General features: G+C 43.7%; 3 protein-coding genes, 3 long non-coding RNA genes, 1 other non-coding gene and 1 pseudogene across 14 annotated transcripts; 4 read left to right on the plus strand and 4 right to left on the minus strand.

Annotated features, from left to right (window-relative positions):
* The first annotated feature begins 604 nt into the window (after positions 1–604).
* CAMSAP2 (calmodulin regulated spectrin associated protein family member 2) lies at positions 605–76,703 on the plus strand. Of its 3 annotated transcripts, none has more exons than XM_045535999.1 (17): positions 605–1,078; positions 18,689–18,948; positions 38,390–38,551; positions 41,036–41,119; positions 49,957–50,098; positions 50,408–50,547; positions 56,205–56,298; positions 57,827–57,920; positions 62,029–62,111; positions 62,413–62,482; positions 62,802–65,004; positions 67,849–67,985; positions 68,471–68,691; positions 70,898–70,997; positions 71,853–71,968; positions 73,326–73,444; positions 73,785–76,703. In XM_045535999.1, the coding sequence occupies exons 1-17, from the start codon at positions 940–942 to the stop codon at positions 74,088–74,090; spliced, it is 4,470 nt and encodes a 1,489-aa protein (XP_045391955.1). In that variant the 5' UTR covers positions 605–939; the 3' UTR covers positions 74,091–76,703. The 3 variants fall into 3 exon arrangements, with proteins under 3 accessions (XP_045391955.1, XP_045391956.1, XP_045391957.1); XM_045536000.1 differs by having other exon boundaries at positions 70,925–70,997; XM_045536001.1 differs by lacking the exon at positions 18,689–18,948 and having other exon boundaries at positions 939–1,078.
* LOC123627163 lies at positions 13,671–13,776 on the plus strand. The gene has a single exon (XR_006731165.1). It is a non-coding gene; the product is annotated as a U6 spliceosomal RNA (small nuclear RNA).
* LOC123626773 lies at positions 40,267–47,085 on the minus strand. Its single transcript, XR_006731003.1, has 3 exons — positions 46,982–47,085; positions 41,453–41,499; positions 40,267–40,396 (listed from the first exon to the last, which is right to left on the minus strand). It is a non-coding gene; the product is annotated as an uncharacterized LOC123626773 (long non-coding RNA).
* Positions 50,008–60,426, minus strand: LOC123626772. Its single transcript, XR_006731002.1, has 3 exons — positions 60,411–60,426; positions 56,162–56,327; positions 50,008–50,126 (listed from the first exon to the last, which is right to left on the minus strand). It is a non-coding gene; the product is annotated as an uncharacterized LOC123626772 (long non-coding RNA).
* Positions 61,132–61,564, minus strand: LOC123626771 (annotated as a pseudogene).
* An 11,246-nt stretch (positions 76,704–87,949) lies between the features above and the next one.
* On the plus strand, positions 87,950–89,151 carry GPR25 (G protein-coupled receptor 25). Its single transcript, XM_045536002.1, has one exon. It carries the CDS (start codon positions 88,026–88,028, stop codon positions 89,121–89,123), a length of 1,098 nt encoding a protein of 365 aa, XP_045391958.1. The 5' UTR covers positions 87,950–88,025; the 3' UTR covers positions 89,124–89,151.
* Positions 89,152–108,937: 19,786 nt separating this feature from the next.
* On the minus strand, positions 108,938–118,788 carry LOC123626843. Of its 6 annotated transcripts, none has more exons than XR_006731040.1 (6): positions 118,740–118,788; positions 118,404–118,576; positions 113,719–113,845; positions 112,187–112,512; positions 109,222–110,850; positions 108,938–109,009 (listed from the first exon to the last, which is right to left on the minus strand). It is a non-coding gene; the product is annotated as an uncharacterized LOC123626843 (long non-coding RNA). The 6 variants fall into 6 exon arrangements; XR_006731043.1 differs by lacking the exon at positions 108,938–109,009 and having other exon boundaries at positions 109,062–110,353; positions 110,639–110,850; XR_006731041.1 differs by lacking the exon at positions 108,938–109,009 and having other exon boundaries at positions 109,062–110,054; positions 110,152–110,850.
* On the plus strand, positions 111,531–128,220 carry INAVA (innate immunity activator). Its single transcript, XM_045536072.1, is given in 11 exon segments — positions 111,531–111,608; positions 114,343–114,491; positions 115,196–115,320; positions 115,806–115,922; positions 116,623–116,845; positions 121,076–121,129; positions 121,973–122,183; positions 122,435–122,608; positions 124,248–124,734; positions 124,736–124,921; positions 126,305–128,220. Coding segments are annotated over 10 exon segments (1,725 nt in total). The 5' UTR covers positions 111,531–111,608; positions 114,343–114,436; the 3' UTR covers positions 126,398–128,220.
* The last annotated feature ends 3,780 nt before the right edge of the window (positions 128,221–132,000 follow it).

The following is a 132,000-nucleotide window of genomic DNA, read 5'->3' on the forward strand; positions in this document are numbered from 1 at the left end:
CACTGCGCATGCTCAGTGGGCCGGGCGGCGCGGCCGGGAGCCGGGCGGCGGGAGGGAAGCAGGCGGGGGCGGGGGGCTCCGGAGCGGCGCGAGCGCGCATGCTCAGTGCCCGCATCTGCTCTCCATCCAGTGCCGCAGCCGGAAAACCGCGGCGGCGGCGGCTGAGGGGAAGCGACGGAGCCGGGCAGCGAAAGGGGGCAGAGAAAAAATACAAGGACGCACTGCGAGGCAGGACCCGAGAGCCTGGGATCAGCAGCCTCTCCCGGGCCGCCGCCTTCACCATCAGCAGGAGGAAGACCCGGAGGCGGCGGCCGCGAGGGCGGCAGGGGAAGGAGGAGGCGGCGCCGGGAGGGGACCGCAGAGGAGGGGACGGGCCGCCGGCGGCCTGGGAGCCGCAGTGATTTTGACGTTTTCCTCCGCCTCGTCCCCCGCGGCCCCCGGGCCACCCCCGGCCGCGCGCTCCGTCGTCCTGCCCGTCACTCCGCCCGCCCGGGCTGAGGGTCTCCCCGGTCCGAGGGAAGCGGAGGGAGGCGAGGGCGTGCGGGCATCGCGATGGCGGGGACATTTTCCACAACGTGATTGTTACAGACTCGCCCCACCACCCCCCCTTAAAATTCCGGGCCCTTCCAGCCTCCACCCTCCCCCCAGCCCGTGTGACTAAACGGAGACAAAGGGGAGGCGGCCTCGCTCTCACGCGCGCTCGCGGGCCGGGTGGCGCGGACGGACGGACGGACGGACGCGGCGCCGCCACATTCCGATGCCCGGGAGGCGGCAGGCTCGCGGCGCGCACAGCTGAGCCGCTCCCCGCGTCGGCCCGGGCTGGCCTCGCCCCGGCCCGATGCTCTGAGCTCGGCCGTCCTCCGCTCCCGACCCCCGCGGCGCCGAGGCCACGCCATGTGAAGGTTCGAGCCGGGACATCCCGAGGAGCCGCCGTGAAAGATGGGGGATGCTGCGGACCCCAGGGAGATGAGAAAGACGTTCATTGTTCCAGCCATCAAGCCCTTTGACCACTATGACTTCTCCAGGGCCAAAATCGCCTGTAATCTGGCCTGGCTGGTGGCCAAAGCCTTCGGGACAGGTTAGTGGTGTCTTCCCTTCCCTCCCCTCTTCCTCCCGATGATGTCTGCGTCCCGGTTTTTGTTCCCGATGCTCGAATCCCTCTCCGTGCCCGCCTTCCCATACAGGTTCAGGGAGGTGATGGGAGACTCGGAAGAGGAGAAAGAAAGGAGAAATACAGAGAGCAGGTTTGGTCTTCAGCGGCGGGCTCTTGAGTGGTCCGGTGGGCTTTGGCCAGATTCCTTTTATTGGGTAGCAAAAGTGTTTTGTTTTCAGTGAGCAGTTCTGTCGTGGTTTTACATAGAAGGGTTTTAATTTGTGGTCTTTTCCTTATTGTGCTTGCATACGTTTCCCTCTCAGTCATGATTGTGATTACACCACCAAGAAATCTGTGTTGGTGTCTTCATTGTTGGAAGAAGGTGGATGGTACGTAGTACTGTATTGATTTTGACATTTGTAGTGATGGCTGCTGTTCATGCCCCGCAGGGTGTAAGGTGGCCTGGGTCGAGTGCACTGTTAAATTTTGTTGTCATTTTTTAAAGCCTGTATCAGTCGTCCGTACACATTTCGGGTTCTTATTAAATCAGTTATTAAAACCAGTGTTTAGTTTGCTGACTATAGGCAAACTGATGTATTTTCCATTTCATATTATCGCTGAGCCATGTTCCTTTTCCCAAATATATTTCGGCTTCATATATTAAGAGGAAAAAAAACTCCCTACTTTGGGATTTTTTTTGATAGAGGAGTTTTTTGAGGGCATGTGCTATTCACAGAAATTGTATAGTACAGTAGCAACTAAACACTCCCTCCATAACCCAGTCTTTGCAAAATAACAGGAAAAGGGCCTCCTGTTGTAATTTCTTAGCTGTTGCTTTTAGGAGCCCATGTTGTGGAATGCTAAAAAAAAAAACAGAGAGAGGCTTTTCATTGGAAGATGCTCCTGTAAAGTAATTTAGTCTGTTAACTTTAAAGAGTAATTTTGCAAGATTTCTATTCCCTAGCCAATGAATTTTAGATACGTAAAATATTTGTGGAAAAGTTCCTTAGTATTTACAAACTTCTCCAGATGTTAGATATAGGTTTTAGTGGATGATGGCTGATTTCTAATTTTTGGACTATGAAAATATGTTGGTAAATCGTTTAGTTCGGTTTTACTGCTTAAACTTACAGCTGAGTATTTTCAGGACTTGCACATATCAGTTAAATAGCAGATGAATCTCAGTGTTTGGAAAATTATTTGAATTAGATTTTTGGGGAAACTTAACACTGATGTGATTTTTTTGTTTATGACAGCCTTAATTTTATTTGAATTCTCATGCTTTGATATTGAACTGGCATTAGGAATAAATATAATACATCCTGTTGAAAGGATTTAAATTTTAAACATTTCTTTGAAACTGAATGTCTATCGTAACACACAGGAAGAAGCACAAAGTGTTACTGCTTTTTTTTTTTTAAATCAGCTGAATTTAAGATTCATGTTACTGCCTTTAAAATTTCTGGCATCACTGATATAAGCAGTGACAATAGATATATTTTGCTTTTAATTTAAGCAGCATACTGAAGCTAATATCTATGTGGAGAGTGAATGAAGGCTATTTATTTTGGAAAGATGGAAAGAGGGAAATTTACATAGTAACTTATGTGGAAAAGTAGTGTGTACAAAATGGAAGGCAGAAGGAATAAGAAATATTTTCTTTCCATCTGAAACTGAGAGGTTACTTACAGTATGGATGTCAAAATTTTGCTGTGTTTTCACAAAGGTTTTTGACCGGAAAATGGCCTACTTTCTGGATATGTGTCAGGTAGGTTACTAGATTCTGGACCACTTGATAAATACATTTCACATGCTTCAATAAGAAAGGAAGTGACGAGAATCTAGTATCGGAATCTGACATCTGCCAGGCACTCTGCTGGATGCTTTGCATTAAGTTGTACATTAGGGATTCACAACAACTATGACGTACATAGTGTGTTCCCCATTGTTAAAAAATGCCAGTGCACAGAGAGGTTAAAGAACTTTCCTACTATCACACTGTTAGTGTTACAAAGTGGCAGAAATGCGTTTTGATTTGAGGCCTGACTCCAGAGGGTAAGATATTGGTGGAGGCTGGACATTCCTGTTAGATACTGAACACTCTAAATACATTACTTCATTTACTCCTACAGCAGCCTTACAGATACTGTTCTCGTTTTGCAGGTGAGAGAACAGGCTCAGAAAGATTAATTGGCACAAGATTAAACATCTGGCAAGTGGTATTCTGCATGCCAGCTCAGGTCTTTCTGATTCTGAAATCTTTGTTTATTACTCTACACCATTCTGTGGAGTAATCCTTTTATCTGCAAGTGTGAAAAATGTGCACATAGTACATGTTGAAGTCTAATGTTATTTTTTCTTTGTAGATTGTGCAGATCTTAACTCCGTGTCAGATGGTTTATATGAGTGTTGTTGGTACTTAGTTCCATTTGCCTTGGCAGCAGTTGGAATGGATAAAAAGAACATATTTACAATGGGATGAAAAACAAGTTTAGAAGAACTTGAGAGTGACTTAGTAACAAAAAATTAATACATTATTAATAATATGTTTGTACATTTTGTTCTTTATCAACAGTCTTTCAGAACATAAATTTATACGGAATGAATAGAAAAAAAGTAAGATTTTATTTTTTTGATGTAAATATTCTTCATTGGTTGCAGATACTGTTTGCAGAAAAGGTCAATAGACAACATATTTCAAAGGTATTACCTAATCGTATTCAGTTATTCAAAAAATCAGCTCAACTCCCAAGTATGATTTACTAAAATCACTACTTTTACAATGACAGATAGGGTCTTCAGGTGCTGATTTAATGTTTTCCTGTCAGAAACTTTATAACTTTTGATATATTAAAGAAGCAGTCAATTTTCCCTTATGTTGGGAAAGTAATTTAAAATGACACTAAAAATAAATTGTGGGCATAGAATAAAGTGGTTGAATTATAAAAAATGGATAAAGCACTAGCATTGTAATACCTAGAAAGCAGATGTGGAATATTTATTTAATTTGAAGTCTTAACATCAGGAGCTTTGAATCACTTTTTTCTCTTTACACTAAAAATATTCCAAATAGCCCAAATCTTCATACTTTATTTTGTGGAAGAATACAGATGCAGTTTTGATCAAATGAAGAATAAGTTTGTATAGATGAATTTGAAACAATAAACAGATACTCTAAGTAAATTGCAAAAGAGGAGGAAGTTAAAAACTACCTTTTCTACTACTATATTTGAAGAACTTATCCTATTTAAGCAATATTACTGAGTTTGCTTTAAATGTTCTGTTCCCCTAAATCCGCCTGGGCGATCGTAGGTGCAAAACCTCTTACAATACTCTTCCTTACTAAATTCTTGAATTTAGAATTCTTAACATGGAATTCAAGGCCCCTTTCCTAGTGTCAATTTATCATTTCAACCGTATCAAATATTATTCTCCTTTTCATACCCTTTAGTTTAATTATATAAAATCATTTGCTGTTATAAATACGCCTTGCTAAATTTCTTTGTATATCCCAACATATCTTGCTGTCAAAATCCTACGTAAGATCTGACTCTGATCCATGTAGGAAGATTGTGAGAACATTAAGTAACATTGTGGTTAAGAGAGACTGCTAGCAGAGAGGCCAGTTTGGGATGTTATTGCAGGAGTCTGGGCAAGAGATGCTGAGGGCTTGAAATAGGGGGAAAATGATAATAAAGCTGCTAATATTTATTGAGCCCTTACTGTGTGTCAAGCACTTTATACATATTATCTAATTTTAATCCTCTTGACAGCCTTATGAGGTGGAAACTATGAATCATTCCAATTTTACTGATGAGGAAAGTGAGGCCCAGGGTTTAGAAACTGGTCCAGAGCTACCTGACTGATTGAGCTGGGATCTGAACCTGGGGAATCTGACTTCAATCCGTGCTCTTAGTGCTGTACTCTATGGGTAGAAGTCAAAGGAATGGAAAAGAGGCAAATGATAGGAATAATGTTGCAGAGATTTAATGCCCAAAATTCTAAATGACTGAATTTGGAGTATAAGGGGAATGGTTTAAATGAAAAGGGAATAAATAAGAGGATGAGGTCACCTGAAGTTTTAAGAAGGGTGAGGTTACCTGAGATTTTGAGATTTAGTGACTGGGAGGATGAATCGTGATGGCATTGACAGCGAGAGAGAAAGCTGCAAGTTGGAATGGGAAGGCAGCTTTGTTTTTGGAAACTTTGAACTTGATTGTGTTGGCCAAATACCTTCTGAGAAATTAAGTGAAATAGGTAGCTATAAATGTAGCTCTGCAATATGATTGAGAAGTGAGGCTAGAAATAACAATTTGATAATCTGTGTATAGCACAAAATTGAAATTGGAAGTAGATGAGATTATAGAGGGCGAGAAGAAATTCGGGACAGAATCTAGAGTAGTGAATCCTTAGAATGGAGGAAGCGCGCAGGAAGAGAAGACTGAATTAGAGCAATCAGAAGGTTAGGAAGAGAATTAGGGAAGCGTAGTGATATGGAAGCCCTGGGAGGAAAAAGTTTCAAGGAGAGTAGTCTGATTATCTGATTAACAATGTCAAATCCTACTGGTCTAAGTTGTGCCTTTTTTTAAAGAGTTTATGTTCTTGTAGATATTATAAATGTATAAATACAATAGCATTTGGGAAATCAATGATAAGAGCTATGTAACTGGAAGAATGATATTGAGAGGGAAACCAGTGGGGGTGGGATCCGGTAGGGTGGAGTGGGGAGATGGTCACTTTCAGCTTCAGTGGTCTGTGAAGGAAGACCTCTATAGTGGAGGTAGTATTTAAATTAGACTTGGAAGAGAGTCAGGTGAATGAAAAGCAGGATTTGTAGATGAAGGAAATGGTTTGTGTGTAGACATGGAGCTGTGAAACCCCGCTAGTGTTAATGAAACAACATAGACCAGATTGATTGGATGAGGTTTTTGTGATGAAGTAGTGGAGGATCTAGCTTGAAAGACAAATTGGGACAGAATTGTGCGAAGGGCCAGGTTAAGGAATTTGGTATTTGTTTAGTAGGTAAATTATCCGAAGCACATTGGATAAAAAGAAAGAGAAAAACTGTTACTGATTGATTAAACATGTACTTTGTGCTAGTTACTGTTCTGAGCATTTTCTATGCATTAGTTCTTGTAATTATGAAAATGACCTTATTAAGTAGATATTATTTTATTTCTTTTTCTAAGACTTTCAAGCAGGGTTTCTCAACTGCAGAACTCCTGGCCAGATAATTCTGTGTTGTTGGAGGCTGTCCTGCGCATCACAGGGTTTTAGCAGCATTCTTGGCCTCTGACCACTAGATGCCGGTAGTGTTCCCCACCCCTACTCCTACCCTAGTTGTGACAACCAGAAATGCCCCCAGATATTGCCCAGTGTCTCCTGGGGAGCAAAAGGATCCCAGGTTGAGAATCACTGCTATAAATATTGTAAGACACAATATTGATTTAAAAAGGTTTTTTTGTATATTAAAGTACAAATTAATTATAAGACATCTTGATTTCATAAATATTCAAACTATAAATAAGAATTTAGGGAATATGATAGTTTGTCCTTTTTTGTAAGTGAGGAAACAGGTTTAGGGGAGTTAACTAAGTTGTCCTTGATCATCCAGCTTATAAGTGGTGGAACCAAAATTAGAGTCTAAGCCTTTATAATACTAAAATTTGTGTCTTCACATCTTTGTTAATGTTCTTCCTGTATTTCATTATAATTTTATAGTGCAGTACTGGAAGTAAAAGCGTAAAGATAGCATGAAAACTTTTCATATGTCACCCTTAATTTTGTTTTGTAAAATTCAAAAGTATGTTTGATTTTTCTTTAACAAGCCTATTTATATTTGATTAGTTAGTACAGAAGCATGAAATGTATTTATCATTGATCTGTCATTTCAAGGCCTCTCCCCTCCCTCAGTGGATCTAGTTTTTCATGTATACCAGTTTATTGGTAAATTTTAAAGAATGGTATTTAAATGAAATACTATGCATTTATTAGTAGAGACAGGTCTGGTGCTTTAGCTGAGATAATAATTGTTTTGTTTATCACATTTAACACTTTTTTTACCCTAAGCATAGTTTTTCCTTTTTAAACACTGACTCTTTACCAATATATCATTTGATTAGAGGTTTATATAATAGTATCTTTCCAGTTCTCTTTCTGCCAGTTGTTCCTTTCTTTTCTGGGGCATTTTCCTAAAGCACTCTGTCTCCATTTTCCCACTTGCTGAATATTCATGATAATAAGTATTTGTATACCACTTTGAGTTGTGGTATATACACATAGTTGCAAAGTGTTAGAATTTATCAGTCTTACACTTAGGCTGTGGATATTGTTTCCCATTGTGGAATGCAATTGTATTTTTTTATAATTATTTCAAAGAATTCTTTTTATTAAAAATATTTTACTACAAACTAGGATAGCTAAAACAGAAGCTGGGAATACAGCAAGAGAGGAGACTGAACTCCCTCTGTAACCCTCATAGTTGCACTCTAGTATTACGACTAGGAATGTTCATAAGGTGCCTGTATCCTATTTCCTTGGGATAAAGAAATGGAAACATTAACTAAAATAAGTATTCATCTCCCTACTTCACATATCCCATAGTTCCTGGGATGTATGTATATGATCTTAAAAGTTGTTTTGAAGCTACCTTGCTCCCCTATTCCCAGCCCTTCCTTCACACCATTTTCTAGCTCTAAAATGGGAATTGCATGCAGATTTTAAGTACTTTAAGCTCTTGGAATAAAGGATATTTCAAAATAGATAGTTTCGTTTTTTTCTGGTAGCATTTTGTTAGTACTCTCAAAATTCTCTTTTATAACTGTCTTCTTATTCTCTATCCTTTTTTTTTAAATGATGTTAGTTAAAAAAAAAAAAGAGATTGCTGACTGTAAACTTGTTCTCCAATTTATATTTTGTAGAATTTTGTATTGTAACAGATTTTGAAACAGCAGAAATTTTGTCTTTTTTTAACTACCCCATTTTTTTATATAGATGCTAGACATCTTTAGTACAGGTTCTTGAATATTAACACTTAAAAATATTTTTTGAATAGGTAAATAGGCACAGATTAAAAACTCAAAGGTATAAAAAAAGTAGATCTAGTGAACTTGGACCCCGAGCCACTCAGTTTCTGTTTTGAGCAAGATGACATCATCAGAAGTTTGTTTTTCTAAAGATCTCTTCGAGTACACCTAAAAATGGTTCAAATAGTAATTTTTTTTTTTTTTGGAGACAGAGTATCACTCTTTTGCCCTGGCTAGAGTGCCATGATGTCAGCCTAGGTCACAGCAACCTCAAACTCCTGGGCTCAAGAGATCTTTCTGTCTCAGCCTCCAGAGTAGATGGGACTACAGACATGCGTCACCATGCCCGGCTAATGTTTTCTATATATTTTTAGTTGCCCAGCTAATTTCTTTCTATTTTTAGTAGAGACAGGGTCTTGCTCTTACTCAGGCTGGTCTCGAACTCCTGACCTTGAGTGATCCTCCCGCCTTGGCCTCCCAGAGTGCTAGGATTACAGGCGTGAGCCACCATGCCCGGCCTCAAATAGTAAATTTTATGTTATATATATTTTACCATATTTTTAGACAGATCTCTTGGGATCAACAGAAAATGAATTGAAGGAGGTCTAAGAGTTATGAAGGAGTAAACCAATTGGGAAGTTCTTATGGTCCAGGTGAGAGATGATGGCATCTTGAATTTGGATGGTAGCAGGGATATGGAGAGAAGTGGATGAATGTAAAAGTTAAGACCTGGTCATTGATTGGCTATGTGGAAGGAAAGATGAGATCTTGGAAAGTGTTAAGATTGATTCTATTTTATGAGAAAGGGAACAATGGAAGAGGGCCAGATTGTGTGTGTGTGTGTGTGTGTGTGTGTGTGTGTGTGTGTGTGTGTGTGTATAAGAGAGAGGATGGGAAAGAACAGCATTGAATTTGAGGAACATCTAAAATGGTGGTGTGTGCATTAGGCCCTTGGAAATTCGTGTGTGGAGCTTAGAAGACTTCAAGGACAAGAAATACAGGTCGTAATTAAAATCAAGAAAGTGGGTGGCTGCCAGTCACTTTGAAGGAGAGTGTGGAGAGAGAAGAGGACCCAAGACTGGAGGGCCAGTGAAGAGCCAGGCACGGGCGACTAGAGAGGAAGAAAGAAAACCAGGGAATGTGGAGTCTCAGAAGCCTAGGGAAGGGGACATTGAGGATGAGGCAGTGTGAGGTGCAGATGAGAAAGATTAAGCAAGAAGTCTCAAAAGTAGTCATTGGATTTAGCAACAAGGCAGTTATTGATGACTTTGCTGAGGACATTTTGAGGATAACGTGGAGACAGAAATGTGACTGGTTTGAAGGTGGAATGGGAGATTGCATCAGCTGTGCTATCTTCACTCATAGTGACAGATAACCCAACTCAAACTGGCTAACAGGAAAGAGGATTTGTTGGCTCTGAAAAAGTCCTGAGGTGGGATGAGCTTTGGATTTGATTTGATCGGCGCTGTAGCTTCGTTGCTCTGTGATTGCTTTAGCTGTGCCCTTGGTCATGTGTGGATTTCATTCTCGGCTGTCCTCTCTCGTGGTACAAAATGGCTGTAGTAGTTCCAGGTCTCAAGTCCATTATTTACACCATTCAGAGCTCTTCCTTAATCATTGCATGAAAGCTCTGCACTCTCCTCTTGCTTTTTTTCTTTCTCTTTAAATGGACAAAACCATCTCATTATAGAAAACCTTACATCTATATAATAACAATAATCTTTCATGTACTCATCATCCAACCTCCACAGTCATCAATTTGTGGCCAATCTTGATTCATCTGTAAACAGCTTCCCCCCGCCAGTCACTTGAAGCAAATCTCAGACATCATATCATTCCGTCTATAAATATGTCAGTATGTATTTTATCTTCAAAAGTCAAGGACTCCCTTTTCAAACAAATGTGGTACTGCCATCACAGCACTGTCATCATCACACCACTTCATATCATCAGTATTAACCTTTCTGATGGTCTCATAAGTATTTTTATTTTTTATTTTATTCTATTTTGTTACAGGCAGTATCTTGTGTTGTTGCCCAGGCTGGAGTGCAGTGGCCTGATCCATAGCTCATGGTAACCTTGAACTCCTGGGCTCAAGTGATCCTCCCACTTTAGACTCCTGTGTCTCTAGAACTATAAGTGCAGGCTACCACACCTCGCTAATTTTTTTTTTCATGTTTTGTAGAGATAGGGTATTGTTGTGTTACCCAGGCTGGCCTTGAACTCCTGGCCTCAAGTGATCCTCTTGCCTAGGCCTCCCAAAGTGCTGGGATTACAGGTATGAGCCACCACACCTGGCCTAGAATGCTACTTTAAAAAGAAACTCATCTTTATTATTTGGTTACCCTGAGTGCTGTGTGGGAAATTACCTTCATGTAATAGTAGCCTCCAGGTACACACCAGGCAAACTGCCCAGAGGTTACGGAACAGAAAGCTCATTTAAGAACAACTTAAAATGTTCAAATCATGTGATTTGTTAGATCATTTTAGAGTAATCTAGAAGCAAGAGGAAAGATATAGGGTGAGTTAAAACACTTAGGTTGGGGTGCATGCAGGGAGGGAGGACCACACTCCCTGAATCCTGCCGTATAGTGTTCATATGTCGTCTCTCTCTGCCACATTAGCCTTCCCTGCTGCTGCTAGTGTGGTCGCCAGGACCAGAGTTGAGGTTTGAACAAAGAGGCCCACAGAGACACAGGCCAGTGCCACACACTTGCTCTGTCAGACAGACACAGGGGACAAGCATGCCTGCCACAGCTGTAGCTTGCCATAAGCCTGATGATGAATGGTCATGGGCTGGCTTTGTGTTCCTTGGGCAGAGGACACATAGGCCAGACTGGGCTTCATTAATGGGTAGCTGAATTAAGGACTCATGAATATTAAGTGTTCATGTGCTCATTGACTCTTGTTTAATCATGCATATTTGGTATGACATGAATATTTAGTACCTTGTATATTGTTCATGAATATTTAGTACCTAGGTGCCTCATAAGTGCTAGGTGTCTTGTTTTTTCCATCCCTTTCTGTGTTTTAATATATGTGTGATACTGCTTACCTTTATTTAACACATTCTATCGATTCTATGTCAAACAAACATTTTTTACTAGCTACTTATCTATACTTAATATTTGTTAAAATATTTCACCTATGCTTTACAAACTACAAACATTCATCTTTTACAATAGAATTGAATAGTCTTAGAAGTAAAATTTTATTGTCTTGAGGTACAGGGAATGCAGGATAAATGTTATATTCTTTCCCTTTATTGGGGGCAAATTGGGCCAAACTGAATGGATCATGGGCCCCTGAGAATCTGAAAGAGGGTGAAGAATAGCAAGAAAGAGCATTCCAGACTGAGCGACCAGATGTGCAAAGGCTCTGTAGTGGCAGAGAGCGTGGTTTCCGGGAACTGAAGGTGGCCGGTGGGGACAGGATCATTCTTTTCTTGTAGGCCAGAGGAAGGATTTTAATCCTTAAAGAAGTGAGAATTCATTGAAAACCCTTGGGGATGGTGGTAGTGATTGTTTTGACATGTGACATGATCATATGACATGATCAAATTTGCTGTGGGGACAGGAGTGGATGTGGGAAGACAAAAAATGGAAGTAAAGGAATCTTAGTGCATTTACTTGTTGCACTAAGATGCGTTTACTCCTAAGATGAAAAGTGCTGATTGCCTGGACTAGGGAGATAGGTTGAGACTGTGAGAAGGGTCTGATAGCTTTGGGCTGAATTCCTTAATGGATTTTATTTGGGAGTTGAAGGGGAGAGGGAGGCATTAATGATGAGTCCTAGGTTTCTGGCTTGTGTAGCTAGGTGGATTTGGTGTAGTTCATTAATATAAGGCACACTGGAAGATCATAAAAGTTTGGGAGAAAAGATTGGTTTGGGGCATTTTGTGGTTTTGTAACGTTTTCAACGTAATTTCAAACGTACAAGAATAGTATAAAGAACTCCCAAATATACTTTACCCAGATTTACCAATTGTTAACATTGTGTCCCATTTTTGTTTGTTTGTTTTTTGAGACAGCATTTCTCTGTGTCACCTAGGCTAGAGTGCAGTGGCTCATAGCTCACTGTAACCTCAGACTCCTGGGCTTAAGGCTCTTGCCTTAGCCTCCCTAGTTCTCTAGTAGCTGGGACTACAGGCTTGTGGCACCATGCCCAGCTAATTTTTATATTTTTTTGTAGAGACGAAATCTCGCTCATGTTCAGGCTGGTCTCAGGCTGGTCTCCCAACTCCTGGCCTCAAGCAATCCTTCTGCCTCAGCCTCCCAAAGTGCTAGGATTACACGTGTGAGCTACCATGCCCAGCCAGTCCCATTTGTTTTATCATTCTCTCTCTCTTTCCCTACCTTCTACATAAATACGTGTGTACATTTTATATGTATGTATGTGTGTATATGTATAAACATACATATAATATTTTCTGGACTATTTGAGAATGCATTAGGGACATCGTACCCCCACACTCCTTCATTGTGTATTTCCTAAAATTAAGGCTAGTTCTTGTATATAATCTCAGTTAAAAATCAGGAAATTTAACCTTGATATGACATTATCTAATTATTTGTTAGCATTTCCTTACTTTATGGCAGATATATACACACACAAAGGTGTTCTAGCTTATCTTGCACTTTCCCTGCCCCAGCCCTGGAAACAGCCATTTCTTCAAGGAGCCCTGTTGCTTTTAGTGGGAAGGGTATTGTTAGAAACCAAGATGCAGATGCTAGGTTATTGCAAGCAGAGTGTTATTTAGCAGGCAGAGCTAGCATACACATGCACATATATACAATATATAGCTGCAACTATTTCTTTCTCTTCCCCTTTTCCATATTTGTGACTTCCTTGGTCACTGAGAAACCTGGCTACCATTCTGAGTTTGAGGTTTCTTTGTTACATCCACATGAAGAGCTGAGTAGGCTGGTGACTTACAGGGATGTAGATAAAGCTCAGAAGAGGTACTTTTTGTCTCACAGGGTAATGGGAGGGGTGGAAGTGATAATTTAAGCTCTGGGATGCTGTACAGCACTTAAAACATTGCTTGGTAATAATGTGGAGGGAAGGAGAGAGCCAACTTTTAATTGATACCGTCTATGAAGGCAAGGCTTTATGTGTGGGTACTTTATATTCTTTTAGTAAATACTTGAGTGCCTGCTGTGTTTCAGGCACAGTTCAGGACAGAGAAGTATCTTGCTCTCCTTGAAGTATCTTATAGTGAGAGGAGACAGAAATAAAATATTATGGGATAATGGTAACTTTTACTTAAAGAATTAAAATAGAATGATTGGGTGATTGGGAAAGGTGTATCTGAGGAGGTTACATTTTGCTGAGATCTGAATGGAAATAGCCAACCATTCAGTCGGGGGAGGAACATAGTGCACGGGCCAAAATGTCTGAACTTGGCTTGCAACAGCAAGACTTGGGTGTCTGGAACTTAGTAGGCCAGAAGAGGCGGAGGAAATTCAGGTCAGAGTGGTAGCAGGCGGCATATTGTGCAATAGGGAGAAACTAGAAATCAGATGTTAATTACTACACTCAAGATCCCGTGTCGTGCTCGCTTCGGCAGCATGGTATACTAGAATCGGAAAGATACAGAGATTAGCATGGCCCCTGCGCAAGGATAGCATGCAAATTCATGAAGCGTTTCATATTTTTGCACCAGGGTTACTCCAGTGCACAGTTTACATGTAGATACAAACACTTTTCATCTTCAGTTTTTATCTTTTGTTTGACACAAGGAAACAGTAGTCCCGAGAGACAGAAAAAAAAAAAAAAGATCCCATGTCAAGTAAGTGGTAGAATTAGGATTCGACCAAGTCTTTTTTAATCCAAAGCCCATACTTTCCCAAAGCCCAAATTTTCCCCAAATTTCATAATGAATGTAGGTATTGCATGTAGGTTAACTGAAAAAAGGTTTGGTTTTGAGAGGGATTGCTATTGCAGAGATTAAGAGCGGCCCCAGGAGAAAACTAAAAGTTTTCAAAGCAGGTGTAAGTAGCAGATAATGATTACTAGTGTAGAATCAGGGAGTTACTTGATGGGAAATTTGAAATCTGGGAGTCCCTTAAGGAAAAGGCTAATGACTAGAAATTTTTTTAAAATAACATTTTCATTCATTTATCAGATATTTGCTTACCATGTACCAGGCACTGAATAGGTGCTGGGGATTCATATTATGGTAAATATGACAGACACGGTCCTTGCCCTTTGGTCATATATGAGGATGTTCATTTAAGCACGTCCTTGTCAACAGTGGATTTAATTTTTTTTTTCCATTTTGATAGGCAAAAAATGTCTCATTGTAACTTTTCTTTGATTACTGGTACTATGAATTTTTTTGTGTTATTGACCAGTTTTGGTTAATTTCAAGTTTAAACTCTCTGGTTTACTTTCAGTGTGAGTTTTTGAAACTCAAAAGTTCTATTAATATATTAGTTAATTGTTTTAGAAACAATTTTTTAGATTTGGAAAGTAAGGGATATTCTCATGATTTAGTGTGATGCTATTTCTAAAATGCACTCCCTGCCTTTTGCCCGTTTATTGTTTTAAAGAAATCCGTTTCACTTGCTGGAGTATGGATGCACCTGGTGGCTAACCCAGTTTTATAGGAAACTGCCTTGAGCAATATTGTCTCTTCTCTCTACTTGCATCTCAAGCATTTCAGGTGAATGTTAATTTCAAAACTTAGATTTAGTCAGGATTTATAATAACATGATTAATGTATGTTCTGCCTAAGTCCTGGTACACAAGAAAAACTTGTCTTTTATCCTCTGCAATTCTAGCAATGGTATTTCACTCAGCCATTCTATATGTGTTAGTGTCTCACCTTCTGTGTTCTGGAGGTTAGGGAGAGAGTGAAACCTCTTATCTTTGATTTTGCCTGTTTTTTTTTTTTTTTTTCGTAATATGCTGTTTCAGAGTTCATTTTTTAAAAAATGTGATACAATTCCAAATTGTTTTTTAAAATAAAAGTCTTGTACCATTGGTAAAATGATAGACATTTTCGAAGTCTTAAGCACATTTAGTTCTTGAAAACTTGTTTTTAAGGTGACTTATTAATATATTCAATATGCAGTTTTGCATTTGTTTTATTATTTTTATAAAAGGAGGGTTGTAGGGACAGTTATTCAGTTTCCTTGGTTTTTTTGTTGTTGTTGAGACCCTGAGTAGAGTGCAGTGGCGTCATTGTAGCTCACTGCAACCTCCAACTCCTGGGCTCAAGCAATCCTCCTGCCTCAGCCTCCTGAATAGCTTGGACTACAGGTGTGCCACAATGCCTGGTGATTTTTTTCTTTTTGGTAGAGACTGGGTCTCACTCTTGCTCAGGCTGGTCTTGAACTCCTGAGCTCAAGTGATCCTCCCGCCTCGGCCTCCCAGAGTGCTAGGATTATCAGCATGAGCCACTGGGCCCAGCCCAGTTTTGCATTCTTTGAAGGGTTAAAAAAGTCTGTTTTTGTGGTATTCTTGAAACGCTCTTTGATTTGCTATGGATCCTTTCCCTTTTCCTTGCATTGGGGTCTTTTTAAAACTTACGCTTACACAACTTAGGTTTGTGGGTCTGCCTTAATGAAATGGAAACAACCCCAGGACTCTCTGTCTTCTACCTTCCACCCTTGTGATCTTGGCAAAGCATTATGATTTTTTTAGTCTGTTTAGCTAGATGGTTTAGAGCTAGAATTCTGTACTTATCTGCTATGTGCCCCTGGGCAAGATGACCTTTCTTGAGTTCTTTATCTATAAAATGGCAATAAGAGGATTGTCAGGATTAAGTGACAGAAAGTCCTTAGTAAGTATTAGTATGTATTATATTATTTATCTGTGTATTATCTGATTTGCCATTTTCACCAAGATGTTATGAAGAACGTGTGAAAATGGATGTAAAAGCAGTAAGTGAATGTTAGGTGGATGTATAGATATATTTATAATCTTGATAATGAGCACTCACTTTTCACAGCTAATGTTTAGATGCCAAGTAACCTATGTTAGTTATTTTTTTATTGCTACTGGAAATAAAAATCCATTATGTATACATTTCATAATAGTTATCTTAAAATCAAATAATTTTCCTTTTACAGTTGTTCTACTGATAACTTCTTTTTAGTTCCTATAATACTAAAATTTAAATGAGTACCAGCACTATATTCTATGGTTTACAGCTGAGCTTAAGTATCATGCTGAAGCAGCTGTATTAAGTTTAAGGCTGGCTCACTACTGGATAATGCCACCATGAAGGAAGGAAAGTGTTTAAGTGTTTTCAGTTATTAAGTGAGGATGGTATTTTTAGATGTCATCCAAATCCCAAATCGATACATCCATTCTTGACCTCTTTCCAGAGTCCTATATCTCCAGCTGCTGATTGGGTATTTCCGCTTGGATATTTTTGCTATCATTTTAAACTCAACATGTTCAAAACTGAGTTTATGATCTTGCTTCCAGAATTGGTGCTGCTTCTGATTTCCCTTTTTCTATTAATGATATCACCGTTTCCCTGGTGACCTAGGCTTGATTATCCTTGATTTTCATCTTGACCCCTCTCTTTGCTTTATTCCTGGGTACTTTTTGTTTGTCTTTAGCAGTCTCTTATGTTCTGCACTTCCTGTTTTCACTGCTGCCTTCCAACTTCATTTCTTTATCTCTATAAAATAATCTTCTGTCTCTGATTTTTACAGCCCTCAATATTGAATACCAGATTAATTGTCCCAAACATCAATCTTAATGTGTCACTCTCCTGTACAACTGTCGGCAACTCCTTGTTAGCTAACATACAAAGGCCTCGTGTTTAAAAGATAAATACTACTTTCAAGTCTTAATCCCCAACCTCTCCCATTCCAGCTCTACCTCTCACTTCTGTCCTTCATGAACCCTTCCCTTCACCCAGGTTGTTCAGTTTAATGTCTCTTCACATCTTTTTTTCCCTTTCTTTCTCTTACTCTCTCTTCCCCACCCTTCCTTCTGCTTAGAAAGCCTCTTTTTTTCTGACTAAACAAATTCTGCCTATTTTTCTATCCTGTTTCTTTAAGATGAAGTCAGCCCACTGTGATGCTTCCTCTTCTGAACTCTGCAGTACTTAATTGTTCATTTCTTTCACTTGGTGCTTAATCATTTACCACTCAGTACTCTTTCTAATTTCTGAATGGCTTAACTTTACCTGTATGTATGTCTAGAATTTTGTAAATTATTAACTCTTTGAAGGTAGGAGTTAATAGTCATTGCTAATTCCTTGGCTTCCCCGGAACCATGCTGGTATATAATGCGGTGTGATGGTGTTTTTCTAAATAGTAGGAGTTTTTCAAAAACTTTAAGGTGAAGAGTGCTAAGGAGTATATTAATACTTTGTGAACAAATTTTTTACAGTGCCGATTTTGATTAGTATTAAGGTAGTATTGAACTTACATTAAAGCTGCTTATTCAAGAGACTGCTAAAATCAGTGAAAGGATGGCTGGCTTTGGAACCTCACTTTTCAGAAAAGGCAGATGAAGGACTGGCCAAGAGTCAGGCCAGAGCTATCAGGTTCTAAAATTGCAGCTCCACGTTAACTTCTAACTCAGGTGTTCCACCTCTTCCTTTAAAAGCGGGGCAGTCCTCATTCTTGTCCTGCTTTGGGGAGAAGTGTGGAGCCTAGGTAAGCAACAGGGTGGAAGAGGAAGAGATACGGTAGAAACGGCAAGAAAACTTGTAAAACAATGAAAAGTATTTTCTTTCTCTTGTTTGTTTTAGTAATCTTGCTGCCATCAGCTAGAAAGACAACCTAAAGTTGATTTGATAGTGGACATTGGGAGACTGGGCCTGGCATTCTTAAAGGGAAGTAGCTCACAGCAAAAAGAAACTTGGAAAGAGATTTTGGTTTCCTTCCCACGTCCTATTTGTAAATTACTCCTTCTTGTGTCTTCATCAAACTTATCAGTTGGGTGCCCAGGGGGTCTTTTTTAGGTAGGATGGGGAGTGGTCAGTGGTAATATGGCGGTATCAGTGGTTCACGTAGTGTAGGGGATTTTTCAGAGTAGCTCTCGCCTAAGTAATAATTCTAACTCCCCCCCAATAGCTTCAGCAGGCTAAGCAAGAAGGGAGAGATACTAGGGGTCTTGAGACAGAGGAAAAAGTTAGGCTGTTTCTTCTGCAGCTCATTAGTAGTAAAACTTTGGGCAGCGATTAAATACTCTCAGATGGCAAGGCCTGAAAATAGCTATCGTGATGCATTTCCTTGTTGACTGCTTGCCTGTGAGGGGAGTTACTGAAATTAGTTTTTAGGAATCTTACAGTTCATTCTGTAGATTTAACTGTGCATGTGGGAATACATTCCCGAGAGCCACTAGACTCAGAAAACTTTTCTCCTTGTTTGGTTTGTAGTCCCTTTTTGGAAATACTCAGAACAGTATCTTCTGTAAAGGAAATTTGTATTTTTCTGTCATTCTAGATTATATGCCAAGGTCCAATGAATCATCTTTTCAGCTAAAGGGTTGTTTTTAGAGGGAATCTTAAGTTCTGTGACATAAATAATAATTATTAAATAAATTGTGTTTTTTATAAAAATCTTGTAAGAGAATTTTTTTCCATTAATCTTTATAGAAAATGTGCCAGAGGAACTTCGAGAACCATTTTACACAGATCAGTATGACCAGGAACACATCAAACCACCTGTTGTTAATTTGCTTCTATCGGCTGAACTATACTGTCGTGCTGGGAGTCTCATTCTCAAGAGTGATGCTGCAAAACCTCTTTTGGGCCACGATGCTGTAATCCAGGCTTTAGCACAGAAAGGTCTTTATGTCACTGACCAGGAAAAATTGGTGACTGAACGAGATCTCCACAAGAAACCCATACAGATGGTGAGTCTTTATATACTCAAGATTATTTTAAGTTTGAAATGCATACTTTTGAGTGTGAATTATACTATAAAACAGAGAGAAATGTGCTTTGAAATTGGATTATCTTTTCTGCCTAGAGTTTGAAAACCATCTTTTTCTTATAATCTCTGTTTCCAAATGAAGGAAGATTTTAAAAAACTATTTTGGAATGTTTGGTGCCTTCTAATACCTGGGAAAAACATAATCTCCAACTACTTTAATTTTTATTCAATTTAAAAATTTATTTCTTCCATTATAGAGACTAGCTAGAAGAAATGGAAAATGTGTCTTGATTTTATCATCATTAGGAAACAGTTGGGATTTGTAAGTGTGCATTTACATACTTGAATAACCTCTTGGTAAATTGCTGCATATCAGATACTTTTATTTAATAACTATGAACTCATTCTTGTAGAAAATGCACACAGAAGGACTCTAAGCTGGCCTGAGGCAAGCATGCAAGAACTCTCATAGTCTCTGGGGACATCTAAGTTCCTTGGGGAACTCTCTCATACATAGCGTCTGGGGACATCTGATAAGTTCATTGTATGCTGCTTCAGTCTCTTGTACTACTTTAGCTTAAGTTTCACAAAATGTGGACATCATCAGGATGAGAGGGAAGGCAGGATTCTGACCATCTCTGCTTTGACTATGAATCCTGTGTTCTTAACTACTAAATTGTATTTTTGCCTTTGCCTAGATAATAGGTAGATTGGAAGTAGTGAGGTGGAAGGAAATAGAAATGTGCTACCCGGAAATCCTCCTGATAGTCTGAAATCTTGGTAATTTACCCCTTCTGTTCCTGTTTTAAAGGTTGTGTTAATTCTATGTACTATGGGAGTAAGTATAGCAGTTAAGTAGAATGGCTGCTGATAGAGGATGAAGCAGAGCTGTAACAGAGTCTGGGTGGATGTGAGTTTCTTCATGTAGTGTTTAAGAATATGCAAGGTACCGTTATTTTTGCTGGATACACAAAATGTGTGAAGAGCAGAGAAGCTGATCCCAGGAACACTGTGTTATTCCTCTATTTTCTTTTGTTTTTTTCTTTTCTTTTTTTTTTTTTTAAACATAATTGGTCCTGTTTGGCAACTATTCTTATGAATTTCCATGGTACCACCATCTGTTGGAACTCAGTGTAATTTACTCATTTAGAGGCTTTGAAAAAAATCATTTCCTTGTTTAAGATTTAAAATTCAACTTTAGAGGAAAAAGATTATATAAATGGTAGTGTTACAATAGTAGGTGAGGGAACAATTTCTGGTTACTCTTGTGTAAGAATGCCTTGCAAATATATAAGCAGAACTTGTCTTAAAAAATTATAATTCTCATAGCTATTGTGGAACAGAGTTTTCTTCTTCATGCAGTGCTGGAACTCAATTTTTTGGTTCCCACTCATGTGTACCTAATTTGGATTCCATTATTTCTGGGTAACATGTACACCTGTTACAAATTCTCATTATCTTTTGATGTCTCACAACCATGTTTATCATTTTAGAGTCACTATTTATTTATAATCATTTATTTGGAACTCCAAGTATACATTCTTATAAAAATAACTTAATTATACTTATTTTACCAGAAGATCTCACAAAAACTGTTTATACTTATAATAAAACTCAATTCATTCAGACCATTTATTAATTTATTCAGTTTATTTAAGGAGCTTCTGCAGTGTTCTTTGTACTGTCATGATTACAAAGAGTTCATGTCCTTTAATATCTCACTTTCTAGCAGAGGGGTATAGGAAATAAATTATTAATATAATACACATACATGTTTTTCTTTAAAAATGTATTTTCATTTACAAATTACCATCAGCTTCTATCTCTTTGAAAAGGGCTATGGGAATAGAGTTTGTATGTGGACTTGCTTCCTTAAAATTTACCTAATCTCTATGGTGTACTGCTGCCAGATTAATTTTCCTGAAATACCGCTTTGATATCTAACATTTCCTAAATCAAAAACCTTTAATTGTTTTATTTGACTTAACATGCAGTGTACACTTTCGTTTCAGATGCATGTCCTTTTAAATTCGTGCTATTTTCAGAGCTAGCAACGAAAGTATGAGGGAAGAAGTTGCTGGAGACTTTGTCTATAAAATAGATAATTCACTTTTGAATAATGAAAGTTTTATATTCTTTTTGTTTGTACTCTCATGTTCATAAGAGAAGATTCAAAGTAGCAAAATCCTAAGATATTTCGGAGGTTGTCTGATATTACAGACCTGCCAGCAATAATTTTTGATAATTATTGAAGATAAATTAAGTATATATTAACTAGGACTTTTCATCTTTTAAAAAGAGAAAAACGATAACTGTATATTCATGTAGGTTAATAAACTTGAATAGATGGTACATTATAAGGTGATTTAACTCCAGTGTCTGGGACCTGTCCTATTCTGGAGTAACAATGTTCTTCTAGTTTAAATAGCTAAAAAAAAAACCCACCAAAAACAAGTACACACATACAAATACAAATAATTGCAAAACAAAGATTGAGGTGTTTTAATTTGGTCTAAAAATACAGACTTTTCTTCTAATTTGCACAGTTATAGTCCAGTGCTGAGGAACAGTGGACAGTCACAGCAGTCATCTGTAGCCATCAAACCCCAAGTCCATGTTGAGCAGATTGGTTGACCCATCCCTATGATACTGAACCATTTTTGCAGTTAAGTAGATTACAGCAGTGAAACATTGTTTTTAATTAATATCAATGATGTGATTTGATAAAAGAATATATATGATCATTTAAAAAAAAATCTCTAAAAACTATTACATTTGGATGTTTGCTTGTTGTCAGGCACCTGAATAAATGAGCTTCTGTAATAGAAAAAAAACAAAAACCTTTACATAAATGCTCAAATTCCTTCTGAGCCTGTACTGTTGTGTGTTTGAAAAGAGTGTTGGAGTAAGCTATGTTACCAAGTGAGCTGTGTTACAAAGCTGTTCCAGGGGTCTGGTCTTTTTAGGAAGTTTTTTTGATATACCTACAGATGTGAGAATACTGATTATTGTTTTTGTGAAGCTAAAAATGTTAGTTTGTGGTAAGCAAACAAGTAAACAAATTTTAAAAAGTAACTTTAGAGAGGAGTGAAAACTATGAATAAAAGCAGGATAATATGATAAAGTGATCTGAAGGAATTGTGTGTGATTTTATTATAGTTAGAATGGTTAGGGGCATCCTTACACAGGAGATTAGATAATCTTTGAGCAGATTTCTAAAAGATGGTATGGAGCCAGTTAGGCAAGGTAAGGGGGAAGAGCAGTGCTGAGAGGGAATAAATACAAAGGCCTTGAGTTGGTAGATAATTCACAAAATAAATAAAATTCATGTCTGGATGATAAAGATCCTGCAAATAATTTCCTGAAGAGAACATATTCAGGAATTTGAAATTTTAGAGCCACAGTTATTTACCTTATAGTTTGTATGATAGGAAGTACTTGATTCATCCAATAAGTAGTTGTTGGTAATGGATGTAGTGATGAGAAGACAGACTAAGCCCCTACTTTCGTCAAGCTGATATTTTAGTAGCAAAGGTGAACAATGAACAATTAAATAAATTGTAACAACTTTAGAAAATGGCAAATGCTGTGAAGAGAATAAAGCAGTAAGGGGCTACAAGGAAGGAAACATGCTGTCTTCTTAGGAGGGTGGTCAGGGAAGACCTATCTAGAGAGTTGCAATTTGAACTGATACCTAAATGCCAAAAGGAACCAGCAGGTGATGATTTGGGAAAAGAACATTCTAGGCAAAAGAAACAGCAAGGCCCTGATGTAGGAGTGAGTGTGGTATGTTTCAGGAACTGAAAGAAGGCCACTGAGATTGATAATGACCAAGATTGATACTGAGAAAGATACAGGATCTGGTTAGAGAAAAAGATTGTAGGCAAAGCAGGTAGAGCTCTGTAGGCCATGATTAGAAGTTCACATTTTATTCTGATGGTACAAGGAAGTCATTGGGAATTTTAAACAGCAATGAGTTGATCTGGTTTACTTTTTCAAAGTTCCTCCAGGTTGCTTTGTAGACAATAGGTATAGGGGATAAAGGTGAGAAGGGGGGTGTGGGGTAAGGTAGCTGGGGAATCAGGTTGTATTTTGGGCATAAGTTTGAAATGCCCTCTAGATACCAAGCAAGCAGTTGGGTATGTGAGTCCTCTGTAGCGTCCTCTGTAGAGATTTTAATTTGGGGACATTTAGAGCCCATGGGACTGAATGAAATCACTTAGGAAGAGAATGTAGATAGAGAATCATTAAATGCCATTATAGTAATTCTAGTATTAATAGAAAAGCTTCATTTTTCATAAATGTCAGTATTTTAATACAGTAATATTACAGTAAAACAAAATGACTTAGAAGAAAGACTAGATGACAAGTACAGAGTGCTATACCAATATAAAACCTCTACTTGCATAGTAAAGCAGGGAGTCAACTTGGTTAATAATCCAGATGAGGACATTTAAAAACTTCTTTCTTAAACCAAAAAGTTTTGCCAAGCTCATTCTTTTAATTAAAAAAGTTAGTTGTCCTAGGAGTTGAAAATGCATAGATTTAGGTGCTTTAATCATAGTATTTGGTCAGGGAGCTCAGGAACAGTCTAATTTTATTTGACCCAGCCTACAGGTTGCTTTGTGGAGAAATCCTTGGGAGAGATCTATGCAGAGAAAAGGCAAAAGAAGACAAAGAAAACATTTCAGTGTTAGCTCAGGTTTGGTTCCAACCCTTGATGCAGAAATCTGGTAAGCTAAGCTGGACCAAGTAAAAGGGCTCTTTTTGTCCTAAGCTAGATTGGCCTAGAACCAAGCAGTCATAAAATGTCCTTTATTTTCCTTTAACAACCAAACGTGGAACTTATTATTTCAGTAGAGTCGATGGCCATCCTGCCTGATTCAGAGGAAAAAGAACCTAAGGGTAAGAGAAAGAGAAATCTGGGCAGGGTTGCATGTGAGGTGGACAGGAGAAGACAGAGCACTTGTCATTGGTGGATAAAGTGGGGAGAAGTTGGATGAGAAAAAGGAGGAGAGAGGCAATGAGAAAGGAAGGAAAGGAAGGTGCTGGAATGGGGAGAAGAAGACAGTTTCCAGGCAGGTGCTGCCTCAAGGCCCCTTACTTGGAAAATTTTAAAAGAGAGAGAAAGAACTCACGATTTTGCAGAGCTTCTCTTAATGTCATAAGGAAGAGAGAACGAGAGAAGGATGACCAGCCTTTCTTCCTGAGAGGTCAGGTCCTGGGCTCATGATCCTACAGCCACAAGGGCAGATGGCAAAGAAGAGGTCATGACTCAGTGCTGACCTTTAGCTTCCTTGAATATACCAACCCTACAAAACATGGGGCCCAGTCTGTGTTTTAGAGTCTATTTGTTATTGGTATTTCTCTTTCCTAGGTATGGAGTAATTCCTAGGATGGGGTGATTAGAAGAGAGAAAGTATTTCCTTCCCCTTGAGCCAAATTTATGATGAAAAGGATTTAGATTTTTGGTTTTTTTGTCCATATGATAAAGCTTCTTCAGAAAAATACAAAATTATTTTAAGGAAGTATGGTGGAACATCTTGTATAATAATCTGAAAAATGATAGAATATTGTATTTATCTGTATTATCTCTATTAAGCCTTTTCTCTCTGATAAACGAGAGAAAAATGGTACTTATACACTAAAAAGTACTAAACAACTTTCATCTCTTTAAGCTTTTTTAACGTCTAGAAGTCATTTTTAGAAAAGGTGGATGCCTGTAGATTTTAGCTTGTTTTTTTTTTTGTTTGTTTGTTTGTTTTGATTTTTGAGTCAGGGTCTTACTACGTTGCCCAGGCTAGCCTGTAACTCCTGGGCTCAAGGGATCCTCCTGCCTTAGCCTCCCAAGTAGCTGGGACTATAGGTGAGCGCCATCACACCCTCAGCTTATTTTTATATAATGGAATCAAGGTGAAATTCCTCAAATCAAGGTTTTTTTTTTGTTTTTTTGTTTTTTTTTTTTGGAGACAAGAGTTTTGCTCTGTTGCCTGGGCTAGGGTACAGTGGCGTCATCATAGCTCACTGCAACCTCAAACTCCTGGGCTCAAGCCATCCTGCTGCCTCAGCCTCTTGAGTAGCTGGAACTACAGGTGCGTACCGCCACACCCAGCTAATTTTTTTCTATTTTTACTAGAGACAGGTCTCGCTCTTGTTCAGGCTGGTCTTGAACTGCAGACCTCAAGTGATCCTCCCACCTCAGTCTCCCAGAGTGCTAGGATATCGGGCATGAGCCACCATGCCTGGCTACAAATCAAGTTCTTAATAGGAAAATTAAAGTGTACTTTAGTTGTTTCACACAGCCAAGGCTAACCGAAAGTGTACATTTTATATAGAATCAGTTCCATGAAGACAGGGCCATGTTAGTCATGTTTGTCTTTGTATTCCCAGTGTCTGGGTCAGGGATGATGCTGAATCAGTGAATGAATAAGAGATATTAGTGAATGTTTTAATTAAGAATTAAATATATTTTGAAGGAGAAGAAAGTCATTCAGAATTATTACTAAGAAAGTGGTAGAAGTTCTTTGTTTTGTTTTTTTCCCCTACAGATTTGAATAGAGTGAGCTATAATTATTGAAATACATATTTATTGAGCTTCAAGAATTAGGTGTTCTGGGGGAAGCTCTTGAACTCCTGGAGTTTATAAGAGAATCTAATTAAATGATTAGATTGCCAGTCTTCTACTTTATCATCTTAACATTATAAGTACCTGTCTACTTTCAAATACTTGTGGGGATAAAAGAATGTGGACTTTCGGTTTCAGTTAGCCAATGCTCATTTGACTTTCCTTTCTACCTTTGCTTTTTGTGTATATCTGTGTTGTTTAAATTTGAACAATTAATTAATCCTGTTTAATATGTAATACCTGCATTTTTGCCCATTTGTTTTCATGAAGTGAAGCATGATGAGATGTAAATACTGTAAATCTATTAATATCAAGGATGTATTTTAGAAACTAAATCCAGTTTCAGATTTTAGGTTGTTCATTACATAGTTGCATTGGTTGATCTAGAAGTCTTTTAATTGTATAAGTTAATTCAGAATTTTAATTTGCATTTGCTTAAAGCCTTTTGTGCAAGAGCCAGTAAAATCCAGAGAGTAGCTGGTGACCTATTTCTTAGCAAACTGGGAAATTAGGCAGAGAGACCTGAGGTGGAGTCAGGGCTGGAGGAGCCATGGGAAACCATGGAGTTAAGGGTGAGGAGGGTGCCTGGGAAAGCTTCATAATCATCTTTCCATATGAATGGGTATAGATCCACACCTTCAGTTTTGAAGGCTATGCAATATTGTGAGATATGAAAATACTACAGTTTATTTGGCCAGTCCCTTATTGGTGGATGTTTAGGACCTCCCCTTACCAAAAGATTTTTAATCACGACAGTGACATGATCAGAGTTCCATTTTTAAAAGATAAAAACAGACTCTGTAACCTGACTAAGCAAACTGGGTGTGTATTAATATTATAGTAACCTTTATTGAAATAGGAAAAAGAGAAGAGAAGGGAATTGGAGTGGGGAAAATGGCCATGGTGTAGTGCATAGATAATAAATTCAGTTTGGGACAGATTTAAGTTTAAGATGCCTTCAGGACACCCAGGGAGGGAGATACCCAGTGAGATGTGGGCTGGAGATAGAGATTTGGGAGTCAGCTGAGTAGTGATGGTTAGTTGAGGCTATGGAAGTTGGGATGCTCAGGGAGGGCATGTTTTAAAGTGAAAAAGAGAAGGCCAGGGATAGAGCTGTTAGAAGCACAAATGTTTAAGTAATGCACAGAAAATACTGTGGAGAACAGTCAAAGATATAGGATATAAAGAACTGAAAAACTATCAGTAGTATCAGAATCTTCTTGTTGTATGTAATACCTATTTTCCTCTGACTTATTTTCCATTTTGGTAGTTGATTTTGTATCTTAGATAGGGAAAATATTTTAACAATCTGTTTAATAACTATAGAACATTATATATTAGGAGTTAGCTCATTTTATGTAATTTTGAAATAAAAACAAATTTTTTTTTCTTTTAATTTTAAATAAGGCAGACAAGGTCAGAAATTCTTCGGATATTTTGACATTTTATCAGTTGTAATACTGTGCATTGTTGGCATCTGTCTATAATAAGCCTTTCCTTCCCATTAATAGAGTTTATGCCATACCATTAGTTTCTATGCGACTAAAAGAATATAAGAATATTATTAGAGAAAGACTGAAAATGCAAGGAAAACTAATTTTTTTAGTCTTTCCTTTATTAAACAGCATTATTATTGATAAATATTAGCATTATTTATTCAATTGTTAATATGTACAATTAGAATTTAGGTTTAAATAATGTCAATGATTCATTACAAATTAGTGTTTTAAAGGATTTATTTATGATATGGTCTACCAAAATTAGAGGCAGTGTTTTATGTGAGCAGTACTTGTCAACTATTTGAAAAATCAGTGCTGGTAAGGTGTTACCAACTGAGAGTGTTAAAAAAAACTCGATAGTCTTTTGGATCCCATCATGTATTTCTGCATCTTAGAGTTAACAGAGTGGAGATTTGATAGTTTTTTTGTGGGTAGGAGCATTTCTTGGGGATTATGTCATGCTGAGAGTTCATTTTTTGCTTAATTTGGGGACAAGGAAAACAACTGCTTTGTGGCTGAACAGCATCCATTCTAGCGTACTGGTTCGTGTATTCAAACTCCTGTCTAGTAAGCCTAAGCTCTTGTACCTCCTAGATCTACAACTCTACTTTTCTTATAGCTTTAGCTTTCTGGGCTCTGGCCAGTGTCTGTGTGTACAGGCCATGAGGCTGTGAGTTAGGTAAAGTTTTGATCTCTTAATTCCACCTCTAGGGCATGTTAGTCTGGGAATTGCTTGCCAGCAGGCATTGGTCTGGAAGGAAATGGGTGGCTTCTAGATACTTAGCAGGTTGGAAGAAAGGTGTTTACTCTTCTTACTGTGCTGTATGAGTATCTGCCATAGATACTTATGCTTAAATTTTGTGAAACTCTCTGCTGTTATTCAACTGTAAACTGGATGGCTAGTTACCAAGGGGGATGTCATGACCTTCCTTTTTCTCGTTCTCATACACAGTGCTGGGAAAGGAAGCCTGACTGGGTGGTAGAGGCAAACCTTGTGTGGTTCAGTTTCTTTTTTCTTCTGATAAAACTAGTGCTGTCGGGCACATTTTTTATACACACCCAGCTGAAAGAAATTTGCTGACAAACTTTTTTCAGGGAATTTTTTGAGTGTTAGCTGGAGCTTTTGCTGATGGTAATATTTTGTATGATAATGTATATTTCAGTGAATTTTATGTAACTTGTTTTAGATTTTCAGATTTGAAGCACAGTTTTTGGCTCAGGATCAACTATGTCTGGAAAACTTTCAAATCTGGAAAGCTATAAAACACAACATACTTTGAAGTACAACATATGTGACTGGTTAAAATATACCAGGAAGGTCACATTGGTTAGCAAATGAAAGAACACAGCTATCATTTTACATTGTTGGCACAAGGTAGCAGCAATTACGTTGAGTGGTGGTGGACAGGCCTGAGACTGCCATATATAAACTATCGTAAAAATAAATCTTGCCCAGGTCACTACGGTTAGGACATTTGGAAAATACATATGTTCTGTACTTAAATCTTGATTTGTTGGATATAATCATCTACTTTAGTGGGTTTTTCATAAAGTCCATATTTTATGGTCTTGATGGTTGTTTTTTCCAGCTCATCTGTCTTTGGTTCATTGGTAACACCATTATTAGTTGGCCAGGCACATGAAGGGTGATACTATAGAAGTCTCCTAATTTAATTCCTTAAAGTATTAATTAATATAACATTTGTTTGGGGAAAATATAAGTGATTATGATGAAGTTTGAAGATTATCTTTAGATTTTATTTATTATGTTATAAAACTGTTCTGTAGGCTAATCTCAGTCATATAGTATATAATGTGTTAAGTAATAAAAATAGTATATAGATCTTTATATTACTGAGAAATTTTTAGAGCACTTTGATATACATCTGTTTCATGTCTCGTGTGGTGAGAAATCAAGTATTGTCCCACATTTAACAGATGAAGAAGATAAGGCTGGCGAAATAACTGACTTCGTAAGGTCCGAGCTCTCTTTTTCAAAATTGACCATTAAGGCATTATTTACATAAAATAAAACATACCCATTTAAAGTAGTTTGATCAGTATTGATAAATGTATACAGTCATGTAAATACCGCTCCAGTCGAGATATAGAACATTATCACTCCCAAAATGCCTTTTTTCAGTCAGTCCTCCCCCCACTTCAGGTACCTGTTAATCTCATTTCTGTCATTGTTGATTAGTTTGCCTGTTCTAGAATTTTATACAGATAAAAGAATAACATGTGAACTCTTTTTTTTCTGTAAGCATGAAAATGAGGTTTACTGAGGAGAGAAAGAGAGGACTATAGAGCAAGAGCAAGATACAGGTTTACAGAGCGTGATACGCCACAGATGACAGCCAGACCCATTGTTGTAGCCAAGGGAGAGCAAGGGGAAGGAGCAGAAAAAAAGGGCTATGAACTCTTGTTTACTGGATTCTTTTGCTCATATTTTTGAGATTGATCCATGTTGTTATGTGTAGTTTATTCCTTTTCAGTGCCAAGTAGTATTCTATTCTATGAATACCATAACTTGTTTGTTTATTCCTTCACCTATTGATGGATGTTGATGTTGTTTCCAGTTTTTGGCATATTACAAACAAAGCAGTTATGAACATTTGTGAACATCTTTGTGTAGACATGTATTTTCATTTCTCTTGAGTAAATACCTAGGTTTTGAATTGGTGGGCCATAGGTATGTTTAACTTTTAAGAAGCTGTCAAGTAATTTTCTAAAGTGGTTGTATTTTTTATTTCACCACCAGCAATGTGTAAGCGTTCCAGTTGCTATACGCCCTTGCTAACACTTTTGGTATTGTCATTCTTTTTAATTTTAGCCAATCTAGTGTGAATTAGTATCTCCTTGTAGTTTTAATTTGCATTTCCCTGATGACTAATGTAATTTAGTGTTTTGTTGTGTGCTTATTAGTCATTCATACATCTTTTGTGAAATGTCTGTTCAACTATTTTTCTTACTGTTTTTTTTCTTATTACTGTAGGAGTTCTTTATATACATATTATACAAGTCTTTGTCAAATACATGCATTGCAAATATTCTCTCCTAGTCTGTGGTTTACCTTTTCATTTTATTAATGGTATCTTTCAAGGAATTTTAAATTTTGATAAAGACCAATTTATAATTTTTTTCTTTTATTCTCTTTTTTGTTTGTTTGTTTTAGTACACTCTCAAAGATGGTAGAGAACGGACTGCTCCAATAAGGAACAGCCAATTTTTTTCTTTTATAGTTAGTGTTTTTATGTCCCAAGAAATCTTTCTTTGCCTACATCATGGTTGTGAAGATTTTTATTTTCCTATGTGTTCTTCTTGAAATTTATAGTTTTAGCTTGTACATTTAGGTCCATGATTCATTTTGGATCAATTATTTTGTATAGTGAGGTCAAGGTTCACTTTATTCTTTTTTTTTTAATGAGGTTATCTGATGATTCCCGCACCATTTATAGAGACTGTTTTTTTTCCCCATTAACTTACTGTGATACCTGTGTCTGTTGCACTGATTTAGATGTCTATCAGGTCAGTACTACACAGTCTTGATGACTTAAATGGATGAGGAGTTGCTTTTTATGGATGAGCAGAGTGGTTTCTTGAGGAGAAATCTACTGGTGAAGATGCTATGAATATTATTGAAATGACAACAGAATATTACAGAAATTTAATTGATAAAGCAGCGGCAGGGTTTGAAAGGATTCACTCCAATTTTGAAAGAAGTTCTACTGTGGGTAAAATGCTGTCAAACAGCACCACATGTTACAGAGAAATTTTTGGTGAAAGGAAGAGTCAGTTGGTATGGCAAACTTTGTTGTTGTCTTATTTTAAGAAATTGCCACAGCTACCCCAACCTTCAGCAACCACCACCCTGATCAGTCAGCATCCAGTCAACATCGAGACAACTGTTGTTTGGACAGAGTGGTGATGTCTACACTCCTTACACGTAGCAATTGAAGTCCCCCTCCTTTTACATTTTTTGTAGTGCACATTTGCTAGTAACAACTTTTCTCAGTGTTTGTTGATCTAAAGATATCTTTATTTTGCCTCCATTTTCAGTGGATATTTTTACTGGATATACAGTTCTAGGTTGACAGCTCTTTTCCCTCCCCTCCCCTCCCCTCCTTTCTTTTCTTTTCTGAAAACAAAGATGCATTCTGTGTCTCCTGGCTTGCATTATTTCTGAGAGAAGTTAGATGTTATTCTTATCAGTGTTCTTCTGTATGTAATGTGTGATTTGATTTTCTTTAGTTGCTTTTAAGATTTCTTTCTTTATTATTATTTTTCAGGACTTTGGTTATGATGTGCCTTAGTGGAGCTTTCTTTATCCTGTTTGGAATTTTTTGAGGTCCTCAGATCTATAAGTGTGTAGCTTTCATCAAATTTAGAAAAATTCCAGCCTTTAGTTCTTTGAATATTATCCCCCTACCACCACTTTTTTTGGACTGAATTTACATGACTGCTTGCTGTTGTCTCACAGGTCGTTGAGGCTCTGTTCATTGTTTCTTTTCAGGCTTTCTTCTTTTTGTGCTTTGGTTAGATAGCTTTTCTTCCCATGTCTTCAAGTTGACTTCTGTGCCTCAACTACTGTTAAGCTCATCTAGTGAATCTTTCATTTCTGATAGTCTATTTTTAAGCTCTAGGATTTCCATTTGTTTTTCTTTTTTATAACTTATATTTCTCTCAATATGTTCATGTTTTATCATATTGGTTTAAAGTTCTTAGTCTATTTTCTGCTGCTTATAACAGAATACTTGAAGCTAATTTATAAAGAAAAGGAATTTATTTCTTACAGCTATGGAGGCTGAGAAATTCAAGGTTGAGGGGCCACATCTTGGGAGAGCCTTCTTGTTTGTGGGGACTGTGAAGAGTCCCAGGGTGGCACAGGGTATCACATAGCGAGGGGGCTGAGTGTGTTAATATATGCTAGCTTCCTCTTCTTATAAAGCCACCAGTTCCACTCCCATAATATCCCATTAATCCATGAATGGATTAATCCATTCATGAGGGCAGAGCCCTTGTGATGCAGTCAGCTCCTAAAGGCCCCACCTCTCAATACTGCCACTTTAGGAATTAAGTTTTGACGTAGTTTTTTTTTTTTTTCTTTTTTATTTAATTCTTTTTTTGTTTGTTTTTTTCTGCACATGTCCTTGGTAATAATCAACATAAGTTTTGGAGAGGACAAATACTCAAACAGTAGAAGTCTTTGTGTGGCAATTCCATCATCTCCATCATTTCTGATTCCTCTCCTAATTATGAGACATTTTTCTGCTTCTTGTGTCTAGTAATTTTCTGTTTAATGCTAGACACCATAACTGTCATACTTTTGAGTGTCTGAATTTTTTTCCTCCTTTAAAAAGTTTTGAATTTTGTGAAATTTTTCTTGAACCTATAATTATTTTAAAACAAAACGTTATAAAAAAGTTTTGCATTTTGTTTGTGTTGGCACTTAAGTCACTTGCTCTTTTAGTCCATTTGGTTTACTATAGCAAATTACCATAGTCTGAATAGCATATAAACAACAGAAATTTATTTCTCAGAGGTCTGGAAGCTGAGAAATTCAAGATCAGGGTGCCAGCAGATTTGTTGCCCAGTGAGGGCCTCCTTTCTCATAACTGGTGCCTTTGGCTGTGTCCCCACATGGTAGAAGGGGCAAGATAGCTCTCTGGGCCCTCTTTTATAAGGGCACCAGTCCCAACTGCCCTCGTGATCTAATCACCTTCAAAAGAACCTACCTCCTGATGCCATGATCTTGGGGGTTAGGTTTCCAACATATGTATTTCAGGGGGACACATTCAGATCATAGCACTTGCGAATTAGCTTGAGCTTGATCCTTTTGGGACTTGTTTTTTAGCTTTATTAGTGTGGGTCTAGAGTAACCTTCACTCCAGGGCTATTTCAAGCCTACTACTAAGGTATGACCCTCCCATAGTTTCTACTAGATACCCTGGATATTCAGTGTGATCTTTCTCTTTTTGCTGGTTGGAGCCCAAGGAAACTGTGGAAATTATTCCTCCTATAGCTCCTTTTAGTTGTTCTTTCCCTGATAGTTGTTTTGGCCCAAGCTTATGGAGTCTCACCTTGTTCTTGTGCAGGTCTGTATTCTGCCAATGTGGATCCCACACCGATTTCTCTGCATAGCCGCCTCCTCTCTGGTACTCTGCCCCACAAGTTTCAGCTGCTTCACCAAATTCCAGTCCTGTCTCTTCAGTTTAGTGAGATAGCCATGCAGAGGGTTCCCAGTCCCTTTCTTTTTTAAATTTTTATTTATTATTATTTTTTCTACCCAATATGATTTGCAGGAACCCTTTCCCTTTCGGTATTCCATACATACAGTGCTGTTAGTCAGAAAGGTGAGGTGGCTCTAGGGCCCTCACTTGTTTCCTTTCTCTCAGGGATCACATCCCTGTGTTGTCTGTGGTCCAGTGTCTGAAAATAGTTGTTTTATATGTTTTGTCCAGTTTTTGAGTTGTTTATGGCAGGAAGGCAAGTTTGGTACTAGTTACTGCATCATGGTCAGAGCGGTTGTGTTTCAGATAACAACAGGTGATATTTATAGAATTTAGGTGCAGCACTGTCCCATGCCATTTAGATTTATTGATTCATTTAATCCCTAACAATTCTGTGAGGTCTGTAGTACTATTTTATAAATGAAGAAAATAAGGTACAGAGATATTAAATTTACAGTCCTGAGTCACAGGGAAGATCACTGGTAGAGCCAAGCTTTGCCCTAGGCAGGTGGACTCCAGAGCCTCCTCAGTCTGTCCTCTGTGTTGCCTCCATGCTTCGGAGCTTTAGACCTGGAGGATCCATCTTGGGATGTAGTGTCCGGGGCTGACTGAATCAAGTGGGATGTCTAAATGAATCTGGTCAGAAGAGATAGGATCCAAGAGGTGAGTGTGGATTGTAATTGACAAGTGAAGCCAAATGTTAAGGGAGTGATATCAGATAGAAGGCTTGAGAAGATAAGGATAAAGCTATTAGTGGGAGACAAAGCAAGGTCAAGGATCACTGGCAAGTGCAAGGCAGGATGAGACAAAATGGTTCAGTACAAGTAAGGCTGTTGGGAGCTGGTTTCTTTGTGGTTTTAATATTCATTCCTTCATGTTGCCCTGCTCTGTGTTAGGCCCTGGGTAAGCTAAACAAGGACACTTTGCGTCATGTGTGCTTTCTGGAGTGAGATGGGTGTGCGAAGAGTGTACAACACAGTGGACAGAAGAGAAACATGAGTGAATCAGCATGAGATAGTGGTAACTGCCATGAAAAAAACATGATTTGTTAGAGAATAATTAGGGTGGGAGGCAGGCACAATCTTTAGGGAAGATCTTTCTGAAGAAACGGTTTTTGGATGGGACTAGAAAAAAGAAACAAGGCATGCAGAGAAGTGAGGGCAGAGCCATTCAGTCAGAGGAACCAGCAAGTGCAAAATTCCTAGGCAGGAACAGTCTTGTCATAATTTAGGAACAGAAAACATAGCACAGGTCTAGCAAATTGGTTAGATGAACCTGTCTAAGATCCGAGAGGTAGGTAGGGACCACATTGTGTGACATCTAATGACTGGTGATGAGATTTTTGTTTTTGTTTTTTTTTGAGACAGAGTCTAGCTCTGTCACACTGGTAGAATGCCATGGTGTCAGCCTAGCTACAGCAACCTCTAACTCCTGGGCTCAAGCGATCCTCCTTCCTCGGCCTCCCGAGCAGCTGGGACTACAGGCACCTGCCTGTAGAGAGAGGGAGAGAGAGAATATTAAACATTATTATAGTATGGTGTTCTGTTTTTCCTGTTTCTGTTCTGTTCCCTTCCTGTTTCTCATACACATATAAACAGCGGTCCCCAACCTTTTTCACACCAGGACTGGTTTCGTGCAAGACAGTTTTTCCCTGAATGGTGACGGGGCCTTGGGGGAAGAGGGAGAGGTGTGAGGGATGGCGCTCGACACTTGCTCCATCTCGGATCACGAGGCGTTGGACTCCCGGGAGGAGCACGCAACCTGGATCCCTGCATGCACAGTTTCACAGTCTGCAGTGGGGCTCCCGCTCCCGTGCAGGTCTAATGCCACTGCTGATCTGACGAGGGTGTGCGTGGAGGGAAGCGGGGCCCGGGCGCTGATGCCAGCCATGGGGTGTGGCTGTGGGTGTGGGTGGGGCTTTGCACACTTGCCAGCCCACCACTCACCTCCTGCTATGCGGCCCAGTTCCTGGCAGGCCACAGACCATGGCATATAAAAAATATATATATATCTCATTAATACAGTATAGTGTCCTGATTTTTCCACCCAATTTTATATTGTACACATTTCTTGTGTCAATAAATAGTTTAATATATCATAAATTACTCATTATGGTTGGATGTTTACATGGTTTCTTTTTTGCTGTATAGTACTATAATGATTATTTTCATGCATATATCTCTATTCTCCTCTATCATATACCTGTAGAACAAATTGCCAAGAGAAAGAGTCTTAAGAGTACATGAATGGTTTTATGGCTCTTGAAATGTTTTCCCACGTTTTTGTCCCAAAGTATTATGCTTTTTAATGCTATTAAATACTAACTAACTAAAAGCTTTCACCCATAAAACACTGTCTAGGAACAAAGGTGTGAAAAGACAGGATTCCTGCTCTTTGGAGCTAATACAGAGGATATATAAAGATAAATGACTTGAGTGAAAGGATATGACAGTTTGAGTCTGAAGGAAGAACTGGGTTATCTGGACAGTACCAGTCTGCTAAAGACTTCTTAGAGGAGGTAGAATATGACAATATCATTTGAATTTGAAATACTGATGGTATTTTTTTTCTTGCATATTATGTCTCTATCATTTCCAAAACATATTTTTTTCCCTTTGAACTAAATGATTTAACTCCTGCCCAACCGCGTGATACAGTAGAAAGAGAGCGTAAGTTTGGATAAATGACTTAATGGTCTGAACTTCAGTTTCCTTACATAGAAAATGCAAATGATACTTTCTTCAGAGTTACGAGGATTATAGGAGGTTTATTTTATCTATTATCTCTAACCTTATTTCAAAAAATATTTGAAAGAGTTCATTAATAAAGCACTTAGGACAATATCTGGCACATAAGTTAGACTTAATAAGTAGGAGTCACCATTGATTTTTATGATTGCCAAAATTAAGCATTTTGCTTCAGACAAAGCATCTCCCTTGCTATAAATACTGCTAAGTTTTCTAGAGGCCGGACCCACTACCCCTGCTAGTTGCCAGGTACCATGTTAGATGTAGGGAATAGAAAGATAACTAAGATAATATCTTTGCCCTGAAGAGAGTCTTACTGTCCACATAGAGAAATAGAGTTGTATGCAGGTGACTATACACTGGTGAGATAAATCAGTGGTTTTCAACCCAGCCTGCTCAGTAGTATCATCTGGGGAGCTGTTTGGACTTGATCTTAGCCAAAAGGCCGAGAAGTGATAGGGTACAGAGCTGTTTAAACATACCAGTGCCTATGCCCTATTTTAGATAATTAATTCAGAATTGAATGCAAGCATAAACTGCATTCTCTAGGAACATGTACTTGTTCATAGGAAGAATGAGTGGTTTTGATTGGAAAGAGAACTGGAAAAAGCTTCACAATGAGGGTAACAGTCAAACCAATGGCATGACTTAGTCTATATTGTAAGGACAGCAGTAACAAGCCAGGGCACAGAAGCTTGAAAACGGGCAGCAGCTGTGAGGAACAGCAGTCTTTATGTGGCTGTTCTGAAGGGAGTATAGATTGGAGAGGGCAATGGTAGGCTATAAGGCTAGCCTGGTAAGTACAAACCGGCTAGTAAGATAGAGCTTTACCTCTGTTAAATAAGGAGTTCCGACTTTATGTAGAACATGAGATATACTTTATGAGAGAAAGATGCAATTGAATCCCTGATTTGGAAAAAGCCACCAGTCCCTAGTTCATAACATGTTCAAAAATAAATTCCAGATATATTTAAAGTAATAGAAAAAATAGAGGACAGTATTTCTAGATTCTTAGGGTGGAGAAGACCTTTGTAAACTGGTATAAACTCCAAAGCCATAAAGAAGAACATGGAGATGGACAGATTTTGCCAAATAAATATTTAAAACTCTGCAGCAAAAGACACAGTAAAGTTGAAAGTCCAAAGACAAACTAGGAAAAAATATTTGCTACCTGAATGACAGAGGGCTAATGTACCTAATATAGCTCATTAGCTCTTACAAATCAGTTAAGAAAGACAAATATCCCAAAGGGAAAAACAGGCAAAAGATGTGAGCAGGCAGGTTTCCAAAGAAGAAATACAAATGGTTGCTAAGACACATTAAAGATACTTATCCTCAGTAATAATCAGAGAACTGCAAGTTAAACAAGAGTGTGGAGTCTTTTAACTTTTCATACTGATACAGATAAAGTGAATGATATCTAATGTTGGCAAAAATGTGGAGAAACAGGCATGCTGCTAACATTCTTGGTGGGAGACGAAGTCAGTACAACCTTTCTAGAGAGCAGATTAGTGGTTATCTATCAAAACTTGTGGTTGCTCTTAGACCTAGTAGCCCCAAAACTAAAAATTGTCTCTGGAGAAATGCTATGTTGTAGCACTGTTTGTAATGCCAAACGATGTAAATGCATACCTATTTGATGTGCATTAATCTTTTTGTAAGAATACATACCAAACTGAAAATATTGCTGGGGGAGGGGCACTTTCTACTTTATATACTTTGGTAATATTTGGGATTTTTTTAAAAAAACACCATATAACTGTTTGTATATTGGAAAAAAAAGCCAAAGAAAAGACTAGAAGTCCTGAATTAAATGAGGAACAAGTTGGAGGAGGAAAATCAATTAAAGAATTTTTTTGCCTTGTTCAGGTGTGAGAAATGTTTATCATCTGAATTTGGAACTGTGACAATCAGAACGAGGAAGAGGACAGATTTGAGAGACATTTTAGGAGTAGAATCTATAAAACTTCTATAATGCTATGTGGATTTGAAGAATGAAAAAGATCATAAATGATTCTGAAGTTTGTAAATTGTATTGCTGTGTAAATGATTAATGACACTATCAAAAATAGGAAAAACAGGAAAAAGAGCATCTTTGAATAGAAAATGATGAGCATCTTAAATTGGATCTTCTATATATTTGAATGACAAATCGGTTTGGTTCAGTTAGCTCGTCTTTAGCATTTTTTCTTACTATGGCCGGTCTTCTATAGTTATTAATTCTACTGCCACTTGTTAGGAGATGTTATTAATATTTCAAAATATATAAACAGCAGTTTCTAAGCTATTTTTTTAAAGTGCTCTTGTTTTATATTTTCAGAGTGCCCATTTGGCCATGATCGATACTCTAATGATGGCGTACACTGTAGAAATGGTCAGTATAGAAAAAGTAATTACGTGTGCTCAACAGTATTCAGCTTTTTTTCAAGCCACGGATCTGCCCTATGATATCGAGGATGCTGTCATGTACTGGATAAATAAGGTAGGATTATGCTCACTTGAGTATAAATGAGCCTCATAACTGGAAAATGTGAATTCTAAATTATACATTGTCACTTAATTACTCTTTATTTTAAATCACAGTACAAGCTGAAGTTGTACAATTTACTTAAATTTTTTTATTTAAAAAAACTTAAAATGATGGAAATAGATTTCTATATATTCAGTAATCACTATGATTACATTTAGTGATGATTAATCTGGTTCATATCAGATGATTACAAAATTCAAACAGAACACTCAGAATAGTGAACTATACACAGTGGGTATTCAGTAAATATTTTTTTGAATCCAAGAATGAAATAATTTTCTCACATTTCCAATTAGAGGATTCTTAGGTTTGCTTGACTAAGTTGCACAAAATCATATTCATTGTGGCTTCCTGTTCTTGGAAATTTTGGGGGGACTGTGATTTCCGCTTTAAAGATGCTTAAATTGTCAATTTATCACTCCGTTTGCTAATTTAGGTAGTTAATTTCTCTTGGTCCACTGTCATTTATAACTGTCACCCCAGAGAAAATCAAACCTGCTATGTGGGCAAGCACTGAATAGACTTAAAAGTTAAGTTATGTCTTCAGGTATCCTTCCCTGAAAGCTTGTATGAAGCTCCTAAGAAGCAGCTAAATATAAAAACCACTCTCACAGCTGTCTTCATCATTTATGATATCAGTATGACTATAGAAGGCCCATTTAATACTCTGACCCTGGAGTTACTTTATTTTTTCTTCTTCAGTGATTTTTTCTCCCCACTCCTCCTCAGCTATAGAGAATCATGGTCACATCCTAGACCCATTCATTTTCAGAAACGATGCAACTTTCACCTTCCATTGCAAACTCTCCGTTCTCAAACAATTCTTCCTATTATTCTAACTCACTTGCTCTAAATCCCCTACTATTAAAAATGTTCAACTTCATCATGACTTCCAAATCATTGAGCCTATTAACTTCTCACAGTATCACTTGAGTTCACATTTGTCCTTTTTTGAACTTAGATTTTTACAATTTACCACCAGTTCTTCTGTCTCCTCCTCCCTCCTTGTTACTCATCGGCTAATAGCTCAGATGGTTGAGCTCAGTTATCCTTCTTATCTCTGACCTGGACCTATAGAAGTAAATGTTGCTGGAGAAATTTATACAGAGAAGCTGGTTTGACTTTAAATTCATAAGCACAAACTTCAGAGGGACACTCAGCCATTCACTGCCAGTCTGACAAGTGTGTCCCTAAGAAGTTTGCTTTTCCACTCTTCAGGATGACTATTTCATCTTTTTTCCTCTAATCCTCAGACCTTCTGTAACTCTTTCCCTATTGCTCTCAGCTGACTACTGTTAGCTTACTTTGCCTCATTCTTTTTTGAGACCAGAGATGGGAAGCCATTAGGTGGGAATGGTCTCCTTTTTGTACTACCCACTGTTAAACCTTTCTGCGTCAGCACTCATTGCCCCCCTTTTCCCACTGTTAGAATGGAGGAAGTTTCCTCCTTCCTGTCGAAGGTGAGTTCCCCAATACTTGTTGCTCTGGGACTCTGTCTTCCTTTTTTCGTGGTCATTGGTCCTCTGTTTCCATTCTTTGCACATTTTAATGTACATAAGAATCACTTGGGGCCTTAGTATGTTTTCTTTTGCTTATAACAGAATACCTGAAATTGGGTAATTTATAAAGAAAAAGAATTTATTTCTTATAGTTATGGAGGCTGAGAATCCAAGGTCAGGGGCCACATCTGGTGAGGGCCTTCTTGCTGGTGGGGACTCTGCAGAGTCCTGAGGCAGCGCAGGGAGGGCATCCTGTGGCAAGGCAGGCTGAGCGCGTTAGCTCAGGTCTCTCTTCCTCCTGTAAGGCCAGCAGCGATAGCCTATTAATCCACGAACTGGGTTTGCCCTCATCACCCAGTCACCTCTTAAAGGCCCCACCTCAATACTGCCACATTAGGGATCAAGTTTCAACATGAATTTCAGAGGGGACAACATTCAAACTCTAGCACCTGGGAACCTATTAAAAAGCAGGATCTGACTCTATAGGTCTGGAGTGGAGCTGGGCAGGTCTCTGAAATCACAGCTTATGAACTTGATGCACAGAGTTTTCTATTGATAATAAAAACATCAATTTTAAGATAAATGATTTTCATTTACTAGTTCCAAAATAGAATGTAAAATGTTTACTTAAAATAGTATTATTTTGCCTCCTAAGTGTTAAAACTGACATTATCAAGTAACTTTTTTTCTCTAGCACTCCAGTAAATTCCTGACATATAGTAGGTGCTGAACAAGTATTTGATAAATTAATGAATTAATTCTAGAATATCAAATAAAGCACTTGTAAACTATATTTTTCTGGTTGTGAAAATAAATTTTACTTACTTGAGTGGCATTGAAATTTGACATCAGGGATCTGACTATAGGTATTTTAGGTATGTAATATTTTATCATTATATTTGAATATAAATGCAAACTAATATTTTTATATTTTAAGGTAAATGAACATTTGAAAGACATAATGGAACAAGAACAGAAACTGAAAGAACATCACACAGTTGAAGCTCCAGGAGGTCAAAAGGTATATCTTTCAAAGATAAAAGGGTTCCTTTATGAGACTTATGTTTACATATATGCACTAATTGGGGAAATGTTAATAGTTGTGTCTATTAAATTATTTTTTTGGTGTAAGTGTACCTTCAAAAGCCATGCCATAGACACTAAGTAAATACAAGTACAAAATGAAGGTTAATTGGCTGATGGTGTTTGTGAAAAAGTTGTTAATGACTAGAGTTCAAGTTTTGAGGTTCTTTTGGTGAAAATAACAGTTAGCCTTTCTTTGGTAAAATGTATGAAACAACAAGAAAACAATTTAAATGTATCAGGCTTTATAGTGACTTTTAGTAAGACCAACCTCTAAAACAATATTCCTGGAATTTCAAGTTGTACAACATGATTATTCTGTGAAGAAAGAAAAAACATTATCATGATTTTATTCTTTTAAACATTCGTGAACAGACTTTAAGAGTTTTCTTCTTTGAAAACTGAATTGTGTATTTGTCATATACCAAGATCAAAAGTGTATTTTCTACAATATAGAATATCTTATGTCTTTTAAAATATTTTGTAATGAGAACCTTTTAAACATGTTGTATAGTATTAGAAGTGAGATACAAGAAATTGTAATTATTCAGAGACCTTATTTTCTATTTGGATTAAAATTTCTTCATTATTATATACAGAACTATTCATTTTGGGCTTGTTCTACTAGTCATTGATACTTCCATAAGAGGAGAAAGAGGGAGCAGGGGAAAAAAGAAAGGAAAAGGAAAGCTGTTTTGTCTGTTACCAATATCCAACAGAAAAATTTTGTGCAGGACCACCTAAAATGTTGTCTAATTTGATGTTTTGGGATCACAGTAATTTCCCCCATCTAGCTTACTTGACTGGCCCCTGAAAATACAGTCTGTGCTTGCTCTTTCATCCTAACTCTGTTGTGGTCCTTTCCCCTAACGTATTGGCATGAAATTCTCTTTTCCCATCGCCCCAGATTACACGTTTCATTTTCCTGCCTTCAGTTTAGCTAACTTCTGTCTATCCCTTCTGTCTCATGTTCCCTAGTCCTTTGCTGTTAGTTTCTCTTTCTTTCTGGTTTTCATACCATAAGAGTTGAAATTTTTGCCTTGAAGGCATATATAATCCTTCCCCCCAATTTTGCTCCTGGCTCTTGTCAGGAATAAGGTAAAGATGGCATCATTCAAAGTTATGACACTAGGCCGGGCTCGGTGGCTCACGCCTGTAATCCTAGCACTCCTGGGAGCCCGAGGCGGGTGGATCGCTCAAGGTCAGGAGTTCGAGATCAGCCTGAGCGAGACCCCGTCTCTACTAAAAATAGAAAGAAATGATTTGGATAGCTAAAAATATATATAGAGAAAATTAGCCGGGCATGGTGGCGCATGCCTATAGTCCCAGCTACTCGGGAGGCTGAGGCAGTAGGATCGCTTAAGCCCAGGAGTTTGAGGTTGCTGTGAGTTAGGCTGATGCCACGGCACTCACTCTAGCCTGGGCAACAAAGTGAGACTCTGTCTCAAAAAAAAAAAGTTATGACACTAATGAAATTTTTGTATAGAAATCTTGTTTATTATATGCAGTTGTTAAATTTTATAGTATTGCACATAGATTATGAACCAAATGGAGATTTTATGTGCTGACAGAGGACCCAATAAACATTATTTCTATGGAGAAAATGTAATTTGTATTTCAAACGAGATTAAGTGAACTTTGATGGAATCTAGACACTACTTCTGTTACACCACTTTGACTTTTTCATAGCAATTAGCTCCATGCAATTGCACATATTAACTAGTATTTGTTGAACAGTGATTGAGTAAATAAATAATTGTGAGATTTGATTTTAAATATTTGGATTAATACATATTTTATAGCACATAGCATTTATACCTTCATTTTCAAATGAATTTTATCCTTTTTTCCATTGTTAGAATCTTTGTGAAAATAAGTGTTAATTTCACACAGTCTTATTGCAGAGGTACAGCTGTTACCATTATGAGGAAATACACTGTTACAGAATAAGCTAGGGAAAGGAATCTTACTCTGTTACTTGACAATGGGATTTTTGGCATTTGAGCTATGTTCTTGGTTTGGCTGGAAATATTATCATTCCATTCTTGATTTTTTTAATTCTGTAAAAGCATGATTTGTGATCCTTCTCTCTTCTTAGGAATGAAATATAAAATGAGTTGCTCTTACTATTCTGTAGTTGATAAGAAGTCGACACTCTTTCCATCTACTTTAGCTGGCTTGCCTAGTGAGCATACTCAGCTGCCTAGCCCTGTGTCTGTTACTTACCTAGCAGTAGACAGAGCCGTGGTTATGATGTAACATATCCTACCTTTTGTCCTTGACAAACTACTCTAAACTCAGATGTCCAATAGAATTTGTTTCATGAAAGTTTTTTTTATAACCATATTCTTGGTAAAATATATGCACATGTTGAAGAATACTTGCATATTCTTAGGGTTGAACCAAAATTGAGGATTCCAAAGGTATTTCTTCAGGATATTATGTCCTTTCATCATTGGATTGGTTGGTGTCCTAAGACAAAGGCATTTTAAATAGTATCGTGTCCTAGAAAAATGTTAAAAGTTTTGCTTAAACAGTTTAGTAATGTCACTTCCTGTTTTTTTTTCCAAATTGCTCTTCTTGCTTCCTTTTGACTGTAAAGTAGTGTGCCCAGTTAAATTTGAATTCCAGATAAACAACAAATAATTTTTTTGTGTAAGTTGCATTGGTGTCTTATGTAGGCATCTTGTATTTTTATTTGCTAAATCTAGAAAGCCTACTTTAAAGATCTCTAAAGTTTATAGCCAAGATGACATTAAGTCCAACATTCATCCTCTTGAAAAGTTTATATAAAGTGCTAATGGTAAAATGAGTACTGCACTTAAAGTCAGACTAGTTCTGCCACTAAATAGCTTCATGACCTTTACAAAGGCACTTGACCTCTCTGGGCCTCATTTTTTTAATCTGTAAAAATTAAAAGGTTGGATTGAATGGTTCTTAAATTATGTGATTGAAAAGATTCTTAGTTTTCCCCTTCTCAATACATTAGTAAGCGTAAGGGGCTCAAAAACAAAAAGTAGGTGAAAATAGTAAGTAGTTGGCTCTCATGACTTTTCTATATGTATATTGCTAGTAGATTTATGTTAACTGTGAGTGAAACATCTAGGAAGGCTTTCTAGAGGATGTGGGACTTTAAACAGGGTCTTAGTAGGTTTCATGATATTTGGAAAGGAGGCCACTAGGTCATCGGGAACAATAAGAATAGAGACACCGAGTTGCAAGTAAAAGGCACACTTGGGAATTACTCAGTAGATCAATTTGGCAGGATCATTTTTGAAAGAGCTATGAATTTGTGGGTTTGCATTCCAATATTAACTATATATGGAGTGAACTTTAGTGTTTCTCCAAAGATACATGTTTACTCAATGTGGCCTTTGCCACTTTTTAAAAAGAAATATTTGTGAGGTATTTTATAGAGGCGTGGGAATTAGATGAAGGAATTACCTTAGGAGAAAAGACATTCACTGAGCTCTAATTGCTTTCACTTGAAGGTATAGTCTCAATGTAGACTACACTTTCCCCCTGTGCGGGAGTAGGTGAAAGCTTACAGGTCTTTGCTTGATTACTTCAGCCCGTACGAATTTCTCTTTTGAGCAAAGTTCCTTAGCAATTAAAAACTATAAACCACTTTTTCCCCCAAACTGTTTCTTCAAATAGTACTTCAAGGTACTTTTTGAGAAATGGTCTCAGAAGTAAAATATATTTGGGAAATGTTGCCTAGTCTATGCCCCTCTAACAATGTTACAATCCATTTGAGTACATTAAAGGCCCAAAGAGCCTCTCTAGCTACTTTCTAATATCCCGTAGAATTAGTGTTCTTTGGAGCATACTTTGGAAAACACTGATTTGTAACCTATAGCTTCGTACTTGATTATCTATTTAATGCATGTATAAATATTTAAAACAAACATTTAATATTCAAATATAGTGCATCATTCTCAGATACATCATGGTATAATTCCTGATCATTTCAGAAATATATGTATTCTTCAGCAAGGAACTTGTGCTATATATTTGAACTTTTTGAAGCATGAGTATATAAGTATGCATAGTATATTTGTTATTTTAGTAATTTACTTTTTTTAGCCATATTTCCTTCAAATAGCTAATCTATGTGGTTTTCCTTTTTCCTCTAATAGGATTGCCACACGAATTTAGACCAATGGAGGGGCAAGAGAAAGGCCAGAGCAGTCTGAATTAGTAAAAAATCCAATTATTGAATATTTTATAAGAAATATGGAGTAACTTGAGCCATTAGAGACTCCTTTGCACACCTGCTGTTATGAATAGTCCACAATAATTGCATCTTATCACCAATTTCTATGTAATGGATTCCTCTAATTTAGAAAACAAACCAAAAAAACCCTTCTGTTTTTAAAATTTCTGTTATAAATTGGGACCGCTGACACATTTTCAGTGGTTTCCTGCTCTTGTACTTTTTATGGCTATTGTAACTGCAGCTGCCAAAAATTTCCAGTTAAATAGGAGATTAAAATACTATTACATGCAACAAAATTATTGGGATTAATCTTGCTGATGCTCTAAGAAAAAATTATTGGAAATGTTATTTATATGTAGGAAACTGGTAAAGTTCTTAAAAATACTTTATTTGATAGTATTTTTCCGAGTAATCTTATTTTTCATGTGAATTTATGTAAGAAAAACTTTCTACATAAAAATTGAATATGAATTTTAATGCATATCCCATTTAGTTTGGTTCATTTCAACAAATATTTATTCAGAGCTGCCAGAGCTTTTTCCAGGATATGCAAAGATAAATAATCACAAATTATTAGTTCATATTATCTGAAATTATGCGTTTCTTATATTCATTTTTTAAAGAGAAAAATTAGATTTGGGGGGAACTCCTAGATAGTAAAATTAATAACTTTTATATTCTCTTTATGTAAGTAATTACTTTGCTTTACTTTCATTTATTTTTTTATTTTATTTTTTTATTTTTTTTGAGACAGAGTCTCGCTTTGTTGCCTGGGCTACAGTGAATGCCGTGGCATCAGCCTAGCTCGCAGCAACCTCAAACTCCTGGGCTCAAGCGATCCTACTGCCTCAGCCTCCCAAGTAGCTGGGACTACAGGCATGCGCCACCATGCCTGGCTAATTTTTTCTATATATATTATTGTTGGCCAGATAATTTCTTTCTATTTTTAGTAGAGACGGGGTCTCGCTCTTGCTCAGGCTGGTCTCGGACTCCTGACCTTGAGCGGTCCACCTGCCTCGGCCTCCCAGAGTGCTAGGATTACAGGCGTGATACTTTGCTTTAGCAATTACCAACTAGTTTTTTTCCCCCTTAATTAAAAGAAACTTTTTATATAGTTGAAAGAAAGCATCTTAGTAAATTCTACTACATTGTTATTTGCTTTATACTTACTTTTATTGAAATGATCTTTCTTCTCTTTTTTTGGGAAAAATATTGCCTTACCAGACTTGTTCTACTAATGTCTAAGAATTATGATTGCAAATCTAGCCCTAGAATCTTTTTTGCTTCCCTTTTATGATACAAATTTATTTTTTAATCGGATATGTGATTCCAGAACTCAGAAATAAATGCTTTGCTGCCAAAGTATATTGCATATCCTAGGTATCCTCAAATGAATTTCTGTATGAGTAGAAGAGAGAGGGAAGGAGAAGGTGGTGGTCTTGATCATTAGGAACCTATATATTTTTAACTCAAGTATTAATTAACTGAAAATAAATGTTATGAGAGCTATAAACTTGGAACTCCACTATCAGAAGCTTTAATTTGTTAATTGAAGATAATTCTGATGAATTTTCCCTTTACCTTTTGCTTTCCCCCTTTTTTTCTGCTGCTTCCTCTGAAGTCTCCTTCCAAATGGTTTTGGAAACTGGTACCAGTAAGTTTGTCCAGCTACTTCCATTTGCTCTCCAGAACTGTGTAATATGTAGAATGGTATTGTTTATGTCTTGCTGGCATAGTCATTTCATATAATTCTGTTAGTCACTGAATAGAGATTAGATTTTAAGGTATTTGGTCATAACGTCAAACGGAAAGATAAAAGATCTAGCCAAAGTTTGGATTAGAAGTTTTAAAAGTAATTTAAAGGGTAAGCATCCTTTTGCTGATCTTATCAATATTGACAGATCATCAGTAAATAGGTTAAACAAAACAATCCTTATGGATGTAGGTTTTCAGTGATTTTAATAATTTTAGTAAAAGTGAGTTTGAATTGCATGTGTAAATTAACTGTATTTTAAAATCATCTTTTGACAGAATCATTTCCTTTTTAGCTTAAATTGTAGGGGACACTTAACTTTTTGTGTGATTAAAAAAGCAAAAGCTTCTCCGTGTCCTCACCAATATTGGACCTAATCTATATCAAATTCTGATTTGACTTGAAGGGTTGATCTCTCAGGATTAAATCAGGGTGGGGGTGGTGGTGGTTAAACCACTTAAGCAGCTCTTTTACACCCTCAGGAATAAAGATACAATTCAGAAATACACCATAATGTTGAAATACGGAAAATAGGTATGCCTTTTAAATGCCAAATGTCAAAGTTTGTAGCAAGAACAGGGAATGTTTTCATGCAGTGAGTTTATAAAGCATACAGCATGTTCAAGTATTAAAAGCCTTTCATGAGCTATAGTTCATCAACTACAGATGAACTTTCTGAGAGTTGCACATACCTCAAGGTTTAAAGTTGGTTTACCTGATATATCTTCTAGGATATAATCTTCAGGAAAATGTTATGGCACGCCATTCATAATTCTGATTGTCTAATCTGAACCATAGATATTTATTGCTAATGCTACTACATAAAGCTGTGTGTGTGCATGTGTGTGTGCATGTGAGTGTGTGCACACACCTTGTCCAGAAGTGCTGCTTGGCAGAGGGGAGTACAACAGATCACACAATTCAGTTCTTTGTTCCATGACCTTGGCTAAGTCCGATTCAGATTGTAGACTGAAAATAAACTAGTCCCAGGGAAGATATGGGAAGTCTGGGACTGAGTCTAGCCCAATTTAGAGGAGGTCCAAGAAGCAGACTATTTTGATTCTAAATGACCAAAGGAAAGAGTGTAAGGCTCTGGAACAGTACTTACTAAATGTGAGAAAGGCTGCCAACGCTAGAAGGTGATGCTGGTTGACTTCTTTGTTCCTTCTCCCCTCCCCTCCCTTCCCATGGTTGATTTTTAAACTGTCTCCTGGCAGCAGTGAGGATGTTTTCTAAGGCTTATGTAAAAAGAATCTATTAAAGAATAAATTAATTAAAGAATCTATATATTACATGTAAGTGATTTTTTTTTTTCTGAATATAGTTACCCTCTGAGTTAGAACAGACCATCAAATATACATTCTAGCCTGCACTGATGCATAAGAACAAGCTCCTCCAAAAATCTTCAAGATGAAAACATGTTCCATGAATCTTATCCATGGGCAGCCAGTGAGAGAGAAGCAGGAATAAATATCTCCTTAGTCATTAATGTATATGCTTATTTAAAAGAAATCTAACTTTACCACCAAATGTTAAATTTTCTCTTTAAGTTTTTATTTTTCTATTTTTATTCTCACAAAAGTATTTTATCTCATAATTATATTTCAATTATAAAATATAGAGATGACCGGTTTAGATGGAATAAGAAGAAAATACTTTTGATCACCTTTTTAAAAAATTATTTAGATATCAGTAACCCATGTTATCATACATTTTGCTAATAAAATACTTGAGTGTGTACTCGCACTAAATCTTGAGCATTATTTTTCTTGGCTCCAGGACAGCTAGTAGCTATAACAGCTGACCTTTATTGATTGCCTGTTCTGTGCCCAGCAGTGTGCGTAGCACTCTGTGTCTGTCATCATCTTTAATCCTCTGGTGGTTCTATGAAGTGTACATACTATTAGAATCCCCATTTCATAGACGGTGAAAATGAGAAATGAGAGTTTAAGTAACTTGTCCAAGATCACAAAGCTAATTAAGTGGCAGAACCAGGATCTGAACCCCGGTAACCTGACCCAGCAGCTTGTTCTCTTGGCCACCTTTACCTTTACATGTCTTATTTTTAGAGAACTGTCTTGAAAATTTGTCCAGCCACACCAAGCAATCTTTAGAAAATGAAAGTTTCTTCTGTTTTTCTTGAGGAGGAGCAGGAACCCTTGTACTTGGCTCTATTGTTGGTTAATGAAACCTAAATTAGGAGGGTTTTTTTCAGTTTCAAAGTAGTTAACACTATTTGTGTTGTTTCAACATTCAAATGATAAGCCAGAATGTCTTTGGTGATATTATTCTAGTTTTGCAAAGTTAGGTTTTTTTATCTCTAAATTTCCTTTAATAGTATATTCTTCTACATGCCCCCTGACTTTGATAATTCTTGTAATTCTTTCTGCTCAAATAGTACTCTTGTTCTTCCCACATAACTTTGAGTCTATCTGTGTAAGAACTTTGAGTATAAATTAAGTCTAGCATTAAAGAAAATGAATTTTATCATCTATAAAAGAGCAGAACTGATGATTTGGATATATAAAGTATTCCAAATCTGTTTTGGGGTGCTTTTATATTTAAGTATTGAAGTTAAACATCATCTCATGTAAATTAGCAATATGTTATATTAACTATTTAGCCTTAAAACTATAGTGTTGTTGCTATTTAATTTTGGTAATGCCTACCATTATTTAGAAAAGAAGGATATCATTTCTCTTGAATTATTTTATTACTAATACATTAGAATCTACAACACTAATTTTTTTCCTGTATGTTGCTTAGCACTTACTTTCTTTCATATCTTTTTTTTATGCTGTAGGCTCGTTACCGGAAAGAGCAGACACTGCTTAAGCAGTTGCCCTGCATTCCTCTGGTGGAGAATCTGCTGAAGGACGGCACAGATGGCTGTGCCTTAGCTGCCCTCATCCACTTCTACTGCCCCGGTGTCGTCAGAGTGGAGGGTAAGTGCTCCAGCGTAACAGGTCTGACCTACAGATGGATAGTAACTAACATTTAAGACAATATTTAACAAGTCATGACAGCTTTTTTAAAAAAAAATTTCTATATAAATTCTGAGGGAGATAATGAGAAAAGTAGTGCTTGGTTTCTTAGTTTTTCTGTGTAATGACCACTATATCTAAAAAGGTATGGCTGTTAAACAAATTCCACATAATAGTGTATTTGTACTAAATCACCAATTAGAAAATGGATATGAAATATTTTTATCAAATTAACCCAAAGTCATCACCTTACTCTTTTCCTATTTGAAGATATTTGTTTGAAAGAAACTATGTCTTTGGCTGATAGCCTGTATAATCTGCAGCTGATTCAAGAATTTTGCCAAGAATACTTGAACCAGTGTTGCCATTTCACCCTGGAAGACATGCTCTATGCAGCTTCATCCATAAAGGTAAATTAAATTATTTTCTCTCCCTTTACTTTGTTAAAGAAACAAAAGCATAGAACAAGGTATATAAGTGGATTAGCGACTTTAAGCTTACAGAGTAACTCTGTCAGTCGAAAGAGCCTTTGAAAAAATAGTTTTTGTTTGATTTTTCTGCTTATTTTATGTTTCTTTTAATACACCATTAGCTGTAGGTTTCTTTTGTAGTGCAAAGCCAAACTTAAAGTCACATACAAAATTGGTCTGTTGTCTTAATGTTGGCAAAATAGAGGATAAGCCATAAATGTTTCTGGTCTCTAAACAAAAAATTAATTGAAAAGTAAGGTTATATACTATTTACTACCATATGCATAAATATGTATTTTATATAGTTATATAAGATGATTTGGTACCCTTGCATATTTTTATGTGTGTAATGAGTCATTGAGCATGAAATTGAAATTTAGTTTATTCTCACTAGCTCATATATAATTGTTCTTTAGTTATCAGAATATTTGAGATTTGTCACCTTTATTGATCCTTTGAGTGTTCATCAGTATTTGCTTTCAGATTTTGTTAAGAAAATAACTAAAATTTCACACTGGTGAAATTTCAAAATTGTACTAATTTTGAAAATTGAGTTGTTATCAATACTATATTTTTAATACTTCAAGGATTATTTCTTACCATTCAGAGACTGTTTTGGTAATATTAGTGTTGTATTTTATGTGAGTCATTAATATAAAATGAATTCAGAAATCAGAAATGTTTTTGTGATTGAGTCATATGGAGAGTTTTTATAAAATCTTGAACTATAATATAATTGTAGCATAATTATGGATATTAAAATCTTTGGGGGCTTTTTCTTTTAATTTCCAAAGAAAATGTTTAAAATAGTAATTTATTTGAAGTTCAAGATTTGTTTTTGTTAAATAGATGGTGGGAGTCAGATGTATGTTATAAGAACAGGAAGCCCCCATGGACACAATTTATATCTTGGTAAACTATTTCAAAGTAGACTGAAAATGAGCTGGGTACATCTGTTGCTTGCAAAGAATGATACGATTTGTTTGCAGCTACTCTGTAGACAACCACCAAGTATTGCATGTGTATCGTTAGAGGAAAGCCCTGTTTAAGACACTGTCTGAAGAAACTACAGAATGCAAGTGTGTAAAAGTTACTAAAATGAACAGAAAAGCAGCATTAAACAAGTTTGTCAGGAAAGTGTAAAATGGCAAAAACTGGAGATTATTATAACTTTTAGAACATTTGAGGATCCATGTTAATGTTTGACAGATATTTGAGAACCTGTTATGCACCAGGCACTGTGCTAAGGCTGGGGGATTTGTTTGTTTATTCATTCATCATGAGATATTAATTGAGTTATCTCCAGACACTTTTCAGCCTTGGGGATGAAGTGGTAAATGAAACAGCAGGGCAGAAGATAAAGCTGATGGTAAAGGCATTTCCAAAAGAAGCCACTACACCTACTGATGCAATATAGTATCCACTCCCTTATCTGACACATCAAAATAAAAATATTAATTTTGAAAGTTTACAGCTTGCTATTCTTTTTGTTTTTTTTAATAAGGTCTTACTATATTGCTCAGGTTAGTCTTGAACTCCTGGGCTCAAGGCATCGTCCCTCCTCAGCTTCCCAAAGTGCTAGGATTATAGGAGTGAGCCACTGTGCCTTGCGTATACCTTGCCATTCTTATCAGAATGGTAATTAGGAAATATTATTTCCATATATATCTTGTTAATGCCTTTTCTGACACTTGCCTGTTAAAAATTTTAAATACTTCTATAATGTCAAAGGAAAAAGAATCATCTCATAAATGCATTGAGACATAAGATTATATTTGTGTAAATTGGTGTACCTTAGACTTCCAATAAAATAATACATAGTCCTGATGTTTAGATCAACTTTGGGTACGATCCAGATATAAAGATATTTTCTTAAATAAGGTATATGTAAAAGAGATAATTGTCTGGAGAGAAGGCTTTGGTCGCTTTCTGTATTCTTTACTAAATTATTAGAACCACAACTTTGACTTCAGTTGAGTATCTTAAGACTCTAGCCTATAAGAGGTTGCTTGGTCCATGATGCTGGGCACCTCATTTTCACTTTAACTTTAAAAACGAATGTTTATGGAAGTGTAGAGGCATGAGCACTGTCTTCCCCTCTGGGTAGAAGTATATGGTGGTATGGTCATTTTAGAGGGCAGTCTGACATTAACCACATTTAAAATGCACAGAAGGCATGTATAAGGATTGTTTGTGGTGGTGAAAAGTTGGAAACAATCCATCTTAACAGGGGCATAATTAAAATGTTTTGTAATGTAGCCAGACTGTTTAAAGGAAGGAGGTAGAGGTATTTCTACTGATACAGAAAGCTCTGCAAGACATTAAGTGGAGAAAGCAAGTAACAAACATAATGCATAGCGTGATGCAATTTATATGTTTTTTAAAAATTTTTTCTATTTGTATGCAAACTTGTACAAGTACACATATATATTAATAGATGCACAGAAAAAGGTCTATAGAGGGATACACACAAAACTGTTAACAGTGGTTTGAGTGTAGCATTAGGATTTGGGGTAAAGAGATTAAGACATACTTTTACTTTTTCTATATTCTGTATATCTATATTCTGTATTGTTTATATTATTTTGCAATGTGAATATGTAGCTTAACAAAAAGAAAAGAAGAAGCTTTCAAATGAAATTGATTTGGTATCATTTCTGAAATATGGTTACAGATTTATTGCTGTTCAATCATCATGAATTCAGAAATAATGAGCTTTGGTTACTGGGAAAATTATTTCTAACTGTACTGACATCTTGTGGCCAAAAACAGTACAGTTATGTTACTAGGACAGTTATCTCACCAGAGTCCTTAAAATATTAACTCATTATTGAGCACTTAAGCAGTGTTTTTCCAAAAGATTAATGGTACTAGTAGAGTGGAACCTAGCCACCACTACTTAAGAAATAATTTTATACTTTGCCTTTAGGAAGTGTACTATAAAGATAAGTATAAAGAAAAATATAAATCACAATAATGTTATTACCCAGAAATACTCCCTATCAACATTTTGTTGTTTTACTGATGTCTTTTTTGTTATGCATAGATTGATTCATTTGTACATTCATTCAAATTATTATTTTTTGAGTATCTATGATGTGCCAGGAATGGTTTTAAAAACACTGAAGATACAATATTGAGCATAAGCTTTGTCTTTCTAGACCTTATGGTCTGGTGGGTAAGATGAGGAACCCTGGGGAATGTGGTATTAGATGAAGCTGAAGAAATGAAACGGGATTCAATCAAGTAGCCTCTTCTAGGCCATAGTAAATTTCCCCTTTATTTCAAGAGAATGGAAACGGGGTAGTGTAGGGGTTGCATTTTGAAAAGTTTGTTCTTAATAAGCCAAAGAAAAAGGTATTATGTTCCAAACAAGAGATGAAAACATTTGAATCAGAGTAATTATGATGAAGATGGAGAGAAGTGGGTAGATTCCATAAATATTTGAGATGCAAAATCTGTAGGCTTCAGTAATGAATTGGATACAGGAAGGGAGAGAGAAGGGAGGTATCAAGGATGACTCCTAGGTTTCTGGTTTACATACTGGCATAGTGGTGCCTTTCAGTGAGTTGTGACTCTGGAATAAGATCAGATTTGTTGGGAAGATGATTATTTCAATTTTGGACATAATGCCTTTGAGATATCCAAAACAAAATGCTCTGTAAGCCATTGCATTTATAAATACATATGAGAGTCACTTAGTAGCTGATGGCCATAGGCATGGCAGTGTTTCAAAGAGGAGAGATCAGGAATATCAAATGCTGCCGAGAGGTCAAATTAGATGGAAAGTGTGTTTGAATTAGCAGCATATGTAAGTCATTGGTGACTTGAGCAAATCCTGTTCTGGAGAAATGGTGTGGCTCCACGCCACCATGGAGTGGCTTGGGGAGTAAAAGGGATGAAATAGAGTTGTTAGAGGCTTGTTCTCGAAAGAAGTTTGTGAAGAGTTAATAAGGGTAGGGGTGAGGAGAAATTGGAGAATCGTGAGTTGAGTGAAGGTTTTGTTTCATTTTTTTTAATGGGAGAAGTTTCAGCATGTTTAAAAGCCACGTAGGAAGGGTAAATATATAAGAGAGGAAAAGGTAATCAAGAATGTGAAGCTTCTGAGAAGGCAAGCGGGGGTGAGATCCAGCACATAGCTCTTAGGGATTATAAGCATTCTCATTACTTAAAAAAAAAAAAAAAAATCACAAATTTTAATGGCTGCTTCAAATATTAATAATATGTGTTTTGTATATCACTATTTGAATATTCTGGGAATTGATAGTAAAAAGCAAATGGTGAAAGTAAAGTAGAAAACATACCAAATTATATTCACCACTCAGACTCTTACACTCAACCACCTACATGACAGGTCCACTTAAATGTCTAATGAACATCTCAGATACCGTAAGTCGTGATTCCGTTCACTACCTGTTTCTCTCCGTCTTCTCCATCTCACTATTAGTTGCTCAAAACAAAAACCTGGGAGTCACCCCTTGATTTTTCTCTATCCTTCACTTCCTACATACACAATAGCATTCTGGAACTATCAGCTAAGAGATCAATATGTGAGAATCACCAGCTTAAATACAATAAACAAAAACCAAGAGAGTACATGAACTCTAAGGGAGAATGTATAGAGCCTTGAGGATTAGTCATAATTAGCAGGTAGGAGGAAGAAGGCAAGACGTTGGAAAACACTCATATTTCCAGTGATAATTGTAAAACCTGAGATTTAATATGAAGTAAGACCTCATTCATTAAATACTAATACATTTGATAAGTATTTTATTAAATGCCAAATACCCAAAATTTAGAATGCATGCAGTTATTTTAAATAATTATGAAAACAGGCTTTGCATAGTGTTATTTTTAAAAACTTACCAGATGCTTAAAATTAAAAGAATTCTTTGTTTATAGCTTTTATGATGTATGCATTATTGGCACTTTAAAATGTAATAAAAGGAAACATTGTTGATTAATCCTTATTAATAACTTTTCAAAATTAGGTAGATGCATTAAATTATGTAAATGTTTTTATATATTTCAAAATTATTAAGAATTAGCTATAACAATCTAGAGTTTTGGTGTTATTTAGCACCTGTATTACTGTTGAGTGTAGCATTATTGGACACATCCATAAAATATTTTTTAACTATATACTTAATTATGTATAATTATATACACTTAATTTTTGGAGAAATTTCTAGGGATCTGAATAGAACTTAATTATTTTTTTTAAATGATAACCACTCTTTAGAGTGTCAAAGAATTGAATAGCTGTTTAAGTTGTTTGTATTTAATTTGGCATAAAAGTACCTTGTATATTATCTCAAAGTTCTACACAGTTACAGGTATTAATGCCTGCTAGATAAATTGAACCACCATCCCAGAACTATAGAGCAAATCATTTGCAAAGAGGTTTTGAATAGTTGTTATGTTTTTTACTCACAGGAGCAAATATTTATTGCAGGCTTAACAGCCTATAGTAGATATATTCCAGTGACGATTGAATGAGATTTAGACCTATACTTTAAAACAGAATAAAATTCTATTTATCATTAAGTTTTACCTAATTTAGGTTTTCTTTTAATTTTCTTAACTTTCTTATATAGAGTAATTATTTGGTGTTCATGGCAGAACTCTTCTGGTGGTTTGAAGTTGTGAAGCCATCTTTTGTACAGCCTCGTGTTGTTCATCCACAAGGAGGTAATCGGTCTTTTTAATATTAAATGTTCCTATAAATAGAAAAAATGGAAAGTTTATATAACCTCACCTGGTTATGCTTTTAGAGAGCAGCCTATTATTTTTTAGATTTCGGCTATTAGCCTTGACAGATTCTGAGTACAGTATTGTTAATACTTAAAGCTACTAAATTCTCAGTGAGACGATTAAGATGGTTAGGAGAGGAGAAGAAAGAAAATGGAGAGAATGGCTCTGAATCTGAGGTCTTACGGTACAGAACTTCTAGCCATAAGGGCCCATTTTCTTCTCTTTTCATCTTTTGCACCATATCCCATGCTTTTAGTCCCTTTTAGATGATTGATTTTTAACATTAGGTTAACCCAGAATACACTCAAATTAGTTTGGCCTTAACGTACAACTTGAGTTTACCATTAAACCATAAAAATGTTTGTATATATATTTTTAAACCTGGTAGGTTTTGTGATTATTACAATATCATGATTTATTGATCGTACATTAATAAGAAGGAGGTTACTGTAAAGGTCCCTAGATATAAAAAACAAAAAATTTACCTAAATTTTCTCTAAAGCAGAATTTCACATAGCAAAAGTAAATTTCTGTTAGCTTCTATTATAAAACCTAAATTATAAGTTTAGCCCCACTAAAGAACGTTTTTCCAGCATAACTTATAGGAGCAGGTCTTTGTGCTACCAGTGGCTGCCTTACACAACACAGAACATGGTTATTGTGGATTCCAACTACTTAGCAGCTTTCCTTTGCTCCCAGGTTTGTTATTTTGTAACCACTGCCATTACCTCTACCCCCAACCTGCCCCCCCCCAAAAAAGAAGGAGATAAGGAAGGAGGAAAAAAATACATAACCTAAGGGGGAGGCATATTCTAGTGAGTACAGTGAGCTTACTGCAGGCAGCCCACTGCAACTCGGGCAAAAGTCTGAAATTTATGAGGATTTAGTCTGTTCTAGTATCTCTAAGCTGCTTAAGGCAAATTCTGAATATTGAGCCATAACACACCAAAGAATACCTTTAAAGAATTGAGGTCTTTCCCTAGGCCATTAAGTAAATCAGATATCTTTAGTAATTATCATAACCAATATTTGTGTAATTTTTTACAGATAACATAAGATTTTAACATACATTGCTTTCTGTGATTTTATCTGTGAAGCCCATTATTCAAAATACCAAGTAAATTGAGTCGTCCACCAGACTTACTTTTACAAAACTGTAAACTATACCAGTGGGTTTAATTATTTTCAATTCTCTAATGAAATTTTATCTTTAACTGATGACCAAAATACCAGCTATTTCATAAAGAAGCAAAGATGACCATATGTATCTGTAGTTCTGTGAAAGCTTTCACAGAGTAAACACTCTGAAAATTATTTAAGAAGAAACTTTACGCTATGATTTCTCTATAAGTAAGGGAAATAGAGATTCAATTTTAAACATTTATTGTCCATAACTCTTGAAATAATATTACAAACATGTTAAACAGGTCATTTTGAGGTTTTAGCTTTTTATCTTTTATTCTAGCTGAACCTGTGACAGATACGCCTTCATTTCCTGTCTTGAATACTGCCAAAAGAAACGCGCTGGATAGTTCGTGTAGTTCTGACTTTGCCTCCAGGTAGACTCCACAGTGACTTTATTTTCACTATTCCCACCCAATTTGCTAATGAAATCAAGTAATATTTTATTATATTAAATGAGATTTCTTAAAATTTCAGTTGGATTTTGAACTAAGTTATAATGAGGTTACCCTGTTAAAGCCTGTTTTAAATATTATTGAAGTTAACACTGAAATGAATGTTTCATAAATAGGCTTTTATAAACCACACTTAAAAGTAGGAGAATATATTCTAAGTTCTAAATAACCAGTGTAAGACTAGGTTTTTGCTGTGTAACTTGTTTATAATTGTGAACAGTTAAATAGGTAACTCTTAGGCTTGGGGGAGATTTTTTAATTCTATTTGGATTTAAATTTTTTATAATTAAAAAAATCTTAGAAGTTTTTCTGACTTTTTGTTTTGTGGTTACCTATACCTATTGAGAGATCACAATAGCATATTTATTATAATATTGAATTTTTATCAAATGCTTCAGTTTTTTTTTTTTTTTTTGAGACAATGTCTCACTCTATTGCCCAGGCTAGAGTGAATGCTGTGGCATCAGCCTAGCTCACAGCAACCTCAAACTCCTGGGCTCAGGCAATCCTCCTGCCTCAGCCTCCCAAGTAGCTGGCACTAGAGGCACCAGCCACCACGCCTGGATAATTTTTTGTTTCTATTTTTAGTTGACTGGCTAATTTTTTCTATTTTTAGTAGAGACGGGTTCTCGCTCTTGCTTAGGCTGGTCTCGAACTCCTGACCTCGAGCGATCCTCCTGCCTCGGCCTCCCAGAGTGCTAGGATTACAGGCATGAGCCACTGCACCTGGCCTGCTTCAGTTTTTAATGTCAGGGAATGAATTCAAAGCAAAGTAAAAATTCCTACCATTTGATATCAGCATAATCCTGACTTCTCATCCAAGTATGTGATGGGAACATTAGTTGGTTTAAAAATGGTTTTCAGTAGATCCTGTAAACACCTTTTCATTTGTATTTATGAGAACCTAAAATTTTTATTGCCTTTGGACTTCCTAATGTATCTGATTTTCTACCTTTAAAATTGATGTATTTTATGGGTTTTATAAATTCAAGCAGGTCCATTAAAAATGCATTTTAAAAATTATAAGTAAAAAATTCAAAGTACTTTCTGTATGAGCTCTTGGCTTAACACAAAAAGACGAGCTTGTACTGAAGCTGTCACCTGCTCCTCACATTTAAGAAGTTTCTCTCTTCAAGTGCATGTTAATGAATGTGTGAAACCTAAGCCTTGACAATACTCTTACTACCTTTATAGGACTTCTTACTGTGTGAACTTTCTGATATCTATAAATTACAACTTAAGAAAGCATGTCCTTCCCTTACCTCTGGTTTACTACTATGAATTTTCTTATTACTTCCGTTAAGTTTTCTATTCCATAACTATCCCTGAGATTTACCACAAAGAGGTTAAGGTAAAATATTGCTGATTTAGGAGCTTCTGTACATCTTTTTCCCATGGGGAACTTTTTTCTACATACCATTTCTTCAGTGCTTTCCTGGGTTGGTTACATAGTCAATTTCCTTCCTTGAAAACTTCAGAAACACTCAACATTCTAGGTCGTCGCTCTTGTATTACTAAATCTTTATGTTCTACTTTCATAATTATTTTTAGGAACCTAAAAGTACAGTTTTCCACATTTCTAACATTGGAAAATATCTTAATTCAGATTCCCTGGAAGATGCATCTCTTTTTTTTCTCAGACATCTGAGTGTCTCCTTTTTCCTATTTTTCCTAGTAGGAACTATTTTTATAACCCAGATAGAGGTCTAAATTCCTTTCCTTGAAGAGTTAGTGCACAGCTGTTACTCTAGGCTCCTAGTCATGCTTTCATTTCTGTAAGTCTCCACATGGTCCATTGTAGTTCTCCAACATTGTAGAACTTTTGAAGCATTCAAGAATTTTTACTCTTCCTGGGAATAATGTAGTCACATCTACAAATGTTATTGTACCTAAATAATACTCTTATGGGAAAAAACCCAAAGGAAGAAAACAGGCAAAGCAAAAGACATTTTCAGCAGTTACTCCACACATTTGGCAGGCAGCTATTCAAGAGTTACACCAACACCAGATCAAAATCATCTATGCAGATGTGGAAATGAGACAATAGGCATTTACAGCACTGCAGCCACTGGTTAGGGAAGAAAAGAGTGAACATATTGTAATAAGTTACTTGCATGTAGTCAAGATTACCTTACTGTCCGAGATCTATGGGAGAGTAGAAATTGTAGAAGTGATTTTAGAGGGGAGGGGGTAATAGAGAAAAACATATCGGGGGAGCAGGGAGAGTGTGCTCTGACGCTCGTAACAAATGGTTACAAATAAAACTGAAAGAAAGTGTGATGTCCAGTTAGAGGGGAAAGGTCCACAGGGGCAGGCGAGCATTTGCTTTGGACAGGTTCTTCAGGTATTGTTGCTTTTGGAAAAGCTCATTAAGCTATCATTAGATAGTAAGAATACTGCATTGATGCTTACCTTTGATTCTCTGGTTGACTTGTTCATCATCTCAGTTTACATTGGCCAAAAGATAATATGGTTTAAGAGAGCTACAGTCACTATATCTTGTTTCCCAATTTATTCTCAGTCAGTTGGGGCTGGAGATGCTTAACTTCTTCAACTAACTGCAAGGAGAGACATGGCAGACTTAAAACTTGTAAAAAGAAAAATTAAGAGAGGATAGCTTGATTCTGGCCAAATGTCATTATAATTTAAGAAATAGACTATCTTAATCCCCTGCTTTAGTTGGAATAGGGTGGAATTAAATAACAGGAAAGCTTCATGTCTTTATAGTCATTGAGGTCTTGGAGGTACAGCTCACTATATTGTAAAAAAATTTTTTTAAATATATTTAGGGGGTACCTGTGCAGATTTGTTACATGGATTGTCACATGGTGGTGAAGTCTTGGCTTTTTGTGTAACCCTCACCCAAAAATTAGTGTATGTGGTACCCATTAGGTAATTTCTCATCCCACACCCCTCCCCCACGCTCCCACCCTTCTGATTCTCCAGGATCTATTAGTCCACTTTCCTGTCCATGTGGACTCATTATTCAGCTCCCACTTACAGGTGAGAACATGCAGTGTTTGACTTTCCGTTTCCAAGTTAGTTCACGTAACACTGTATTAATCTTAATGTAACTGATTTTTTTCTTTTCTCATTTTAGCAGTTGTTCATGAAAGTTGTATATAAGATTACTTTATTCCTGCATCTTCTCAATTGTTTCTTCCTTGTATTTGCCCTTTTCCTTTGCTACTTGGCGAGATTTGGCTTTCTCTTGAAGGATCTTTTCTCAATCTTTGTCCAGTTTGAGCCCAGTGATGACCACCTTGCCGGGGTGAACGCTCACGTGGACAGCTGTGCCTTAGCCTGTTCCTGCTGCACTCATTCCGTGTAGATGACATACTGCTTCCTGTAAACCTGGACTACTTTGCTAACGTGCTGACCTTTATAGAGTCCCTGCACAACCTGAACTTCGTCATCCTTTTGGATGGGCGCATATGGAATGTTGTACTACTGTCTTAGCTCTTTGGAAAGAGGGAAGGACAAAATTTGTGCATGTGGGAAGGTGCATTGAGAGGCCTTTTGTGTTTCTTGCTTTAGTCAGAAGTCGCCAAGGGATCGAACTTCATTTTAGCCACTGCTGCTTTGGCGATGGCCGCAAAAAGGGAGAGAGATGTTAGAGACGTGGGTCTGTGAGCCAGGAGGCTGTCACGGTCTTTACAAGGGCTTATCATAGTTACGGTTTTTAGAGATTTAGATTTGACCACAATATTTCAAGTTGATTAGTTTAGCTTTTTAAAATTTCTGTTTTTCTACTTCTAAAATGAGAATACTATGCCATTATCTTGCCTCACAAGGACACTGAGATGTGTATGAAAGTACTTCAAGGTGTTTGGCTGAAAGACATAAAATATATAGAGATATATACACTATAATCACAGCCATTCTTTGGTTTAAAGAATATATTACATTTCCATATTTTTAAAATTTAGAATGTGCAAAATCAGATGATAGTATTGTTTCTAACTTCAGTCATTCTATATAATTGTTAAGTAGCTAAAATGTAATATTTGTAAATTATTTTACATTGCAGTGGGGAAGGAGCTACATTCGCACAGTCTTACCATCATTTGCCTTCTAGATACTCACGTCCCCAAGCTCATTCTTCAGCCTCAGGTAATACATTTGAGAAAGCCTAGGAAAATGCTATTGTAAGTAAATAACCTGGGAAATATTTGAGAATAAATATACATAAATACCCATTCTTTTCCTGCAAAGTAGCTGTTATTACACACTAAAAGCTTGGTCTGTTTCTTGATGCTCATTTTTCTTAATGAAATGATCTCTCATTCTCCATATGTACCTACTTAATTTTCATTGTTCTTAATGAATTCTCAAATACACGAAATCTGTTAAAGTGCTATAAGTTAAAATTTTTTACATGATTTCAGTGGCTTTTTCTTTTTTGCATTTAAAGGAGGAATCAGAAGGTCTTCATCTATGTCTTATGTTGATGGCTTCATAGGGACATGGCCCAAAGAGAAAAGGTAAACAAAAAATTATTTTTAGTGTATTCACATTATGAAGAAATGCTAATTTTTACCTGTGTGTGTCTCTTTTGTTGATAACCAATTAGACTTTTAATTCATACCTAAATTTGAAAGGGGCAACATAAACAGATACAGTGAGGCAAAAGGGCTAACTTTAAAAGGTAGCTAGATGGCCCTAACCTCACCCTGAGAACAATATGATTATGAGAAATGGGAAAGAAAGGAAATACGATTTCAAATAATTACTGTTCAATGGTATAAAAAATTAATTTTTTTCCCAGAATTTTTAAGGATTTTCTCTTTAAATTTTTCTTAGGTCATCAGTGCATGGCGTTTCATTTGATATTTCTTTTGATAAAGAAGATAGCGTACAGAGATCCACTCCAAACCGAGGAATCACTCGTTCTATTAGTAATGAAGGACTTACTCTGAATAACAATCGTGTATCTAAACACATTAGGAAAAATTTATCCTTCAAGCCAATAAATGGAGAAGAGGAAGCAGAAAGCATTGAAGAAGAACTTAATATGGATTCTCATGGTGACCTCAAATCTTACGTGCCCCTTAATACAAACGAACTAAACTCTGAGAATGTTCATTACAAGCTTCCAAACGGAGCTTTACAAAATAGAGTACTTCTAGATGAATTTGGCAATCAGATAGAGACACCAAGCATTGAAGAGGCATTACAGATAATTCACGATACTGAAAAATGTGCTCACACACCCCAGCCAGACCAAATTGCTAATGGCTTCTTTCTTCACAGCCAGGAAATGAGTATTCTCAATTCAAACATCAAGCTCAATCAGTCTAGTCCCGATAATATAACAGATACAAAAGGTGCCTTGAGTCCCATAACCGACAATACTGAAGTAGATACTGGAATCCATGTTCCTTCAGAAGATATTCCTGAAACTATGGATGAAGATTCTTCTTTGAGAGATTATACTGTAAGCTTAGACTCTGACATGGATGATGCATCTAAATTTCTTCAGGATTATGATGCACGAACCAGCAACCCCAGAGATGCTTTGAGTCCTTGTCCGAGTACTGTAAGCACCAAATCTCAACCAGGTAGCAGTGCTTCTTCTAATTCTGGAGTTAAAATGACCAGCTTTGCTGAACAGAAGTTCAGGAAACTGAATCACACTGATGGAAAAAGTAGTGGAAGCAGTTCTCAAAAAACTACACCAGAGGGCTCTGAACTTAATATTCCTCATGTGGTTGCTTGGGCACAAATTCCAGAAGAAACAGGCATTCCACAAGGACGGGATACTACCCAGCTGTTGGCTTCTGAAATGGTGCATCTTAGGATGAAACTAGAAGAAAAGAGGCGTGCTATAGAAGCCCAGAAAAAGAAAATGGAAGCCGCTTTTACTAAACAGAGGCAGAAAATGGGAAGGACGGCCTTCCTTACTGTAGTGAAAAAGAAAGGGGATGGGATTTCCCCTCTTCGAGAGGAAGCAGCTGGTGCAGAAGATGAGAAAGTGTATACTGATCGAGCAAAGGAAAAGGAGTCACAAAAAACTGAAGGGCAGAGGAGCAAGTCTCTGGCAGACATAAAAGAAAGCATGGAGAGTCCTCAGCCCAAGTGGCTAAAGTCCCCAGCCACACCTGTGGATCCTGAGAAGCAGTGGAACCTGGCAAGCCCCTCAGAAGAAACTTTAAATGAAGGAGAGATTTTAGAATATACAAAATCCATTGAAAAGTTAAATTCATCCCTGCATTTTCTGCAACAAGAAATGCAGCGCTTGTCACTTCAGCAGGAGATGTTAATGCAGATGAGAGAGCAGCAGTCCTGGGTGATCTCTCCTCCACAACCCTCTCCACAGAAGCAGATCAGAGATTTTAAGCCTTCCAGGCAGGCAGGCCTGTCATCAGCCGTCGCGCCCTTCCTGTCCGACTCCCCTCGTCCCACTCACCCGTCTCCGCAGTCTTCTAACAGGAAAAGCACATCTTTTTCTGTTAAAAATCAAAGGACTCCTAGGCCAAATGAGTTAAAAATAACACCTTTGAATCGAACCTTGACTCCCCCCAGGTCTGTGGATAGTCTTCCTCGGTTAAGGAGGTTTTCACCAAGTCAAGTTCCTATTCAGACCAGGTCATTTGTATGTTTTGGGGACGATGGAGAACCTCAGTTAAAGGAATCCAAACCTAAAGAGGAAGTTAAAAAGGAGGAGTTGGAATCCAAAGGGACTTGGGAACAGCGTAGTGGACGTGATCCAGAAGAAAAGGAGATCAAACCTTTTGAGTCAACAGTTTCTGAAGTCCTGTCACAGCCTGTCACAGAGACTGTGTGCCTGACATCAAATGAGGACCAACCGAATCAACCCACAGAACCACCTCCTAAACCCCTCCTCCCCCCTACCACTTCTAAAAATGTTAACCTGATTGAAGTTTCCCTCTCAGATTTGAAACCCCCTGAAAAGGCTGATGTATCTGTTGAAAAATATGATGGAGAAAGTGATAAAGAACAATTTGATGATGACCAGAAAGTATGCTGTGGATTCTTTTTTAAGGTAATATTAATCTGCATAGTTCTGGGCATCTTCATTATATGAGTGTGGGGTTTTGGTTTTGTTGTTTTTGTTTTTTTTTTTTTTTGGTGAACATGCTTACTTATTTGAGTAGCAGTCTCCTTCGTTGCAAGTCTGCTGTGTTAATCCTACAAAGCGTAATGTGCCCCCCCTCCCTGTGGGCTAGAGTGACGTTCAGGCACACTGATCTCCACAGCAGCCTCCATTGTGGACTCGGAGCTGTAATGAACCCGTCTGTCCCAGTTACGGTACATGTTTAGATACACTGCCTGTGTCCGCTCCTCTACTGCTCTTTCTCACTTTCACAAAAGCCTTTTAAAAATTAAGCTGTTCAGATCTCCTCAAAGAGAGATTCTATTGCCCATTTGTAAAAAGCTCATATCTTGGCATCATATGTAAGTACACATTAGGTTTTTAAAAATCTTTCTTTTTAAAGAAATTTTTAAAAACTGACCAGATAGGCTCTGATAAGGTAAAATATTTTAAAAAGCATATATAGTTTGAACAGTTGTCATTGAAATAGCTTCTTTAAAAACATTGGCTAAAAGTCTAGCACATGACCTTTAATCTCAGTATTGGTATTGGATACAACGTATTTGAACAATTCTGTAGCCAGCTAAAATAAATATTGAGCGGTATCAACTCTTAATGGTAAAGATCTTAGAAGTTATCATAGATATTAGAAAAACTAGAAAAGCCTAATAATATTTTAAAAGTTCTCTACTAGATTATCATCCATTTTGTTCATGTTTATGTTTTTCTATATTTTCCAAATTAACATAGAGAAGAATTTTTTTATAATTGGAAATGTGTTATTCATACTTTTTTTTTTAATGGACTAAAGCAGATAATCTCTGATCCTATGTAGCCCTACAATTTGGAATTTAGACAGAAAAGACAACACCCAACAGCAACAATTTATAATTTAAGATTTTAAATGGAAGCAAACAGCAGTAGTGGAATAAGAACCCAAGAATACTAAAGTGATTACAATTGGTAGTATTACTTTTGATCTTTTAATGTTGGGGAAAAAAATCTTTTTATTGTACCCTCTGACAAGCACATAATGTTGGGAATTTATAACTTACTTTAAAGTTGATCTCAGGATGACTGTCCTTTAGGCCCTTCGGTGATGTTTAAAAATTTGGAGGTGAGTTGTGTTTTGTCTCTTAATCATGTAACACTACCATTTTTTAAAAGAATGCTAACGTAAGCACTAATGTAAGTTTACTGTCTAGTTTTAGAGACCTTTGCTACCTCCGTTCCTTGCAGAGAACAGAAAATAGAGGAAAAACCCTGTAGTGTAAAACAGGCAGTACATCAGTACGCTCCTCTCCATTCCAGACCTGCTATCCCGTTCATTTCCACATCTTCACCACCCCCGATGCTCTTCCCTTGGCCTGCCTTTATAGCTTCTTAACTAGTCTCCCTGTTTCTAATCATGGCATCCCATTCTTCATACTGCTCCTAGAGGTTATTCATCCAAGAGCAAAGTTCCAATTGAGTCTATTTCTAATCAAAAATCTTAGAATTGCCTGTTGAATAAAGTTCAAACCTCTTAACATAACATTCAGGGACTTTGACCGACTAATGTAAACCTATTTGTCCAGCTTCTTCCCCATAACTTTAATGTTGGACTATTCTTATGCTTTCAAGCCTTTTATAATTCCTTAAGTAGAGGTTAAATATTGCCTCCTTTGTGTGTTCTGTTGTATCCTAAACATATTCATATTGTAGTACCTGTGACCCAAAGTTTTCATTGATTTTGTTATGATTTGCTTTGTCTCTTAGACTGTGGACCTCCAAGAGGTACTGCATCTTTTTATCCCAGAGCATAGTAAAGTGCCTGGAAAACTTCAGAATGTATGCCATTTGTTAGATACAGACAGGAATGTTTGGACACATTATCTGAATGGTATCTTCTGACTCTTTCTACTCAGAGTTAAATCTCTATCTTTATATACAAAGCACCTTATTTGTACCTCTTCCTATTGTGATTGTTAAGTTCCTTGACCCTAAGGCACCATATATTTAATATTTGTAATGTCTGGCACCATGTTGTGAATGTATTAGACACCAAAGAAATTTTTATTGACAAGGATAATTGACAGGGAGTCATTAAGACAATGAACCACGTCTACAGCTTATAACTTTACTGAATTCTGAAGCATTCTGGAAGTCCTCTGAGAACTAGAGCTATCCTTTAGAGTTCGGGTAGGAATTGGGGCAGGCCCAGGAGGTCTACAGCTAATGAACTAGCTCTCAGATTGAAAGAACTTTAGAAGAGGAGCATCATTATGCCCATATTCTCTTCAAAGGAAAAACTTTCAGTGTAGTTCAGAACCTATCAAGCAAACTGTCACTACCTCAACTGTAAAAAAAAAAATCATGCAGCAGTAGTTTCATTTAGGTGATAGAACATTGGGTGGCTGATTTTTGGGGAGCTTTTACCCTGCATTCTGTTTTTGTTTTTTTAACTGAGCATATATTAGAAATATAATGTAAATGCAGTTTTAAAAATTGGAAACTCCCAACTTTGTTGTTTATTGGGATCAAAAAAAATCTTTATTTTTTTCTTTTTATGGTTGTTCATTGCAAAGCTCTTAGGTTTTGAAAGAGTGTAAATAATTGTCCTTTGTTACTTAATAGAACTGTTACGACTTCAGTTCTCCCTTCATAATTTCTGGAACATGTCCATATTCCTTAGGGTTGTAATAGAGATTTCAAATTTTCAGTTATAAGTGTAACCACAAAATGTGAGTACAACAATTAAAAATGAGAATATTGGTACTTAAAATATTTAATCTTTGTCAATGAAATTCATAGGATGATCAAAAAGCAGAAAATGATATGGCAATGAAACGGGCAGCTTTGTTGGAGAAACGACTAAGAAGGGAAAAAGAAACTCAGCTTCGGAAACAACAGCTGGAAGCAGAAATGGAGCATAAGAAAGAGGAAACAAGGTAAAGGAAATCGTTGTGCCAATTCTAAATCTGAACATTGATGATGCATGGGCATATTTAGAAAAATGTGGTAAGTATGTACTCAAAGAGGCAGTTTCTCATTTATTTTTATTAACGGAGTTTTTTCAGAGTTGTAGTACATAAAGACAACTGGGTCAATGCTGATTTTTGGTACTTTTTAGAAGTCAATTTATTTTCCCAAAGTATCGCCTGATTTTATATTTTTATCCTAAGTTTGAGGCATCTTACTGTGAAGTTCTCCAGAAACATTAATTTAAATGTTTAAAAAGCATTAATTTAAAATAAGTTTACTGGGAGATATACATATCTGACCTAAATAATCTCAAGTACATTTTAAATGAATCATTTTTACCCCAACATGCCAAAATACGATAATTCTCTCTTATCAATCAAATTCATAATTCTCTCCAGTGTCATTTGTCTTTGGCATGCAGAATAAGACATTTAACCATTTGATTTCTTAGGCGAAAAACTGAGGAAGAACGTCAGAAGAAGGAAGATGAGAGAGCACGCAGAGAATTTATTAGGCAAGAATATATGAGGCGAAAACAACTGAAACTAATGGAAGATATGGATACAGTAATCAAACCTCGTCCTCAAGTAGCAAAACAAAAAAAACCGCGACCAAAATCTATTCACAGGGATCATATTGAATCCCCCAAAACACCAATAAAGGGTCCTCCAGGTAACACAGCTTATTATGAGGAGTCTGTTCATAAAAAAACACCAGCTTGGTTTGTCACACCACCTTGATTGTGCTTTGATATGCAAAATTGGATACATAGTTTGAGATTATGCATGTTCCTTATTTGGAAAACCAAAATGAGCAAATGAAGTTTCTAATAAATTAAGTGTATTATGTGTGCATGCATATATTCAAAAGAACAAATGTGAATGCTAAAAATCCAGTTTAAATACTAACCTATTAGGAAACTCTGCCCTCAGATATAATCTCCCTGAATTATTAACTATCCTTTACATACTTGTAAATTTAAGGATAAATGTTATCTGCATGAAATGTACAACAAACATATTGGTATAATAAGGAATATAAGATCAGAGAGTTCAGAAGTCCCTCCTTTAAGATAGAAATGGTAAAAAATCAAAATGTATAACTTCTGCACTTGAGAAAATATCTTTTTTTAAATTCAACATGCATATGCCTTTTTTTGTTACTAATGCATTGATATTGATGGCATTCAAAGAAATATAAGTAAACTGAAAAAGAGAACGATTTATTCTACCAATTGTCATAGGTTTGTGTGCCCCACATACGTTGAAACCTGAAGGTTAAAGCAGGTGCAGTTGACTAATATGAACAGGATTAGCCGCTGGTTGACTGACTGACCTTGCTGGGGGTTCCATGATCCCCTCTCCCTGCCTTTTTGAAAATCAATAGCCCCATGTCTCCCAAAAGCAAAGAGGAATGGCTTGAGTTCCAGAGTCACCTATTCTGTAAGGATATAGTCAATCAAGGGAAATTTTCAAGGCCTCAACATTTCGGGGCTCCATGGTGCTAGTGACGAGGCATCAACTCAAGGGGACATCTACTCGCTCTGCTGACTTGCACTAAGAAAACATACATAATTACTCTTCATTGCTCTGTAAAGGAATGAAATTGTCTTTTCCCTATTCCATACATCCTCTCAGGCCAAAATTGTATAGCTTTTCCCCTCTTCAAAAGGTTTCCAATGCAAAAAGTGATAAAGAACTGGGTATTGTGAAGACAGCACTGGTGTGGGGACTGGGAAACCAGGTTCTATTAATGATTGCAAGTCGCCACAAAGCTATGTGATCTGAGCACTATTTGTGCAAACTGCTTTCCACATCTGGAAAAAGAGAGGCTATATAATAAATAGAGATGAGCTCTAAAATATTTCACTTTTATTTAATAAAAATATTTGGTTATTCTAGACTTACAAAAATAACTGTATTTATTATCTCCAAAATTACTTATGCTGAGTGATCATGACATGTTTCACTGATTTAAATATCACTTCTTCAGAGAAGTCCTTGTGGGACCACCCTACCTACCGGGGCTCTCTTCCCTAATCGTCTTTTATCCCTTACTCCATTTTTTCCCTCCCAACAGTTACCACCTAATAGTATACATTTGTGCATATTCTGTCTTCCCCTTGGAGAGGGCATGGACTTAGAACTCTTTTGGTCACTGTTATACCCTCATTTCCTGGGACAGTACCTGCTTTTGATTAAAAGACTGAATTTTACCCCATCCTAATTGTTGCTTTTATTTTAGCAGTATGGTTTTTAAAATAACTTATTTCAAATAATCTAATTTCTTATCCTTAAAACATTGGCATCTCTTGATTATTACATATTTCATTGTGAAAAGTCAAATCAATTTTAATTTGATTTAAAAAAACCAATTTCTATATAAGCATATTATTTTTAAAAAATCTTTATTAAAACCAAATGCCATGGAAAATTTTAGAGAATTCCCATAGTTACTCTAAACCTGAGGAAAAATAACATAACCTTGACTGTCAGAGAGAACTCTGTCTCTTCTAATCAGTGAAACTATTTAATATACAGTATTGGATGAAATTAGCATCCACCTAGGAATGAGATAGTCCTAAACATATTTTATTCTTTTCCTAATTTTTTTTCTTTAAGATCACAGTATATCTCATATTAACAGTTTACTTTTAGAACAGCAAGTTAGTTTTATCATTGTTTCCTAAAAGTAAGTCCTGGCTAATTTTAAATAAATCGTATATATATGCATGCAAGCATATTATGTGTTTAGATTAAGAGTAAAGAAGAAAGGAAAAGAAACTACAGATGCTTAATTTTCATATGCTGGTGTTATCTAATGAACAGACTCTTTGCTAGTTGCTCCTTTTTAAATTTCTAATTTTGTTTTTATTCAGGATCACGAATTTGTCGTGTTTTTTCAGTCTCTAGCCTTTCTTTGGCATCGCTAAATACAGGTGATACCGAAAGTGTGCATTCAGGCAAGAGGACACCAAGGTAAATCCATAACATATGAATATTTTTTTATAGAAAAGAATATGGTACCTGTGATTATACAGAATTCTAAGTAAAATTCTTTAGTGTTTTCATTTTATATTTTTATAATGACTGAACCATAATTATAAATTTTTATAAGTTCTAAATTATATAAAGAGGTCTATTCATCTTTTAGCGTTTTTTTAGAATTTAGAATTATTGACATTTATATTTTTCATAAGCTATGAAACATTAACGGTAATTCTATGCCAGTAATTGCTAGTATGATTATGATTAAATCATGGTCAGTAGAAACAGCAAGTACGTAGTCTATATAGTGCCAGCCTCTCTAGTTTATTTCCCACTGAATATAAAGAGTTTATCCCCATTATAAAAATTCCAAAGTAGGTTGCTTCTAAACTTAGGAAAGATCTCTTTTGTATAGATATATTATTATATATTACATTACATTATATATTATCCTATCTATAGGATATAGATTAGAAGCTAAATGTCAATATTTCACTACTTTATAATAAAAGGTACTGAATATGATGAATTATAAGGTAGTGAAATACCCATATCAGAAAATAATGTTTTTACTGACAGTCATCTTAGAATTTTAATCTTTGTATTATCATCCTTTTGTGTTAATTGCCGATTTTCACATGAGAAAACATTCTTTCATCAAATATTTATAGAGTGCCTGCGGTGTTCTAGGAACGTGGATGTGTCAGCTGTGAACAAGACAAACAGCGCTGTCATCATATTATTTTTAAGCCTCTAGGTTGATTTTGGTTGATACTCTCACATATATTTTCTGGCCCCCGTTCTTTCTCTGTTTGAGACATAAAAAATATTTTATTTACCATTTAGGTCAGAGTCTGTAGAAGGCTTCTTATCTCCAAGTCGCTGTGGCAGTCGAAACGGAGAAAAGGACTGGGAAAATGCATCCACAACTTCTTCAGTGGCTTCTGGGACGGAATACACAGGTTAGTGCCTGCACATTTTCAGGGAAACATTTAAATTGAGCATACTCATAGATGTAGGCTATAGATGTATACTAAAGAAAGTTTTATTGGCTCACCTTTTGGTCTAAACATAGGAGACTGATAAAAAATAGTGAATACAGGTGGTCACTTTCAGGTAGCTCAGTTTCAGTGATACAGCTCCCCTTAGGGAAGTAGTGACTTGTCCCAGACCAATTGAAATTGGTTTCTAAACAAAATTAGTAATGCCACTTACATCTAATTCGTCTACTTCTGTCTTAAAAATGTTGACTGTTTCTTGGTATAATTTGGGTCTGAAGAAGTTTTAGAGAAGTTCTTTCAGCAATATATAGGTCCTCAGTACCAAATAAAGGCTAGAATCCAGAGTCCTCTCCCTAGGAGTTCAGGTTATCTAGAATTGTGCACCTTTTAATAAGTATCAAGACGCTCTAAAGGCTGGGCATGGTGGCTCACACCTGCAATCCTAGCCCTCTGGGAGGCTGAGGTGGGAGAATTGCTTGAGGCCAGGAGTTTGAGACCAGCCTGAGCAAGAGTGAAACCCTGTCTTTACCAGAAATAGTAAAAATTAGCCAGGCATAGTGGTGCACATCTGTAGTCCCAGCTACTCTGGTAGGCATGCTTGAAATTTAGACAAATTGAAGAACAGACTGTAGGTTAAGGACACTTCTAAAGAAATGAAGCAGGAGAGGAAATGAGAGTAGCATGTTGAGAGAGAAAATGGAAAGGCACAAGAGAGGAAGATACATGAGGAAGAGCAGAGGGAAAAGAGTTTGTCTCCATCCACCTGTGATACAGGGAAAAGGAAGCCCTATAAAGGCCTAAAGAGGTCAGAACTTGGTGGAGACTTCACTCTGTGTCTTTTAATACAGCTTCTTACAGCCAGTCTGACCGTCTTTAAAGCCTGGGATTGGATAATATTTCCATGTTATTCTCTCTGCTTCTCTAGCTTAGATCAGTTGAGCAATCTGAAAAAAGATAAAGCTTTTTCTTGCCTTTTTAAATGTTTACATTACTCATGGACCCTTTCTACTTCAAGCTCACTAGTAACCTTACCATACTTAAGAAAGGCTAAACAGTGTAACAATTATAGCAATATTTTATTTCCAGCAGTGCTCTCAGGAGCAGCCTCAGATCGCTGTAGGAACATCCTCCAGGTGTATCTGTGTGTGGATTAAATAATGTTTTGATTGGAGTACAGCCAGTAAGAGGCTTTTGATTACAGAATTTGGTCTTTTATTACCATGTTTCATCAGTGTGGGAACAATTACATCATTTAAAAATAGTATTTCTGATTTAGGAATGATGTTTTGATTATTGTTGTTAAATCCTTACACCACAGGACCAAAGCTCTACAAAGAACCCAGTGCAAAATCCAATAAACATATAATACAAAATGCTTTAGCTCATTGCTGTTTGGCTGGAAAAGTAAATGAAGGTCAGAAGAAAAAAATACTGGAGGTAAGTATGTTGGCATGAAAATTAAATTGCACAACATTTTAAAACTATGGAGGTCTTCTCGATCAATTCAAGAGAACATACTTTCATAGGCCTCCTAGAATTTCAATAGTATATAAAAAGATCTGTAACTAGGTGTTTTAATGATTAGATTTAGTTTGTTTTCAAATTGGGTTCTAGAGGACTGCAGATTTACTAGCAATAGACTTTAAAATTTGTCATTAAAATAATGTCACAAAAGGTGACCAAGAAATGTAACACAATTATATAAGCTTTATTCAGCAAAATGTTTAAAAGTTTTTATTATTGTTGTTTTGTTTTGTTTTTATTTTTTATTCTGAAGGAAATGGAGAAGTCAGATGCCAACAACTTCTTAATCTTGTTCCGGGATTCAGGCTGCCAGTTCAGGTCTTTGTATACTTATTGCCCAGAAACTGAAGAAATCAATAAACTGACTGGGATAGGCCCTAAATCTATCACTAAAAAAATGATTGAAGGACTTTACAAGTACAATTCTGACAGGAAACAGTTTAGCCACATACCTGCTAAAACCTTATCTGCCAGTGTTGATGCAATCACAATTCATAGCCATTTGTGGCAGACCAAAAGACCGGTAACACCTAAAAAACTTTTACCCACTAAGGCATAGGACTTGGGAAATATTTGCTTCAGAACATTCGTGGTAAATTTGCACTTCATCTTTCCTGCCTATAGAAAATCTTTCTAATTGCCAACAAGACTTTTATTAATTAAAACTGGACATTAAGCTCTGTTGTCATGAACAACTGGAATGTAAACCACAGTATTTTGGAATGCAGAAGATTCTCGCTTAGGTGATAAGTCCAAGTGATGAAGTAAATGTTTTGATCCACAAAGGGGAGATGTGTATGTGTTATTGCGTTCACCTGCTTGATCTTAGATACACTGAAGCACTGAATTTTCGTGGATACTAGTTGGACTTAAGGTTGAAATATGGCTGAGATTACAAATCGTGTGTTTGTTGTTTTTTTTTTTTACCTTTTAATGTACATGCTTGTCTTTACATGGTTTATTTTGCTATTTTTCTCTCCTGGGGGTTTATTCTAAGATACCTTTGTATTTTGTTTCATGTGAAGATCATGAAAGTAGGATATACACCTTCAGAAGTAACTTGCACCTTTCTTAGGATGTTAAGAGAAACACTAGGGTTTAGTTTTATAGTAACCCTCATTTTAATGGTAGTAGAGCATTTGCAAAAATTATTCTGCCAAGCATTTACAGTTCTGTATTTATTATTCACTCAAGTATTAACATTTCTCTATTAAATAAGAAGAGGTATTGTAAAGAGCTGCTACTAGGTTCGCTTTAAACCACATGAGCTTAACCAAGAATATAAGAAGTCGCTGATTTTTTTACACCACTTCTGGCCAACTCAGAATAATTTAGATTGTTCTTTTAACAAAAAAGGCTTTCTATCTCTTTAAGTAAGTCACTTTATAAGCTGGCAGAAGTGAATGACACTTTGAGAGTAGTCTTTCAGGCTGAAGATGTAAGACTTCCTGGAGCAAGTTCTCAAGAGGTCTTTGTTATATTTATAACTGATATAAAATTATATTTAGAATTTTTAAACATGTACAAAGGGCTACATTTTAATTTTAAAATAGCTTCACATTATTTTACTTATATTGGGTTTTTCTTCTTTTCAATCCTTTTCAAGTGGAAAAGCTTAGATTGAGTACACACTTGAAATGTCCTCCACATAATCTTGGTTCCTTAACAGTGTATACCAGAGGGTTAGTTGGGGAAAAACTTCATTCTCAGGAAAAGACTTGAATGATTACGTGACCCTGTTATGTTTCAGTGTTGTGACAACTGTGTTAAGCCAGGGGGGAGAGACAGCATTGTATCATAAATGAGATGCGTAGTTCATTTTCTTTCATGGGAAGTAGAGATGAAAATATATACATTTCTCCTGTTGAGATGTTTAGAGAGAGAACTAATGTCTCATATGATGTAATTACTTATTTTAAAAGAAAAGAATAGGAATGAGATGTCCCTGAGCTGTACTTTTCTATTATTATAAGGCCTTTAGGCATCAGTGCATCTGGGTTATCAACATTTTCTGAAATGCTGTCAATATTTTACTGTAATTTATGTTCTTATATTTATGTATATTTGTTAAAACTGTAAAAAAAATTTCAGATTTTTTTTCCAATACCTGTGCAAGATACATGTGTAGCTCAAAACTATTTGTGATCTACTGTTTGCATGTAAGAGACCAGGATATGTAACTCTTATATTTTAAGTGTATACATATTGTGTATATAATATATGAATATTAAAAATGGGGAAATGCACATTTTACCTTTCAGACAACAATTTCTATCACAATTAGAAGGAAATGATTGTCAAATACATGTTTAGATTAAAACTAGTTTTGAAAATCTAAGTGAATGTAATCAAAATGTGTCAAAAGGAGAATTTAATAAGCATTTTACATTACTAAATTTGTTCATTTCAGTTAAATTTCCCTTATCAAAGCAATCTTTGTGATATTACTTGGCTATTAAATAAAGAAAAATTGGATGCAAGAGAATGGAGGAACTATTTGAAACTAAACAGGACCATCCTTTATTCTTAAATTTGCGCATGTCCAGCAGCTGAATTGAATGAATGTGATGTCTAAAGGTAGAATGTGCATACTGCTGCCAACTTCATTGCTCTCAGTATAAGATTTTACTTTATTAATGCAGAAGGAATATGGATATATTTCTTTAAGTCTGCAGATTTTTTATTATGGTGCAGCTTTTTTTTTAAATTATGTTTTTAAAATTATACAAATGAAAAATATGCCATTTCGTAAAGTCTGGGGATTTTCATCAGCCTTCCTGAAACACACTGGTGCTTTCACCATCAGAGGTCAAATTATTATGATAATTATCCGATTAAATTGGCCAAATACTTGTCAGGATTGCCCGTGCAGCCTGTGAGATTCTGCTACTTGACACAGCATTGGAAAGCTTTTAATTCTCAGTTTTTCAATTTTGTATTAGAATGATGGTTATAGTTTTTATTTGGCTGTTTAAAGTCAAATTCAGCATTTAATTACGGTTTCATGGACACTGTTGAGCAATGTACAGTGTATGGTGTGCCTACCTGTCCACTCCAGAGCATTGCTTACTGATTTTTTTAAGATGCTGTGCTGTAAAATACTGTCATATTTACTATTTCCTGGTACAGTGTAGTTTTTCCCCTTTCATTTGAATAAAAGCATGGCACCAAATGACTCCTTTTCTGTTTCTTGAATAAAATGCATTTTTTGGTAAAATCATTTGAACTTGGGAGAACTCGTCATGTAGTTTTTCTATCCCTTAACCTATATTTAAATTGTAACAATTTGAATATTCTTAAGAGGCAGCTTTTAATAATATTAGACATTGTTTCAGTATTAACAAAGGCAATGTTTAAAAGTCTGTAACCTTCTATGCTTAGGTTGGACAGCCTACACAGCATGATGTATAAATGTCTGTGCTCATATTAATCTTGTCCATATTAATTTACTATCTTTTGGTAAATTGATAATTAAATTGTGCCAGAATTACTGCTCTTTGTCTTTGCAGTTGAATGGCTAGTGAGCTCACTGGGCATCGCTGGCCACGGGAAGCCAGTTCTTGACTGTTACTCTGTAAGTTTCACTTTGATTTTGCTGATTCTGCTTATTCAGACCACAGCAATAAGAAAAAAGAGATCTGATAACAAAAACTTCAAGTATAATTGTATATCTGAAGAAATAGCTGCAGTTATTGGGTTTAAATGTGGCTCTCTACGTTGACAGGTTCTGTAGCTTCAGAACAGAGCTACATTTCCATAATATTTTCTAGTACTTTCATTTTCAAAAATAAAAATATTTACCCCTAAGGTTCAGGCAATATTAGAGAAGTATACACAAACCCTAGAGCCCGCACACAATTTTAGAATGTGTTGCCTGACTAATTAATAGTTCTTAACTGAGGCAAAGGAAAATACTCTGTAGTGAATAGGAACAGACACCTTTACTTCATAACCTGTCTACACAGAGTGAGAATAAAGAATGAAGTCCAGCACAGGAACTGTAACTGATGCTATGACCTAGGAATCAGGAATTGGAAAAACGTCTATGAGTTTGAAATTCTGTCATCCCTCAGAATTGTACAGCTGCTCAAGAAATAGATCTGTGTCGTCTTAAATGGCAGTTTTGCTTTTAAAAAGGAATAAATAAGATACTAAACATTTTGCCTGTTTTAGTTTTTTTTCTGAGATACACTGTCACTCTGTTGCCCAGGCTAGAGTGCAGTGGCACAATTATAGCTCACTGCAACCCCAAATGCTGGCCTCAAGCAATCCTCCTGCTTCAGCCTCCTGAGTAACTGGGACTACAGGCTCGCACCACCATGCCCGGCTAATTTTACTATTTTCTGTAGAGAAGGGATCTTTCTATGTTGCTCAGGCTGCTCTTGAGATCCTCCCATCTTGGCCTCCCCGAGTGCTGGGATTACAGGTGTGAACCATCTCACCCAGCCAATTTTGCCTAATTTGATGGGGGGTTGGTGGAGGTGCACAGGTTGGAATGTCAAAGTTGCTCTTCAAATAAGTAGATCTAGAATCTAGTTGCAGTCACCTGTTTTTTGCCTCTCTGGGCATACAGTCCTTCTAGCATGTCAGTAGTCCGAGGCCAGATGCTTAAACAACAAAAATTAGTTTGTGCATGTGTTTAATATTACTGTATTCATAACTAAAGTTACCTCCAGCCACAGTAGCTTATATTTATGTCAGAAAAAACTAGGGAGAAATGATTACTTTCTATTGAAAAGGAAAAAAGCAAATGAATGAACAAATAATGTTTTTAAGTCCACTACCCACTAAGATTCTTTTTTTTTTAACCTTGTTAAGCAAAGCCACTATGATACCTAGGCTACCAGTGTATTTTATTCTTAACCCCAATCTGTTGTTTTAGGTGGCTGAATTTGTGACTTCCTTCCCTTAGTGTTAGAGGCAGTGGAGGGGGGCGTTCTGGCACGTGTAGTTTACAGCACCCCTCGTTTACAGTTACATTCAGCTGCTGGGATTCCTAGCCCAACCCACGTACACATACTTCAGGGTTTGCATGTTTATATAAAAAAGGAGAGCAGCTCTCAACTCCAAATAGAAACTATCCACTTTAACGTTGTTTACAGTTTAGAAGTTCCTTTGATTTGCTTTCACTTTTAACTTATTGCCACTTGGGAAGAGGTGAGCATGTGCATCTCCATTTTACAGATGAAGACAAATCAGGCTTTAAAATGTTATTAGCTGTCCCAGGAACTCAAAGCTAGTAAAAGTGGCATCAAAACTGGAGTGTAGGCTGGGCGCGGTGGCTCACGCCTGTCATCCTAGCACTCTGGGAGGCCGAGGCAGGAGGATCTCTCGAGGTCAGGAGTTCGAGCCCAGCCTGAGCAAGAGCGAGACCCTGTCTCTACTAAAAAATAGAAAGAAATGATTTGGACAGCTAAAAATACATATAGAAAAAATTAGCAGGGCATGGTGGCACATGCCTGTAGTCCCAGCTACTCGGGAGGCAGGAGGATCGCTTAAGCCCAGGAGTTTGAGGTTGCTGTGAGCTAGGCTGACGCCACGGCACTCTAGCCCGGGCAACAGAGTGAGACCCTGTCTCAAAATAAATATTTATTTATTTAAAAAACTGGACTGGAGGCCTTCTGATTTCAAATCCCCTTCACTATGCCACATGGTACAGAGTTTCCCATTGCATTTTAGATGTTGTGGAATAAAAATACTTTATGGCTCACGACTGTACTTGCTAAATAATGTATTAACCATTGATGGAAAACTGGGAACTTAAAGCAGATTTTATTCTCTTGCTCACGAGTCTTAACCAGCATCACCATAACAACAGCTAAAACCAGACTGTTACGTTCACCTGCTCTTGAATATCTAGATTCATAAGGATAGAAGAATGGAGAAATGGCAGAAGTGGCGAAGATAAACTAATTTTGATAACAGGCTGCTCACATTGATCCAGGAAACAGTTATTAGATGCAAAGGGCTAGCTAGGTCACAAAGATAGGGTCTCCTCCACCAAGAAACTCAGTCTGCAGATTGATACCATGAGACCTTTACAAACAACTGATAAACTATGTGGCATAATAGAGGACAGCAGGGCCCTTGTCTTGTTAACAGTAAGAGGTTCTTGTTCATCAAGGAAGTTCATGAACTAAATTATTGTCTTATTAAAACGGACTTTATAAAGAACATAAGACTATCTTACATTGTCAGCCAATAGGATGCCACATCCTGGTTTCCTTCAAACTAGTGAATTCTGAATTGCAGAGACACCAGTTCTGGTGGTACCGCCTGAAGGCCCTAATTTACGTTCCATGCTTGTTCAAATGGAACAAAGGTAACTGGAAACTGCGTCCTCTTTACTTTCTTAGCTAGAGGTTAAGCATTATACTGGTCTTGCTGTTCTGTTGTCCCCGCCCACCAGATGTAAAAAAAGCAGAGTAGCGGTCTCATCAGAGGGCTGACTGGAACACTCAGTGCCTCGGATCCAAATGTAGACACATCAGGAAGTGAGTTTGTGCTTGGAGACTCCTCATCCTTATAGCCAGTGCCTCAACCCCGTAGGTATTCAGTGAATATTATATTTGTCAAGTGAGTACAAGAAAGGGGACTACTCAGTCCTGGTCCCAAATTCAAAATCAAATCCAAACTTTGGTCTGATTTCCGCCAGGCCCTCCCTGAGTTCCTACTATAGATATTTTTGCCCCCGACATACAAACCCAAAGTTGGCTTTCCGGGTCTGACTCCCTCTGGTTCACACCATCCCACAGGACCCAAGTGCAGCTGGAAAATCTGAACTCTTGGTCACCGTGACGCAGTGATGTTCCAAGTCCCTGTCACCTTCTCTCTAGCCCCTCCCACAAATTATGGGCCAATATTGAGGCTCGGTTCTGCATGTTCTGCTCTTTCTCTACTCTCCTTCCAGGAAGGTCGTCAATATCAGCTTCGACTGACACTTCCCTTCAGAATCCACGTCCCCAGCCCTGAAAGGTCCCTCTGTGCCCACCCGGGCATCTAACTGCCCTCTCAGCGCTTTCGCCTGGACGTTCCGATGTCATCCTCATGTTAACCTGCTCAAAAACCGAACGTCGACTTCCTAGTAAAACTCTCCTTCTTCCTGACATACAGCCAGCCACCAGGACCGAAACCTCCTGAGGCCTGCTCGTACTCCCTGCTCTCTGTCCAACGTGGAATGACTCCGTGACCAGACAGCCATCAAATCCTGTCAAATGTTCATACTTTCAATCTGTTCCTCATCCTTCCTGCCACCAGCCTCATGTCCAGGCCCCAGTAACGCACGCGTAACTCCGCGAGAGCCATCGAGTGGTCTTTTCCTAATTCTGTTTCACCCTCCAGACCGTACTGCAAATTGTCACTCAGTTTTCCTAAAGCACTGATTTGCTCACACCATCCCCACTCATCAGAAACTCGGCGGTGCCTCATCATCACTGTAAAATCAAAATCTCGAGATCAGCATTTAAAGCCCTGGCAGGCTTTCCCCAACCCACCTTTTCAGCAAAGCCAGAACACACGAGAAGGAAATACTCACCAGGCACCTAAAACTGAGAAAAGTTTGATATTTCAAGATAACTCATCACAGTAGTCATGAAAGCCGTCTGTCTTACGCTTATTTTGCAGTTCAGCATTGTTTTTATTTTGAGTTGCAGGGAGGATGGGGATGGGGTTTTGAGGTGGTTGTAACCTCTTCATTGCTTAGAACCACTGAAGGTATTAATCCTGGTTTTCAGTCTGCTCTTATACACGGACTTCTTCAGAAAGGGTAACCTGCTTCAACCTTGACACAAGGCAGGATATCACCATTTGCCTTGTATCAAAGTCACTTGTCCATTATGGCTCATCTCCAATAATGTGTACGTTGCCGGAGAGGAAGCACCGTCTGAAAGTCTTTGTAACTGTTACATTACCTGGTAACAATGCTTGCCCCAAGGTAGGAAGGGACTATTTACAAAATCCATCGGAATCAAAGGTGACCTTAGGAACTGGGTTCACTGATCAGTGGCGGGATCACAGCACTGTGGGGGGACCCCCACCAATGCCAAGGGGACGTTGCCAAATTCCTGCTGCACATAACTAGAAATTTGTACTTTCTATGAAATCACTGAAAAGTAATGGCAAGTTATGGTTTACAGGTTTTTGTGAGCAGAATCATTGCTGCAAAGAAAAAATGTTACTTCCTTTCCAAACAAATTCTCGGGCCATTTTTATATTGAGGGACTTCCCTACTGCTTGTTTTTAAGGGTTTGTTTTTTACCTTTAAAAGAACCTTTGAGCTGGGTGCAATGGCTCACACCTGTAATCCTAGCACTTTGGGAGGCCAAAGCAGGGGGATCACTTGAGGTCAGGAGTTCGAGACCAGCCTAAGCAAGAGCAAGACCCCGTCCCTACAAAAAATAGAAAAATTAGCCGGGCATGGTGGCATGCGCCTATAGTCCCAGCCACTCAGGAGGCTGAGGCAGCCGGATTGTTTGAGCCCAGGAGTGGAGGTTGCAGTGAGCTGTAATGACACCACTGCACCCTTAGCCCAGGCAACAGAGTGAGACCCTGTCTCAAAAAATAAAAGGACCCTCGAGCTGCAAAAACCTGCAGTGGAAGAAAGAGAGGAGTCTTAACTTTCCTTGAAAGTGCGCACACTCCTCCTCCCCAGCCTCCACTCCAGTCCCTGACCCGCTCCCCCATGTCCGCCAAGGGCCAACAGTGATGTCTGGGGTAGACGGGGCCCTGGGACAATCTCACAGCTGCAGGCCACAAGGATTTCACATTGAGTCATCCCTCAGCAGTGGGGGCTGAAGCTGAGTGCTCATGTCTAACTCAGATGTCCTTCGCCAGCTAGTCCATATTTAGTACCTGAAAGTTTCCGAAATAAATGAACCTCTGAAACATTCTGCAGGGCCTGTGGCATCCAGGGTGGGGCCCCTTGCCCTTGCCTGGAGCGTGCCCGGCATCCCGCGGGCCGTGAGGCTGCCTGGCAGGAGCACGAGCTGCTGCCGCCTCCTGTCCTCTCACTGAACCCCTCTCACCCCCCACACCAGGTCTCGGGGCTGTGGGGTGGGGGGAAGCTCGTCTTGGTGGCCAGCCAGTAACAGTGAATGTAACAGAGGACTCCCGTTCCCAGTTCAATCTTCACCGAGGGGGTGGAAACAAGGAGTCGGGCTTTGCAACATTGTCCTCACCCAGGACTCGAGTTCCTGCCAACCTCCCCGTCAGCCACGCTGACTTGGCGTGATGCCTCCGGGTGCTGTCTCTCTGCAGCATCCTGTCTGTGGCCCTGTGGAATTCACCATCAGGGTGACATCAGGCACCGCGGACTGTGCTGGTCAAGTCTTGAAGACCCCTAGATGGGGCTTCGCTCTACCTAGATTCCCAGCGCAACCCCCAAAACAGTCACAGACCACCCGCCGTGTGCAGAGAAAGCACCCTGTCCTGGAGGCAGGAGCAGCAGGACAGCCAGAAACATGAGTGGTCCTTCGGGACAACCAGCCCAGGGACCGAGCGGCGCCCACGAGCTCAAACCCGCATGGGGAGCCGGCTCCCGCAGGGGCGTCTCATTTGATCGTCACGACACCCCTATCAAGTATCTCCTCATACTTATTTTTTAAATTTTATTTATTTATTAATATTTATTTTAGAGACAGGGTCTCGCTCTGCTCTCCTGGCTGGAATGCAGTGGCACAATCGTAACTCACCGCAGCCTTCAACTCCTGGGCTCAAGTGATCTTCCTGTCTCAGCCTCCAGAGCAGCTGGGACTACAGGCGCACCACACCCGGCCAATTTTTCATATTTTTTTGTAGAGATGGGGTCTCACTGTATTGCCCAGGCTGGTCTCAAACTCCTAGCCTCAAACGATCCTCCCACCTTCACCTCTCAAAGTGCTGGGATTACAGGTGTGAGCTACCGTGCCCGGCCTCATGCCTATTTTAAGATGTGGAAACTGGGCCTCAAGATTACACAGCTACCAAATTATGACATTTAAACTAGACTCTCACTACCAACAATCTGGTCTGTGTGTTCACGGATCAGAAACAGATGCAATGACATAAGAAATTTATATGATAAATTCTACATTGCAACACAAAAGAGCAGGGTTTTTAAAAAATTTTTAAATTTAATAAATGATGTTAGGAAAGCTGGATTGAAATCTGAAAAAATATAGATTATGCACGAGGTACATTAAAAATGACTAAAAATTATTTTTTAACCATAGAACTGAATATTTTTACATTGTCAAAGTAACACTGTAAGCTCTGAAACTGCTAAGAACAACAGATTTGACTACACGAAATATAAAACTAAATAAAATAGCTAAGAAAAAAATCTGGAAAAATAACTGAATCAACTGGGATTGTGATTCATCTTACATATGTAGTTCATATAAATTAAAAAGAAATATGTAGGATTATAATAGATAAATGTGTGAAGGACTGATTAGATAGTTCAAATAAGAGGAAATAAATATGGAAAGATTTTTTTGCATCTCATTTGTGATCAAATAAATGCAAATTAAAATGAATTACCATTTATCTCATTACCTATTAAAATGGAAAAAATACACATTACTGATGAGCATCTAACAAGATTGTGCTGAACCTAATATCCACACACAATGCCGGTGCCATTCTAAGTTTCTAATCACTGTAAACATTTGTATCAAGCAATAAAAATTTTTATAGCCTTTGACCTACACGAGGGCATTTTACTATGAAAGTCTTGAAGAAGAAAAAAGTCATAAGTGCAGTTGATTATTACAAATTTCTATAACAGTTAAAAATACTGGAAACAACCTAAATGTCCAAATTTAAGGGTTTAGAAAATTAAACATAGATAAATGTGGATTCCTCTGGTATTAATATTGAGAAAAGCAGACTATAAAACTGTGATGCCCTAATTACAACTATGCCTGAAACAGTTGTGTAGAAGAATACATACGTGGAGAATATCTGCAATGGAATGTGAAAAAAAAAATCCAAGAACAGTGGAATTATGAGCGAATCCTTTACTTTTTGAGAACATCTTTGACTGGCTGGAAAGAAATTCACCAAGATGCCAAGCAAGGCTGTGCTGAGGTCTGGGACGTTTGGGTTTTGTAATGTGACTGCCTGTAGGGCTCATATGATGAAAAACGCAAGTGCAGTTTTCAAAATTTTTCCTAAAAGATTAAGATTATTTATACAGAAAAATTAAAATTGGAAAAAATTAAGTTGTAAGAGCTTAAATATAGCCCATAAAGGGGCAGAAATAAACATAGTCCTGAAAGCAATTTAGTTCAAAGCATTCATTTACAGTATCGCCTCTGTTCTCAGGCTCGTGCCAGTCACCGTGAGGGACAGAGAGACGGTCCCATTGCCCCAGGAGTTCATCATCCCCTGGGCAAGGCCTGTTGGGACAGAGGTCGGAGAGGCTCCCGGGGCAGGGATGGAGGAAGAGGGAAGCCTGCTTCTGCCCTGCTTGGTTCACACCCTGCAGAGAGTGGCAGCGTCCACAGCCCGTGAGGGTGGATGTTTCTATTAGGTGACTTGTGGAGAGAGCGGTGTGGGGACACTGGCCTCGGTCACTGCAACCTGGGGCTGCAGCTGCCTCCCCTGCAGGCTGGCGGGTCACCCCGGGAGGCCAGGCCCAGGGCAGTGTCCCTGGTTCCGACCTCTGCTGCCTCCTCCCTTCCAGATGAGTTCGGTGAGGCCCGCCCCACCCAGGCCCAGCAGAGAAAATTCACCAGATGCTCCGGGCCACAGACTTCCCTTGGGTACGAGACCACGGCCCAGGAAGCAAGACTCTGATTTTTTAAATAAACAACCTACTTCTACTTCCCCTCAGCGCCTGCCTCCACTGCCCCCTCGGTCTGCTCCCCCCGTTCTTCTTTTTCACCTGGCGGTTTCTTGTGCCATCTCCCAGCTTTCAGGATTACTCACACTCTCGAGCCCCAGACTGCGGTGCCCCGGGGAGTGCGGTGCACGGCTCTGGGCCTGTCCCCGACTGTCCCCCGGCTCCGCGAGCGAGCCCTGGACCCTCGGCCTGCCAGGGGCGGCGGCTGCAGCCCCCCGTGCCACCCAGGGTGTGGGCCCCGCTCGCCGGCGGCCCCTCGGGTTTCTACCCTCCGAGGTGAGTCTTCAGGGAACACCCAACCCCGGAAGCCGGAACGCCTGTGGAGGGACAGGCGGGTCCAGGACCGCGGGTCCCCCGGCCTCCTCTCGCGCCTGCCTCGGCCCATCTTGAGATCGCCCGGGAGAAAAACTCTTGACAGGAGCGGCCTGGACACACGCATGCACAGCCCGCGTGAGCTCTAGAGCCATGTCCAACCCCCTGCGGGGATCTCTCGGTACGAGAGGGACCTCGAGCGAGGGTGACCTCACGCCCCGGATTGCCCGGAATAATCCTGGTGTACGGCCCAGGTTAATTACAACAGTGCCTCTTTCGCTCTCACATGCATCCTGGTTTGGATCATAAATTATTCTATCACCCCGCTTCACATCCACGTGAAACGGAACACAGAGACACACCTGCCCCTCTGTGTTCCTGACAATTAAGGGGACCGCGTCCACATGGTCTCTAAGCAGAGAAACTCCAGGCCTATCGTTGACGCCTCTCTGCGAGCTCCTGATACTACAGTTATCTCTTGAAGAGATCCTTTCCTTTCTGTCTTCACTGCCGATAACCTATTTCAGACACAAATGCAACAACCTACTGTGGCGTCTCCCTGCTTAAGCCGCTACCCTCTCCGATCCACAGTTGTGCCAGCAATCGGCGATCGTTCGTTTCCGAGCAGACTGGTAACCCGTGGCTCCCACCACCCACAGACTGAAATCCGCATCCCCGCACAATGTGGCCTCGGCCGCTTTCCTTGCTTCCTCTCCTGCCACTCTGCCCCTGCCCTGGGCGTTGGTCACAGTAGGCAGACTGCTTCTTGTCCCAGGAAAAGTTCACCTTCCTACTGTTGCCTCCTTCTAGTCTGACCCATTGCTCTCTTTTCTTATTTGACCTTCAACTCCTTCCTGGAACTGACCTCAAGTGTCGTCTCCTAGAACGCCTTGTCTGATTCACCCCTCCCGTCAGAAGTAATCGCTTCCTCCTCGGAGCTCCAAGGGGACTTTGTTTTTAACATTTGCTACAGCTTGTCTCCTGCCATGTTGGCCCTTGCGCACACGCATGTGTGTCTCTCTCCTGCCTCAGTGATGAACCTCCAAGGTCAAGAACGGCACCTCCTGCAATGCCCGAAACAGCAGTGCCCTGGTGCATGGAGGAGTTCACTGTTCGTGGGACTGACTCAAATAAAATTGATAACCCACATCAGATTTGCAATACCAGGTTGCCCAACATGTTAGGCACTCACTCCTGGTGACAACGGTGCAGCCTTTGGGAGGCCACACAATTGTAACAGTAGTTCCAACACAGCCTCTCCCAGGAAGGACTCTGCTAAGAAGAGTCTGACGTAAGTGGATGCACCCTTCCCCCAGGAGGAAGAGCAAGCCTTCCCTCCTCATCCTCTCCGGCCAGGTCCCACCAGGCTCTCCCGCGTCAGACTGCATTCCCACCCTTCTCCGTGAATCCCTCCTTCACTCTCGCCCCCTCTAAGGCCCTGACTCATGATTTAGGACAACTAATCTGGTGTTTAATTAGCTGTCACCTCTAGGACTGTGCTTACATCTGTGTTTGGCCTAACAGGTAGGTTTTGCAGGATGCGGGAAGATGGGAGAGCCAGATTTGAACCCCAGGCTTTGCCCCTTTCCAGCAGGATAGTCTGACTACACCCCTCCCTCTCTGGTTTGAAACCCTTCCACCTGGCTTCATGAGGACCTGATTGGTCAGAGAAGCCACTCTTGGGCTCGTCTAGCCCAGAGTCATCTCAGGAGGCTGACCAGGGCATGCGCGCTCTGGTGCCCGGTTCCTGCTCAGGGTCCCAGCCAGGCGCCGTGTGTGCAGACAGCACAGCTCCTCTTTGGGCGCACGGGAGGCAGCCCCGGGCTTCGTCCACCTCCTACAACCCTCATCTCCAAAACTGAGGAAACAGCAGCAGGGGCTGGGGGTGGGGAGGAGCCAGGTGGACGCCGAGGATGGATCAGGGGTCTCGGGCACCCACTACCCATTGCAACCTGACATCAGGCCCTGAGGAAGTAAGGCAAGTACCCCGACTTCATAAACACACTGAGCGACAAGAGAGGAAGCCACGGGCCACGCTCCTGCGGGGAAGCAGGCGGGTCCCCCAGCCCTGAGGACGAGTCCTCGTCCTCGCAAGACCCGGTTGTGAAGCCCCTTCTGCCTGTCCCTGCCCTTCCCCCTCAGGACAGCCCCAAATCGGAGGCCACCATCTCTCCCACAGGAGCCCGCCCCTCCCGCCCCACCCCGCCCTCCCCCCACCTTCCTGCCCACCCCTGCGCCTCGGTCCGTGGTGGCAGGAAGGGAGGTGCTGGGCACGGCGTGGAGAGCAAACCCGCCCGCTCAGAGCCGCGGCCGCCTGCCCCGGAGCTGCGTCCCGGCCCGCACAGGCCTCGCGCGGCCATGCGCCCCACGCAGCCCTGGAGCCCCAGCCCCGGGGTGGCGTCCGGGGACTACTCGGGGTCGGGTGTCCCGGAGGAGCTGGAGCCGTGTCCGTCCTGGGACCTGCCCTACGGCTACGCCTGCATCCCCGCGCTCTACCTGGCGGCCTTCGCCGTGGGGCTGCCGGGCAACGCCTTCGTGGTGCGGCTGCTGGCCGGGCGGCGCGGCCCGCGGCGGCTCGTGGACACCTTCGCGCTGCACCTGGCGGTCGCCGACCTGGGCTTCGTGCTCACGCTGCCGCTGTGGGCCGCGGCGGAGGCGCGCGGCGGCCGCTGGCCCTTCGGCGACGGCCTGTGCAAGCTGAGCTGCTTCGCGCTGGCGGGCACGCGCTGCGCGGGCGCGCTGCTGCTGGCGGGCATGAGCGTGGACCGCTACCTGGCCGTGGTGACGCCGCTGCGCGCGCGCCCGCTGCGCACCCCGCGCTGCGCGCTGGCCACGTGCGGCGGCGTCTGGGCCGCGGCGCTGCTGGCCGGGCTGCCGTCCCTGCTCTACCGCGGGCTGCAGCCCCTGCCCGGGGGCCGGGGCAGCCAGTGCGGCGAGGAGCCCTCCGACGCCTTCCAGGGCCTCGGCCTGCTGCTGCTGCTGCTCACCTTCGCGCTGCCCCTGGGCGTCACCCTCTTCTGCTACTGCCGCATCTCGCGCCGCCTGCGCCGGCCGCCGCACGTGGGCCGGGCGCCGAGGAACGCGCTGCGCATCATCTTCGCCGTCGAGGGCGCGTTCGTGGGCTCCTGGCTGCCCTTCGGCGCCCTGCGGGCCGTCTTCCACCTGGCGCGCCTGGGGGCGCTGCCGCTGCCCTGTCCGCTGCTGCTGGCGCTGCGCTGGGGCCTCACCGTCGCCACCTGCCTGGCCTTCGTCAACAGCTGCGCCAACCCGCTCATCTACCTCCTGCTGGACCGCTCGTTCCGAGCGCGCGCGCGGCGCGGGGCCTGTGGGCGCGCCGGCCTGCAGGGGCGCGGGACCAGCTTCTCGCTCTCCGGGGCCTCCTCGCTCTCCAGGGACGACAGCTCGGTGTTCCGGGGCCGGGCCCGGCCGGCGAGCCCCTACTCGGCCTCCCGCTAGCGGCCCCGGGCCGGGAGGGGGCGGCAGCCCGGCTCCCAGACCTGCCTGGTCGGCTCGGCGGCCCCGCGGCTCCGGCCTCGCCTCCCGCGCTCCCCGGCGCCCACCGCCTCACCGCTGTTGGAATCCCCGGAACCAGGCCGCTGAGACCAGCTGTTCGCCCAGCCCGGTGGGCACCTGCACTCATTTGCTCCAGTCCAAGAAAGACCCTGAGCTGGAGCAGACAGCAACCGGGAGGCGCACAAGCTCACCAAATAGAGAGAAGGGCAGTCGGTCTCCTTCTCCATCTCATCCGGATTAGCACCGACCCGAGGCCACTGCTGTCTCCGGCTACGCTTCACCTGGTCCCTACAGCAGCCTTTGCCTTCTGAGAAATACCTTCTTCAAGCCAGCCCCTCCGGCCCTCTCACTTTCCAAAACATTCTAGAGAACACGGGAATCGACAGCCCTGTGTACTCGATCATCTTTGCAGCTGCGGTGACTGTATCAGTATCACCATCGATTCCAATTTTCATTTTCAAAGCCCACCAAAGCCGTGGAAACCAGCCCCAAAGTGAGTGAGCTGCCCAATCTGTTCCTCTGGACAGTTCGCCCCAAGTCATGGGCCTACACCCGGGTTTGTATCTGGTGACCCTTCCCCCCGCTCCCATGAAGCCGCAGGACTCACCCCGAAAGTTGTTCTGGCCCTTCCCTCTGGACAGACGATCCTGAAATCCCTCACCAGGCAATCAGATTCCCCATCACTCAGCCTGGGACCCAGAATCTTCTGTGTGAGCTCACCCTTCTCAATAAACACTTTTGCCAGCCCTGGCTTGACTGTGTGTTTCCTTGAGCAGTGGGAGTGAAATGAGTGTCACGAGGTGGGTGGCCCACTGGGTCAGACAGAACTCAACACAGTAGTTGAGGTTGACCTCAGGGTGACGGGGACTCGTGTGACGCCGGGCACCGTGGAACCGAGCTGCACTGTGCAGCTGCAGTGATCCCACAGGAGCGCAGCAGATTGTTTCTTCTTATTATTTTTAAGGACATTTCACATTTTGAAGGTTAAAGAAAAAAAAGTTGCAAGGGTATCTGCCAGCCAGGTGTCACTTCAAAGAGATGCATCATTTCAGTTTTCAAATATGTGTCAGGCCTTTTTTCCTACCCTTCTTGAGATCTTCCGGTACACATGTTTGGGATTAGGCGTTTTCTGACTCTGATTTTTTTCCTTTGACGTTTCCAGGGGTAGAAGTGGAAATTCACTGTTTATACTTCTGATTTAGGAGGATTTGGCCTAAAGACATTTCATCCAGTACAGGGAAAGGGACTCAGCGATTCTGCTCTTCTTGAGAGGCAGATCATAGCCAGGCGATGGCGCATGCTCTGGGGGAGTGCCCACTCTGGTACGTACCCCCGTGCTAGCTTGGGCCTGAAAACTGGCGTTCCTTCCCGGGTTGTCCAACCGCTCTCCCCATCTATCACCACCACATTCTCTTGAGCACTTGGGCTGCTGGGTTAGAGCAAGTTCAACATCACACCTCGCCTTGACCCCACCTGTCAGCTGCTCCTGTCAAAAAGTGCGTCTATGCACGTTCTGCCCCTGCACCCCGAGAGAGGCAAGGATGCAGGCAGTGGGGTCCCCAGTGCCAGCAGGACGTATCTCAGGCACTTTAATGTTGGAGAGCTCAGTTGTATCTTGGCCCTCCCTATCCTCACCATGGCTGTCCGAAGCAAGAGATTATTCTGTTTTACACGGCTGAGGCCCCAGAGTTTCCAGGATAGGGAAGCTGACTCTCCTCTGGGTTTGAGTGTGGCAAGATCTCAGCTGTAAGAGGACACACTTCACTAGGCTGTTGGGACCGAGTCCCCACCTCCACCCCTGCCAGGTTGCTCTGACTTACTGACTAGATGAGCTCCCTGAAAACACGCAGGAAGGAGGCTCCTCTGCGCCCTGGGAGGTTTTCGTCTCCCCTCCTGCAGTCCTCACTGAAACGCAGCACTCTGCTCCCCGCCCCCACTGTGAACTGGGCTCAGTGTGGAGCGAAAGTCCCCTCCCTTTGTTTAAGCAGATCCCTGAGTTGGTCTAGCATGTGTCCCCTGGAGATTTTCTCTGACATGCAGACCAGAAGGAAGGAGGACCAATGCACTCCCACCTCCCACTAGGGAAGGTGAGGGCAGAGTCAGCGAGGAGCCGGGTAATGAGCACCCCGCAGACGCTGCTGGTGGGAGGACAACCAGGAGGTTCTTTTAAAAAGCAAGTTGTCAACCTGTATCAAGAACTTTAGGACTTTTCATATTCCATCTCTCTAAAATGTTCATACCTTTTGACCCTGTAATTTCATTTTTGCCACCCTCTTCCAATGCAAGAACACTAAATTTAAAAAGTTTGATGTAGTGAGTTATAGAAGTTTTTAAAGATTTAAACCTGGCCGGGCACAGTGGCTCACGCCTGTAATCCTAGCACTCTGGGAGGCCAAGGCGGGAGGATCGCTTGAGCTCAGGAATTCGAGACCGGCCTGAGCAAAAGCAAACCCCCGTCTCTACTAAAAATAGAAAGAAATTAGCTGGACAAGTAAAAATATATAGAAAAAATTAGCCAGGCATGGTGGCACATGCCTGTAGTCCCAGCTACTCAGGAGGCTGAGGCAGGAGGATTGCTTGAGCCCAGGAGTTTGAGGTTGCTGTGAGCAAGGCTGATGCCACAGCACTCTAGCCTGGGCAACAGAGTGAGGCTGTCTCAAAAAAAAAGAAAAAATTAAACCTGAAAGGAAACAACCCCAATGTCCAACAATAGTATAATATAATAGACTGTTATGCAAATTTTAAGATGTTCTTTAAAGAGAGCTTGAAAAATGTTGATAACTTAATAGGAAAAAAGGTAAAATTGTATACATTAAACACGTACTTCAAGTCAGGAGGCTATAAAATGCTCAGCACTGGTTTTGTTGAACTAAAACATTACATTAAAACCATCTTTTGCTCTTTTCATTCTCACACCTCAAGTTTTGAGCCTCTTAGGTGTGTCTCTTTCCTCCTGGTACTAACCAACAAAATGCCACATAGTTATTTCTGTGTCTGGTATCTGTCTCTCCCATCAGCAGGCAAGCTGCTCAAATGCAGGGGGTTCTGTTGATTCAGTGCTGTGTCCCCCAGGCCTGAACCAGTGCCCGCACACCCGTAGCTGCTCCCTAACGACCTGTGGACCGAGTGACTGTCAGGACTGTGTCATAGTATGAAATAATGTGATAGAACGTGAAGAACAAAGGGAAGGATACTGCATTTCACGTCTAACAGCTGTGTTTTTTAAAAGGGCACAAAAGAAAGGCTGGCAGGCAGTCTGGACAACACAGCAAGACAAGAGTATTTTTAGAAAATTAGCCAGGTGCGGTGGCACACGCCTGCAGTCCCAGCTACTGGGGAGGCTGAGGCAGGAGGATCACTGGAGCCCAGGAGTTGGAGGCTGCAGTGAGCTACGATCGTGCCACCGCACTCCAGCCCAGGCAACAGAGCGAGATCCCATTTCTAACAAAATAAAGAAAGGGAGAAAAGAAAGGCTAGAAGGAAATACAATAAATGTTAACAATGATTGTGTTCGAGTAAGAGGATTATAGATCCTTTTTTTCCCTCCATTTCTTTATTTTCAAAATTTTCTATAAGCTTTGTTTCAAAAGGGCAGTTACCAAATAGCAGGGAAGCTGCCAAACCCCCGGAGCTAAAGTGAGACCCGAGGGTGGGTCCCCTCGGTCACAGGCTGCCTCCGAGATCAAAGGAGATCATCTCCTTGAAAGTACTTTGTAAGCTCTGGCTTTCAGACAACACACCGCAGGAGCCCACCCGCAGGACTAGCTTATTCCAGGCAGGGCTGCCCATGCCCCCTCCTTGTGGCCATGGGGACAGGAGACCGGGGAGCAGCCCAGGGTTTTCGCCAGGCGGCATCTGGGCACAGGCCGGGCACACTGGCCGTGTGCGATTCTGACTGACTTCTTGTGACTAATTCTGGGCTTTCTCCTCACTTCCCTAGACCCCGCGGGTCCTTTCCCAGGGCACAGTGTGGGAACCCGGGGCCCCTGGGTTGATGAGTGATCTGGAGAGTTCAGAAAGGTGGCAGAGCCCAGGAGTGGCACTGGCGGTATGACTCAGCCCCCCACGCCGCTCTGGGGGCAAAGTGAGGGCACCAGACACCTGTGAGACATCGCGCTTGTGGGAGCTCCAAGTCCCCGTCCCACCTGGGCGGAGGGCCCCGAAGGAGGGCCCTACAGCACCCCAGCCTCGGGCAAAGGGGGCAAGGGATGAAAGGACCAGGAACTGCCTGAAGAATAAGAAAGGAGGAGGAAACAAAGATGTGAAATCACCCTCTTCTTATCACCAAAACTGAAAAGTATTTATTGAGTGTGTAATTGCATCTTCCAGGAAGGTAGGCACTGCCTGAGATTCGCATTTACATAAAGCACAGGGGTGGGGGGCGGGGGCTTTCGAGCTAGAAGCCCATTTTGTTCATTGTAAAGAATGAGGACACTGAGGGCCAGAGATGGGAAGTCGCTTGCTTAAGGTAATGAAAGCACTGACTGCACTTTAGCCTGGGTGACAGAGTGAGACCCTGTCTCTAAAATAGTAACAGTAACAACATGGAAAAATTAAAAGAAACACTTATACCTGTGTAGCATGTTGCACATTTTTTTAAAGCACATACACATGATTTTGTAGATTCTCATGACCCTGTGGCTGGCAGGGGTAACTAGCTTCACTTTCTTGCTAATAAAACTGAGGTTCAGAAGGAAAGTGGCTTGGGCAAGGTTGCACCCCAGCCAACCGTGAGCTCAAACCCCGGTCTCTGCCTCCTACCCCTGTGCCCTCTCCCGCGGGACTCAGAGGCTCCGAGTTTGAACCTGGCTCCCGCTGGTGACTCCCTGACCCAGCCCCCTCTTAAAACTTTAAAGAATTCAGCACCCCCCCCCACCTACCCTGGTTATTACAGATTCCTGTTTTTTTTTTTTTGAAGGAAACTGTAAAGAAAAATATGAAAAACACCCATTATTCCACCATATGAATATCATGGAATATCTTTCTATATATATAAAAATACACATGTGCACATTTTTTCCAGCTAAATTGGGGTCAAGCTGTATAATCTCTGTTCAACCAAACCCCAAGTCTATTGTGTTCCCAAGTATACACCTAGTGCCTGGCACAAAACGGGCACTCAGAAAGCATTTGCTGAATAGATATTATATATTGTTTTGTAGCCTGTTTCTTCACTTAACAAGTTTTATTATGTTTCATTATATCATTAAATATTTTCTAAAACACAACTTTAAGTTACATTATGTCATTAAATATAAGCTTGTTTATTTAACCAAGCCCCTAATTTTTTTTCAATTTTTCACTGTTATAAATAACTCTGTGATGAACATCCTTATGTCCATCTCTAATTCTTCAAGACAAATTCCTCAAAGTGAAATTAATAACCAAAGATTATGAACAATTTAAGACTTTTGAAAATTGTGCCAACTGTTAAAAACTGTACATTCTCTCTAGAGTTCATGCCCGTTCATGCCCCATGCCCGTTCACCACACCTTACCAAACAACTCTAGGTGTTATCATTTCAAAAAATATTTGTCAATTTGATATCTGCCCAGTTTGAAATGAAAAATATTTTACTATCTTGTTAAATAATCTCAAAGACCTTGGCCGGATGTGGTGGCTCACGCCTGTAATCCTAGCACTCTGGGAAGCTGAGGCGGGAGGATCGCTTGAGCTCAGGAGTTCGAGACCAGCCTGAGCAAGAGTGAGACCCCGTCTCTACTAAAAAATAAAAAGAAATTTGGCCAGGCAACTCAAAATATAAAAAATTAGCTGGGCATGGTGGTGCATGCCTGTAGTCCCAGCTACTTGGGAGGCTGAGGCAGGAGGATTGCTTGAGCCCTGGAGTTTAAGGTTGCTGTGAGCGAGGCTGACACCACCATTCTCACTCTAGCCCAGGCAACAGAGTGAGGCTCTGTCTCAAAAACACAAAAAAATAAATAATAAAAAAAAAAAATCAAAGACCTTTTTATATATAGCATCCCATTACAACATCTCTCAGAAGTAGGTGTTAAAATAATAGCAGGTATTTACTGAGCACATATGAGAAGCATTGAGTTAAAGGTTTAATATGTTATCTTATTAATCCTCACATTAACTTTATGGGATACATGATATTGTCCCCATCCTACAGATTAAAAAATTGAACTTTGGAGAGTTTATGTAACTTGACCAAAGTAGCCTGCCTGAAGACCGTGTACTGCTATCCCTATTTTACAGATGGGAAAACTAAAACTCAAAGACCTTGGTTGCCTTGCCAGGGTCGCATACACAGGGCTGGACTTAAAACCCATGCCTCCTGGTCACAGCTCAGCCCACCTTCATCTTCCACTGGTTTCCTAGCTCCCGGCTCACCTGTGTCTCCCCAGTTAGTGTTAAACCAAAGGGTGTGCTGGGGACAGGCAGCTGTTAACTGGCCCTGCGTGGAAGTGACCCTGGTTCTGTTCTCAAAATCAGGGTCCCCTCGCTTCACAGATGGACAGTAAATTGTTTGGTCAATATACTGACTGGCAAATGGGGCTTTTTCCAGGGTGCTGGGGGCAGGACGTGGGAGAAACCCACCAATGCTGGCGTCCCCTGGGTAGTCCCCGCGTCGAGCGAGAGAGCTGGGCAAGGAGGAGCTCGGCTTCAATGGGCAGCAAAACCCGAAGCGCAGACCTCAGACAACGGCTGTGAGTGTCTGGGTGGAGGTTGTGGTTTGCCCTGGACAGATGTGCCAGACAAGGGGTGATTAATCTAATTGCTCATGCTGCTCTGCAAATGACTGTCTGCCTGCCGTGCATGCTCCCATTTCCCTCTGCTGGTCGCCTCTACCCCTCGCCACCCTGACACAAGCAGGTCGTGCCTCGGGCTGCCCCCGTCCTGCATCCTACAAACACAAAGGCATAAGCCAGTGCAGCTCACAAGGCTTGGCAAATCCTCTTTCTTTTTAAACAAAGTCTTGTTCTTTATATAACTTCTTGCCCCAAATCTTCTCAGCTCTCAAAGTTCTAAAATTATTATTACCATGTAATAGTGAGACTGAAATAACTCAAGATCCTTCACCCCTAATTGCAATAATTTTTACTTTTGCCTACCCTCTTCTTAACCCTTCTCAATCGTGGTCACATTTTACATCGCTGTCATCATGCTGTGTTGTATTTTTTTTTATTTTGCAGAACATATTATAACATTTTCCAATGCCACTATAGATTTCATAATTGTCATTTTCGAAGGGTTCATTCGGTGGATAGACCGCGGTGTAAACTACCCATTTCTCTGTTATTAGACATTTACATTTCGCAGCAGGTTTTGCTTTTCTAAATATACCATAGTGAACATCTTTTCCATCTAGTTCAGGGTTGACTTTGAGCGTCTACTTCAAACTGAACAAACCCCCCCTGCCACGTGCCCCCTCTTTTAGGCTCTTCCCCGTCTCTGCTTTGTGTGATATCACCTCTTTCGTTCTGTCTCCTTCAAAAGATTGAAACCTCCTCCACACAGTCACCGTGGACTTGCAAAAAATGCATTTTGAAAGCACTCTGAAAAGTAGCAAAGCACACCAGGCTGCAGAAGGAGGCAGCTTCCCCGGTGAGAAATGCAGTGCAGGCAAAACAAAAGCACGAAGCAGGAGGAAAGCTAATTAAAGGACAAGCGGTTTCTTACATAAGCTGTTCCACTCCTCTCCCAAGTTAAAGTTCCTCATCGTTTTCTCTGGTTGGAAGAATTGGAAGACGGACAAACGGGAGTAGGCGAGCGTAGGGTTAGCTGAGGCTTGAAGATGATGGAGATACGACACTTACCAGGTGGAGAGACATGGTTACTAGGCCACCAGGGACAAATTACAAAAACAGAATATATAGCTTGGAAGTAGAATGTGGACCTAAATACGCAGAAGCTCCTCCATCAGTTATTAATAGATTTGTAAAAAAAATTAATATGAACGGGATAGATAATTCCAGCAGGATGGTGTGTGCACACAGCATACCAGCGTTAGCAACATGGCAATGTTCACGGAGCATGAAGGCTGCACTTCAAAAGCCAAGACACCTACTGATGTCCCAGGAAAATCTGAAGCTTCCACAGGCACCAAACATACAACAATTCATTTTAGGGGATCTCAAACTCGTCTTAAATCAACAACCTTCTACTCATGTTAATGTCTTGATCAAATAGCATAATGCAAAATACCCACACATTAAGTAAAAGAATTCTGCCTGGTAAACATGACCTGGACATTTGTAGGAATATACTTCATAATATACGTGCACCCATTATGTTTTCAGATAACAGGAGGAAAAATGCAGCGTAATTTTTTTTCTCTTGTTAAGGCACTGTCAGTTAAACATAAACCTGGAACACTCAAAATAGAATTTAGGTTTACAAGATGAAAGTGTGAAGAGAAGTGTCCGATGGCAGTGGAAGCATGTGTGTTTCTGAAAAGTAAAAACCTCAAGAAGGAATAACAGAAATGGCAAGCTTCATCCGCCTTGCTTAGTGAAAGAGCTGCAGTTGACACTGTTTAAAGTAGCAGGTACAACGAATATCGCGACAAATTGTGTTGATTTTTGAAGCAGTGTGGGTGCCGACTGCTAGTAGTATCAAAAATGTCTTCAGGATTGTTTTGAGACCTGTATTTATAATTAAAAAAAATGTTGGAGGGGTTGATGAGTTTCTGTGAAAAGCTGTTCCTATATGTTACATGTAACAGACGTGGTAAATATGTGTCTACAGTCTTTGCTTAACCAACAGTGCATTTACGTTTAACTGAAGTCAACAAAAAGGGAATAGGTGTCTGGATATGTGGTTTTGAGATTAAAGTTAGTCTCAAAATGTAAACAAAATGTCCAAGTGTCCTCAAAAATAAAAAAGTAGGACAGCACACTGGTGAAACGGCAGTTTGTGTTAGTAATCATATATAGAGGTCGGGTGCACAAACTCTGGTGCTACTACCCGGTCCCAGCTCTGCTTCCCTCTGTCTCTGTGACCTTGGGTAAGTTATCCACCTCTTTCCATCTCAGAATCCTCATCTGTAAAATGGGGACAATAGGTCTTATCTCCCAGGGTGTGTGTGAGGTTAAATATGCTATGACTATCTGGAACATATTAAGTAGCATATGTTTGCTATGATTATTAGGAGTAAACTAAACAATAAAAATCATTAGGAGTAAAATAAACAATAAAAATATTTGTTAAGTGGAATTGAATTCTACCATGGTTTTGGATTCTCTTCTTAAATTCACTGACTCAACAAACTTGTATTTTGCATCACTACCGAGCCCAGATTTTTAAAAGTAATAGTATTAGACTTCAGGAAACAAACAAAAGCATCATAACAGGCAGAGACTTCAACATCCCACTGACAGAACCAGACGGATCAGTGAGGCAGACAACCGGCAGAGGAACACTGGACTTCAGTGGGACTCTAGAACAAATGGACCTAAGAGACATTAAAGAACATTCTACCACGAAACTGCAAAATATAGATTCTTCCCGTCAGCACATGAAAGAATTTCCAAGACAGGTCATATGTTAGGCCACAAAGGAAGGCTCCACAAATTAAAAAAAATTTGAAATCGTACCATGTACCTTCTCAGACCACAGTGGTAGAAGCTAGAAATCTACTCGAAGAGAAACTTCCAAAAGTACACAAATACTGGGAAAATAAACAGCCCACTTCTGAGCAATCCCTGGGTCACTGATAAAATGAAGATGGAAATAAAAATTTTTTAATTGATTGACAAAAATTACATAAGCTATCAAAGTCTCTGAGATGCAGGAAAAGCAGGGCTAGGAGGGAATTTCATAGCACCAAATGCCTACATCAAAAAGAGAGACAGGTCACAAATTACTAACCTAATGTCACACCTCAAGGACGTAGTAAAAGAAGAACAAGCCAAACTCAAACCTAGCAGAAGAAAATAAATTAAAAAAAAAATAAAATCAGAGAGCCGGGTGGCGTGCAAGGCCTTGGGGCTACAGCAATAAGAGAGACCCCCAGATCTCCTACAGAACCGCGACAGAGAATCTGCGTCTTCATCCCCCACAAAAAAAGAGATGGCAGCTTACCCCTATAAAAGAAGAAAATAAAAGCCACATGGATCTTCAGTTTTGAATAAAATGTTTCTTTTCCTGTCTCTTTTTCTTGAAACTAAAAACCATCCAAAGAGTTCTGCACTGTGACAGGGTGGCTTTGGTATACTGATTTCTAGAGAATGAGTTGGTCGGTGTGTCCCCAGGGGGAAGGACTGTGAGGAGTCCCAGGACAGTTTGTCTTTCTGGGCTGGGAATTTCCTGCCAGAGCCCAGAGCGGTCCCTGAAGTGAGCGGGACTGAGTGCAGTGTCCACAGTGACAGCTCTGTGTCCAGCACTGGACAGTCCACCTGCTGCGAACGAGGTCCCGACGCTGGGTGGGGGTGATGAGGAGGCCTCTCTGATCCCTGTCAGCCAGCAGGTTCCCAGATCCTGGGACTGTAGGCCTAGCCTGTTCTCCAGGGACTTATCTGGTTTACTGCCTTTCAGAAAATGTTTAAATATTTTATAAAATGCACCCATCAAAAGGCTAGAAGCAAATATCCATCAATTAAAAATTAAACAAGGCAAAACAATGAAAAAATCATCCATTGTTCATCCATGACTATGAACAAGCCCATCAACAGGAGATCACAGAAAGAGAAATAACTTACATCATTTGTGCAAGTAAAATACATTTATCAGCCACTTAATAAATGCTTTTTGGTGTTTAAGAGCCTGATTCTACAAGGACCTGTGCTCTGCATTCTCAGCGCTTACGGTCTAAGCCAGCCAACCTAGCAGTCTGCCGAGGGCTCCCCGGCATGCTGTTACTAATTGATAGGAAAGCTAGTTTTAAAGAATAATCACTAGGGATGTCTTCAAGGGGTTTTCTTATATCACAAGCTGAATTAGGAAGATAGATTAATAAGAAGACGAGCACATCATTTATCACTTTTTAACAGTAAAAATCATTTTCATAGAAATTGCAAATCACCTTTGCAACATCTCATAATAAGGTAATTGATTCCAGCGACAATCACCTGCGGCTGCTAAAACCTCTCAGCAGGTGAGAAGCTGCTGGGGACTGGACTATTGCAAGACGCCAACATGTCACCCCACGGGTTACCTCCCAGTGATGGGGAAATGCAACACGACGATGGAGGGGTCAGGCTGTCACCACCTGAACCCACCCATCAGCTTGGTGTCACCGTAAGAGGGACAAGCAGACATTCTGTGCTTGGCAGGAGGTGCGGGACGGAGTGCCCAGCACCACCTGGGAGGTATTTTCGCCCAAAATGATACACCTGAATCCACGCAAGCCTTTGGGGATGACTTCCAGGTTACAGGAAATACAGGGCTTCGGTGCAAGTTAAATGACAACATGTTATTTAAAGGACACAAGCAGAGAAGACACAAAATCGAGGACATTCCTTGAGACAACTGACCTGATTTCTTCAACAGGTGGTTGACACGATTAGAACGGTGGGCCTGGGGGACTGCACACGATTTAAAGACCGAAATGCCATGAGTAGACCTTACTTGGAGCCAGACACAAACGAACCAACTTTAAAAGACAGTATGGGGACAGCTGGGGAACTTTGAATAGGACTAGGTATTAGGTGACAATAGCAGTGACTGCAGGCTGATTGGAAGGTAGTGAGTTATCACAAATGATGGTTCACAGTTACGGCTTGAACTCCTTGCTCTGCTCTGTCCCCTCTTCTCACTGCTGCACTTAACTAGTCTTAACAGAAAAAGGTGATTGTGATACTTGTCACATGATCATATAAGAAAAATGTCTGATTTTCAGGGATACATGTTGAAACATTTAGAGTTGACATGTCATCATGCCTGGGATTTTCCTTAAGATATTTCACTAAAAAAAAAAAATCAAGGCACTACAGGGAAATTTTAATAATTACTAAGTCTAGGTGCTGGGTAAATGGGAGTTCATTCCTTACAACCAGCCCTGAGCCCTTTCTCACCAGCCCTGGCACCCCGCGGAGCTGTAGAACACTTGAGCACGTGCATCTATGGACAAATGGACGAAACTGCTTTGACCCAAATGAACCAGTTGCAGAGGTGTGGGGATGGGTGTGGGTTGGGCAGAGCCCGGAGGAAGGGGGAGGAGGTACACACAGCTGGGTTTATCAACCACTTCAATTGATTCAGACAGCATCTGACCTCAATTAAAACCATCCTGCCTTTAAAACACACTCCTTTCTCATCCTTTCTCAGCACTTTGAGTATTGTAAGAGAAGCCAAAGGTGTGCAGTACTAATTTGTTTCTAAGGAACCCATGCCAAGGCCGTTGGCCCAGACCCCATCACAGGAGGAGGTGGCCTTTTGAAGCCTCGAATTGCTAAAAACCACAGGAAGTGGAACTTGGTCACTGGTAAACAAGTTTGGACCATTCAAGATGTAATTATCATGCATAAATTTTATTTTTCTTAGAGGTTGGATGTAACCAAGAAGAAAAACTTTTTTTGAAAGCCTATCTGGAAAAACGTCTTTTAAAAAATGCTACCATTTATTGAGTGCTGACCTCTCTGCAAAGAACAATGCTTGAAAGCATGTTGTCTGCATGATTTCATTATACTCACCGGAGCCACGTGAGTGGGTCCTATCATGCCTATTTTACAGATGAAGAAACCAAGGCTATCTGACTCCAAAACACATATTTTCCTACATATGTACCTGAGCCACTCTCTCAACATCCACTAGGTAAAGTACTAAAAGCCCCTAGAGGTTCAGTGCTAGTCCAGAGGGCAGCTCCAGCCCAAGGCCTTTGAAAAGGGCCAAGTGCACCTGGGATTAGCCGTATTAACCGAAACTTACAGGATGCCACTGACTTGAATTAAACTCTGCACTAGGCCCCAGCAGAACAAACCCAAATAGCGTCACCCATGCTCAAGTCCCACGTCACCAAACTGAAAGTGAGTTTGTTTATCTGGCGTTCCAAGAAAACCGGAGAGAGATAATAGCCAAATCCCCAAACAGGCCGGTTTCAGCCAGCGTGAGCAAGTCCCTCTGCTTGAATCCCACAAGGACAGTGACGTGACACTGCCTGAAGCCAGCCGATTGCCTGCTTGTCCCTGCGTCTACTTTCTTCGGCCTTTTTCTGCTGGGAAGCTCAGCTCACCGAGGCGCCTTTTCTAAGTTTTTACAAAAGATGCTGCCCAGATTAATGAATCACAGATAAAAGCCACTTAGATCATTTAACTAAATTTGTCATAATTTTGCCTTTTGGCAGCGGTCTCATAATAGCCCGGGCCGGTCCGAGCAGCAGGACCCCTGCACCCCTCCTGCGAGACCAAGGCCTCAGCTCCAGGCTCTGCCCCCAGGGGCCTGGGGACTCCCCACCACACAGGCCACCTCCGGGGAGGAACAGAGGCGGGGACAGGCCAACGAAGGGTCCTTACCTGGTGCCAGCCGACGCCAAGGAGACCTGGGCTCTCCGCGGCCGGGGACCGGAGTCCGTCTGTCTGGACGCCGTTCTCGGACTCGCGGGAACGCCCCCCTTCTCATTCTCGCATTTAGCTTCTAACTTCCTAGTTGCATTGTGTTTAACGCAATTCACCTGGAACTTTCCTGAAAGTTCCAAATGCTCCTGGGGTCTCCAGAAACAAAAGCAGGACCGTGCAGAGCGCCCGGGGCTCGCTGGGGGAGATCTGGGGCAGGGGCCGGGCCTGGGGTCCGCGTCTCTACCTGCGGGGCCGCAAACGGCCGGGAAGGCCCGGGTAGACGGGAGCCCCCAGGACGCTCCTTCCCGCCCTCCCCGGCACTTGCACCTGCAGGTTTCCCTCCAGGGCGCAGCGCTGGCAGCTGTCGCCCCCTGGTGGCGCCGCGGGGACAGCGCGTTACAAGCGCTGCTGCGCAGGCCGGGCCGAGCGGGGCCGAGCGAGCCCCGGGCAGCGCCGAGGACACGGCCCGGTGGCCCCTGGCAGCCTGTGGGAGCCCAGGGGGACAGCACAGAGGGAGAGCACGGCGGGGGAGGAAGGAGAGCGGGCAAAGGAACAACGAGAAAGGAGAGAGAAGGCGGGGAGGGTAAGGGGCGGACTCCCTGGAGCGCCCCTGGGAGCAGTTAGGAACCGCCCGAGCTGCGGGCCAGCAGGGTGCGGGGGTGTCTTGGGGACGTGGGCGCCCTTCCCGTCGCACGCAACTCAGGGGTCTGAGCCCGAGGGACGGGCCTGCCCCTGCCCTCCAAGCTGCTCTCTAGAGTCACTGTCCTGACCCCAGCTCACTAGAGGCATCTGCGTGAGGCCCCTGGCTTGACCCCTCAGGCAGCTGCACGCATTTGCGTGGCTACTCACCTGCCTGCAGCCCACCTGTGCCCGGGTGACAGGGTTCCGGGCCACAGAGGCAGAGGCCCCAAGGACAGTGCCCCTCCTGCACCTGCCCCAGCTGCGAGCTGCAGGATGCGGTCAGGAGAGGAAGCAGCGCTCTGCCCCGTTACTCTGGGGTTTCCAGAGAGCTCCGCACCGAGGGCACCGACAGGGCACTGTCTGGGTCGCTAAGCATCGCCTGCCTCTGTCACCATCCCCTGGAGCATGGGGGAGGGGAAGGGAAGCTCCACCAGGCTGGAGGCCTGAGGATTGGGAAGCAGCAGGACCAGGGTGGCTGCCTCCAGCAGAGAGAGGCCTGGGGTGAGCCCCTTCCCCTGTGAGTGTGTGCGCGTGTGTGTGCGTGCGTGTGCGTGTGCATGTGTGCGTGTGTGCGTGTGTGTGCATGTGCATGTGCATGTGTGTGTGTGTGCGTGCATGTGCGTGTGTGCGCGCGTGCATGTGTGCATGTGCGTGCGTGTGAGCGTGTGCATGTGTGTGTGTGCGTGTGTGTGCGTGCGTGCGTGTGTGTGCGTGTGTGCATGTGCGTGCGTGTGCATGTGTGTGCGTGCGTGTGTGCGTGTGCGTGCATGTGCGTGTGCGTGTGCGTGTGCGTGTGCAGGGGTGCACACAGGCAGCTGCCCAGCACCGTGCAGCATCCAGAAGCTCAGCTGCAGAGCTCACATCCTACCCTGCCCCCTTCCCCTCACCAGCAAGAACTCTACGTTTTCCCCACTACCCTCCACTTCCCAGAAAAACCCTCTGACGGACAGTTGCCCCTTCAGCCCAGTGGGAAGGAGAGAAAACTGACGGGGGCTTAGCGGCCTCTGCCAAATCGCACCTCCCTCCCCTGCCTCCACCAGCTGAGCCAGTCAGGGCCCAAGCCGGGCTCTCGTGTCCACGTCCAGGACACCTGCTTCTCAAGCCCCAACTTCAGACGCCTGAGGCTCCCCCGACAAGCCTCAGGTTCTGTGAGCGACCCTGCTGCCAGCGGAGGAGCCCCCACACAACCACAGCCTCGGGGGTGTGGACACATTCTGTTGGACTCCTTTGAGTTTTTAATAAAATAAACATGTATAAGTCTGGTTTTACATAAAAACGTGGATTTACAGCTTTGGTTGGTAAAGCAAAAGCAATTTCTCATGACGGCATTTGCAGTGACTGTCCCCTGAAGACAGAGCCTGTGTTTCCTAAGCTGCCATGGTGCCCTTTCCTGCTGCCACCTCCCCCCGGCCACCACACTGCACTCACCAAGTAGGACGAGGTCTGAAAACCAGAACTCTTAGAGCGGACATTTCATTCCTTCACTCTCTGGTCCCTCTGGTGTTTGGAGTTGTTCAAGCACAAGTGTAGGGCTATGAAGCCGGAGAGATCTGTCTTCAAACCCAGCACCAGTCACTCGCTAGTTGTGTGGCTGGAACCCAGTTATTCAGCTTCTCTGGGCCTCAGTTTCCTTACCTGCAAATGAAGACAATAACATTGCTACAGATTTCAACCTATGAGGTCAGATTTGCAAGACACACTAATCATTGTCTTTCTTTTAAATCGATTTGATTTTGTCCTGGGTGCCAACCTGCCAGGATGACAAACAGTCCTGTCTCCTTATGCTGGATCCTGAAGGCTTAGAGGAGCCCAGACAGTGAGGTAGGGCTGCCATCCTAGTCGCTCTAGCCCACAGGGGTCTCTTGGAGCCTGGGGGCTACTGCTTCCTAGACACTTGGGGTGCAGAAATCTGCCAAGGTGGGAAATCTGGGGCCCAAGGTCCCAACTCCCACCCCTGCTGAGGTCTTGTCACCCTCCGAGGGCACTGCCACGACGCTTGTGCTCACAGTGCTCTGACCCTTGCTGCTCGGGCACACTCCCAGTCAACCTCACTCTCTGGCCCTCAGAGACCCACATCCCTGCCTGTCCCATCAGCACACCCGGGACAGCCTACACCAGTAGGCTCAGGGCAGGTGCCTTCTGGAGGCTTCTGCTTCCATCTAGAGAAAAGGTAAGGATGAATGGGGGAGGGGGAGGAATGCAGATGAATATTTGAACAAATTATTCTGTCTCATGAGTCATAATAATGCTTTACCCTCGGTCCACCCCTTAAATGCTTCCAGAATCCCCCCCACTCCTTGATCCTTTTGTCATTTTATACTTTCTTCCCAGGTGATCTCACCCAGCCCCAGAGCTGCCACTCTGTGGTGGCTCCCAAGCCCTTTTCTCCAACCTTCCTTGGGCTTCAGAGCCCCCAGCTGGACTGCTCTCCGGACATCACCATGAATGTTCTAGAGTGAACACATCTTAGACTGAACTCTCAAGCCAGAAACCTGGGAATCCCCAACCCCTCCCTCTTCCTCACTGCCCACATCTGCTGTCCCTCAGTTACAGAATCCGGCCGGGTCTGCCTCCTAACTAGCTCCTGCCCTCCCCCCGCCACTCCCACCCCCCTGCCCCAGCTCCGTCGCCCTTGCCCAACTACGGCTCCCCACGGTGGCCCACGCCAGCCCTCGTACACCACAGTCAGCTTCTAACCGGGAGTCGCCCGGCTCATCTCCTGGAGCAGCATGTTTTGGTAGCATGATGGTTAATTTTGTGTGTCAACTTGGCAAAGCTACGGTGCCCAGATATGTGGTCAAACATTATTGTGGATATTTCTGTGAAGGTGTCTTACAGATGAACTAATATTTAAATCAACAGACTTTGAGTAAAGTAGATTCTCTCCAATCTGTTGAAGGCCTTGATGGAACAAAGACTGGTCTCCCCCAAGCAAGAATGAATTCCACCACCAGATTGCCTTTGGACTCGAACTGCAGCTCTCCCCTGGACCTCCACCAGATGGTGTCCCCTGCAGATCCTGGACCTGCCAGCTTCCATGTCACACGAGCCCATTTCTCAAAATAAACCAGTTTCTCTCTCTCTCACTCACTCTTGCTCTCTCCATACATCCTATTAGTTCAGTTTCTCTGGAGAACTCTGATTAATACAAGTAGCTTCTCTTGGGTTTCCAGATAAAAATCTTAAATCCTTAGCCCACAAGGTTCTTCGTCAACTAAGCTCGTACAGGACATTTGTACGAATTAGAAAAAGCCCCTCCTGCCAGGCGGACACAGCTCGGGCCAAGGCACAGGCTGAGCGGGCGGAGCAGGGTGGGGCTTCCCTCTCAGTACAGTGCACAGCCTGGACAACAACATGGAGCCGCCCTGCTTCCTTTTTAACTTTTATTTTTTTTGACATTATTTTGTAAAATTTATTGATTTACTTATTTTCAAAATATTAAGGAGGTAGAAAAGTTTTTGTTGCATGGATGCACTCTGTGATGCTGAAGCCAGGGCTTCCAGTGTGCCCGCCACCAGGATGGTGTTCCTTGTACCCAATAGGTAAGTTTTTATCCCTCTCCCCTCCCCCACTCTCTCCCTTCTTAGTTTCCAACGTCCTTTATGTCTCTTTGTGCCGATGTGCACCATCATTTAGCTCCCACTTATTAGTGAGAACAGTATTTGTTCTTCCATTCTGGAGATACTTCACTTAGGATAATGGTCTCCAGTTTCAGCCAAGTTGCTGAGAATGACATTATTTCATTCCTTTTATGGCTGTGTAGTACCCATGGCATATACATACATGTTTTCTTTTATCCACTCACGTATTGATGGACACTTAGGTTGATTCCATGTCTTTGCATTTGTGAATTGTGCTGTGATAAACATGCAAGTGCAGGTGTCTTTTTGATAAAATGATTTCTTTTCCTTTGGGCAGATAGATGCCCAGTAGTGGGATTGCTGGGTGAAATGGTGGGTCTACTCTTAGCTCTTGGAGGAATCTCCATACTGTTTCCCACAGAGGTTATACTAATCTGCGGTCCCACCAGCAGTGTATAAGCATACCGTTCTCTCTGCATCCATGCCAGCATCTGTTGGTTTTTGACTTTTTGATGATGGCCACTCTGACAGGGCTAAGGTGGTGTCTCATTGTGGTTTTCATTTGCATTTCCCGGATGGTTGTGACATTGAACATTTTTTCGTATGTCTGTTGGCCATTTGTCTATCTTCTTCTGAAAAAAATTCTGTTCATGTCCGCCCTGTTTCTTGATGGGCCCCTGCCTGCCACTTTAGCCTCGCCTCTCTTCCGTCTCCTGTCCACTTATCTCTTCCTCATCCTGTACCTGAAACTCCCTGCGCTTCCTGGAGCCTGCCGTACTCCTTTACCATCACGCTTCTGTACACCTGTCACTGCTGTTTTAAGTTCCTCCTAGTATCTCCCAAATTCCTCTGGCATTGCCTCCTCCGGCCAAGCTTGGAGGGCCCGACCCCCAGCCCGGGTCAGCCTCCCCTGTCCTGGCCCTGATTCCTCGCTCTTACTTCACTGACGCTGTCGCTGCTTGATCGCTCGATTGCAGGGGCTTGAGCGTTGATCCATCGTGCTGGGCACTAGTAGGTGCTCAGTAAGTGTTTATGGGACAAATGCAAGGCGGGAAGAGTGAGTGGGTGAATGAATGGATGGGCGGGCGGGGGACGCCGGCTCGCGGTGACAGTAGGAGGCGCTCGCCCGGAGTGCGCGCCCCTCCGTAACCGGCCGGTTCAGCCGGCGGGTCCCCAGCCGCGGGAGCGGCCGGGCCGGGGGAGGGGAGGCAATCGGGTCGCCGGCCGGGGGCGGCGCGCAGCTGGGGGGAGGGGCCGGCGGGGAGGGGGCAGGGGGCGGGGGCCGGAGCGTGGGGCGGGGGCGCCCGCCCGCCGTCCCCTTTCATGCTTCCTCTCCGGGGTCCCCAGGAATGAAAACTGCCCCCGGCCAGGCCAGAGCGCGCGAATGAAAGGCGGCACTCGGACGCAGAGGGGAGCCTCGTCCCGCCCGGGCTGCGGAAACTGGCAGCGCCGGGGGTGTCCCGCCGCGCGGGCATCTGACAGCGGGAGAAGGGGGACAGCTTCGCCCCTCGAGCGGCTGCCCGCACAGGACACGCACCCCCGCTGGCCCCCGTGCCCCCTCGGCATGCGGCCCCGCCCCGGCTCTGGGATCGGAATCTCGAGTCCCTTCTTGCATCTTCCCCTCTTTCCTCTGGGCCTTGGTATGCCCCAGGGGACAGATGTCTTGGGATCTTTAACATTTGGGATGCTGCAAATGCCGAAGTTAAATGAAATACCTTGGGGGAGGGAGGGCCGGGGGGAGGCTCTGGCAGGGGGGCGATGGCCCGGACAAACAGGTCCTGAAGCTGCGAGGCGGGGACCGGGGGCGCGGGGGCAGGCGGGCGGCGGCGGCGCTCCATGGGACAGGTAAGGGGGAAACTTAGGGGGACCCGGCGCGGGCGAACCGAGGGGCTCAAGCGCCGGAACCGACGGTCTTCGGCCGTAGCGGAGGCGGCCTTGCGGGGACCGGGGAGATTTTACCAAGGGGGTGGGAGTTCTGAGTTCCCACCAGCAGCGCGTATTCCCAAGCCCGCAGCCTTTCTCCTTGGACCTTCCCGCGCTGTGGGTCCCCCGGCCAGGTTCCGGGAAGCTGGAAAGCGCCGAACAAAAGGAGCGAGGTCCCGGGCCGGCCTGGATGCGGAGGGCGCGGTGGGGGAGGGGAGCGGGGTGGACAGGACAAAGGGGCTTTTAGAGAAAGTCTAGAGGTCCGATTTCAGGGCGCATTCCGGGCTAGCGTGCAGTCCCCTGCTCCCGCCACCCCACCGTCGCCTGGTGGAGGCGAACACCTTTCCCCGTGGGCGGGGAGGAGAGTCGAGAAAGAAAGTTCAGGAACGATCTCCTACCCCGCTTGCCTGGAGGGTCCCGGGCTATCTCCCTTCTCCCTTTTTCCACGGCCGACTGCAGCGGCCAACCATCGATGCACTGATCCATCAAGTACAACTTTAGGAGTGCCCCAGACTGTACTTTGCTCCGTGCTGTTGGGGGTGTGGGGACGGCAGGGCGAGGCCATTGCTTTAAAGAACTTCCAAGCTGATGTATCAGAGGAAATTGAAGAGAAGGAACTTAAAAAAAAAATGGAGAGTGGGTGTCGACTGTATGGAAGAGTTTTCTGATGCAGGACCTTCTATAGGACATGAAAACCCTGAAGCAGTACAGTTCCTTCTTCCCCAGGCTCTTGTCCACAAAGATCAGATTCCAAGCACTAGAATGCTGTGCTAGGAAACACCATTTCCTCACCAACGGGGGGGTCTTGATGATGATATTCTGGGTTTGCAGCTGGGGCATCAGTCCCCTCATTCCATAGACTGGCAAGAGTCGGGGGCTAAGTTCCAAATTCCCAGGGGGCCTCCGGAGAGCCCACCTCCCCCTTGGTATTTTTTGAATGACATGGTAGCTAGATCCAATGGAGGCTTCCTGGGGTCCTTTGCAGGAGGGTTGGTTTGCCGGTCCCCTTCCAAACCTCAGATCCTGTGGGGTTGGGAAGTGCTGGGTGTGAATTTGGGGGAGGAAGGTGTCTGAGAATTCCACAGGACCAATGCAAACAGGAAAGTTGATCATCTGCAGTTCTCTCGCCTGAGCTCAGAGGTGGTGGATTACCTGAGGGCTTGGATTCTTAACTGGGTCCATGGGCACCAAGGCCTCTGTGGGTAGAATTCGGAGGGTTTGTAAATCTTAGCTGGGGAAAAAAAAGTAACATCTTTATTTTTCACCTACCTTTAACGGGAATTTAGCATCATCTTTAGTTGTGAAGGCAACAGGTAGCATTGGCAGACCTGTGACTTTGCCGTGAGTGGGATTCACAGTTGCATATCACTTTGCAGTCTTGCTATCTTGACATACTGTTTACATTCATCACAGGATTGCTGAATTGTGGAGGACTTGGGGCAGGGAGGGGCTGCAGGCTCTTTGGGAGACCCGGAGAGCACACTGTGGGGGGCAGGGGACTGTCCCTTGTTAGGGCCCCTCAGCCTCAGCCTGGGGCAGAAAGGAGGTGGTCAGCCTGGAGCACTCGGGGCATTGTTTGGAAAGAGGGTGTGTGCAGGAATGCGAAGGTGTGCTGTGGATGTGTCCGTAGGCGCGGGGGCTGCTGGCGAGGGTGACCTTGAGAGCTCGCCCCACAGGACACACTAGGTCGTCCCCGCACTGCGGGGCAGGGGGTGGGGAAGGAATTCAGATGTATGTTAAGGTACTGGAATCTGAAGGGGGCAGGGCAGGAGGGTCAGAGAGGAGGGGAAAGGGAGGTGTGGGGTGGAGTTGAACCTGCAGCCCGGCTCCGTGCATTTCAGCAAATCAGCCTTAGCTCTGCGTCCCCCTGTGACATAGGCCGGATTCTCAACAGTTTTCCAATCGCTTGAGGGTTGATGGTGTGGGAGACCTGGAGGCTTATTTTTTTGTAGGAATAAGTTCCATTTTAGTTTCTGGTGCCTTGCATTTCAGCAGTGGGCTGAGAGCCGGGGGTCACGGTGGCTTTCCTGTGGAAGAGGGGACAGGACTGGGATTTGGGTCAGTGCCCCAATGAATGGAGTTGCTGGGGATGGATGTAGATGGATATAAACAATAAACAGAGAAGTGATGGCCTCGATACCCTGGGACAAAAGAGAACAGCCTGGTCCTCCCTGTCTAGGACCCCAGACCCTCTACCTATGGAATTCCAGCTGCTTTGCCTGAGGTTTCTAAACCCTGATTTGGGAGCGACAAACCTCGGGCCTTGGTCTCCATTTCAATGTATGAGGAAAAGCAATGACCCATCCTTGTCAGTTTGTAAATTTCCTGCTGGTATCTTCCAAGGACAGTGAACATTTAAGTCTGTTTGGGGGGTCTTAACATACCTCGATTTCTGGAGTGGGAAACTGAGGTACAAGGAAGGCAGGGAGAGCAGGTTCAGGATGGGAGGGCAGTCAGGCAGGCACCTGGGCTCAGCACGTTGCACTAGGGTCTCTTGAGGCCATGAAGACGTGACCTCTGTTGCCTTCTTAGGGGATTCCTCCGTGGGGAGCCCCTTTTTCTCTTTCCCCTCCTGCCCCCCGGAAGTACAGAGGCCCAGGAGCTGCCTGCCAGCAACAGTCGCGGGACTTGTTCAGGGAAGGACTTGCTCACCTGCTCCTCCCCTCTGACTCAAGTCATAACAAGTAACCTGGTTCCCCTGGCCCCGCAGCCTGGGAGGGACGGCAGGCGGGCAGGACGAGAGGGGCGGCCGCGGGCCAGCAGCCCCAGTCGGAGAGAGCACAAGGTGGGCAGCTGCGGCCTCGGAGACCCTGAGGCAACATGCAAGACCCCCGCGCCCCCTGACTGAGAGCAGGGGCTGCTCCCCGAATTCCTGGACTAGAGCCCAGAAGCAGGTGAGGGTGGGGCAGGGTGGAGCGGGCTTTGGGGCCGAGGGCAGGCTGGCTGGGGAATAGAGGGAGCCTAGGCTGTGGCCGTCACCCCTTTCTGCCCCCGGCCAGCTCATGTCTGGGGCGTAGAGATGGTCGAGGGGTGCCAGTGGGCTTGGATGGGGGCCCATCCCTGTGGTTCCCCAGGCCTGAGTTTCCACCAGAGAGAGGGCAAGCAGATATTAGCTGGGACAGACAGGCTCAGGACCTGGCTTTGGGGGCACGTTTGTGATGGGGGGTCCCCACTGGCCCAGCCTGAGGGAAAGTGTACTGGACTTTCCCTTCCTCCCTTTATGCCCTTCCTTTCCTTCTCTGCCTTTTTTTGGGGACATTGTTCAGCCAGGTGGGCTGCTTCTTAGGGCCCAGCAATGGGGCTGGCCAGAGGCCGGGAGGACCAGGAGGGGTCTCTGTGTTGGGGAGGGGGAGGGGATGTTACCTGAACTGCCTGTATCTGGAAGCTGTGCCTCCCGGGTGGGCTGGGCCTGAGCCCTCCCTGTGGACCCTGGGGCAGGTTCCCCACAGCTGTGGGGGCAGCGTCGGCAGGGGCAGATGAGTGGGGTTTCCTTCCCAGCCTAGCATTGTCCAAGAGGTCCAGATTCAGATCGGGGAGCTGAAAGGGCCTTGGACACTGTCTAATCTTCACTGTGCATATGAGGAAAGAAGGCTGACAGAGGCCAGCTGACGTCCCCAGGGTAGCGCAGACAGTAGCAGAATCGAGACTGGAATCCAGGACTCCGCACTTCCGGTCCTGTGCTCTGTGCCCTGCTTGGAGCAGCAAGTCAGCCCAGAGTGGGCCCAGCATCAGTCTGGGACCACTGTGAACGTCAGTGCCTCCCCCTGGACCCTGGCACTGAGGGACAGGGGAGGAGGAGCTGGAGGAGAGAGGAGGCATGCCAAGGGCCCCCCTCTGTCCCTGCAAGTCCCCACTCTCTGCAACAGTCTAGGAGCCGCTGAGAATCAGGGCTGAGTTGTCCCAACTTTCCAAGGCAACTCCTGAGTGGTTAATAATTAATTAGCAAGTGTGACTAATTAATGGCTTCCCCTCCCACATTACCTCCTCCCTTTCCCAGAGCAAAAGCTCGGCTTGCCAGCCCTGAGCCCAGGCCCTGCCCTGGCTCTGGGGAGAGTCGGAGGATGCCCTGGGCGGGTGGACAGCCAGGACTGAGTGGGGCAGGTGAGCTGCCCGAGCCTGTCCTGTCCTCGTCTCTAGGAGGGATAGGGCTTGGGACAGATGGACAGTGCGCAGCTAAAAGTCACCCTAAGTCCTCTGAGGGGTCCCAGAATACATGTTTGCAAAGATCCCACATAAACTCTAGACTTCCTTGGAGAACTGAAATTGCAAAGGGCAAGGTACACGTCTTCAGGGCTGTGTTGCCGCCCACTACGTTGATCGGCTGCGTTGTTTACGTAGGTCTATAAAAGTTCCTGATTGTTCCTGCTCTTTGGGTCTCGACTGGCAGAGAGGTACCACTGGGGACCTGGCTGGCAGCAGTCCCCAGTCCTCCGCCTGGCTTTGCTGATCAGCTTTCCCAAGGTCTGCCTCTCTGTCCTGCTGGCTGAGCCCACCCCACCCCCACCCTGCGCCGGGCTCTGAGGAGGCAGGATAAGCCCCAGACAGAAACTCGGAAGGACTTTTGGACTCTTGCTCAATGGGCTGACTCAGTGAGGAGGTGGCTGGGCTGTCCTTCCAGACTGCCCCTCCCCAGGCCTGCTCCTGCCAGCAGCTGCCAGGCCCTGGCCAGCTGGGACCCTGACCTGGGTGTGGGCTTGGCGAGGGAGAGAGGGGGCGGGCACAGGTGTTGTTTGGGTGCCCGGCTGGACCAGCACCGTGGGGTCACACCCGCGCCACCCAGGTGCGCCCAAGCCCCACGGAGCAGAGAAGCAGGTGGTGTAATTTCTGGCCTTGGACAGTTTCTGCTCTGGTCACTGTCCCCCCTCCCCAACTCCTGGAAACCCTGACAGACATACCCCGGTCACCTCCTCTGGCCGTGAGGTCTCTTGGATCCAGTCTGAGTCGCCCTTGAGGGGTGTCCTAGGTGTGGTGGTGGTTTGGGAGCTGTTTCGGGACACTCCGGCGTACGGTTGCTGCACCTGTCTACAAAGCGATGACCTAGAGCAGACGGGGCTTCCTGGGCTTTGGGGTCCCCAGACCAGGCCCTTGGCCACGTGCCCAGTGCCCTTTCTGGGGTGCCCTCAGCCACTGGGGCAGTCAGACACGCCTCATGCCCGCCGAGTTCTGGGGCTGAGGACAGCCGTGCCGTGAAAACATCTTCCCCTTCCTCCCTTCCTCTCCTCCCTGCTCTGTCAGCCCATCCCATTTTTTTTTGTTCCTTTCCTTTTCAACACCCTTGGGCCTAGAGGCCTCTCTTGAAAGGGGGCTCTGGGGAGGCCACTGGGAACAGGATTTGCTGGCAAGACTCACAGCACCTTCTCCCAGCAGTGCCCAACAGCGAGAGGACCCCACCCCGGATCATTCTAGAAGCACAGTTGTCATTTCCACACCCTCTGCTCTCGAGCATCTATTCCTAAGCTCTGTTTGGAACCAAGGGAGTTCACATAGAGCTTTTTTGTGCTTCTGTTTTCTCTTAAAAGCTGGGGAACCTCCAGGCTACCTCCACATCCTGGTCCAGGCTGGGCGCGGTGTCCCCCCTTCCTGCCCTGTGCCCCCTCCTCTGAGAAGTCCGCCATGGAAAGTAAGGATGAAGTCAGCGACACCGACAGCGGCATCATCCTGCAGTCTGGTGAGTGTTCGGGGAAATCCCGCCGCCCGGCCCCCAGCCCTGACTCCTGGCCAGGCTGAGCCTCCCCGGCGGTGGGGGGTGGGGGGCGGGGAGGGTGCTGAAGCGCTGGAGCCGCACGGACACCTGGAGTTTTCTTCCCTGGAGGGGTCTGGCCTGCAGTTTCGGTTCTGTCTGCAAGAAGGATCTGCAATATCCAACTTTCGCCCCAGTGATTACTAAGACATTGAAATCCCATCTGGCCAGTGCAGAGACCCTGCCTCCCCATCAGCCTGAGCCTGGGGGCCTGGTCTGGCCTAGTCCTGCCGGAGGACAAGGAAGCCGAGAGGGGTGTGTGCGTGGGGGGAGGGGGAGAGGGGAGGGGCAGGAGGAAGAGGAGGAGGAAGAAGAGGAGGAGGAAAGGAGCGCTACTGACCATGTAGTGGTCCCCGCCAGGACAGGTCACCTGGTGGGATGGCGCTTCCTTCTGAGCTGTAACACTGCCCCCTTTGGGCAGCCAGGAGACATGGTGTTTTGTGGCTGTGACACGGGCCACAGCAGCTAGACTGTAATGAGTGGGCAGGTGTGAGGCTGTGTGCGTGCATGCATGTGTGTGTGCATGTGTGTGTGCATGTGTGTGTGCGCTCCCCAAGGGTGGTCAACACGTGTCCAAGACAGGCTCCCACCTCGGTGTCCCTGACCGTGTACCCCCTGCCACCCTCCCGCAGGCCCCGACAGCCCGGTGTCCCCCATGAAGGAGCTCACCCACGCGGTGCGGAAGCAGCAGAGGGCCCTGGAGGCCCGGCTGGAAGCCTGCCTGGAGGAGCTGAGGAGACTCTGCCTGCGGGAGGCGGTGAGAGCCCCGGCCGGCCGCCCCCCTGCACACCCACGCTTGGGGTTAATCTGGGGAGCCCTGGAGCCACGGTTTGGGGGCTGAGGGGAGGGAACCCCACCCTTGAGGGCATTCTGGAAATCGGCCCGGGGTCTGGAGCCCAGAGTCCCTCTGACGCATCGCTGGACCTGGGCGCTGGACGGAGGCGAGTTAGACCCCAGCCCAGGCGCAGGGGATGGGGGCTGCAGGGGGCTGTGCGACGTCAGTGCACGGGGGAGTTGTGCAGGGCAGGTGTAGCTCTCTGGAGGACGTGATCAGAACGAGGTTGGAAGGGACAGGGAGGGAGCGCAGAGCAGGCCCTGAGATGGGACGAGACAACCGTGGCCGATGGATGGGGAGGTCATCCTGGGAGCCCCGGGAAGGCAGGCGCATGCACCGCGGGCCCAGCGGACGGGCTCCCCTTGGGCCGGCAGAGAGGGCCTGGCTTGACTCTGCGTCCACCCCAGGAGCTGACGGGCACCCTGCCAGCAGAGTATCCCCTCAAGCCAGGGGAGAAGGCCCCCAAGGTCCGCCGCAGGATCGGAGCAGCTTACAAACTGGACGAGTGGGCCTTGCACAGAGAGGTGAGGGCCTTCAGGAAGCGTCGGCACCCCTCATTCCCCAAGGGTCCATCACGGAGACGCAGGACCTCAGCCCTGTCCCCCGGCAGGCCCCCCCACCCCTTCACACCCAGAGCGGGTGCCTGGCGCCCTGTCGGCAAGGGGCCCCGCCCCGGGTGGCCGCGTGGGAAGGTGTGCCGCCACGGGAACCGAGAGAGCCGGGCGCCCAGGGCAGGACACTGGGTTTGGCTCCAGCGGGCAGGAGATCAGTGGAGAGCGCCAACCGCGACCCAGAGAGGCAGCAGCCGCTCAGACAGGCTGCTCTGGCCCCCAGGGCCGGCCTCCTCCTTCCCAGCACAGGAGGAAGGAGGCGCGGCGGCCGCGGCGGCCCTGGGTGCCCTTCCCCGGGGCGAGTGGCAGCAGTTTCCCATGGGCTGGTGCCCAGCCCTTTGGGGTCAGGAGGGAAAGTGCGCCACCGGGTTCCCACCCTGCCCGGTTCAGCAGGCAGGGCCGGTGCCTGTGCTGGCTTTCCAGGCCACAGCTTTGCTCCTGGGCCTCTCCCACCCTCCCCCCTCTGCTCCGCGTCGGCGTGGGTGCTGCCGTCCGCCCCTCCTCTGCCCCCCACGCGAGCGCCAGGACACAGAGCACGGGGCGGGGCTGCTCTCTGTCCTCTGGGCCCCCAGCCCCTGGCTGCCCCAGGCCTCACTCCTGCGCCCTCCCTCAGGACGGCCCGAGCAGCCTGGAGCGCCAGCTGGCCCTGCAGCTGCAGATCACCGAGGCGGCGCGGCGGCTGTGCCTGGAGGAGCCGCTGAGCCGGCAGGCGCGGCGACAGCGGAAACACGCGGCGCTGCAGGAGGAGAAGAAGCTGCGGGAGCTGCAGCGCTGCCTGGGCGAGCGGAGGCGCAGCAGCCAGCCCCCCCCTGCCGCCACGCCCCCCCTGGGCCAAGGTGAGCCAGCGGCCCCCGGCCCGGCCGAGCCCGCCTCATACGCGCCTACGTGGGATGGGGGCGCAGCCGTGTCACTGCCCTTGCACTTCGGTAGCACTTGGGAAACTGCCACCCTGCCCGGCGCGGGGCTCGGTGTTCCGCCTCGGCTCCAGCCCGGCCAACCTGCTTCCTGGGTCCACCTGGACCCTCTGCGCCACCAGCAAGCCTTCTCCATCCCGCGAGACCCTCTCCCCTATTTCTGGAAAACAGCCTCTCCTTCCTTCCGCATCCTCCGTAAGAGACACTGCCTTGGGGCAGACGGCCTAGACAGAGGCGTCCCCCGGCTGACCCTGAGCTCAGTCCAAGGCTTTGCTCAGGCGGAGCAGCCAGGCCTGCCCTCCGCTCTCCAGGCCCGAGGGCCGTGGCTTGCTGGGGTCAGGGCCGCGTGCGGCTCCTGTGAGCCCGAGGGCCTGGCGATGACTCTCTCCGGCCTGGGCCGGGCAGCACAGGGGAGGACGCTGCGATGGTAACTGCCCACTGAATGGTTTCAGGGGCCCGCAGCTACTCACGGGATGTCGAGGTTGAAATCCCGCAGCGCCCCACACTCCCCTGGTACCTGCAACCACCTGGCCCTAGTGGCATCCTTCCCTTCTGTTCTCTGCCCTTGCGGAGCCTCTAGTTCAGTCCCTCAGCCCTGGGCCCAGACACCGTGGCTCTGGGTCACCCAGGGAGCTGTCATTGCCCAGGGCCAGCCACATGATGTCAGCGCGTCCAGCCTGAGATGGTTCCAAGCCCTTAGGTGTGACCATTTTTCTTTGTCCCCGACCCACATCCAGCTTGTCAGGTCGGGACCTGGAGCCCTCCAGCCCCAACCCCACTACCTCATGCCCCCAGCTCAGCCCTGCCCCCGGGTCTCACTCGGGTCTCAGGCCTCCCCGGCTGCCTCTGAGGGATGAGTAGGGACTGGGGGGTGGCCCTGGGTCAGAACTGGATTCAGGGGCCGTGGCTTGGACAGTGGCTGCTTCTCTCACATTCCCAGGCTGGTCGGGTTGGGGTTTTGCTGAGACTGCTCAGGACAGAAGCCCGAAGGCTCTTCCCGGTCCCTGTGCCCCATGGCCCATGCGTCGGGCAGGCAGTTACCTCAGCACAGGTCTCAGGAGTCCCCGATCCCACCCAGGGCCTCTAATTTAGGGTAGAAAGTGTGTGACCAGACATCGCCTGGGTCACCCCCAGCAGTCGGGAGTAGATGAGAAAGGAGGCCGTGCCCATGTGACAGCTGACCCCGTAAACACAGAGGGCAGTGGGGCTGACCCCGGGCGGTGGCCGGACTTCTCTGATGGCGCGGCTGCACAACTACCCTCCTGGCCTACGAGGCTCTCGTGGGACAGAAGTTCTCCATCTTTACCCCACGCTCAACAGGGCTCTCAGGACTTGACCTTCCCTTGAAAGGCAGCTGCTGGCTTGGGCACGGAGGTCCCCAAGAGCCACCTGCTCTGTGCTCGTAGGGAGCTGTCGGGGTGGAGAGATGTGCCCCATCCCAGTTGGTCCCGGCCCCTCCTGTGCCCCTCTGCAGACTTACCGCTGCTCCGAGGCCTCCCGTGCCCACCGGCGCTGTGGTTGCTGGGAGTCTCTGCCCATGACGGGGGTGGTGGAGGAGTGTCTGTCACTCTGCTGCCGCCATCATGACCGACGACGCTCCTTGTTGGAAGAGGCGAACAGGCCAGGACACGCCTGGGGCTCTGGCTTAACCCTCTGTGGGAGGCAGGAGGTTGAGGTTCTGAAACCTTCTCGGGGCACTGAGCCCAGGTGAAGACAGAGGCGTGGAGAGGACACACCTGGCGCAGCCGCGGCCTTGCCCGGGTCAGCCGTGAGGACCCTGCTCTCCAACCTCCGGCCCCGGGACCTAATGTCCTACCTGGGGAGCAACAGAAGGGGACAGTTTTAGACAAGTAATTCATGTTTTGTGGCTCTTCTGCCCAGCTGTGTCCTCCCAGAAAGAAGGAAGTAAAGAGGGATTAATAATTAATTAGTAGCTGAAAGGTGTTTTGATTTAAAAAGGAAAAAAAAAAAACAAACAGAAGAAAAGGAAAAGCCAAAGCCAAAACCCCACGCCCCCTTGGTCTCCCCACACACAGGGCTGTTCAATTTGGGAAAGGGACTGTGCCAGGGACGCTAATGAGCGCCGTGCAGTGGCCGGGAGCAGTCAGTGTGGAGCGAATGCGCCTCTGTGACGTGTAGGCGCTCCGCGTGGGCTTGCTGATGGCAGCACCGGCGGTTAGCGGCGCCCTGATAGCATTTCTGCGATGGTGGGAGTGTTGTGGGTCTGTGCCGTCCAGTACAGAAGCCAGCGGCTGCGTGTGGCTAGTGAGCATTTGAACTGTGCCTCGTGTGACTGAGGAGCTGACTTTTAGGTTTTATTTGATTTTAGTGAACATAGCCGTATGTGGCTAGTGGCTGCTGTGTTGGACACACAGCCTTGGAGAAGGCTCGAGTCTGTGAATGTGACCTCCTTGTCCCCTCCCCACCTGGGCGTCCTGCTCTGCTGCAGGGCTGGGTGGGGACAGGGCTGAGACAGTGGGCAGCTCAGTGTGCCCCCCACGCCCCGTGCAGTGTGTCTCCAGACCCCCATCTGTGCGTGGCACCTGTTGGCCTATGAAGCACTGGCCTGCTTGTTTTTATGAAGACTAGGGGCGATTGGGATGATCTTATGGCCAAACCAAAACACACAACTCTAACCCTGGTTGCAGTACCCTGCGTGAATAGCGTAGTTCCACAATTTCTTCAACTTGATGTTTGTGAAAAATACAAAAATCTTTATTCTCCAGGTTTGTGTAAAAGATGAGAGGCAGCGAGCCAGAATTTAACAGGAGGGTATCTCCTCCAAGGCTGGCGGTGGGCCTAGCAGAGCCTGGGTGGGCCCAGCTCCTGGCACTGTGCACCCCACAAAGTCCAAGACCTGCTCTGCATAAAACCTTTATTTCATTTAAGTTGTGGAGCAAAGGTTGACAGACTTTTCCGTAAAGGGCCAGATAGTCCGTATTTTAGCCAGACGTTGGGTAAACAAACCCAGAGCTGTGTTCCAGGAAGACTTTGTGAAAACAACTATGGAACCGGATTTGGCCCGTGGGCCGTGGTCTGCCAACCCCTGCTGCAAGCGAGTCCACGATGGTTGGAACTTTTTACTTTTCTTAAAACTTTCTGGGTGGTGACCTACACGTTAGGTGCTGACAGGAAGGCCGCCGAAGGGTTGAGGTTAGGAGCACAGACCTGACTGTCTAGGTGTGAATTCTGACTCAACCACCTTTCGGTGGATTGACCTAAACCACGTTACTCAACTCCTCTGAGGCGCAGTTTCCCCAACTGTCACGTGGAGATGATAACATCTGCCTTACGTGGTTGTTATGAGGATGACATGAATCAATATATATAAAGTGCTGCGTTTAGAAAAGTCCTGGCACAGTAGAAATAGTAGCCGTTAGTAGTTTTTCCTCCTCTTTGTTCTCAAACACAGTTGCGAATGCTGTGTGAGTTCCCTCAGGGTCACATCAGGCTTATCTGCAATATCTGAAGGCTTCAGTTTGATGGAGGGCAATGGCAAAATTAGTTTCCTCTGATGTCCTGGGGGACAACTGCTGCCATACCACGCAGAAATGCCACACTCCACTTCCTTCAGGTGACCTGCTGTGATCACCACTTGGAGAACTTTCCCTGGGGCTGGCTGGCCTGACTCTGACTTAAACTGGCCTCACGATCCCCAAGCCCAAATTCCTGCCTCCCTCCGCTCTTGTTGCGGGTAATGCAGGAGTTCTCAGATTTGGGATCCTTGAATTGAATTATATTTGTGATGTCAGAAGACTACAGAAAAGTTAGTGACATTCTTTTCACCCCAAGGGCCTCCCAGATGGCTCTTGGCCTTTCCCTCCCACTGCCAGAGGAAGCCCTGGCTTTTTATTTTTGACAAGCAGGGGAGCCGAGGCTTAGGAGCATTGAAGTGGTTTATTCAAGGCTGCAAAGCTAATGACATCCAGGATTAAAATCAAGTTTCCTGTCTCCTAGCCCGTGACTTCCGGGTTTTCTTAACTTCCGAGTAATAAATTCATACCCAATGCCATGCTTAGCACACAGTGGGAATCTCCTGACCTTTCCGTTGTCCTTGGGGAGGGATCCGGCCTGGGCTGCTCAGCCCTGCTAGTTACTCATTCTGTGGGTTAATCTCACTTCCTTCTCTTCTCTCCCCTCTGCCTTTCCCAGAGCTCAGTGCCTCCGATGACAGCTCCCTGTCAGATGGGCTACTCCTGGACGAAGGTGAGAGGGACAGTTTGGGGACTATTGTCAAGGCTGGGCTCCTACTTCGAGACCTTAGGCTTTGGCAGAGTCTGCTGGTGAGGACGTCAGTGGGGACGTGGAGCTTTCAGTGAGCTTGTAGGGCAAGGGGGCCAGGCTAGGGTCCCCGCTGAGACCTCATGTCAGTTTCCATGTGACCCTGCACCTGCTCAGTTTGGGGGGGGCGGGGTTGCTGACCATCTCTCATTCTAGAAGCTCATCGTTTTGCCAGGGAAGAGAAAGGTGAACTCCAGCAGAGCCCATCAAGCCCAGGTGTCCCTCTTCACCTGGGCCTCCATTGTAGGATGCTCTGGTCAGAGCGAAAGATTCATCTGCCCACAATTATTGCCCTTTTTGAAAAGAAGGGAGCACTGGGGGAGGGAACACGAGTCTATAGATTGGGGGCCCTGTTTACAAACCCTGGGGACACCAGGGTCAAGGTGGACCGAGAAGGTGGTGCAGTTCTGCCCAGGGGAGTGCCCAGGCCAATAAGGAAGTAGGGCACCTGGGCTTGGCAGGAACAAGAAAAATAGGTGAGCAAAAGGGCTTGCTGAGGATATGGCACCAGGAGCAAAGGCTAGAAAGTAGAGTGATGGGAGCCAAGGAGAGTCAATCTGGGGAGGCTTCTTGAAGGAGGAGGGATACAGTAGGGCTGTGACAGAAGGAGCAAGTCCCAAAGGAGAAGATATGGAGCGTCTGGGGCTGGAGCAGTTGGACCTGCCAGCCATGGGAGCGAGAGCAAGACACGGGCTGTGGTTTGTGGAGGTTCTTGCTGGGCCGGTTCCCCCAGCCTCTGCCCTTATCAAGTTTCTTCTACCCCTGCAGAGGAATCCCAAGTGCCAAAACCTCCCCCAGAGTCCCCAGCCCCACCTTCCCGGCCTGTCCCACCCCAAAGCCTCGAGGGGCTGCAGCCAGCAGGACCTGAGAGTGGGGGCCTGGAGCGAGCCCCGATCCAGAACAGCCCCTGGAAGGAGACCAGCCTGGACCACCCCTACGAGAAGCCCAGGAAGTCTTCCGAGCCCTGCAGCGAGTCCAGGTCAGAGGGGGACGAAGGCAGGAAGGGAGGGCTGGGAGCAGGTGGGACGTGTGGGAGAGGGGACAGGTGGGGCGATCACTCCCGCAGCTGTGTGATGGCGGAGGTGTGAGCTTTGGCAGCTGCCCAAGGGTGCTGGTGGTTTACACCACTAACTTGGGGGCCCCCTTTCACTGTGGTCCCACTCTTCTGCCCTTCTTGAGCCCCCGAATGGTGGCATTCCTGCCACTGACCTGTCTCCAATCCCATTCCAGCAGCCCAGCCACCACACCGCAGGACGGGCCCGGCACCTCCAGCCTGTGGCTGCTGGAGCCCGTGTCCTACCAAATGGTTCCCATCCGCGGTGTTCCTGGACAGCGGCAGGGCCGCACCAGCGCCCCGGCCACCCCCGAGATGCAGGGGAGGAGGGGCCAGTCACAGTCTCTGAGGTAAGAGACAGTCCCCCCCATCGAGAGCTTATTGCTGGACATTGGTAGCTACTTGGGTACAGGTAGGTGGGTCACCCCTAGGTGACACATGGCTAGTGCCTCGGCTTCTCTTAGAAGCCCTTCTTGGAGTGCCCCTTGGAAGGGGTTGTGCCACGATCAGCAAAGCCAAAGGCTAACCACGAAGCAAGTTCTTTTCTTTCAGAGGTTCCATTTTTGTCTTTTGATTCAAGTTTTCTTCTTTTGCCATGTTTTCTTGTGCTAATAGATTATTCTTGGTCACTAACATTAGGCAATTCACTTTTTCAGTTGACATATAGTCAATTCTCATTATCTGTGGTAGTTATGTTCCATAAAATCGCAAGCATTGAATTAGCAAATACTTAACCTTTGCCCCTAGGGGAAATACAAGATTAGATTCCTGGGAGCCATTTTTTCATCAACTAATCAACATATAACCTTGTTTTATATGGTTTCCTGCTTAAAGACGCCTGATTTAATACATACTGTGGACTCGTTAACATTAAACTCACAGCCAGCGGCTGCAACTCAGGCCTGGGTGCAGTCTATCTAGCGCCCGTCTTTCCCCCTAAGGCTCATCGCAGCCGCTCCCTGTTAGAAACACTAGACAGCACTGCAGCACTCAGTCTGGGGCTATTCTAAACAGCAAAATCACCAACCAAAAGCAAAAAATGCCAAAACACACCAAATAAATGCACCAGAAAGAGAACACTTGTTTACAATACAAAAGCTGAAACAAGAAGGCAGAGCACAGCCTCGTGTGACCTTAGCTGGGAATGTGAGCTTATAGTGGCTCGATTTTCTTGTTGTGCTGTGTGAATGTTCGAAAATGACCCTGAAAGCACAGTGTATATTGATTTGGAAATGACAAATACATTTCAGCAAGTAGGCAAATTCACAAACACTGAATCTACAAATAATGAGAACTGACTGTACGATACTTTCCTAGTCACCTGCTACTTGGTAATAATTTCAGTGGCTGAGTTATGACAAGCAGCAGTGGCCACACCACACAGGGTCTGGGCCACCATCAAAGCATTGCCGGATCCTTCTGTCCGCTTAAATTTGCAGATCAGGCAGCGCTGGGCTGCGTGCAACTTGGGACAACTGCGCTCAGGAAAAGCAATGAGTGTTATATTTTACGTGCTACCAGGGTCATTTTATAAACGATGCTTTTGTACAAATCAGAAAAAGGCAGACACGGCCCCGTACCTGGGGGTAGGAGCAGAGCGAGGGCTGGTTCGGGGCTGCGTGAGTGCCCTCTGTACCCCGAGACGGCTTTTACAAGTTAGGTACCCACAGGGTCTACCTGGGCGGATTCTGCAGAGGCAATGCCACTGGCCGTAGTGTACCTAAAGTGGCTGCAAACGTGTGACGCTGATGTAGCATAGCTTACAGGAACTACGAGCTGGGAATACAGTAGGACGCTTTGCAGCGGCGAGGGCCGTGTGGCACCCACGCTCCAGGCCGGCAGGGCTGGGGCGGGCAAGGGGGTTGCTTTGCTTTGCGAGGTTTGGCCTGAGACCCTGCTGTGTTGTGTGCCTCGCCTGGGCCCTGCGGTGGAGGGTCTGACTCACCTGTTGTCACTCCATCCCCGGCCACGGTCTCTTTCTCCCTTCAGGATGGAGTCCTTCCGGGCGGGGCCCGAGGGCCGCGGTCGCAGTGCCTTTCCCCGCCGCCGCCCCACCCACTACACGGTGACCGTGCCGGACTCCTGCTTCCCGCCCGCCAAGCCCCCGCTGCCCCCGGCTGCCTGCCACTCCTGCTCGGAGGACAGCGGCTCCGACGTCTCCAGCATCTCGCACCCCACCTCGCCGGGCAGCAGCAGCCCCGACATCTCCTTCCTGCGGCCTCTCTCCCCACCCGAGCCCCCTCGCCACCGCGGGGCCCGGGGCCCGGGCAGCAGAGAGCTGGCGGCCCACTGCCCCCAGCTGCTGCTGCCCCCTGGCTATTTCCCGGCGGGGCGCTACGTGGTGGTGGCCGAGGGCCGCCCGCCGCCGGGCGAGTGGGAGCCGCGCCGCGCCGCCCCGGGCCCTGCCCGCGCGGAGGAGGCCGCCCCGCTGCGCTGCCAGCGCCCGGTGCCCTCGCACGGCCGCGTCGCGCGCGCGCGCCTCGCTGAAGGACAGCCCCGCCGGCCGCGCGCTCAGCAAGGCCGCCGTCTCCGAGGAGCTCCGGTGGTGGCACGAGCGGGCTCGGCTCCGCAGCGCCCGCCCCCACTCGCTGGACCGCCAAGGGGCCTTCCGGGTGCGAAGCCTGCCCCCCGGGAGAGAGGGCTTCGGCCGAGCCCGGGCACAGGTGCGGCCGCTCTGCAGGGACCCCCGGGCCAGGCAGGAGGGGCGCATCGCTGGGGAAGGGCTGCAATTATATTTAATAGCGGGTCCAAGTGTGGAACCGTCAACCCAGCAGCCTGGTGGCCAGGTAGTCCCCAGCTAGGAGGAGCAGGCCCCCCAATCATTTTCTCTTGGCTTTGGAGGGCACGCCTGACTCCCTGGGGCCCTCCTCGTTTTGCCTGCCCTGCCCAGCTCAAGAGCGCATGCGCTGGTGGAGACGCTCCTTGCAGACGGCTGAGACTTTTTTTTCCCTAATGGCCCCATAGAGGATTCACAAAGCAGATAAAACTCTTCCTAATCAAAAGTACAATCCAGATCAACCTCCTCTAATCTGACTCGAGGGCCCAGGCCAGAGGCAGAGTCTGGAAATGTGTTTGCAGAAGCCAGAACCTGTGATTGCCAGCCCATCAGCTTCCTCCCTGTCACCCCCCCACAGCGCCAAGCTGGGAAGCAGGGTGGCATAGCTAAGAGCAAGGACCTCAGCTAGACTGACAGGTTCCCGTCCCAGCCCTGCCACTTACAAGCTCTGCGACTGGGCAACTTACATAACCCCTTTGAGGCTTCCCTTTTCCCCTCTGTAAAATGGAAGCAGTGAAGGACTCATGTCCTGGGGCTGTTAAGAGGCTGAAATGATTAGAGCAATGCCCAGTAAGCACTAGATAAGTGACATTATTACCATCTGGGCCCCCAGGGGCCAGGAAGCAGGTTGACGGTAGTATATGGGATAGAGCGCCCCGACACTGGCTAGGGGTGGCAGCCTCGGTTTCTTTGGACCCAGTTTCTTCATTCTCAAAGTAGGGATAACACATGAATCCTTTCTTTATTCTTTCTCCCTGGTACGGAGGGCTCTACAGGGGATGTGCTCCAGAAGTTACTAACAAGCTGCTGCTTTGAGACCCCAGATTCCGAGCAGGCCCAGCTGCGTGTCCCTCCCCCACTCACAGTTCTGTGGGCTGCAGCTGGCATCCTGGCCCAGCAGCCCCCTGGCCCCGGTCCCAGGCCGTACCCTCCAGCTGACGTGCTTTTCCCTTCCTGCGAGCTTGGACCTGTCCTTGGCCAGGCCCGGCCCATCCGAACGTGCCAGAAAGGGAGGGTGATGAGCAGTGAGCCCAGGAGAAGTGGTGGGGAGGAGGTCAGGGTGCCTGTCCCACCCCAAAGGAACCTGGAGTGGAAAATGGATAAAAGGTGGTCCCTAGGGGACAAAGAGCTTCCTGGGGAGGCAGGAGCTGAGTGCCAGGGCTGTGCTGCTGCTCAGTGTCCCCAAGAGATAAGGATGGTGTGACTGGGCTTGCTGCCCCCAGATTTCTACCTGGTTCACTCACCTCTCCTTTCTTCCCGACCCTGGCAGGTGCCCACAGTGTGTGTGCTCCGGAGATCACCCGAGGGGGCCCCTGTGCAAGTCTTTGTACCTGAGAATGGAGAGATCATCAGCCAGGTGTAACCCAGGCCAGGTGTAACGATGCCCCGGATGCCTCAGCCCCGTCCCCAGGAGAGACTTTCATAGTGGGGCCGGGCTGAGACCCCACCACCCCTGAGTGCCTTCGTCAGCTCCCCCACCCGCATCGCAGGACGATGACCTGGAGCTGAGAACTTTTATTTTTTTTTTACACAAGTTTTTTCAGAAGCCCTGACCTGAGGATTTATATTAATATTTGTCATTTGTCCTCAAGATCCCTGTAATATGATTATGTGTCACCACCCAGACTCTGGTCTACTGGACAAAAGGCTTTATCCATCTGGCATTTGTGGCCTTATGCAAGACACGTGGCAGGGGATGCTCAAAGCAGAGAGGGCCACCTGGGGATTCCTCAAACGCTCCGCGCTCTGGTTCCCAGAACGTCCCTGGAGAACAGCCCCTGGCACTTTTGTCCCACTATTGCTGGAGGCTGGATGTGGCACACACTCATGCACAAAACTGTCCTTCAGTTCCCAGGTCTCTGGGTACGGCAGCCTGGGCTGGGGGAGAACCTCCTCCTCCCTCTGTAATGTGCTCTGTGATGCACACACCAAGCGGTAGGATAAAGTTCAATGTATCCTCGTGGAGTATTGTCTTCCTGGACCTTGCTAGTTTCCTGACCCCAGAAATCCCCTTTAGGGGTCCAATCACTATACCCCCCCATGCCCTGTAGCTCCCAGACCTCTGAGTCTTGAGCTGGAGGCTTCACCAGACTGTAGCGTCGGGGGGTCTGGCCAGCCTGTGTTGGTTAGTGGACAGCAGCCACCACTGGGCATGTCAAGGGCTCGCAGTCCCACGACTTACATCTTTTCTTTGTAGTCCTAAAGACCAATGCCTTACAAGTATTTTTGGAAAGGTACCGCTTTTGTGGCATTTTCTGGGGGGTGGAGGTGGAGGAGGAGGTCACGGTTCCTACATCCCTCGAAACTATGCTTCTGTTCAGAGAAAGTCCTTATTTATAGAAATGTGGGCATATTCACTCCTGAGCCCTGAAGAGATGCTGAATTTTCCTCAAGGGCATTAATGGATTATCTCCGATGCGGGACTGGGGCAAGTCTGCAGGCTGCCTGTGCTGAGACCACCCGACAGGCCCTGGGTTCTCATCCTAGAGCCTTTGCTTGCAGGTCAGATGCCAGGTCGGGGTCCTGCTTCAGTGGGAAAGCAACTGAGTGGAGGCTAGGAGGGGTCGGGGGAGCGGAGTCCTGCCTTTGCCTGTGCAGAGCTCTCTCCCGTCAAGTGCCCTGACCCGGAGCAGAGGCTGAATGTAGCAGAAGGCTCCAAGAACTTTGATGCCTGACCCAAAGGAGGCACACTGCTCCCTACTGGAAAGCGGTGTGACCGCTTGCACAAGGGGACCAAGGGAACGGCCAAGACAGCCGTCAGAGGAATCTGGGGGAGCAGAGGGGAGACTGAGGGGTCGCACCTGGCATTTCTCTGTGTTCTTACCTCATCCTGCGGCAGTCACCGCCTTTTGGGCCGACTCTGTCCCCCGTTATATTTGAATGCCCTACTTTGGATGCTGTTCTGTTGCAGTTTGTCTCCAAGCCCCTGTCTCCCCGTGTACAGCTGTCCACCCCCCGCCCCTCAGTGTCCTCCCTGCACCCAGAACTTCTCGGGCTGAGCCAGGAGACCTCTGAGCACCGGCCCCACCCCCACACCTGAGTGTCCTTTATATTAACTTATTGGTCCTATGTAACGCCTACTGCAGTTGCTACACGGCTGTGTCCTCGGCTGCAGGGCTGGAACTGTGTGGGTATTAATGTAAAATACTTCAATAAAGTCTGTTGTTTGTGATTGGCTGAACTGAGGATAAAGGGTTTTCTGGTGCCAAGTTTTCTGAGCAGGGGCTGTGCCCAGCCCCTCCGGCTGCCCGCCCAAGGGGGTCAAGCTGCCTGGCCTCCTCTCCAGCTGGTCTGGCCGGGTCCCCGGGGAGCCAGTGGGGTGGGTGGGGTGGTCGAGGGAGGATTTGGGCTCTCCGCTTCCTGGCGGGATGGAAGCAAGCACTGCCCGTCAGAGCTCCTTACGGTCTCTTCCTGGGCCCCAGGAGCGGGGCTCTAGCAGTCGCCTCCCCAGGAAAGGCCGGGGACTGGCTGGGCCAGGCTGGGCAGTGGGCAGAGAGGGTGTGGGGTGTGGCTCGGTCTCCAGCCCCCCAAGCCTGTTCCTGGAGCTCTCACTGCCCAGGCCTGAGGCCATGAGAAACAGTCCCTTCCGCTTAGCTGGGGAACTGGGGCCCTTCCCCGGGGTGGCCAGGAGGAGGGCAGGAGTGCCCTCTGCCCCCTGGCAGGTGCACAGGGATGGGGTGGGGGGTGGGGACCTCCAAGCTGGACCATTTCCGCACCCACCCTGCAGGGGCCGCTCCGGGGCCCGGGAGCACAGCGCCCCCTGCAGCCGCAGTGCCGGGAGGAGCCTGTGCCCCGGGTCTGCGCCGTGTGGCAGGTAGAGGGTCCCTGCCCGCCGTCCTCCTCCACAGCCGGGAGGGGGCAGGGTGGGGCAAGAAGGGCCCAGGCAGCTGGCTGGGGGGGGGTGGCCCCAGCTCTGCCCTGGGTGGGGGGGGATCCGGGCTTGAGGGGCCTGGCTCGCCCCCCGGGGCTGGGGGCTCCCCTGGGGGTGGCTGGGAGCAGCTGTGGTAGCCTGACCCCAGCCCGGGACGCCTGGGCCTGACTCGGGCTTGTGGAGACTGGGGCCCTTGATTCTGTGCTTCCACCGTTGTGGTGGGCCAGGCCCGGGCAGCCCTGACTAGGCACAGGCGAGTTCCCCGGGGACGACCCCCCCGTCTGAGGAGACGGCCCCCAGCACGGTGCGGACAGGGACCAGGGGGGTGCCCAGAGCAGGGAGCAGCAGGATGCACCGATCTGGGGTCCCTCGGTGCAGGGCGGTGAGGGAACCTGGCCTGGCTCACGAGCAGGTCTCCCTGGGCCAAGTCTGGGAGGGCAAACTCGGGGGCACTGGGCCCCCCTGCCGTAGGGCAGAAGTGGGATATGAGTTAGGGAGGGGGGACAGAAGCCTCTGGGAAGAGGGTGCATCAGGATTTTAGCAGCAAAATTCTGGGGGGCAATGAGGCCCAGGAGCAGAGGGGTGGACACTATGACCAGGCGGCCTGCCTGAGTCTGGGATTTCCACGCAGGGAGGTCCCTGCAGGGAAGAGCGCAGGCAAGTCAGGGTGGATTCGGGGCACTTCAGAGAGTCCCGGGTCTCCCCAAGGCAAGGAAAGGGGAAGCTGGCCGGGGGCTGGGCGCTGGCCCCGCTCAGCCCATTCCTTTGCTCGCAATGGCCGGGCCTGCCTCCTGCAGCTCCCCACTAGAGCAGAGAGGCTGTGTCCCCAAGAAGGACTGTTCTCGTCACAAGCTGCGGGCTGCTGCCTTGCTGTGCAGATGAATCCACATCCTCACAAGCGAAAACCACACAGAGTGACCTTTGAGCCATCGCCGTCCCATGCCTCTTGGCAGCCAAACTTATCGGGTGAGCAGTTGGTTCTGTTTCTCAGCTGACTGAAGTGGCTTGGACGTGGTGGTGACTGCCACCTCTTGCGTGAAGTGTCATGTAGTGGGCCCAAGTCTGCCCGCCTCTGACTGCCCCTTCCTAGTCCTGCATGCCTGTCCCTTTTCAGGCCCGCCTCCCCGATACGCCTGGAGCTGGGCCGGGAACAAGACGGTGTCTGAGACTTTGAGGGACACCGCACCCAGCTGACAACAGTTCGGGAGATCAGATCTTGACATCCCACCCACCTCCCAGCAACTCCCAAATCTGAGCTCAGGGCTCTTACGTCCAACTGCCTACTGGTACCTCCACTGGGATGCCTAGTGGACATCTCAAAATTAACATGTTCCAGATGGAACTTCTGACTTTACTACCAACCCCAAATCTGCCCCTCATATCAATTAATGGCAACTCAATCCTTCCAGTGTCTCGGGCCAAAAAGCCTGACTTCTGTCTTTCTCTCATACTCACATCTAGTCCGTCTGCTATTTCCATTGGCTCTGCTTTCAAGATAGATACGGAATCTGATCACTCCCTCCTAACCACCTTCCCTGGTGTGAGCCACAATCATCTCTCCCCTGGATTATTGTCATGGTCTCCCAGTTGGTCTCCTTGCTTCTGCCCACATCCCATGTCACTCTCCACTTCTACTCTCAGCTGAACAGCCAGAGGGATATTGTTAAACAAAGCCAGACCACTTTGGTTCAAACCTGCCTAGGGCTCCCATCCCCAAGGCCAAAGGCCTTACAATAAACTACGACGCCCCCAAGATCTGTCCTATCGCTGCTCTACTTTCCTCTCCCAACACTCTTCCCCTGCTCCTCCCACTCCAGGCACCAGACTTCCCTGCTGTTCCCCAAGCGCACCAGGCAACATCCTGCCCCAGGGCCTTTGCATTTGCTGTTCCCTTGGCTTAGAATGCTCTTTCTTCCGATATATGAATGGCTTCTCCTCGTGTCCTTTAGGCCCACTCAAATTCAGTCAATGAGATTTTTTTTTGACCTCTGTGTATGTATATATACTAACCTATATGGGCAAATGAAAAAACAATTCTCTTAGAAGGATATGTAAGGGTAGGCCAGGTGTGGTGGCTTACACCTACCTGTCCAGCACTTTGGGAGACTGAGGCAGGAGGATCACTTGAGGTCAGGAGTTCAAGACCAGCTGGGGTACCATAGTGAGACTCTGTCTCTACAAAAAAATAATACAAAACATGTAGCTGAGTGCAGTGGCATGTGCCTGTAGTCCCAGCTACTCAGGAGGCTGAGGCAGGAGGATCACTTGAATCCAGGGGTTTGAGGCTACGGTGAGCTATGATCGTGCCACTGCACCCCAGCCTGAGCGAGACCTCGTCTCACAAAACAGAAAAAGAAGGCTATGTAAGGGTAGGCATGTAAGCTCTACTACAGCAAAGATTTCATCTCTTTTGTTCACTACCTGCTGTGCCTAGAAGAATACTTTTTACATAGTAGGTGCTCAATAAATGTATGCTGAAGAATGAAATTTATTGAGTTTCTACTATGTGCCAGGAAGTAGTCTAAATTTTTTACATGTACTAATTTATTTAAACCCACAACAACAGATACTGTGGTTATCATCCCCATGTTAAGAAGATAGAACTAAAGCTTAGGGGAATTTAATTTGCTTAAGATCACTCCTCATATGTATTAATTCATTTAATTCCCACAATAACAGACACTGTCATCTTCCCCTTCATACAGACAGGGAAAGGAAAGCTGAGAGAGTTTAATTTGCTGAAAGCCACAGGGCTAACGGAGAAGGGCTGAGCTTTGAACTCACGCAGCTTGACGCCAGAGCCACTGTGTGTTAACACCGGAGCGCCAGCTCCAAGCCCTGCTCGAGGGGCTCTGCTTGCAGGGCTCTGTGAAAGGGCCGCAACAGCCTGGACTCAGGGCTCTATTCCTGGCCCCGACCTCCAGCCTCCGTGTCCACGCCTGGCCCTGCTCAGGGAGGCGCCCTGCGGGCCACGCCAGCCCGGCCGACACGGGCGTTCGCAGGCTGACTTGAAGTTTCAAGTCCATCACAGCCGGGAATTTCAAAGCCAGCCTAGGACAGCCCCAGGATTTTGTGGCTTCTAGGAGTGATCTGAA

The sequence above is a fragment of the Lemur catta genome, chromosome 23, assembly GCF_020740605.2.
Source record: "Lemur catta isolate mLemCat1 chromosome 23, mLemCat1.pri, whole genome shotgun sequence".
Taxonomy (NCBI): Eukaryota; Metazoa; Chordata; class Mammalia; order Primates; family Lemuridae; genus Lemur; species Lemur catta.

Bases quoted from the DNA above. Each gene is read 5' to 3' on its own strand.
- CAMSAP2 (XM_045535999.1), top strand. From the start codon at position 940: ATGGGGGATGCTGCGGACCCCAGGGAGATGAGAAAGACGTTCATTGTT. The intron at 38,552-41,035 runs GTAGGATTATGC...TTATATTTTAAG, and splicing joins TCATGTACTGGATAAATAAG to GTAAATGAACATTTGAAAGA. The intron at 71,969-73,325 runs GTTAGTGCCTGC...CTTACACCACAG, and splicing joins TTCTGGGACGGAATACACAG to GACCAAAGCTCTACAAAGAA.
- GPR25 (XM_045536002.1), top strand. From the start codon at position 88,026: ATGCGCCCCACGCAGCCCTGGAGCCCCAGCCCCGGGGTGGCGTCCGGG.